The sequence below is a fragment of the Tauraco erythrolophus genome, chromosome 8 (genome assembly GCF_009769465.1).
Source record: "Tauraco erythrolophus isolate bTauEry1 chromosome 8, bTauEry1.pri, whole genome shotgun sequence".
NCBI classification, from domain to species: Eukaryota; Metazoa; Chordata; class Aves; order Musophagiformes; family Musophagidae; genus Tauraco; species Tauraco erythrolophus.
In genome coordinates, this window is record NC_141472.1 from 23732079 (window position 1) to 23876257 (window position 144179).

Consider the following 144179-nt stretch of genomic DNA (forward strand, 5'->3'; position numbering starts at 1 on the left):
ACAAAAGCTGATCTCCAGAGATGCCTTTCCACCTCAGCCAATCTGTGATTCTGTAGTACAAAACGAATCCTAGGAGTGCAGAGTGGAGGATGTCACTAGCATATTTGTCTGTAATAAGGAGCAACTATCCACCAAAATACAAAAAATGAGAACAGAAATAGAAATTATAGTTAGAAATATAAATTAAAATTATATACAATATCTATTAAATATATATAATTATAAAATATGTCTATTATTATAAATATTGTTAGAAAATTTAGAAGTGCTAATGTAGACAGTCTTGCATCACCATGTATGAGGACTGTACCTGTTCTGAAATGGGACATATAGTCGGCAGTTTACAGTTTTGTTCATATACATGTGCAGTGAGATTAGAAAAAAAATAACTACTTTGAGTACTTTTTAAGTAGAATTTCAACTGAAAATTACTTTTATTCAAATAATATTTTTAGGTTTTTATTTTGGAATTATTTTTTGAAAATTTTTTTGCAACCTTAGTAACAGTGGTGCAACCATTTTGGTTTCACACACAACCTTCAATCCAACCTGGAAATAACCATTGTCTCCTTTGGTTTAGTAACAAGCATATTTGCTTAGGTTATCACTACAATGAGTTGAAAATGAGAAACAGCTTAGAAGGGCATATATACTTTTTGTTGCTTTTTTTTAAAAAAAAATCAATAATTGTTATAAGCAATGCCAATCCCAAGGATTCTTATAGTTTATGGGAGTTCTAGGGCTGCAGCCTCATATCTTTTAGATATTCTCATATCTTTTAGACAGTACATCTGGTAGTTTTGACTCTAGGTTACATGCTGCCTTGCTGCTGCACGGGCTGGCTGTGATTCTGTCACTTGTGGGCATTGACCTCAATCTTGCCCTCTGCTTTCCCCTCGAGACAGGTTTCTGTATGTCTGTGAAGTCTAAGTTCAGGCTCATCCTGAACCAGCACTAAATAATACTTAATGGCTCTGCTGGGAGAAACAAAAATGCATACTACTCAAGAGTAGAGAATGATAAATTATGAGACATGCTAACAAGAGAAGGCAAACTAGCTGATACGGTATCCCCTCTCTTATGTCGGCATACCTAATTCGTAGACAACAGCTAGCACTGAGTTTCTTGGGGGAAAATAATTTTAAAAAAAGCTGGGGAAATATGAATCAATCAATTTTTTAAAATGCAGGGGAGTAGTAAACATTCCATTTTATTTTTAAAAGCTATTTCTCTATTCCAAAACAGATCTGTCTTCAGCACATTAAGTACTATTTAACTATCTAACAGTAATAAAGGTGTTTTATTCAAAATCTTCTCTTCCTTTTTCTTTTATCTCTTTGCACATAATATTTCTATGGGTATCTGAGCAGTGGCACTTATTTCTCAGGATTATATGCTTTGTAGGATTCTGAAATGCAGGAAAATGGTCAGGTTTGGCAATAGGGTTTTTTTTCTGTCCTATTATTAAAGTAAGATTCATTATGATATAAGGCTGAAATTTCATAAGATAGGTCAAAGCTTATGTATTTAAGTCTATATTTAGATGCTTAGGCAAAAAATACAATGTTCAAAAACTGAGTGACAAGAATTTCATATTGACTTTTGTGTGAATTCTTGATTGCTTAGCACTTTGGAAAAGGATGGCTTATGCCTTTAGCTGTCTGTTCAGATAAATTCCAGATATGAAATATGAGCCATTTTCTCTCTTTTATGTGAGAAAAGGTTGTGAAGATGGCTAAATAATGGCTGTGGGTAGTGAAACTGCGATTAACATTATTCTGAAGTCTGCACAGTAAGCAATTTTCCCTTCTCTTTAGAGGTCTGCAGGTCTGTTTTTCTCTATTTCTCTAATGCTTCTAAATCAGGTGGCTTTCCTGAAGCAGTAATTATTAACTACTTTGGAAGATTAAAACAAGAAAGATTTTTTTGAGACATTGATGTGTTATCTCAGTTAAAATACCGTAGGGCATATTTTTGCTTCTGGAAGTTTCAGAAACCTCCTGCTTTCTGCCTCTGTCTGGCTCTAGTTCTGAAAGCATTGATTCATATTGCTTTTCTAAACTACACAGTCTTGATCTTTAACATCTCTCAAATTCTAGATTCTTAACTGCAAATCGTTCTCTTTCAGTTTGTGTCCAACATTACCTGTTGCCTTGCATACATATAGATATTTTTGTATGCCTATGACAAGTAGGGGTTCCTAAAGGGAACCTGGGACCTCAATCTGTATGTGCTATTCCAACACAGAGAAAAAGGGAATCACTGCCCCAACTAGAGTACAATGTAAGCATAAGGAAAAATGCTCAGATAGCACAGAGACAAAGAAGGCCTTTAAGATAAAGGGACAGTTTGGTAGCTGAGCAGCCTAACCACTGAAGACTTTTGGAAGGTGTCTTGAAAAAGAGGTTAAAAGGAGGACAATGAGGAAGTTTTGCAGATATTTGTCTCCTTAACGTGACTGGGAATCTTCTTTGAAAGCACAATGTTGATGTAAATAGAAAATTTGAACAGTGGAGTTAATATCTAAAAAATGGACCTTGAGATAATGAAGAAAGTCTGCAAGGACCTTCTGAGAGGAAACCAATCATCTATTTTCTGAGAATGTATACAGCACGATAACATAGCCTAAGGAACTAGTTAGAAATCACCCAGGATATGGGCAGGTTTTTTTGATAAAGTCAAAGAAACTTGCTTTCTTGTAAGCACGATGGAAAACAGAGACTGTTTGACAGTAATAATAACCTTGTGGATGGCTAAGACAGTTTGTATCTTGGATATGTATGGAGAGGGGGAAAGTACAGCAAGATTTAGACATAGTCTGGCTCCAAAACTTGGACAAGGACGTTTGACACATGTAAGAGTTGGATTTATCGTGACTGCTGGTAGCAAAGATACCACTAAGCTCAGCAGCCCTTAGGCTTGGTTGCTAGCCTTTCATGTGCCAAGCTGCTGTGTTAAGCACTCAGACTGGGATGAATCAGTACACCTAGAAATTGAAAACACTTACACCAGCAATGACAGTGGAAGGAAGTCTGAAATAATTACAACTTGGGTCAATTGAATTGCATCTAAGATAAACAGGATGTTTCTGAAGGGAGTTTGGAGACCAAAATAGCTACAGGCATCTATTCTGCCTGCTTTCAGCAGGTGGTTTGGACAGCTGTAATGCTATTCTGAAAAGGCAATCTTCGAAGGTGTGTAAACCCATTTACCTGCAGTGTGAATGGCTGTGTGCTGTTCAGGGCACAAGAACCAAAGTAACTCGAGAGAGACATCTTCCTTAGAAAAGCTCAAGTATCTGCTGCTGCAAACTTGGAGCTTTGAAAGCAACCTGCCTCCCAAATCCAGAAGGACTTCCTATAAAAGGCAGCACAGCTAGGTTCATATTGCCTCAGGAGCAGCTTGTGACAGAATGCATTTTTGGCTGAACGCTGTCAAATACAACAGAGATGTATGCCTGAGAAAAATAGGTAGTAAAATTAAGCAGAATCTTAAAATTTCATAGTGCTGATGATAAATCTATATGCTTATGTTTCAAAACAGGCGTCTTAAGATTTGATATGGTAATATAGTGCACATATTCACTGAAGTCCTCTCTTCTTAAGAATATAGTCACTAAGGGGACAGGCTGTGTGAGGTACCTATTTGCAGTCTTATGCTTTGGCCATCTGTTATGTATCAGATCATTGTGTTCTCAGTGAAAAAATGCCTCATGTTCTACGCTCTTATCTGTCTTTAACTGTCTTTTACAGTGGTAACAGTTTTGATCTTGATCTTCTTTGGTTTTGGAATGTTTTGGATACATTCACCTCTCCCCACTCTCTGGCTTGCTCCAAGCTTCTGCAGTCAACCTTTAGTTCAACCAAAAACTCCCTCACCACCCAGCACACTGTAAAACTTCATAAAACTTCACAACCACATACCTGAAAACCCAGCTCTGATTCTATCCAGCCCCAAACACTCCCTGCGTAGCTCTTGCCTTCCAGCACGCCTGGCTGCCTGGGGGGCTGGAGTGGATGGGGGAGAGGGAGCACACTTGCATCTCACCCCCTAAGACTCCTTTACTGAAGCACAATGTTAAGATCAAGTCCCCCATGGGCTTGCCAGAAAGTTGAAAAGATTTCATGGAGAAAAACATTTCAGCAAGAAAAGTAAGATGAGAGGAAGGGAGAGCAAAAATGTTGATGAAATTTTTTTACCTTGTTTTTAATGACTTTCCCCAGGCTAAATCCATGCCCCATCCTCAACCTTTCCCACTCCGAGAATCGCTATTTTATAGGAATTATTTCCAATGACATTATATGTTGTACGACATTACATGTCGTAATGTAAAAAGCATTTTACCATCTCACAACTTGAAATATGAGAAATAATTTGCACTATAAGTGACAAAAGACAACCTCCATCATAATAATTAACAAACAGTCTACAAAATTTGTAAAAGTAATTATTGAATGATGGATGATATATATGTAATTTGCAATAGTACTTCTATTAATTTATTAATATGAATATATCTTACTCCTATTTTTTTTATGCGTAAGTACTACAGCACCCAAATATCAAAATATGTTGAGAAAAAGGAACTGCATATTTTTAGCACAAATGCAAGTCAGCTGGTTAAATGTCAGTATGTAAAAGAAAACTAAAGGGAAATATTCTTCCAGGTTGATGTGCCTCTACTTTAAGGTAAGACAAAAGAGTTAGAGTTGAAATTTTACATTTTTATCTAGCGCAAATCAGAATTATTTTTCAAGATATAAATCAAGTGTATCAATTAGGTAATAAAACTCACCTTCATGAATGAAGTCAATAGCTTTTTTTGAGAAGAACTTCAATAGGATAGAGTTCATCTGTAACATTACAAACATACATCCTGATGCAATTTTAAAACATAGAGAAAACCAAGAATTTTAAAAGTAATAAATATGGAAAACTGGAGAAACAGGCTTAAAAACTCAACTCCTACTCAAAATTGCTAAGCCCTGAAAATTCTTCTGTATCTATACTTTTCATAGACTTTTTTCCGCTATAACAAATTTAATATTTGTTTGATACCATTTCCACTTATGAATATTGTCCCCAATTTCTCCTTGCCTCATAATCAATGTAACATGATGATTTCTAAGCTTCTTAATTGTGCATGTTTCCCTCAGACTTAAATGTCCTTCGATTCCTTAGAGCCATGACCTACACATTGCATTGATCTCTTCTCTGACAGTGTTCATTGTTCACATACTACAGACCTGCTTTTCGTAACTGGATGTTCTTATCTGTATGTAGTGCACTTATTTCCATTGTTGTGCCCTCTCTCAAGCACACTGAGAAACAGTTTTAAAAAATGAAGTTTCCCACTTTGGCTTCTCACTGTAAGCTTGTTTATACAAATGCTTCTAGGTTGTATATATGACGCCTGCAGAAATGTTATTCAGCTCTCAGAGCCTGGTAGGAAATAGTGCTCTGTCTTTAGGTGTATTGCTCAGACAAGAAGAGGGACATGCTGAGGACACCTCTCTGCATTGTTTCTCAGCTGGGTGTATTGTAAATCGATATCTGACTCTGGGAGTTTGAGTGGCTGAAGCTTTCTCTCCTCGAGTAGGGCTAGAACTACCTTTAACACTGGGTCTATTATTAGTGGAGTAAAGAGTTATGGAACAAAATGACTAATCTTATAATTTGTCTTCAAATTATTTAAGATATTACCCTGGACACCCAGTGCAAAAATACCATAAGACTCTATAACTCACTGCTATAAATAAAAATTACTATTTAGAAGAAGTATTCCAAACCACTTTAACCTCTGTTACAACATTAAAAATGACAATTTAGAACAGTAAGAAGCAGTTCAGATCACAAATGCAAGAGTACTTTCAGTTGTTAAAAAGACAAATGTATGTTTTTGAATGAGGAGAATAACTGAAAGTATTTTAATCGCCAATCACAAATCCTTTAAAGAGAGTAAACTGTTATTTCTCCATCTCAAAAGCTGAGGCTGAGAGAGACGTGTTATCATTTATTCAATTTTTAAGTATGTAGCTATATTTCAGAGATTTCTGATAAACCATTTTCTGTTTTTAAATATCACATGATATCCAGTGATATTCCCTTAGTGTTACTATTGTTTTAACTTTGCTGTCACCTGCAATATACATTTTCTCTGTTTTCTCTGTATACTTAATAACATCAAGTTCATTAAGTTTTAAATGTTCTGAGGCTGCTGAACATTTAAAGTGTCTACATATAATGTATTCTTATTTATTGTAAAGAGGCCTATTTCTCTAATTTTTCTTCTTGACCAACCATAGGTTTAAAAAACCCAGAAAACTCCCAAATCCCAATACCACTAGATTTCATAATCTATAATTTTATCAATTCCAGCTTTTGACTGGATTATTTATTATAGTTTTACATTCCTATATTTTCAAGAACTACAGTAACTTCCTGAACATTTATTGCAGGTTTAGAATATAAAATATTAAATGACTGGAAACTCACCAGCACCTCAAAAGAAAAAAAAAAAGTTAAATCTTTGTTTTTAAATAAAAGTCAGTGTGGCTAACAGTCTTCATTCAGTGGCTTTCAAACCACTGCTTCTGCAGAAATACTAATTTCCAGGCTCTGCCTTTCTTTGCAAATCTGAAGCTTTTTACAACAAGGCGTTGCTCAAAGGGTGTGGCAGAGGCAGCAGATGCTGTAGCTGCTGCTTGTAGTTAACTGCTTAATAGCAAAAACTATTTAATTGCTTCTAGGAATTTTCAAGATTTTTTTCTTGCCTTTTATGCAACTGAAAATATCATGTAGGACCTTTTTAGATCTCAAAACAAGCTAAACACTGGAGGAAATAAATGAGTGGGGAATCTTATACACAAAGCCAAGTTCAGCTGAATCTCTTAAATCCAACCGTGATCATTTGGAATTATGCATTACAGTTTATTACTCTGAGATACTGCCTTTTATTTATGCCTAAACTCTTGTAATTACCAATTTAATTCATGCTTACTGGGCTAAGATGTTCCATGTCAACACAAAATGCTCTTACAATTTATGAAGTATCTGTATGAAACTCTAGATGGACACTAGTACTCACTAAGACTATCGATCTGAATTCAGGTTTCTTGCAAATCCCTCGACATCTTCTGGCAGTGAATGTAGGACCTTACCTCTGCCCAGCATCAGCTGCGTGGAATATCACAAGGGCAAAGATGGATGGGTGGGTGGGTGGATGGATGGGGCAGGTAAAAATGTCTGTGACCCACCCACACAGAAAGTCAACACACCTTTCAATGTCATCTAGATTTAACTCATTTTTAGCAAGTCTTTCTGTGGGCTTGCCATCTCGGTCACCCCACAGCCAACTTCCAAGCTGCTCCACAGCAAGTAGAAAGCAAATCTGACCTTTAGCTTTGGTCTTAGCATTGCTTCAGTAAAACAATTGAGATGTAATCACAAGATTACAGTTGGCATGTTTGTGAATGGGAGCTGACCAAGAAAACTCATTCCGGTAAGTAGGACAGTAACTAAACAGCAGATTAGTGGCTGGATTTTGCTGAGCTGATGGGGATGACCAGGTGATCTCCTGATGCAGGAGTTGGGAGTAGTGAAAACAAGAGGTTCTCCTTGGCCATTTTGAGAAAAGCCTTGTATGTGAGACAGTTTAAATGACTCAGAGCAAACCCCGAAGAGTAAGCTAAGACTTAGTAGGAAATTCAGAGAAGTTATAATGGAGGAGTGTTTTAGTACTTTTGGTTTTATCTCTCTTACTCTGTTCAGAGTAAAGCATCAAGGACTTCTGCAGTCTCTTGTGTCAAATGCTGCTTTTCTGAATCACGTGCTTCAGCTGCTGCTGTTCTAAGCGGTGAGCTGCACACTGGCATCAGAAGTGTGAAGCTTTGGGATGAATCTGTTAAGACACAATGAGTGTGGCAATATGCATTGGTGCTGGAATTTGCACCGTAGGTGCCATTTGTAGAAAAGGTAGTCTTTGACTGGGAGATGTGCCAGAGAGACTGATTGAGATGATGGGTAACCCGGGGGGAGTACATCACCTCAATTGCAAAAGGCAGAATATGGAAACTAGCTCTTACGTGCTTGCTTGCTTTCTTGAGTACTAGCAGCAATAATTCGTGGAAATTAGTGCAAATTACTTTATCTAATGTTCAATAGGGTAAATTCATTGTGCAACTATAGTACCTCCAGGGCACAAGGTGCCAGGGCTTGAGCACTGTCAGGTCTCAAGACTACTGTCATGTACATCTATGCCTGGACACAAGATCGAGATGTGGTGGCCTCATGAGTGTCTGCCTCATGAGAACTTGTGCAAAATGACATTGGAATGACATTGTTAATTCAAATTTTTGTGAAAACCTGTTCAAAACTAATCAGAAAATAGGTTAGAGTTGTTTACTTGTTTATTTTTGACCAGGTCTGTGTTTTGGAAGAAGTTTCTTTACAACAGTGGTGCGAGTTCTTTTATTCGTTGTAAGAAATTTTGAGAGCTCTCTGTATATATAAAATAGTTTATGAAGTTAAATAAAGTTTTACTGCAAGAATAGATACTAATTATGCTATTATAAAGAAGAATTGTTAATCTACTAGTAATACGCCATTTCTCAAATATTATTAGTATATTATTAGTAAGTTGAAAGCAGCCTACTAAGAAATAGTAGAATCCACTTACTATTGGTAAAAATGATTGCTCATTTATGAGTTCAGAATCACAAAACTGCAGAGGGACATGTGGGGAGAGCTGCAGACATGTGGCCTCAGCAGGATCAGAAGTTGCCAGTAAAAAAGGATGCAATGCCTTGCCCACATTAACAGCAATAACAGTGCTGTGTGTTTACAGGCATGTGTTGTGTTTACAGGTGTGGGTTATGATACGTGTCACATGTATCGTGACATTAGCATATAGTATGCAAGTTATTTTTACAAACACTTGGTTGCACATAGCCAAACAGAGTATTTGTTACATCTCATCAAACCTAAGACAGGCTGGTGGCTGCAGAAGGGGACAATGAACACAGGAGCTCTACAGAAGCCACGCAGTGGCAATAACGTTTCTTGGGCTGCAGCGTTGGTTTGTAGTTTGAGCGTCTCCCGTTCCTTGAGCGTCTCCCTGCTTTCAAAGACAATTTGTGAGATGGATCCCTTGCTTTCGGTGCTGCACTGCACTGACTTAACATAGAATACCTGGCTTCTAAAACAGAGCAGTGGGGTTGTTACTGCCTCCTCTCTGCCCCATGCACGCGCACGTGCTGAAACGGGCCTCGAGTGCACAGTGAGTGAAAGCAAAAGGATAAAGTATCAAAACTTGTTTCTAATATTTAACTGGAGAAAGCTGAAATTCAGCTCTTCTACCCTTCCTCTATGGTGTCTGGATTTCCTGTGCAGTACAAAAAGCATTTACAAGTTTCTACAGTTTTGGACTTTTTATCACTTCATAGCAGTCCCGTTATTTTGCTTGCAAACCAGCAATTCTTCTCATTTCCTTAATTACAGCTGATTTTTGTTCCCATCATCTTGTGTGTTAAATATGTTCTTCTTGTCTTCACATCCACTTCCCTGACTCAGGGGAACCTCAAGAGTGAAATCAGTGCTTGCTATTCTATCTGTTTGCAAGAAAAATACACACATAACTAAAACTGTCAGAGAGTTTTGAAAATGTCAATACTTTTGTCGTTATGTCTTTAAGGCTTCTGGTTACGATGTCCAACTGGGCATTCCACTGACCACATGAGATGGCAAGTACTAGAATGCTGTTAATGGGGTTAAGCAACCCACAAAGGTAATAATTTAGTAACTTTTTTGAGTATGGAGATGTCTTTGAGTTTGTTAGCTCTGCAAATTTAACAGGGTATGAAGCAATCTGTTTTCCACCAGCTTTTATTTCTTGTTTCCCAAGTGTGGTAATACGCCAAAACCAGAACTTAAATCTTGTCTTAAATTCAATTTTACCTTAATGTAAAATGAATCAGTAACATTATATAATTTACACTGCATAACCTACATTGCTTTGTTTATTTTTTTTTTGACTGAAGAAGGGTGCTATAATGTTTGCTAAGGTAAATGGAAACAGATGTTTTAGAAATTGCTTGAGAAAATTAATCTTGAATTGGTAATGTAGATTGACAGTAGAAGGAGTCCCTGCTCTCATCACATGGAAGAGAGCAGAAAGATCGCTGCTCTGTACTGCAGTCATCTGCTGCACAAGATACACTGCAGGAACACAGTAAGCGTGGAATTCATTCAGCTTGGTAGCAGTCCAGTAGTTTTAACCTATTAAATGTATTTGCTCAGATGGAGTAGTAATACAGATGCATTGTGACTTGTCCCATTAAAATATGTTTTTCTTTTTATGGAACTGCATAGCTAATTTTGTTTTTTCAGCTTTCTGAAATAGAAATGACGTGGTTGCAGTTAATAGAATTAAGCTAGCAAAGCAGTAAGCAGAAGCAAGCTATTTATTTTTAATCTAAAGCAAAGCATAGTAACTATATTTTGGTTTAGAGGCACATTAGTTAAATTTAAAACTGTAATGAGAATAGCAATCTCAACAATACATACATTTATATAACTAATAGTAGTGACTAAAATCCTGTGTCCACATCATGTGGTCTTCTGATTTACTCTAATCAAGAAACAAGGATAGGATTGAGAATGTACGTATTAGGAAGAAAAAAAGCTACAGCTACACAAAAGTCTGCTTTCAACAGTCCCTAGTACAGATAGCTCACAGGGAGCATTCTTGTTTTCCCAGCCTGGGGTTTTTGCTTGGTTAGTTATTTTGTTTGGGGAGGGCTGGTTTGTTTTATTTGGTTTTATTTTTCAGAAATGAGGCTGTATTTTCTTCCTGAATTGAAGAAATTAATTGGGAGTGAAAACTAGAACTAAACCCTCTTTTCCCATAAGTACTCCTAAATTTTGTCTTCTCAGCTATGAATTCACCTCTGGTGATTTTCAACTGACTCTTCTCAGGTGAATTTATTAGATATAATAGAGAAATATCTCTAGTAGCAGGGATCAGAAGCCATGTTTGCCTTTCCACATGAAGGCTTACCATTAAGATGCCAAGTTCGTGTTCTCTTATGGGCTTGCTGTCTGTCCCATTAATCTAGATTTCATTCCTGTGTAGTGATGACAGAGCGCTGCAAGGAGAGCTCAGATGGTCTGTTGCCTGTGGTAGCGTAAGAGTTTTGCTGATTGATGGAAAACGTGGCTTTGAATTCCCTGGAGCTGCTGAGGGAGTTCAGCATAGGTTCTCTTGTAATGAGATGTAAGCTGGCCAATTATACACCAGTGTGGATATCTTCGACGTTGACTGTATTTCCCATCTCTATGTCTGTTCTGCTTTCTGGCTGTCGGGCAGCTTGGACTGGGACACCAAACTGCCTTCCTAAATCGCATAGCTACCCGTGGCTCTTTGCAACTCTGTGGCAAACTAAATAGTCTTCCCCTCCCCTCATCTCTCCCCTTCTGTGATTCTTTCCCTGTGCCAAGACCTTGCTGTGTATCAGGATAGGTAATGGGAATATCTCACTGCAAGGTGTAGACTTTCACTTGAGCTAGTATGTGCTCTGATTGCTTCCTACATTTCAGGTAATTCATTTATAGGTCAGTGCATATCTATATACCCTAGTCCGGTGTCTGCAGTATTATTGTACCTACCCTTTATTTAAAATTAATATGTATTAAATAAATATAGTTAGCCAAGTCCAAGTAATCTAATGCAAGCGAGTCCTTGTGCCCAGATCTGCATTATCCATGCCGAGAGGGAAAATCAAGAAGGTGGTAAAAAAAAGATATGGGAGAATCCTGTTATCAGTCTGGTAATATGCACATTTCCCTTATAAAGCTGTCCGTGAGAATTAAATTTAATTTTATATATGAGCTACGGGGAGTCAGAAAAAGTTGCATAGTCCTAATATTCTAATCTGATTTCTGTCCTGCTGCCAAGTGTGTTGCTTTGGATATCCTACCTACCTTTGCTACCTGTAGTAGTCCTAAAATAGAGATAAACAGGCCAGATACAGGCTTCGCTCTGTGAAGAAAGAAACAGAGGTTTCTCCTCAGCAAAAGCCTCACATACAAAACTGCCGTAGTTGGCCATACTTTCCTCCCTGCCTCCTCTCTCCCCCAGTTCACACTTTGAGGAAGGTAATTCGTATTTATTCTGTATTCTGAAGAGAAGAATCATAATGAGTAGCTGATAAATCAAAAATAATGAGAAATTGTACCAAGAAATAATGAGAAGTAATATAACAATGTGATTTAGACTCTGTGAGTTTACATGTAGATTAATGGATTTATCTTTATTTTGTAGTAGCTGTGTTCTGTTAGTTGTGCCTTGAATCAGCCAGGTGACGTTCCCTGTGCATACCACTGATAACCTTGCTGATACCTAGTTAGTCTCTTTATAAAAATGAAGTTGCCAATGTTACATCATTGCATCTAGAGCACTTCAAAATATTAATGCTACTGTTTACTACTCTGATGCTTTTTCAAAATAGTAAAATGCATGTTTTTTATAGAACTAATTTGTTAGTTTATGCCAGAAGCAAAAACATAATGTGTGTCACAGGGCAAGGGCAATGAGAAGGGCAAAGATTAAATTCTGCTTACTCTAGCAGAATTCTCTTGCCTGAGTTTTCCCTTAGCAATCAGTTTCACAGTGCTGGTAAGTACAAGGGAACAGCAGTCTGTAAAGACATTTAAGGGTGTCTTCCTGAAATTCAAACGGAGATTAACCAGGAGTGAAAACAGGCCAGTTCATTTGCTAATTTCTTAATATTTGATTCGATTTAGTTTAATTTTTGTTTTCTATTAGTGATGAGAGATGACTTATTTCTTACATCACCAAGTGTAACAAATTATATTTTGTGATATATATAATGAGGAGTCATTATAATTCACCACTACTTCCAATTAATGCAAGGTTTTACCTCCAGAGTAAAGAATATAAATTATTCTCTAGAGCATATTTATTCCCTAGTTCATGCCTGTCACTTGTTTATCTGTGTGTGACATTGCTAGGCCAACAGAAGAGCAAAAATAACATTCTGGTCTATTCACTGTGTCTGTACATTAGGAACACGTTCACATCATTCAGCACCTGCAGTGTTAACCATGGAAGAAACTGAGCATCTATGCAGTATGTTCTAGAAAGCTTGGCACATGGCACATTGCTGTATGGTAGATATGAGAAGCTATAGCTTTTTAAAGTTAATCATATTGCTATGCTAATTGAGTAAAATTAAATGCTGGCAAATATTAAAAGTTACATTGCTGAGAATTTTGTCACCTGAAGGATGGAGGGAGAGGCAGGAAAAAGATTGGTTTTTAGAGATCAGATTTCATTTCAGCATTTGGATATAAAGTTAATCATGGAAGGCTTTATATAGGTGTTTATGTAGGTGAAAGTATAAAGCTGAACCAGTCCTGTTTTACCACAAACATTGTTGGAACTGATCTGTTACAATCAAATTTCTAGCACATAGGGTCCAATGGAACTTCAACATCTCAACATTCATTATATTCTGTGGCAAATGGAAGTTGAATTTTAATTCATGGATGTTGTCACAGAAGATCAAACATAGAATCATAGAATGATTTGGGTTGGAAGGGACCTTAAAGATCATCTAGTTCCAAACCCCACTGCCACCAGCAAGGACACCTTCCCCTAGATCAGGTTGCTCAAAGCCTCATTCCAGCCTGGCCATCAAAGCATGCTATAGGTTTAGATTTAAGCATACGGATAATACAAAGAAATTAACTTGCTTAAGTTTAGATATTTGCAGTACTGTCATTCTGCATGTATGCTAAGGTTCCCCTGGCCAGACTCTCCAGAAACTCTTGTCACTATTTGTTATGAAGGCATGAAAAACATGAAAGCTAACACTAAACCAAATGCTTATCAAGTTAGGAAACAATCTTCTTGTTCAAACCTGTCTCTTTTTCAGAGTTATGTGTCATCTAATTCAGTTCTTCAAAGGATAGTGTGCAACTGGTTTGGAATCACTGTTAGACAATCTCTCCATCTATTTGCCAACATGTCCCTTTATTTACCTAGAAAATTTTTAGGTGAATTTTGAAGACTCTAGAAATTTGCAGAAACTCTGTGGATATATGACAGCTTGAGTTATTCTTTAAGTATGTACAGATCTACAGCTACACAAAGTGTACAGTAGATCATATGCATCAGGTAAGTGCTGAATCAACTGCATGTATATTGCCCGGATGGTCAGTGTGTACATAGCTAATCCAGGGTAGTTATGGATGTTTCAGACTTAATATACATGGGGAAATCAGCTGTGCATTGTGCAATTAGACAAATGCAGCTGAATAACTTCAGACTTTTTCTGCATGTGGTTTACAGATGGTCCATGCACACAGTATATTGAGTGTGCTCTGGAATTATCTGGTACCACAATGTATACTCCAAAGTATACATGAATATGCTTTGCTTGAGAAATTTCAGAAGAAACAGAATTATTCTATTCTCAAATGTTCTGAGTACCTTATTTTCCAAAATTTGAAATGTTTTGCCTACTGATACGCTGCTTATAAGACAGTCATTCAAACACAATTGGAGGTGAAGAAGGAAAAAGACTCTTGTTCACTCCAGAAGGAGAGTAGGAAATAACTTCGTAAGAAATCTGTATTTTATGTATTCTTATTTTCTTTCCTCTGTTGAAGTACTAGCTAAAGAAAAAAAAGGAAGTCCATTTGGATTGTGTAAGCACTCTGTAGTTATTCAAGTAATATTTAATAAATCACTTGATAGAAATATCAGTTGATTAACGGACCTGATATCAATTGTTATCCATCCCCTACACAGATAAGTGAGAATAAATTCATCAACTATAATAAAGGAAATAGAAATGTTTCAGTTAACCGCTGTGATATGACGGATGAAAGTGATTTGGGATTAAGAGTGTATTAAATTCTGTATATATTTAATACCGACTTTTAAATTCTTAGATGACTTCTGTTTGCAATTCTGAAAACTTATAATCATGGAAATGCATGAAGAAAAGGAAAATGTATCTGGAGTATCATCCTCTAATCTGTTAAATAGAGGATAAAAAGTATTTAATCTTCATAAGTTCTTCTGAAATGTTTTATTAAGTAAAGCCTACATAGATTTAGAGGTATGTATCTGGCTAGTTCCATGTATATTTGACAGACCTGAGAGCATTCTAGGATTCATTACAGAAAAATAAGGTAATGTTCCTTTCTACAGAAGAAATACAGGTACTATTAGAAAAGCCCACAGCATTTGCTGGTTTTAAACTCAGTGTGTAAACACAGTAGCTGAATCAAATGTTTTTGCAACTTAAGTAATGGCTGTGAGGTAGCTTGTTTCTGTGCACCTGCAGGCAAACCCTGCAGGCTCACCTCTTCATTCTGTGTGCCACTTCAGGACGCTCCGCTGAACCAAAAGCTGATCCTGACAGAGCACCATAGGGTTTCAGAGCTCATCTTTGCTGCCTGCTCACTGTCTGTCTGTTTCCTCCCTCTTCAAAATGTGAGACTGTCCTTGCTACCATCCAGCACCTGCCTCCTGCTGTGCCACGACTTGTTTGGCTTCCTGCACTGTTGCTGGCCACCATGACAGGGAACACTGAGTGCCATGTGCAGTGGGGTTTTTGGACAATGAAGAGAATTTTCAAAGGAAAAACTGCAAAGGGGAAAACCAACCTCCTTGGTCTCATGGGGAGGAGGAGAGAGAAAGGCAGATATGGCTGTATAGAGTCATTTGCTAGTGCCCATGGGGATTATACCTCTGCTGAGAGAGAAGAGACGAGATGAGACAAGACCTTCATCCTTTCCTTTGTCAAATAAGTTGAGCAGAGAAAAGAGCCTGCCTCTCTCTCGTCTCTGCGTCTCCCTGAAGCCCACAGAGCAAGTAGTATCCACCTACAGCTGTGGCTCCAGTAGTATTTGAATAGTGGCTTAGTATGAGATCTGTTTCCTAAATTATGGTGCCACTTATGGGGATCAGTTTGGAGATCAGCACGAACAGTGGCGTGGCTAATAGTCCTTTCTCCTTTCCCAGTATCCACAAGCTGTGAATGAACATTAAAAAACAATGTCAGTGCACAAACAGGGAGTTTATAACTGTTCAGTAGTTAAGAGACTGAAGAGTCAATTCCCAGAAGTACACAGAACCACAAAATAGGGAGCTGGGGGATGTTTGGAGGATGCTTTCTATATGAACAAAGATAAGATTTTTAAATCCTCGTTGGCTGAGGTGCACTTTCTTATATCCTTTTTCACTCTAATGGAGGATGTTTCATCTAACAGGATGATTCTGATTCCTTTCAGGATTACAAAGAAGAGAAAGCTTTAGAGAACTGTTTTGGCATGAGTCTACATTCTGCATGGGTCAATACTTTGTGTTTTGGCAGGAGATTATCTCCCTTTAATTTTTTACAGTAGTCAATCTGCCACCTCAGTTCTTTAGAAACCATTCCTCTGGTTGTGGGTGATGATTTTATACATCCAGGTGAAACATGTTTTTTTAATTTTTCTGAGAAATCAAGAAAATTTGGGTTATAGATTCCCATAAGGACTTTGACCCCTCTTCCTTATTTTATCCACTATATACCACTACTCAATACATATGTGTGACTAAGATGTTTGTACTTACCCTGGCATTAATGATCGAGAGGATTTGGGGTTTATTACTTAATATATTTTAGTCATCTTCTCTTTCATTTCCCAGCTATGTTTTATTTTCTTCTCCCTTTATTTCTCATCTAATTTCTTATTCTCCTTATTGTCTTTTCCTTAATAGAAAGTTTAATACTATCTGTATTTTCTTCCCTTCCTACTCCTTTCCCAGTATTCCGTTCTTCCACCTACTTTCCTACTTTTCTTTTTTCATCTCTACTAATCTTCCAGTCTTTCTCTTCTCTTCTCTTCTCTTCTCTTCTCTTCTCTTCTCTTCTCTTCTCTTCTCTTCTCTTCTCTTCTCTTCTCTGGCTCTTCATTTTCTCCCCCAATTCTTTCTAGGTTCATTTATGGTCTCCTCTTTCCATTTTTTGCTCTATTTTCCTGAAGTTTTTCAGCTTCTTTCCATAATTCCTGGTTTAGTTTGTCACCTTCCTATTTCTTTTAATATGTTTTGCCCAACTGCCTCTTGTATTCTTACTTCTCTGTCATTCCACATCTCTAGCCTATTTCAATGAGTACTGACCTGCATTGACTCTTAAGTCTCCTGAAGGGCTGACTGATCATTTTGTGAGGACCTCAGCAATGGGTGGAGACTGCAAATATCTCTTTACATTCAGGCGTGAGGGATATGTGCACCACTGTGTGCCCAAATAGATGTTTCATCTGTATGTCTGATGTCATCAGAAAATTATTCAGCAGCATGAAAGACGTCAGATCCGTAGTTTGAACAGGACTTTCCCCACACACACCTCGTAGGGTTATTTTCTGAGTTGCAATATATAATTCAATATTTATATTACAATACTTCCCAAATTATCCAGTTACATCTATTGAATAAAGAACCATATATGTAGTAATGTTACCCAACAATGAAGGGGTTAAAACTTTTGTAAGAATTTCATGAAGGGTTTAGTAGATGGTTTGCACATACCTAAGGAACACAGCAAGATGAGCATCCTTGAAGCTGCCAGGAGTGATTAGAAGGGAGACTTTTTATCAAGAACTGTCTGCCTTTCAAGAGAAGATCCCAGAGAAAGTATAAACTCTGTTCTCATGTTTTTCTGAACTGTGAACGTGCGCAGCAGTGACTTGGGGAAAAGGTAATTCTGGCAGGGAGAGATGGCAACCACTGACTCATGGACCATCTTCCCTAATGCGAAGTAATTTACATGTAAAGCGAGAGAAAATTAGCCAATTGTTTAAGAGAATAACAATGAATATGTAAACACGTTGTGAATATGCATATTGTAGTGTATAATGAAGTCTCTGTCCAGGGGCCAGGTGTGCATGCTAGGAGGAGATATCCCCCATGCACCTGGTGCCGCAGTAATGCCTTCTTTCTAACACTACACACTGTGTTAGAGAGTTTCTATCCAGATTTTGGGTGACAGTAACAGTTAAATTGAAATAAAAATAGCCAATTGTTCTTCTCATTATCTTGAATAACTACCCGTACAAAAACTTACTTTGAACCATGACTTTACTATCTCATAATATGCAGAGTTGATTTTTGGTTGTTTAACAAAAATTCTGATTCTACAGCGTGTTTTTTCTGATATTCGTTCTGAACTCAGTGGAAGTTTCTGCATTAGGTCTGATGAGCTGTGCTATTTATAGTTACCAATATAATCATGATCGATTCCAGAGGAATGTGAGATGATTTTAAGATAATTAGAGTTATGAGGGAAGAATGTGTCTGATTTTTCTTAAGTATCATAATTTCCTAATGGGAAGTAAAAGACCATTATAATCTTAGAGTGGAGAAATTATTGCAGTTTATAAAACTAGCATAAGAACAATGCAAGTGCCTCTTACAAAGCTCAAGTCACCAACTGAATTGCTTATTTTATTTGTCTTTATATAATTTTTGATATTGTGTATTTCAACATTCCAACATAGCATAAACAAAAACATTTAAAAATAAATGTTCTATCTTTCTTACTTGGTGAATTTAATATGTTTGTTTGAATTATATTTTCTACTTTCTTTTAGTATTTTCCTATGCAGAAGAATAAATGGTAATTAAAATGTGCAGGATGAAAAGATGGAGCAGTCAGTGCTTGTACCACCAGGACCAGACAGCTTCCAATACTTCACTAGAGAGTCTCTTGCAGCTATTGAACAACGCATTGCTGCAGAAAAAGCTAAGAATTCTAAACAAGATCGTAAAGACAATGATGATGAAAATGGGCCAAAGCCAAACAGTGATTTGGAGGCAGGAAAAACACTTCCGTTTATATATGGCGACATACCTCCAGGAATGGTGTCTGAGCCCTTGGAAGACATGGACCCATATTACATCAATAAAAAAGTGAGTCTAATATCAATCCTGTTCTTATTCCAGCATTTGGAGTGCTTTATCATGTTGGTTTCATTTCCATGCGATGGGTACTATAACTTGTTACTTCAGTCTGTTAATCTGCAACCATGTAGGAAAATGTCATTCTAATGTTTCTAACGTGGAAACAGTTGAGCATTGCTAAAAGGTTTAGGTGTACAACAAGAGCAGAAAATGTTTGATGCCAGTGATACATATACATTCTACCTTCCAGAAAGGTAATAAATAAATATTTAATGTCTTCTAGTTACAAAAAGTTGATTTAGCTAATGTTTGTTTTTAGAGTATGTTTAACCTCGTTTGCTCTTGGCATACTGATCCTCCTGCTTTAAATAAGGAGGAATTTTGTAGTAATATTATCTTTAACATTAAGTTAATCAAATTGGCAGTAAATGTAACATTATGACTGATTGTGTAATATGGTTCTACAATGGATGTAGCAGGGTATAAGTAAATAGTGTGAAAATCTAGGCTTCTGTTCACTGCTGTCTAAGTATTAACAAAGTGCCCATTGTTCTCTATGGTGAAGGACAGAATGCAGCATCCTTAATAGTTACTAAACTTTCATCCTTTTTTATTATTTATATCAAAATTTATTCCTTTGATATAATTGAATTTATATCAAAGGAACATTTATATCAAAGCTGAAGCACAGTATGCTGTCTTTGATTATAAGCAATATGTAATACCTATATGAATGTGTATATGCATAATAGATGATATACTTCACAAATGTTAAAAAAGTGGAGATCTATCGAATCTGTGTACAGCAACACACCACACTTTCTCTGAGGTTCTTAAGATTTAGAACTGGCAGCACGAACCAGTACATACCACACTTTGTTCCCAGAAATCTGCTTTGATAGCAAATTATTAGGAAATTTGTCGAATCAAATGAGTTTCAATAGTTTGAGAAAAGCCTGAAGTAGAAGTTAACATCTCCAGGAAGACATGAAGCACTCTTAATGCTCAATACATTTACCTCTGTACCATTTAACATTTCAGCTTTCTCTTTATCCCTCTGTGAATTCCACTTTGTAAAGCCAAGGAGTCCATCAGCACACCCTCTCCCAGTGTAATGGTCTGACAACTCCTGCACGGTGGCTAGAGATTTTATGTTTTGGCATGGGGAGGCATCTATCTGAAATGATATGGATCTAACGATAAACACTAGAATGAAGGAAAATACTTATTTGCAAGAAAGGGTTAGGACAGATGCCACTGTTGCTTCAGGCCTATTTTAAGATCTCTGCATAAACCATACCTGATTTATCAACAGAAACTATGTCGGTTTGGCTTCCAAACTTTCAAACAGGGAGTAGAAATGGTGACCTACAGCACTGATCAAATGATACTAATGAACATGGTCATGTTGTTTATTCAGGAAACCTGTACAAGAGTTTTAGGAATATCTCTTTTTATCCCAAATTTGGGTCATGAGTGAAACTATCCATCAGTTGCCTCATATGCAAGTATTGCATCCCACTTGCTGAGGGTTTTTTTCATATTTTTATAGCAAGATTGGACAAGTTCACTGTATTTTGCATGCATTAAATGTTGAAATGTCATCTAAAGTGTTTTATATTTAATCTCTGGGACATTTTTCCTAAGCGGTAGCTTTGTGCATGCTGATTTGATACAGTTTAATACAGAATAAGACAGAAATAAATGTGTTGAGCTGATAAGAGAAACAAAAACGTATAGGTGTGCTAGTTTTGTGGGTTTTTAACTGTGCTTCTATGCAAAACCTATGGCGACATATTCATGCCCAATATTAACTGAAGGTGAAAGGAAAAGTAAAAAATCAACAACTGCTGTTTGACAACAGAACAGCCCATTATAGCAAATTTACACACCTGATAGTATGGTTGATTTACACTGTATCAGAGATACCCTGACTGCCAGCACCAGGGTATCCAGTGCTGGATAATAATACAATAATTAAGATCCAGTACACTTGGATCTTAATTATTTTTTATAATATAACACAATACCTGTTTTTATATTCTCATGATTTTATTATAATGAAATGCTGCTGACTGTGGTGGTCAATAATGCTGATCTTCACAACTGTGAAGTTTAGCATCTTAAATGGTTTCAATGCTCTTTTTTTTTTTTAATCCAAAATTGAGTAAAAATGAACTTGGACTCTCTCCATTTTTTCGTTCCACTTCTGTGTAAGTGCAAATCTGTGTGTTCCCAGTATAATAGTGACTGCCTGTTCATGCTGAAGCTGCCATCACAAAGGATCAAGGAGGTTCACATCACTGTCTATAGAGAAAGGATCAGCTGGAACCCCCTAAGATCCTGACCTACAGGCATGCATCAAAATCCGGTCCACTCGGTTTCATACTTTAAGGACTGGCTATTTTCTCTTGAACCTAGGCTGCTACATTAAAGAAGAGGGAGAGAATAAGTGGAACTAAATGGGTCTTGCTTCACTTTCCTCCTGCTATAATATAGATACAGCATTGTTGATTGCCACTTCATGCCCTGCCTCTTGCCAGAAGGATGTTGAACGATGTCTGTCAGAAAAGGTGCCTCCTTTTGTCCTGGCACTTGGTAATATCAGACTCTAATCCGATTAAACCGCTAGCTCCAGGGATTCCCAGACTTGTCTTGCGTTGTAGAAACAAAAAGATTCTGTAAAATTGCTTCATTTAATTTCATTACATCAAAAAAGGTGAACACACTAGTGATTTTAGGTATTTTTGATAGTTGTAAGTGAAAGAATTTTTAAGTGAAAAGTTCTAGCAAAGCAAAAAATTAAGGTCTTGCTAGAAAACATTGTTTCAAAGGATAACCACAAAACCAAGAAATGCCAACTTCCAATATGCCATAAGTCTCTTGTTCTAGCTACCCCTGGGGCTTTTCCTGAGAAGCTAAGGACGCAGCTCAACAATATGTTACCTCTTGCCTTTCAGAAGATCCTACTGAGGTCTTAAACAGTGCTTATTTAACTGTAGGAAGCGGAAATGCAATGGGAGTAGCAGTCAGCCTGCTAAATGTAGCCTTACTGAAACTGTGTTTAAAGCTAACTGGGAGGAAGGACAGGAGAAATAAGGTTTTGGGAACTCTTTGTCCCAAGAGGGTCTTGGAAATGGTATCTATTTGGTGTGGACTCTTCTCTTTTAGCTACATCTTCTCAAAATCCTCCTCCTCCTTCTTTGCCCTGTTAAGAATATGGTTTCTGGATTTATATTCGATATGCCAGAAATTACAGAACTGGGATCCAGGTTAAAGATGCAAAAGTGGCAAATCAGGGACTTCTTTTTAAGGATTTCTTTGAATTATTATATTCACACTCAAATACTTTTGAGTGTGAACAGCTTTCCTGCCTTTATAAAATGGTTAAAGCACTTCGTAAAACCTAAGCCCTGAAAAGTATGCATAATTCTTCATGTACAAGCATTAAACTTACAATTTGTTTAGAATTTATTTAGCTTTTCCCAGTGTATGTCTACTTTGTCCTGACAGCTTTGGGTACAATGCTTCATGTTCATTCACACTGCCCACACATTGGCTTGCATCTGGGTTGAGACTGGAGTGAGATATAGCAGGCTTACCAGGGAAGGAAGCTTACACAGGGACTGAATATCAGCTCTTATATTTATTTTTTCATGAAAATTCTTCTTCAGAGATAAGATATAGTTTTAGTTCCTGTTTAAGGCTAGAAGTCAGAGAATCAACAAAGTCATTCTGAAGGCTCCAGTCAGAAAGATGCTTTGAGTGAAATATTAAAACTGAGGCTGGGAGTTTCTGTCTTGTTGGTTCTGCTTATGCAGGGCAGCAGAAAGTAGAACAGCTAAAATAGCAGCAGCTTCCAACTGAAACTGGAGCTATGCCAGCATGCTGTTATTTTCCATAAGGCACGTTAGAAAATAAATGTATGTTTAATATGCTTGTGTTCAAAGATTTTTAAAAAAATGTAGGTTGACTAAACATAGGTGACGTAGTCTTAGATACAAAGTTAGTAGGGAGTGTGATTTTTCATGTATTTTGTCAACTAGGTCGTATCTACAAAAGCTCAGAGGGCGAGCTGGAGGCTTCTGAGCTGTGAGTACTGGCGGCTGGGGACAGACCTGAAGGGGAAACTCACCTTCCCCCTTGGGGTGTGAGGCTTTAAAACATTGTGCCAAATAGTCATTCATCTGCTCAGTGGCTTCAGTATTTAAAATGAAAACTTCATTTAAGGTCAGGTCATCTGCAGTCATGCTTTGAAGGCTGTTATCTGTAATCCATAACTGGAAGTATAGTTCGGAAACATTACCTCAGGCTTTATCCCACTGTCCTCAGTTTTATGTGCAGTTTCACCATTTCTGTGCAGAAGCCGGGAAATCAAATACATATCTTATACTGGTCCTGTACATCTTGAGTTTGTACTCAAGATAGTGTCAAGTGTCACTGTTAATGTCTCTTAAGGGGTTTGGTGTGCGTATAGGAGGATGTGCTGTGTAGAGCTATGACAGAGAGGCAGCTCAGGGAAGAAGCCAGCAAGTGAGTTGGGACTGGGACAGTTTTTCCTTAGGGCTTAATCCCTGCTTCTCCTCTGCCTTCAGTACTTGGTATCTGTCACAAACTGGAGAAAACTCTCATCTCCACATCTCTCTCCACCTCCTGGCAGCTCCTAGACATTTGTATCTGTACTTCATGATCCATACATGCTGAGCTTCCCAAATTTAAGCAGACTGAGGAATTGTCCTTCTTGAACCTCCTTGGAATATTTTCTCTATCTGCCAGCCTTCCCAGAAATAGCATCGTAGTCCACTTGCTTACAGACCTGAAGCAATGCTCGATGTCACAGACACCAGAAGAGAGCAACATATCCACTTCCACTGGCGTTCTAGTTTACTGCTCACTTTGTCAGCAATATAATGAAAACCAAGGAGGCTTTATCATCACTTATTTAGAAATATACAATTCTGACAAAACAAAAAAAGCAATTTTGGACATTTCTCTTGGGCAGATCCTTCAATGACATTAATTCAGTTTGATTTTAGGCTGTTATCCTTGCAAAATCCCTTCCACTGCATGCAGCTTTCTTTTGAGTTACTGAGCCTTCCTTCCTTCTGATTGATCTTGCAGTTGAAGAGAACCTTAGTGCCACAAAGAAACCTCAGTCCACATGTCCCATGTGTTAGTGCTCTTGCAGCCACAATGGCCTACAGTGGGAGCAAAGCAACCTTTGCAGGGTTTGCTCTCACATCATTTATATTTGGCTCATGGATTTATTCGAGACAAATAGACAAGCTTTCAGCCCACAGGGTTTTCTACAATTCTCTGAAGTAAGGCATGTGTGCCTTTAAGTTTCTCTAAATTTGACAGGCTCTTTAGCTGTTTAAATTTAACAAGTTTGTATGTCCTAGGAAGGTTTCACACCTGCAAACCACAGTTGTGCAAGGAAGTCATCTGAGATGTCTCTCTTGCTCTCCTTGGGTATGGTGTATTCATGTAATCATGGCTATATGTGTTACTGCTATTTCCCCCTCTCCACTAAGACCAAGAAACTGACTATAGTAAAAAATACGAACGAGTAGCCTATTAAATTAGTTTCTATAAGGATTTTTCTTGCTAACACATCATTAACATCCACACCTAAGGTTTCCCTGCGTCTGGTATTTTCAAACAGGAAGCAAAAGTTTTCTATGGGAAAACATAAACACAATGACAATTTTATTTAATCATTTCTGCACTTTTTTTTACAAGAAATGCGTCATGTAAATGCATCGTATTACTACACTGAGGTTATTTAATGAAGTACTATAAAAACTTTCATGAATTGAATGTTCAATATTTAAAATCATGTTTTCATTTGTCAGGTACATCAGGTAAGTACTGGAAATAAGTTATTTTAAAAATGAGTCATGGTTTTTGTGTATTAGCTATTCAAAAAGTTACAATTTTGGTGGTTGGTCACTGGGAGCAGTTTTAAAGTGAGCATCTACAATGAATACACACTTATAAAATGTCTTTTCTTTCTCTTTTTCAGACCTTTATAGTATTGAACAAAGGGAAGGCAATCTTCCGATTCAGTGCCACCTCTGCCCTGTACATTTTAACTCCCTTCAATCCTCTTCGAAAAATAGCTATTAAAATTTTGGTACATTCATATCCTTTTTCAATGATGGTTCAAAATGTTACACACTGAAAGTAACATTTCTATTCGTAACTCTTTCTATTTCATTGTAAATAAAGATTTTCATAGGCTATTACTTTTACTGTTATTTCACAGTGGAAGACTTATAGCAAGGTTTTATAAATACTAGAAAATATGTATATATCATATGGCTGTATTGTAGCTATTATACAAATTTCAATACTTCGGCTGTATAAATATGCAGATGGATTAAGAATCCATCTTGATAAATTTTCAGATTTATTTTAACATCAAAATCTTTTGTGTCACAGATTCTTTTTCGCACTATGAAGCTTATTCATAAAATAATTACATCTTTAAAGAAAAGCAGTTTGTGCTCACCAATTCCAGAAGAGCTCTGAGTTCTGCAAGCAGTTAGGCAAATATGCAGCTGCTCAGGAACGGCTAGCTCAGGGGTATGTTTATATTGCCTTTTAGGGGTCTTTCTGAGGCCATCCTTCAAGACCAGCTTTATAGTCTGTTGCAGCAGTGTGCCTGGAAGCCTGGTTCATGCACGCTGAGTCTCACATTCCCAAACCTGCCCAGTTGCACCGTAAGCCTCTGCCAAATTTAATACATTGCCAGAAAGCATAGGCAGCAGTCCTGCAGGTGGTTTGCAAAGCATGTCTACCTACAGACGGTGGACAGACTGAGGGACAATAACTGATGGGATGGTGCACCAGGAAACATTTTAAAGTGACACGGGGGATTGGTGCCTGATGTTCCTAGCAGGTTGATGGGAATTTCTAACAGGTGAGGTTTTGGTGCGCTTTTCTAGCAAAACCCCAGGACTGGGAAAAGTAGCCACCGAATGAAAACTTCAGTGTGACAGTTAGACTTTTAACATTGAACAGTCTGTCAAAGGTAGAAGCCGTATTATTAGAGACTGCTGGCAGAACCTTCTAGGTCTTTGGAAAAAGGAAGAAACAATTGCTGCTGACTCAGAAGACCTTTTCCTCTGAGCTCCCTGGAAGTTAAAGCAGTGAGAGAAGGGGGCGAAGGTGTCTGGAGAGGAGTCAGAGAGCATTTGGGAACAGTAGCTAAGGGACCTGAGAGACACCTACAGGCACAGTGGTGGTGATGGTGAGAAAACGCAGTCAAATACTGTCACATTGAAGCTTCTAATGAATGCTCATCTATTCAAGTTATAGACTCCGATTTACAATACCTTCCAACTCTGCATCTGTGCTAGTTGTGGGTAAAGTTTTTTACTGGTGTACTGATTACTGAGTTTGGTTTAGGTTTTAAGTGCCTCCTAATTGTCTTCAAAGAGTATCCAGCTGGTCTTGATGGCAGTCAGAACAAAACCCATTCTAATAAACTATATGCAATTTCAATATTTTTCCTTCTATCTCTTAACTGATTGTGTGATCATGTAATTTAGCTCTGTTATAGGAGGAGGTTTCCTTTCGCTATATGAACTGATTTCATTTCCAACCTGCCAACTATAGGATGGGCTATTTTTATCTTAGATGTAGATATAAGGGTTTAAAATTTTTTTAAAATCTTTAAACATGAAAAAAATTGGAGGTTCTTTTTTGTTCTTTTTTTTTTCTTTTTAAATTTGCTATAGCACAAACACTGCAAATATGAATGCATTTAACTAAGAACCATTTAATATGTTCCATAATGCATTTTAGATTTCAGCTGTTTATACAAGGTTCGCCACCTATAAGAAAAAGATCAGGGTGTAATATTGCTTATTATCTTTACTAATTTTCTGACTTTTATCAATAAGCTCTACTGCCCTCACGTTTTGAGGTGGTTGTTTGGCATTTTGGTCTTTGTAACAGAACTGTGCCTTTCACCTTCAGTGTGAAATATGTGTGTTGAGCACAAGGAAATTGGCACATTCATTGGAAAACGGTCATCCGCACGCCCTCCAAATTCACTGGTATAGGGTGCTCTGATCACATGTGCCCAGACAAGTGGTCAGATGTTGCATCCCCCTGCAAAAAAAAAAAAAAGAAGTGTGTGTCTCTCACCAGTGCTCAGAGACTTGCCCTGCAATTATTCTTCCTCACTGCCGGTACCTATTTTAATACCAGATACAGGAACTGATAACAGCATGAATTTCTCTCTCTCCTGCTCTGCTGACTCATCTCCTGGTATTCTGCGTTTGTTTTTTTTTCCCCCCCTTTTTCCTGACTGTCTCGACTTAAGGTAGAGTGTGGAACTGAGGAGGCAACGTGAGAGTAATGGGAGATGATCAGACTTTGGCAATTAATAGGAAAGGATGAAAAGGTAAGAATAGGTGGGGGGCCTGAGCAGAAAAAAAAAAGGGAGGTGTCAGTGGCTGGAGCTGCAGAGTGCAAGAGTGTTAGAAAAGAACAGGGAGATGTTCTAGAGAAAATGTGGTATCTGCTAAGTACTCCTGTCCTGCCCTTTGGAAGCTGGAATTACAGTGTTAGTGTGGCCTGGCTGCCAGCAGGTATCTGGGAAACCAATTGGCAACATTGTTTTTTTCCAATCTTTGTCTTCCACCAAGTCCATGCAGGCAGTAAGAGACTTCAGCTGCTCCAGTAATTGATTAGCTTAACACTGAATAGTGCCTCTAATCCTACTGCTTTTCTGTGTGGGAAGAGCTTGAAGAAGACAGTACATTTCAATGAAGAAGTCATTGTAGATCAGCATTGTTTGCCTATGCGTGTAGTTGCATTAATACAGAACATAAAATAGTAAATTAAGTGAAGGCTGAGGTAGTAAATCAAACACTCAAAATATGGGAGAAGAGAGGCACAGACATTGAATGACACATTTATGTTTGAGATTCCCATAAGTGAACGCATGGGCAGAGTTTAGATTTCAAAGTGTGTTAGCCCTTATTGAGCATCTGCTCTCTTTGAGAGTGAACAGCACTTTGGCCACGCAGCTCACAGATGTGGTGAGTTATTACAGAGTGAGCAACGTGCAAGGATGTACCCGTGGCCTTTGTTATGAATGATACCTCGCTGTAAACACATAATAAACTGCATAGAGATAAAACCTCAGCTCCTCTAAGAGGACTTTCAACTTCTTTAACTGTTTTATGAGACTACTGAAGCTGCAGCCAGGCATCTCCAAGTTTTTCAACTACCAAAATGGATTCTCTTTATTTAAAGGAATTTCCCTATTACGTTAAGTCAGACTCTTTAGACTTGCCCATGGTCTGTGAGGATAAGCATTGTAAGGCTTTCTTATAACTTATTCTAAGCCACCGAATGACAATTTTTGCTGTACAAAGCTTGTATGACAACATGCTCTTCAAAATGAGTTAAGTCACTTGTCACTTAAAATATCAAAATATTCACTGCTCGGTCAGGCATTTAGGCAAAGGTCACCCACCTGTCTTTGGGAATCAGGCAGCTAAATCCTTCCCAGTGATTTGAATGTTTACTTGAAAAAATATGCTTGAGTTTGAATTGTTCAGCAGCTGTAACCAATGATCTTAATCTTTGCACCAATTTTCTGCAAAGTTTAGTCTGAGATGTTACTCCTTCTATTGCTTCTTCACCTGGACTAAGCATTGGATTTTGGGAGATTTTTTATTTCCATGGCATAAAAACATATCCCAAACAACAAAATACTATCTACCTTATTAAAAAAAAAAAAAAAAAAAAAAAAAAAGTAATAATAAAATCCTGAGCTCTTGCATACGTTTATCTGTAAATGGATTTCTTCAGTTTAAGCTAACTTCTTTGCGAGTTATGTTGATGCAGCTATTTTGGAACACGCATTGGAGTTAACCATTTGCCATAAAGGCATAGAAGTTCTTATTTTTTGCTGCCATCATGTGGCCATTTTGAATCAAGTTTTGTTCTAGTTTGGCTGCTTCAATATTTCCAAATGTTTCAATAATCAAGTTTACTTTGTTGCCACAAAAAGGGAAAGGATCGCACTGTTTGTCCAGCCAGAGATCTTGTAAACCAAGAACATGGCATTGAGTGTAATGAAGCCTCAGTGGACTGTCCCACCTCCCTACCACAAGTCTCTTTGAGCTGTTAGTCTGGGTTTCATAGTCCCAGAATACCTGATTGTTCCTTGCCAGAACTCTAAATAAATCTAAAATACAAGTTTTCCTGCTAACACGTGTTTTGAGAGAGCCCGGAAATAATATTGGTCAATTATTCATTCCCCTTGATGTATGAGCTCTCTGTGAATTTCTGTTTCGCTGACTGAAGCATGTACTGCTAAGCTAGTGAAAGGCAAACATGGGATACAGTCACTTCAACAATTAAAAACAGTATTCTGTGTTTTGTTCTGTGTTTTTGGCAGACTGGCTGTGCTGGGAGCTGGGGTGGTTTGTGCTATGTCTATGGCTCTGACTCATGTTAAATAGGATAAACTATTTTACCTTGCGTATGCCAGCTGTTTAGTACCAGAACTGTAGAAGTGAAAGATTAATGCTTATTCAGTCGTGTCAGGTACGTAAGTAAAATTGTATTCTTCCACAAGTTATTTCGGTTTTGGCTGTTACCCTGCTCGTATTGCCTCCCAGGCGTGTGGGAGCCTCGTCCTTTGCCTTTCAGTACCAGCTGAAAACAAAACATGAGAACATCAACAAATCAACATCAGAATATTAACAAATCAAGGCTAATAATAAAGTTCAATGTGAAAACTACCAGGTTAAGCAAAATACACGTGCAGTGTTTACCAAAGTCTAAAAGATTTGTGTAAGTGGCACTATTTTACTATACATAAGTTATATGGCTGATGTGATATTGTATGAATTGCTGTTGTGTTTTCCTTAACTATATTTACATTATTCAGCATGCTTATCATGTGCACTATTTTGACCAACTGTGTATTTATGACCATGAGTAACCCTCCGGACTGGACAAAGAATGTAGAGTAAGTTGCATATGTTATTTAAAGATGTCTTTGACTGTTCCTCTAGCAGTCCGGATGCCAGTAATTGCAGTCGTGTGCTGGCAGGAACTAGCATGAGACACTGCTACCATTTCCTCTCTAAACTATGTAGAAATGTTGAAGAGTTATTTAAATCTCCTTATAATAGAATGATTGGGTAGAAAAAATGAAAGTTGTTTTCAGATAGTATTCTACTGAGATGCCACTAGTTTTCTCTTGTCTTCATGGTTTAGCATCTACCCAGTGTTTTTACACCTCCCTTATGCCACTGCATTAATAATAGAACCATGGCCACCTATTTGTACATGTCAGTTAAGAACAGCATATAAACAAAAAGATTTCTAAAGTGAGAATTCAGTTGTCGTGGGTTAGGCCGATCTGGCAACTAAACTCCATGCAGCTCTCCCACTCCAGTAAAGTGGAGAGGAGAAAAATATAATAAAAGAGCTGAGGGTTGAGACAGGAACAGAGGAGCACCCACCAACCATGGTCCCAGGCAAAAGAGGCTCAGTTTCCTTAAAGCAAAACAGTTTATTAACAGCTACCTAGAAAGAGAAAAGCAAACAAAAATGGTTACTTGAGAGGATCACAAGAAAGCAAGGCCAGATCTTAAAATCAACACCACTCCCCCCGCTTTGCCTTTTCTTCCCGGCTCTACCTCCTCCCCCGGCGCAGGGGGGCAGGGAATGGGGGAGTGCAGGTCAGTTCATTCCAAGTTGTTACTGCCAATTCTCTTAAAGGAGAAGGAGTCCTTACACCATTGTCCCTTGCTCCAGTGGATCCCCTACTCACAGGGAAAATGTGAGGTCCTACCCGCAGGAGGCAATCCTTACCCCATTGGATTGCTCCAAGTGCAGGATTTACCACAGCCTCAGATTCTTAGGGAGTTGTAGCCACTCGTTCTAGCGTGGGTTGTCATATCGACCTTAAATGCGTCTCCATACAGACTTTAAATGCGCGAATGCGCCTCGACCTGTGCCCATGATTCACAGCAGTCTCAGGCTCAGGCATCTCCTTTAAACAAAACACCTCCCCATCGGCGGGAGTTGTCCCACAGACTCTAGATGCATACTGTACTCAGGCTCTGGCATCTCTTCTCGACGTGGGTCCTCCACGGACTGCGAGTGGGTCTCTGCTTGCTCCACCGAGGACTGGTTGCAAAGGGGCCGCTTGCAAGGGGGACTCAGCTGCAACACACCTTGTCCTGTTCCATCTTCACTGACCTGGCGTCTGTGTGGCCGTTTCTCTCAGATCTCAGTCCTTTCTGGGTGAACTCGGCCCAGTGGGTGCCCAGGAGCGGGGCTCTCCCGAGTTCCCCAAGCGGCTCTGCAGCTGCCATCCTCGGCGGGGGGCGGGGGGCACCGGCCCGGGCCGCTGGCCCGGCTGGGTGCTGGGGAGCGGGGGCTGCGCCCCCCTCCCTTCTCCTCGCTCCTCGGCAAAGGCACACCTTTCCGGTTCCTTTGTCCCGACATAAAATGGGGCAATTCGCAGAGGCGCCGATTGGCTCAAGCCCCAGGGGGGATGGGGGTCCGGTGTGATGGGCAGCTTCTGCCACCCGGACCTCCCCCCCCCACATCAAACCACATCAGTGCATGCTTGCATTCTTCCCTTTTTAGAGTTAATATTAGATGTTTTATATGTTAGTGATTCAGACAGTATCCAGTAACTTATGCTCACAATCTGTTTGGTTAACAGCAACGGATTTAGTGTTGCATACTTTTAACTCAGTGTCACCAATGCATTTTTAATATATGTCATTTATTTGATGGATTTACTTAGTTCTATGTACAAGATCAGGACAGCTGTACTTCAACAGCCTGTTGCAACTAATGCATGTAAATACACAAATGTATATGAGAAATATAATGCATTTTGGAAGAAATTACTTATTTACTGTATTTCTTTTCCATTTTTGAAATAAAAAACTCTTTCGTTTGATCAGCAGGTTTTTATCAGAATATCAATGTAAAATGTTGCTACTTATTTTGATTAAATTTTCCTATATTTCCCAGGTATACGTTCACTGGAATTTACACGTTTGAGTCACTCATAAAAATCATTGCAAGGGGCTTTTGCTTAGAAGATTTTACTTTTCTTCGAGATCCATGGAACTGGCTTGATTTCACTGTCATTACTTTTGCGTAAGTTTTTGTTTTTTGCTTTTTCTTTGAAAGTGAAGGGCAAAAAGGGCATGAAATTAGTATCAATACATTTCAATTTCATTAAATGGAAATTCTTTTATGGATTTACTTTTGTCTAAAACAATTTTCATATTCGAATATGCATATTTTGATGTAAACATAACTACTGCAGAAGCCATTAGCACAGCTAGTATTAGAGAGGCTAATTTCATGTCCTGCTTATTTTTCTCTGAGCAGAAAAGGAGCATCCCTTTGACTTCATTCTCCAAACTTACCAATCTAGTCTAGATAAATTTTAGGCTTTCAAAGTTAAATCACTGCGATTCACTTCAGAGACATTTAACTTAACTGAAGGCTCTGAAAGCATATTAATGCAAGGCAAACTGCAGTGAAAGGTAAACATCTGACTGTTGCTATTTAATTTTTGCTAAAAACGCCAAAGCGGTCTTGATGAAAGACCCAAGTAAGTAGCATAAACTTTGCCTAAATTCTGAATAACTGTGATTTAATCCTACAGGTATGTAACAGAATTTGTAAACCTAGGCAATGTTTCAGCTCTTCGAACTTTCAGAGTATTGAGAGCTTTGAAAACTATTTCTGTAATCCCAGGTAAGAAGTAACTGGTGTAAGGTGTTAGGCCCCTTGTACTTCCCAACTGTTCCTTTTTATCCTGTCATTGTGTTTGTGTGTGAACTCCCCTATTACAGATATGTGACAGAGTTTGTGGACCTGGGCAATGTCTCAGCGTTGAGAACATTCAGAGTTCTCCGAGCTTTGAAAACAATATCAGTCATTCCAGGTGAGAGCTAGGTTAAACACTGAGGCTGACTTTAATTCACTGAAACAGAATTCATATTTTTTAAACATAAGTCTTATTTTTTTCCACAAAAAAAGCAGGAATCAGAAGATATTCGAATTCACTGAAATCTCTGATTCATTGCTTTTTAACATGAGCTCTTTCCTTTCAAAATCAGCCTTTGAGTTTAACAGATTCTTGCATGAGACATTGCAGTACACAGCGTGTGTGGTTTGCATCGTATGATGTCAAGCTTTCTTCTCCACATTCAACGAATATCAGTATCCCTGAAGTTTTCTTACCCATGTGTATCTTACCTACATGATGTTATGTGGTATTTGTTGTGAATATTTGTGTCTAAAAACCAGAACTGTTTGAAATGTTGTCTTAGTAAGAAGATGAAGGAATAAGATAATAAAGAGTAGCATGGGCATTGCATGGGGGATTTATTATCTTAAAATTCTACGATTTTCCAAACCATCTCCAGTTTTATAGCATTAAATGTTAATTCTATTTATCGTTGAACAGGCTTTTTACTACTGTCTTCTAAATCTAGTATGTTATAAAACTGATAGTAGCAAAGGTTTGGGGCAAGAGGTATTGACAAATAAAAAGAAAGAAGACTTTTATGTGAGATTCATGTACAGCATGAATAAAAAAGTCACTTGTTTTAACACTAAAACAAGAGTTTGAAATATATGCAACTCATTCCATTCACAGTTTCAAATGGACATAAATTTCAGCTATTTAATCATTTTCACAAGTGAAAAAGCTCTTCACAAAAATGTTACTTCACAGACATTACAATCATTTATTTGGGCTTCTGCATGAAATCTATAACTTTACTGGGAGACATCGTCATTTTTATGCTTTAAAAAAGTTTTGAACATCAGAATAAAAATTCCTTTGCATTTGCAGGCTTGAAGACTATCGTGGGGGCCCTAATTCAATCTGTGAAGAAGCTCTCGGACGTTATGATCCTGACTGTGTTTTGTCTGAGTGTATTTGCACTAATAGGGCTGCAGCTGTTCATGGGCAACTTGAGGAATAAATGCCTGCAGTGGCCTCCAGACAATTTTACTCTAGAAACAAATATTACTTCCCAACTTAACAGCACCATAGGTGAAAATGGTACATTGATTAATTCAACAGTGACTCCATTTGACTGGAAGGGGTACATTGAAGATGAAAGTAAGTATTGTCAGTATAATTCATATTGAAGTGATTTATGGCTGACCCAGTTCTCAGAAATAAGGAGGGAGAGGGATGATACATTGAGTTAAGATGGAGCAGAAGAAGGGTTTTCTCTCTCTCATAGATCTGCTCCAAAGGCTGGCACGGAAGAGAGAACAAAGAACCCGGTCTCTCTACTTGATACAGTTCTTTTTTTCAGCTCCCTCTGCCAAATCCACATCTCCCATGAGACTGAAAGGGGTCAAAAGGAATTCTTAAAATTAATAATCTTAAACATTTTCTATTTCCATACTCCAAAACAAGATCAGCAACAGACTTCTATGTCACTTCTGACATGTCAGAGACTTCTGACATTGCGTGAAGACTCCAGTGATGGAGTACTCAGTATTTTCTCCATCTATACATTCTTGTGCTTCATTATCAGAAAGGGTTTTTTTTCAAGGTCTAACAAATTTTTCTGCTGCAATTTAAGCTCATTGTTCTTATCAACTAAACTTCAGGCATCAAAACCAAATCATTCCCTACCATTAATCACTGTCTCTGAGGTATTTAGAGACTATTCTTATGTTGCCATGCCCTGTTCTCTCCTCTTGCAGTCGTCTTTTTGTATGTTAAGCAACCCAGATCATTAACCTTTTTCTCTTACAATTTATTTTCTAGATCTTGATCTCTCATCTGGATCTTTTCTTCTTAAACATCCTTGTTTGCAGTACCCACATCTAAGCATTTCTCCTCCACGAGGCATACTAAGTAGAGAAGAAGGATTATGTGGTAGCATAGTAACCTGTACTTCTGTTTTATATATCACAGGTTGTTATAATTGTAATATCATTAAATCCTGTTCAGCTTCTGGCCTACCTGCCACCTGGATCTTCTACAGACTTTTACTTCATTGAGTTCCCACTTTGTATTTGCACAGTTGATCGTTCCAGCCTAAAGATCGCCCTATTTTTTCAGACCATCTCTCCAACTGTTCTTGAACTTTTAAAGTGTAATTCTTTCCTCAAACTCACCACCATCCTTATCTGATCAGTATTATTTGCAAATTTGATAAGCATTCTTCCATTATCTAGATTAGTTAAAACCTTGAATATCAGCAATCTCAGACAAACTTCTTCAGAAGTTGTTTTTATGCATCTTTCCAATTTGATAATTTCCAAAAGTACCATTTTCCAATCAGTTTTGCTGATACGGAGCAGTCTGGCAAACTGTGAATAGACAAAGAAATGCCTTTCAGTATGGTTACATGTGAGGTTACAAACCTAAGCTTTCTATCCTAAAAATCAATGCTGCTTAATTCATTTGAGACAGGTTCACATGCATTAAGACGTAGCTGATGGCATTCATCGCCTCTAACAGTGAAAGTTACTTTTGGAGATAAATAAGAACTAAAGGGGAGAAAGGGAAGGGAAGGGGAATGGAAAGACTGGCCACAGTAGCCACCTGCAAAGAGAAGTGGTGGGGTCCCCCGGTGAGTCTGCTCCCCTGGGTATCCTTTCCAGTGCAGCAATGATCACTCCAGAATACTCTTCCCATAGCAACCGGGTATTTTTCATTAGCATCTCCTCAAACTCCCTACAGGTTGTTCCTGCTTACAGTGCTATTAGCACTAATTGGAACGCACTTTGATCAGGGCGTGTGCTGCATGGCAGGTTGGTTTTTAAGCTCGTACATGCATGTTATTAGGTCAACTAATATAAACCAAAAGCTACAAACAAGGAGTAGGAAAAGGGGGAAGAAAAAGAGATGAATCTCACACCAGAGACAATTGCTTCCCATGAGTAACCGCAGCAACAATAATGTGTTTGCAGGTATAACGTCATGAGAATAACAGCAACATAAAAAGCAGCATGAGAACAAAGGAAAAATAGTGCCACCGAGCTCCGGAAAACACTGCCACAGCAGCTGGTGTGAAAGGTTGCAGAGCTGCAACTGAGAGGCAGGATACAGAAATGCAACTGGAAAGCCCTTAGCTATAGAGAGGCTAAGGCACCTAAGGAACTGTGGAGCAGCCAGGACTCTGACAAATGAAGGCTAAAACTCTGCAGCCAAAAAGCTAAATAGAATCCTGTTCACATAAATAAATTATTGACCAGCAAGGCAGGGTTACGTCTGTATTGAGCACTACTACAGTTGCTACTGGAATATAATATAAAGTTCAATTTTGATAGAATGTTGAAAAATTCTTCAGAAAAGAGCAGAATGATTAAAGAGTTGGAAAACATGCTTTCTACCAAGGAGCTCAACCTGCTTAGCATATCAAAGAGAAGGTTTAAGGGGTGATTTGATCACAGTTGAGAAAAACCTTATGGAGAACAGAAATTTCATCATAGACATATCTTTGATCTAGCAGGCAAAGATATAACAGGTTCAATAGCTGCAAGTGAAAGCCAGACAAATTTCAAACAGAAGACAGCTTCTAACTGTGATCACACGGCTGATCAATGACTGCGATGGATTTCCATCTGAATTTCTTAAATCAAGACGAAATCTTTTTGTGAAACTCACTTTACTTGAACATATGAATTCATGGAGATGCCATGCCACAGGGTATAACAAAGTCTAAGCAAAGTCTCCTAAAGAAGACCTAGACTTCAAGGTCAAACTTAATTTTCTGTCTTTTTAACCAAGAATCTATAAACTCAACCTCTGATTTCATTTGATTTAAAGAAGATCTGAAGCCCCTTGAAAAACAAAGCCGAATTGAATTTGTTACAGAAAATATTTTATTGAATGGCTACTTGAGCCTTTGGTATATGTACACAGGATTTCGTATGTATTATGAAATTTATAATGAAATTATGAGTCTTATTATGAAGTTAATAATCTTGTCCTTGCTTATTGGCAGTTTCAAAGAGAAGAATTATCTTCTCACATCTTCCTGCTCTCTTCTTTCAGGTGGGCAAATGATACAGAAATGGTTCTTAAACCAGCTGTGTCACAGGGCAATAAGAAGGGACCTACCTGGAGCTCAGAGAAGTACAATGGCACTGTCTTTTGTAGGAGTTATAAAAGTTTTTATGCCAATAGCTGTGTATACTAGCGAAAAAGGCATTTAAGCCCTAATTTTGCCACTGAGCTCATTTTTGGAGACACCATTTAGAGAAACTTTATGTAAGCACTCCTGGCACTAGTGAGTCAATCACTTTTTTTCGTTTTTCCAGCATAGCAAATCTGATAGAATTAATGCTAGATAAGTTCAAGTTTGTCTTGGCAAGCTTGCCATGAGCAAATTTTTCTGGGAAATAACATCTCACAATCTATTTTGTGAAATAACAATTATTCTCAATCATTACCCTAGGTTTACTCAAACTGTAAATTCCTTTGAAGTAAAGTGCTCACCTACCAGGGATTTTTTCCCATTTTCTGATCAAATATAGGGGAGCTAAACATGCACCTTTGATGTAGTGAGGGACTTTTCACGTTACTTCGGTAAAATGCAATTCCAGGTTTTGCATGTAGTTAGGGACACATGCTTATACCGCTCAGCTTGTGTTGTTATAAAAAATTTTCCTATCGTGATAATATTTTGAGCATTTGTCATGGTTTTATCAGTGCACTCAGAGAAAGTCTGGGTGGCTATTATTTCCTCTGGGGCTGGCAAGTACAGTGTCCTTACAGGGCACATCTTGTCTGAATTACAGAACGTGAATACAGATGCTGTTTTAGTGGTTCAGCTCAGCCGATGCAGTACTGATCGTGACTGACTGCTCCATGCCAACTATATCAAGTCAGGTTTGCGTTCTTCCAACCAGTTGCTGTTTTCCAGCATGTTTTAATCGTGATTAGCTGACATAATGCAGAGTAAGATTTGCCTCACAGAGGTCAGCTGTGGTCAGCATCGTGTCAGCTAACTCTGCTATTTACAGCTGTGTTTCGGCACAGTGCGGTTCTGCAATGCATACCAGCCCAGGACGACAGCGGCCGCACGTAGGGTTGTGCACTTTTGCGGAAAAAAAAAAAAGCACTTCTCAAGGATATAGTCAAAGTGAATCTTAATAAGTACAACGTTTTGTGCATCATCTCTATTCTTCTAAGAAGAGACAGGGCAATGGCTTTGTTTTTTAAACCATCTAAAATGTCCTTTAAATACAGGATTTCTATACAAATTACAGGATGGTTGGCTACAGGGCGATTTTGTGGAATTTACCCAATTTCTCTTTCCTGAGGTGATAAATTATTTCATCATATACTCCTAAAATCCTACCTACTCATGTCAGTGACTGTTGCAGTATTTCTGTCCGAGTTAAATTTAGATGTAATCAGGGCCGTCGTAGCACCCCGCGGGCCAACCGCAGTGTGCACACACCTGTGCCAGTTACAAACACTTGTGACAGTTACCTAAAATGTGAGCTCTGCAAAACACCACCCAGCTGCCAATGGATCTAAGCGACAAACTGGAACCCTTGGCAATACTGATCAGAAAGTTTGAAATCTGTTACCAGTATATTTTTTGGATACAATTTAAATGTTATAATAAATAACTGTACAACATAATTTCACAAAGCGTGATTTAGTTCAGCGATCAGACTGAAGGGAGAATTATACATTTCATCTACATACAGCAGCATTGGACAGGATTTTTAGCACATTTTGGCATTTTAACAGTAAGTGCTGTGAGTGATAGCACTTACCGCAATTCATACAGTCATTTACTCCAAAGTTATGGTCCTGCTGAAAAATTAATACTCCCTGTTTAAAATTGTATCTAAAATCACCTTAACACTTTTAGAGTGGGACTATTTATTTCATAGAGCTGTAAGAAAACTTTCAGAATTTTATAATTTTTTAAAAATTCTTTTCTAAACAGGTCATTTTTATTTTCTGGAAGGGCAAGCTGATGCTCTGCTTTGTGGAAATAGTTCTGATGCTGGGTAAGACCAAATTTCATCATATTATTACATTGTGTACAGATTAGACCCGTGTTTTTCAGATGTACGTTGGAGGGGGGCTGTATTTGAGTGACGATCTCCTTTCACGTCATTTTTTACACTGAACTGAGGATTTGGGTTCTTGGTCAGAGCTCAGTGGGTTGGTTACATGAGCTTAGTCTTTGCATGAATGAATCAGTAATTGGTATTAGTGTAGCTCCTGCCTGGATGAGAAGTAACAGACAAAAACACATGCTGTTTTGCAGTTCCAGCTGCATATATGAGTACTGACAGACTCAGAGAGTAAAAAACCCTGACATTGACATTAATGTCATGACATTAATAATTAAAGAAATTATTTGGAATATTATGTTTTAAAAGCTTAGATTAAACTTTTGACACTCATTTTTATGTGCCTTTATGTTGTTCTAGTGTCCTTTAAAATAATTTTCCATTAAAAATCTCAACTGCTATTATTTCTAGTCTGATTAACTAAAGAAAAATCCATTTTTTAATCCTAATCTTCTGCACATTCCAGGTGATAATATTAAAATAACTGTATATGATAACACCCAGTTTGTCTTCATAGGCAGTGCCCAGAAGGATATACGTGCGTAAAAGCTGGTAGAAACCCCAATTATGGCTACACAAGTTTTGACACCTTCAGCTGGGCTTTCTTGTCACTATTTCGCTTGATGACTCAAGACTTCTGGGAAAACCTCTATCAATTGGTGAGAATTTTTTAATGCAAAATAGACTATGTTTGTACCAATAATGCAAGAGGCATTTTCTTATGCTATCTTAATTTTAACGATATGAAAAACAGAACTTTTTTTAATACATTCTTGCTTATAAATGTATTCTTATTTCCAGACACTGCGTGCTGCTGGGAAAACATACATGATATTTTTTGTTTTGGTGATTTTTCTGGGCTCTTTCTACCTGATCAACTTGATCCTGGCTGTGGTGGCCATGGCCTATGAAGAACAGAATCAAGCAACCATGGAAGAAGCAGAACAGAAAGAGGCAGAATTTCAACAGATGCTGGAACAACTGAAGAAGCAACAAGAAGCAGCTCAGGTAGAATTTATCACGTAGTAAGATAGAAGTGTACGAAAGTAATTTTACTAGAGATATTTACCCTCTGCTTTCTGAATTTGAGTTATAAAACATTCTGTTAGGCTTTCAACGACAGAGCTAGCTTTTCTGTTCTGCACTGAAGACATTGTACTGTGAATGATCCAGTCTTAATCAAGGAAGAATATTCAAAACTAGGTATACGTTATTCATTATGTTTTTCTTAGTCTAGTGTCATTAATACAGTCTGTTAGACTTCTACATTTAAAACCTATTCATGAAAGATGGAGAAAGGCTATGTCCAACTCATATCTTGAGTCAACTGAGTAATAAAAATTAGAAAAACACTAAGGAGAGTGTATTCTATGGAAAGTGTTAAGACTGTTTGGACTAGAAATTCTATAGAAGTAAATTAAAAAAAAAAAAAAAAAACCAAAACAAACAAAACACGATGTCATGGTTTGCTCAGTGACACAAATTCATTCTGCAACATGGCAGGCGGCAGCGGTGGCAGCAGCAGCAGTAACAGCATCTGCAGAGTCCAGGGAGCCCAGTGCTGGGGGAGAAGCAGGGGGCGTCTCAGAAAGTTCCTCAGAGGCATCAAAATTGAGCTCAAAGAGTGCAAAAGAGAGGAGAAATAGAAGGAAAAAAAGAAAACAGAAAGAACAGTCTGGAGGAGAGGAAAAAGATGAAGATGAATTTCACAAGTCTGAATCAGAAGACAGCATCAGAAGGAAAGGTTTCCGATTATCTATTGAAGGCAATAGACTGACATACGAAAAGAAGTATTCTTCTCCACATCAGGTATTGCATGTAGTTATTTTTAGTAGAAGCATACATTTAAAGCATCATAGGCTGTTACAAAACTACTTTACTCTTCCTGGTATCATAATATGTCCCTACTGCCTAAAGAAAAGAAACACTGAGATTTTCATTAAACTTTATTATTGTTGCCAGTGCTTGAGAGGAAGTGCTGTAGCTGCTAGATTATCTTGTAAAAAAACACAGAGAATTCAGTGTAACCTCATATCTCTATTCTTGTAGTAGGATTGTTTAAAAATCATATTAAAATATTCTCTGATTGATTCCATGAGGATGTTTTTGAGTGATTGTGTATTATCTAGACTTACTAAAATGCGACAATATTTTTCCATTATGATAGCCTCGTATTTTCCTCCTGTTTCAATGATGTTTGAAGGCTGGTTCAATACGTACAGGATGCTGCATACATGACATAGTGCATGTATAGACTCCCTTTTTTGCTTGATGATTATTGTGCAACCACACTACTCAGCAACTTTAACTGACGTGAGGAGAAAGGAGTGCTCAAATTTGGTTTTGTCTCAGAAATAACAGTGTTCAAGGATTCTTATCTGAAAAATATAAATATAATGAAGTACATAGAAAAATTTCATAGCAGCATTTAGCTTCTGGAAAAAATGGTTACTCTCATATAAGAAAAAAAAAAACCACAAACTGTATGCTATCCTAATAACAATGCTAAGTTTGAAGGTTTTCGCTAATAATCACAAATTTTGTTTGCCTGCAGTCTTTGCTGAGCATTCGCGGCTCCCTGTTTTCGCCAAGGCGCAACAGCAGAACAAGTCTTTTCAGCTTCAGAGGTCGAGCAAAGGATGTAGGATCAGAAAATGACTTTGCTGATGATGAGCACAGCACTTTTGAAGACAATGATAGCAGAAGAGATTCTCTCTTTGTGCCGCGCAGACACGGTGAACGGCGCAACAGTAACATTAGTCAGGCCAGTAGGTCATCCAGGATGCTGGCGGTGTTTCCAGTGAATGGGAAGATGCACAGCACCGTGGATTGCAATGGGGTGGTTTCCCTGGTTGGTGGACCATCTGTTCCTACATCGCCTGTTGGACAGCTTCTGCCAGAGGTGATAATAGATAAACCAGCTACTGATGACAATGTAAGAAAGTTTTAAATAGCTTAGGCATCGTGGCCTTTTCTTACTGCACCAGCCAGTGTTTTCTACAGAATGGAATCCTTGGCAATGCTTCCTGGTTGGTCAAGCTGTGAATGCTCCTGCATCTTGTAAAATCTTTAATAAATAAAACAGCTAAGATAGGTTTGCAAACTAAGCATTTACTTACAAATATTCTCATAACTAACGAATGCAATTCGCGTTTTCCTAGTAATAAAATATTAACTTACTTACACAGTCATAAAAGCATTATACTTTACTGTATTACTGTGCTATACTTTACTTTTGCTGATCTAAATGTCCGTCTGGCTATGGTCTGCAAATTTATAGTTACTATACAACTGAAAATAGTATACAAAAATATTATCATATAACTGCAATCAATATGATGCTGCTGTTACCACTGTATCAAAATTAGCATTGTTAGTTAATTTTGATAACATCAGCCCCATTAAAAATGTAAGGAAGTTGTCAATTCTTTATTATCATTTATTTCTCATTCTTATATGTTTTTCCATCCATTGCTGGTGGAATTCTGCAGTGTAGATAAATAGTTCATTGGAAGATCACATTTCAATACATACTTCCAAAAATACAAATTTCTGTGTGAACATATGTACAGCACATATTGCTGCCATTCTCTTACCATATCCAAGGTAAGAGAAGATGTCTCAAAAAAATTTCTTGCTTAGTTCGAAGTCATCTACTCACATTACTAAAAAAATACTAGCATGAGAAAGCATGAGGAAGTCAGGCTTTTCTTACTTGCTACAGTTTACCTAGGGAACAAGACTCTTGTGTTACAAACCCCAAAATATTCTGTCAAGCAGGAGCAAGGAAAAAAATACAATTTGCAAAAATTTTATACAATATTTTGAACTCAATCCTTTTCAATTTCTTTAAATCAATTTTCCTAGCTTGAATGAAAAAAATACAAAAGATAAGTAAATAAGCTCTCAGTCTTGAACAATAGGTAACTATTGCCTCATATCTTTTAAAATTATTTAAAAGATACTAAAAAGTAATAAAAGTCTGACATGGTAAAAACTGAAGTGCACGAAGCACGTATCCAAGCCAAGACATTAATAACAGGGTTCTATGTAGTATTTGCTTATCTTATGACTCCAACATGGTCTCACCTATTACTGTTCTGTGTATAGGGCACTGCTACAGAAACAGAAATGAGGAAGAGATTATCAAGCTCTTTCCACGTTTCTATGGACTTCCTGGAAGATCCAGCTTTAAGGGAAAGAGCCATGAGTATTGCTAGCATCCTCACAAACACTGTGGAAGGTGTGTGCTACACATAGCTTCACATTTAATACCTGTTTTTTCAATGGACTTCTGAAAATTTGAGTTGAAACTTAAAAACTGATTTAAAGTAGCTTAATTAACAGATACTCTCCCACAAATCAGCACGTATTTATCAGTAAACTCAAAGCTCTTTATTTATTAAGGTTATCACATAAGTAAGGATTTCTATCTCATTGTTTTGCTACCATAATACCTCATGTGGTCATTAGAACTACAGAGTTATGTTTGATGGTCATAACTGAGTGGATGCTTATGCATATTAATTAGAACTATTTTACTGGACACAAAAAGGCCACTGAACAATATTCCAATATATGCAGCCATTGTTAAAATATGTATGTATTTTTAGTAGTTGCATTTGTTCCGTTGCTCTTTAAAGAAGGGCTCTTCTAGGTGATAAAAATATTTTTTTCTTGAACTAGGAATTAAAATTATATTGAAAATTTTTACTAACCACCACAAATTTCAAAATAAAAAATATTTACATAGTAGAACTCATAGTAAGTGAGAAGAACAGGCTGAAGTGTAATCAAAGAATAATAAAATATATAATACCAATAGATGCATAAATTGATACTCACTAAAACAGTGATTGGAATACAGAGAAGCTGTACTTGATAGACAAGCTTTGAACAAAATAAATATATTTGATAGCAATTTTCAAAGACATTCTTGAAAAGCCCTATAAAAAAACGTAACGGACATGCTTATAGGGGGTTAATCAGTACCAGTTCAGATTGACATCTTGATTGTTACAATTCATATAGGATTGAGCAATGTTAGAGCAATCACATAGTTACCTGTGTGAACTTTCTTTTTCCACAGAACTCGAAGAATCAAGACAGAAATGCCCACCGTGTTGGTATAAATTTGCAAATATTTTCTTGATCTGGGACTGCAGTCCACATTGGTTAAAAGTAAAACATATCGTCAACTTAGTGGTAATGGACCCATTTGTTGACCTGGCTATTACAATTTGCATTGTTTTAAATACACTGTTTATGGCTATGGAGCATTATCCAATGACCGATGAATTCAATAATGTACTTGCAGTTGGAAATCTGGTAAGTCTGCTGGGCTTTTTTGTTCATGATTTGGAAGGAATTGTGTCTGAAATAACTGAAATAAGGACTTTAAACAGCTTTTTTTTTTTTTTTTTTTTACCTTTTAGGAAGTAGATTTATTGAACATTTATTGGCTTCCAGAAGATTTTTGGAAATATCGCTGTCAACCCTTGCTCATGTAACTTAAGATACTGTAAAATCAATATATTGCAGTGTTCTGCTAAGCCAAATTAAAAATTTAAAAAATGGCACCAATGCTACATTAAGTAAAGTCCATCTTAAACAGAAGTTGATTTGTCTAACTACTAAACCAGGAAATGCAGTGCTTCTATGAAAAAGACACTATGGAAATAAACGTTGCGTTACTTTTTCAATCAATACAATACAAATCTTTAAATTATGAATGTATTTTTAATTGCTCTGTTTCCTGAGGAGAGGTTTACAATTGCTAAAAGAGCCATTTAAAAGCATTTATAGAATTTTCTTCTGTAAAATACTTTTTATGTGGATATATGGGTTGTTTTCTTTATGTACTTGATGTAAAATTACGAAAAATATCCCATGGTACATTTTCGTAAAGTTTTTATATTTTTTATCATGAGATAATTAGCAAGACAACTTTTCCCTGTGTTGTCAGCTATATTTTCTCCCTTCTACTTCAAAAAGATAAATTATTAAAGAATTCAGGAGTTAATTTTTTTGTAGCTCTGATGCTTTTGAACTGACACTTTTGATCACATAGAAGTATCTGCAGCTGCAGTCCTACTTTGTCTCTTATTTTAAGAATTGATTTCTTATAATGGGGTTTTTAGTAATCCTTGTTTTGTAATGAGGAAAATAATATCTTGGATCATGTAAATAACTACAGGATTTAGAAGGGAGAATTAACAGATAAATGCCTAGCTGTTTTTCATATATTAAAGGGAAACTGAATCTCAGTTTCCTAGTAAAATGTAAAATCTTGTATTGTAGCATTTTATAGGTTTGTTTTCCAACCAAGAAAATGCCGTATAAATCTTGGCATACAACTGACTACAAAGGGAGTGCAAGAGAACCTGGCTATAAGCACCATGCTCTTCAGTCTTAGACTCCCTGACATAAACCCCTTCTCCAACATAGAGGCTTTCAGGGCTCACCTGCTCCAGTAGTTCTGCTTTAAAGCTCCTTGAGAACTTGACCATCCTAATTGTTAGGAACCTAAGTCAGCATTTCAAACTGTATTTATTCATTCCTACCTCTTCCTCAGTGATTCCTGTAGCTTAAAAAATAGTAACCTTTCTTTCTCCAGTATTTATATCTGGAATGTATTTGAAGACTGTAATGAAATCTATCTTGAGCATTGGTGTTCCTAGGCAGAGCATATCAGACTCTTCCTGTTCATCTCCTAACTATCCCAGTTAGATTATTCTGTTTAGCTGTCCCATTTTCTGTTCAGCTTGCTTGAAAATGAGTTACCAAAGCCAAAAAATAAAGGATTTCAGACCAGAGCTCAAGCAGCCTTTAACAGTGACTTAGCACATTCCTATCCTACAGGAAATTCTTCTAAGACTTCTCTAAAGCTACGCAGGGTCACTGCCTTGGTGGCTCTTAAATATGATTCCTACTTCATTCAGCATAGCATCCATGATGAGAAACCGTTACCAGCAATATTGTCTTTAAAATGCATTGATAATGCTCTTTCATTCCTGATATTAAAGTGATTGAGTCAATCAACTTCAATGAATTTACTGACAACACCCTGGCAGAAGTTCCTCAGCTTCAGCAAATTATTTATCTCAGTTGATCCCCACCTGTTATAAATAATCTCTGTTGAACTGAATGAGATTATGGCAGGTTATACCAGTGAAGGAGCAACCCCTCTGGAGTCTTAGACTTAGCTTCATTCATACTGCTGTATAATGCAATTAGTATAACAAGAAGGATGTTGTACCATGTAATTTTTGGAAAGCATTCTGTTTTATGTTGTGAAAATCAAATTTAGGATATTGTTTGTACAGTACATGAGAAAGTCCATATCCTGATAGAGTTGCAATTGGATTATAAATGTTATAAAACAGAAGTTTATGTAATTTCTTTAGTATAAAATACAATTAATTGAAAAAATTACTTGGTTTGTATGGCACTTTTTCAGGGAAGGTGGGCATAATAAATCAGTACCGTCCACTGAACTGTTTTTAAGTATCAGTTTTGGATAAGACATTTCAGATAAGTAGCTTGAATTAAAAACCTAGCAAGAGCTAAATCTGTAATATTATGTCTCACAATGAAATAACAAACTGCATTTTGAAATCAGGTCTTCACTGGAATCTTCACAGCAGAAATGTTTCTCAAGATAATTGCGATGGATCCTTACTATTATTTCCAGGAAGGCTGGAATATTTTTGATGGGTTTATTGTAACCCTTAGCTTGGTTGAGCTTGGTCTTGCAGATGTGGAAGGACTCTCAGTTCTTCGATCATTCAGATTGGTAAATATACATCCATTGCACTAATTTTTCAATTGGGCTTCATTAAAATAATATATTTTTTTCCTTAAAAATTTACTTGATATTTGCCATGATACTGATCCCGATGTCTCTTTCATTAGTACAAATCCTTATTACTTGTGGGTAATAGCAATGGGTGCCCTGGGCCTATTTCCAATTTATTTATTATATATAAACACTTTAAACATCCTGCTGTACAGAAACAAACGGACACACTTAGATGTGTTGTGCTCTGATTGGCATCACAGGAATAGATCTGTTCTACAAATACTGGTAGAAAAGTGGCTGAGACGATTTTAACAGATGGACCCTAGATTTTAAATTCTGTCTAATACAACTGTAGTTTCTTTGGCCGTCAGTAAAACTATCCTTTGAGGATATCAAGCTCTAACTTCACAAAATTTTGTCGATTGAACCTTTCATCTTCATGCTTTTAGATGAGAGGATATCCTCTGAGCAGTCATACTCAGAGGACTTTTGCAGTAATATCCTTCCACAAATTAACTTTAAAATATCTTTGTGTCTTTCTTTCTGATTGTCCTAACAATATTTTTCTTTTCTTCCAGTTACGAGTTTTCAAATTAGCAAAATCTTGGCCAACACTAAATATGCTGATAAAAATTATTGGTAACTCTGTGGGAGCTCTGGGTAATCTAACCCTGGTACTGGCCATCATTGTCTTCATTTTCGCTGTGGTTGGGATGCAGCTGTTTGGGAAAAACTACAAGGAATGCGTCTGCAAAATCGCAAGTGACTGTGAACTTCCACGCTGGCACATGCAAGATTTTTTTCACTCTTTTTTGATTGTATTTCGAGTGTTGTGTGGAGAATGGATAGAAACAATGTGGGACTGCATGGAGGTTGCTGGCCAAGCCATGTGCCTTACGGTCTTCATGATGGTCATGGTGATTGGAAACCTAGTGGTATGTAATCAAAACATTAGCAAAAAGTTATTTGACAATAGAATAGGCTCAATCCTGAAGTGAAATAAGTGCTCTGGCTCTGCTTCAACGAAGCACTTAAGCAGGTGGATTCAAGTGATGCTTAAAGTTAAGCTTAAGAGCTTTTTTGGATTGAGAACAAAGTATTCTGCAATATCAAAATCCTAAGAATGTTAGAGTGAGCACTTAGTCACATTCTTAATTTGTCGTTTGGCTCCTCGTAAATATTTTGTGCTTCAAATAATTTTAGTTTATGGACTCTTTATAAACCATTTGCTGTGGATTTTTTTATTATTTATCCCATATGATTAGTCACCTAAATAATCTACTTTCTTCTGTGTGATGGGATAAATTAAACTTAAAATTAATGATGCTGAATAGCAAATTTGTTATCTCTATTTTTAGATTATAAGATTTTGCATCAAAATATTTGTATACTGTGGGGATTTAAAGACACATTCACAGATATTAATCAGTTGTAGGAATCTCATTGAATACTGAATAGGACCTAAGCAAAATTTGAAAAACTCCATTTTTTATGGAGAAGAGAAAAAGTTTTGAGGATGCTTTTCTTTGTTTATGGTGAATTATTGAGATTTCAGTCTTGGGTGTCACTAATATGACAATTTTTAATAAAATAAATGGGTTTTGTTAGCATAAAGTCTAGAATGTCCTTTTTTTTTTTTATCTTCCTGCAGGTACTGAACCTATTTTTGGCCTTGCTTTTGAGCTCATTTAGTGCAGACAACCTTGCCGTGACAGATGATGACAATGAAATGAATAATCTCCAAATTGCTGTAGCAAGAATGCAGAAGGGCATAGATTATGTGAAAAGGAAAGCACGGGAGTTCATCCAAAAAGCTTTTGTTAAAAAACAAAAAGCTTTAGATGAAATCAAACCGCTTGAAGACCTGAACAACAAAAATAGCTGTATTTCTAACCATACAACCGTGGAACTAAGCAAGGACCATGACTATATTAAAGATGCGAATGGAACAACTAGTGGCATAGGAACAGGTAGCAGTGTGGAAAAATACATAATTGACGAAAGTGATTACATGTCATTCATAAACAATCCAAGCCTCACTGTGACAGTGCCCATTGCTGTGGGTGAATCCGACTTTGAAAATCTAAACACAGAGGAATTTAGTAGTGAATCAGACCTGGAAGAAAGCAAAGAGGTATTTAGATATTTTGTGCTATTCTCTCTCATCTTTTGAGTATTTTTCTTTTTTTCAGCATAAGACAATGTATTCAGTTCTTGATCATTCATTATTTTGAAACTTCTTTGTACATGGGCATACAGGCATAAGGCCAAGTACAAGGTCCTGCACAGGGGTCAGAGCAATCCCAAGCACAAGTACAGGCTGAGTGGAGAATGGATTGAGAGCAGCCCTGAGGAGAAGGACTTGGGAGTGTTGGTGGATGAGAGGCTCTACATGAGCTGGTAATGTGCACTGGCAGCCCAGAAAGCCACCTGTATCCTGGGCTGCATCAAAAGAAACATGGCCAGCAGGTCAAGGGAGGTGATTCTCCCCCTCTACTCCTTTCTGGTGAGACCCCCACCTGGAGTACTGCGTTCAGCTCTGGGGACCCCAACATAAGAAGGACATGAACCAGTTCGAACAGGTCCAGAGGAGGGCCACAAAGATGATTTGAGGGCTGGAGCACCTCTGCTATGAAGACAGGCTGAGAGAGTTCAGGTTGCTCAGCCTGGAGAAGAGAAGGCTCTGGGGAGATCTTGTAGTAGCCTTCCATTAGTACCTAAAGGAGGCCTACAGGAAAGCTGGAGAGGGACTTTTTACAAGGGCGTGTAGTGATAGGACAAGGGCAATGGCTTTAAGAAGAAAGGGTATATTTAGATTAGATCTAAAGAAGAAATTTTTCCCTCTGACGGTGGTGAAACACAGGAACAGGTTGCCCAGAGAAGTAGTGGATGCCCCATCCCTGGAAGTGTTCAAGGCCAGGTTGGATGAGGCTTTGAGCAACCTGATCTAGTGGAAGGTGTCCCTGCTTATGGCAGTGGGGTTGGAAGTAGATGATCTTTAAGGTCCCTTCCGACCTAAACCATTCTATGATTCTGATTCTATGATAAATGAGTTTATAAAGGACGGTTTAATTCTTGATGAACACAAGTGTGAGAAAAGGTTAAAAATTATAGTCTCCAAGATGAGATAAGTGACCAGGCAATAGGAGACCAAACTAATACACAAGAACTGTTTACGGTCCATACGGTAGTTGCAACAACTGGTAGGGCAGGGTAGGGCAGTGCCTTAGTTACAGTCTTATTCCATCAGAAACTTTTATTTGTGTCCTGTAACAAGGGTCTCATGAAGAACGACGCATATCTTCTCTCTACCACTCAAAAAATCCTCCTTTATGGGATTTTTTTTGTGAGCAGGTATAAACCAGAAAACATAGAGATAGTTTGTGTATTTTTTAGACACTGGACTTCTTTTAGATTTTAAAATTGTCAGCTTTTATAGAGCTAGATTCCCATAAAAACAAGATTTAACCATAGACTCTTCCAAATACTTCAAATTCACTTAGTTGTTTAAACTGAAACGTAGTGTCAACAGTCAAAAATATCTCATGTTGCTAAGGGAATGCCAAAGCAGGCTATAGACATAAAACCTTGTTGAGAACTGAATTTTTAAAAAACATGTTAAGGCTATAACTGTTCCTTTACATGACTTTTCATCTGTGACTATTTTAACAAAATAATTTAAATTTATTTGATAACATAATTTGCAAAACAACCACACCCTCAGTGCCTTACTTTGTCAACATTTTCGTTGAATCAGAAAATTATCTTTCCAGACATTTAACAAAATTAATGTTCTAACTTGAGGAACCTCAGTCTTAAACTAGCTAGTTTCCATTCTGGTAGCAATCCAGTTTGTTTGTGGGATAGCTTATCTTCCCCTGCTGCTGTTGTATTGCTAACAGTACTTCAGACACCTAATTTCAGGCTAGCTGAATTCTGTACTGCCGTCACTTCAGTCTGCACAAGCCCTCTAGTGTTCTCTACAAAAATCAAGTGTTAAGCTAAGTGCATCCTTTGGATCCTCCTCCAAGAAGGGAGACCTGTACAAAACAGCCTCTCCCTATGGCAACTCTTTCAGAGACAGCGTTGTTCCCGTTCCTGATTAATATCTGAAGCATTAATATTTCTTTTCCTGTTAAATATTAGCCAAAATGTCTTATAATTTGGCCTTGACTCAAGCTTCTGAACTGCTGTCACAATAGAGGTTATAAGAACGTATTAGAGCACATTAAGAACTTACTCCAGCAGGACGAATGTTTTCTAAAGAAAATAACATTTTAACAAAGATCCATTGGAAAAAAATTACACTGGTCATCTTCCTCCCCGCAACTACCTTAATGCTGGCCAGTCCAGTCCAGTCTTCCAGCCCATCATAGAGCAGGCATTCAAATGGAGTGACACAAGCTGGTTTATGACTGATAAATGGGGAATAGATTCAGCTTAGGAAAGCTTTCTGTCAATGTGTTGTTACCTGTAGGACCAGGCTTACCTTTTATCCCATTGAACAAGTGCTATGACATTTCTGACTTCCCCCGGAAGCTTATGGAAGAGCAGCTCTGTTATATAGTTTTCTGTGGAAAATACATCCAGCAGTGCTGTTTTGGATCTGAGTCCAACTCCTTATTTTATATTGACTGTCAGTATAACGGGACTGTAGAAAAGAAATGATAAACACCCGAACAGCAGAGCCTTTGAATTAGCTGAGTGTTTCAAGAAAGACCACTTAGAAAAGGCTGTACGGACTCTCCGCTTCTCAGGCCAGAGGGCACCAACAGGCGAGTTCCAGCTGGCTTCAGACTAGATTGAGTTTTTCAGCACCATCCCTGCAGTTTTACAGTGCTGGCCAGAACCCTTCTTTGCTGGTGGGGCCAGCTCTCAAAGTGGGGCATTTCTGGGAGGGGCATTGTTTGGTTTATTTTGTTTTGCTTTGTTTTTCAGCTGAGTACTCTTTTCGGCAACAAAACTAATCATCTTCAAATTATAAATTATATTGTTAATTTCAACGAGCTTAATTTTAGTGTGCAAAAAGTAGCTGACAATAATAACACTGATCACGTTATTGGAAATTTGATTAGGTTATGAAACACAATCTGATGCTTTACAGGCCATCTTTAATCTACCTCAGCCTTACTATATGCAGCTTTTTTTTAATATGCATTCTGAGCTAGACTTTCAGCAATTTTAATCTGGACTTGCTGATCTCTAAAGTGTAGCCTTCTCTGCTGATCAGTGCTTTTTTCCCCTCATTCCTCTGAGCTCCCACCTCATTTACATAGTTATATTTAGGCTCTTACCTGCTTTTCAGTAGATGCTACAGATTGCTGCATATAGTTTTAAGCTTCATTATTTCTATGTAGGTCAAGAGATTATTGCCACTTATGGCTAGTTGTGGTCATAAATCTTTGCATGCTTAGCATCATCATTCATATTTTTTAGTATAAAGCAGAATTTTGTTTAAAGCATTATCTATCACTGATGCACCTTCCAGTTAGTGGATCCACACAATGCAGAAGGAAAATCAAAGATTGTACAAATTTCACGTTTGTCAGAAATTTACTTATGTTGAATATTAGAACATTCAAAAACATGCCAGAATTATTTACTTAGTCAGAGAACAACTAATATTTGCCTTAAAAATATTTGCTGTGTATTTGTGAGGCTTTGGATTTTTTTTCCTTTTCAGAAGTTAGATTTGTCTAGTTCATCCGAAGGCAGCACAGTCGATATTGGACTTCCTGCAGAAGAGCAACCAGAGGCTGAACCTGAAGAAGCCCAGGAGCCAGAAGCCTGCTTCACAGAAGGTGTTTGGAACAAAAACGCTAATAATACTTATTCATGAAATATGGAATAATTATCTATTTAAACTAAGTATTAATATTTATGTATTGATTGCTCTTTTGTTCAGTTTTGTTCATAGTTATATGATACATAATATAATTGTGGTATCAGTATCTATATGGTAAATTATGGTCTAAAAGTACTACCTCTAATAATCAAAACTATGATTATGCTTCTAAAAGTACTACCTCTAATAATCAAAACTATGATTATGCTTCTAAAAGTACTACCTCTAATAATCAAAACTATGATTATACTTCTAAAAGTACTACCTCTAATAATCAAAACTATGATTGTTAGAGGTAGTACTTTTAGACCATAATTTACCATATAGATACTGATACCACAATTATATTATGTATCATATAACTAATTAAGGAAACATTTTATCATAAATTTATCATTATTTCTAAAATAAGAAAAAAATGAAGTTTTTATTTTAGTACGAACTACTGTACTTTCTGATTTTAGTTATAGTCTCCTAGATAATAAAATAACACACTATTTTATAAAACTCTTCATAGGTATCTATCAAAGTGCTTTATAAAGTATACATTACTAAAACAGCTGTTGAGTGGTAAATAACAACTGCACCTGGATGGTTTTATGGAAAATGCTAAATGAACTTTCCAGAAATTGGCAAAAAGAAGAAAGAGCCTTTATGTACCACCTGGTGCAAGTCTCACCTGCTGGAGTCATCCATCTTTCATGCTTCCTTCTATTGGCCTTTTTATACAGCTCAATAAAACAAGAATCTGGTCATAAACTTCATTTGCAAAGGCATTTCCTTGTGAGAAACCTTACGGATGTGTGCATGTAAAGGAGATAGGGAAAGGAATAGGTTTAAAGCAGTAATGTAAGGATACAAATACCATTTTTGATATTTGTAAGCAAAAGTTAGATTTAGAGTTTGGAAAATAAATGCTACTGTCAGTGCTGGGGTTGGGTTATTTCTGGACATGATAACAGACGTTTCTCTGGAAATTTACATGGAACTAGTAAGAAGTAGTACTGTAACAGTCTTGGATTTGGAAAAAAAAAAACACATTATTGTTATTATTTTTTTATCTAAATGAAAGAAGACACAAAATCTAGACTGCAGCTAAATCGTAAAAGCTTAAATAAATTAAGGGCACAAGTTACAGAAGTTAGCTGGTACTCAAAAGCTCAGAACTCAGACAGGAGTCTTGGAAATTATTCATACAATAAATGCAACATTGTCCGAATTTAGTATCCCAAATAAAAGAAAGTACAATTTAATAACACTTGCCCATGTTTTACTACATAAACCTACTATCCATTTGGATGAGTTTGTTTAATTTTACTCATACTTTGCATGTCATAATTTGGCTTCATGTTCCATAGTCTTTTATCTTTTTGTGTGCACTGTATTGAGCACTTAGTTCTCGATGAATGAGGAATACTTTCTTCTCGCTTGTTGATTGAATTGTAAATTCCAGTTGTCTCAGTGTTAATTTTTTTTTCTTTGGAGAAAAAGATTATTATCTAGGTGAAAATATATTCGTTTTTTACTAAATAACATAGCTTCTGGAAAGGTAGCATTGTATTATTAATAGAATGCATAACCAAAATTAATGCAATTCAACAAAACATCTTTTTTTTTTTTCCTCCTCAATACATACACTGTTTTAAAGGCTGTGTACGAAGGTTCAAGTGCTGCCAAGTAAGCATAGAAGAAGGGAGAGGAAAGCAGTGGTGGAACCTTAGAAAAACCTGCTTCAAGATTGTCGAACACAACTGGTTTGAGACTTTCATTGTCTTTATGATTCTCCTCAGTAGTGGAGCTCTGGTGAGTAAAACATGAACAGTGTCACAATTTTTCACAAAAATTCTGAAAAGTTGGTTCTTCAAACATTGTTTTAACTAAGTTTTCTCCACCAGAAAGAACACACAATTCAAATGACAGGATTAAATTTTAGGCAGGCCTTTGAAAGAATGGTAGAAAAAAATCTCAACAATATGTAGAAAAAAAGAACAGATTAATTGATCTAAGTCTAATTCATTAGAGAGAGCTTAACTCCTTCGGTGAAAGTGATAGTGATACACCTGAAGCAGAGAGAGGGACAACATGCAAAGAAGAGAACATATTTAACTTTGTTATTTGAGTTTGCTCTCGAGTTTTACACGTGTTTACTAATATAACTCAGGGAAAAGAACTGTCACTTATGAAAAGAGTTTGGAAGTAACTGTAATAGCATCAACAGCTCACAACACCTTGCAAGAGCCAGAGCTGGCTTATACAATCTTATAAATGTTATGTGCTAGAACAGAGAGAAAGATTAAGACTGTGTGTTTTTAATTATTCCCTTCTAAGAAAAAGAATTTATTATTTATGCTTCTAATAAATAAGTAAGCGTGTCAGATCCATTTGGATTTTCATGAGTCTATTCAGTCAACTTTATGGCAGTTGCTAATTTAAAGCTCGTTTCAATTTACACTACTTCCTTTGATTTAACTAATGTTTCATGCTATTGTGCTGATGTATAATTGCAGCTGTTAATCAAATCTGCTTAAATTAGTAGATTTCCTTCTTGGAGTTACATGGCAGCAGGAAAAAACTTGGTACTTAATGATTTTTTTTTTTTTTTAATGAAAAGGATTGTATCTGAAATTCTTTACATTGAGGGTGGTGAGGCACTGGAACAGGTTGCCCAGAGAGGTTGTGGATGCCCCATCCCTGGAGGTGTTCAAGGCCAGGTTGGATGAGGCTTTGGGCAACCTGGTGTAGTGGAGGATTTCCCTGCCCATGGCAGGGGGGTTGGAACTAGATGATCTTTGAGGTCCCTTCCAACCCTAACCATTCTATGATTCTATGATTCTAATAGAGCTTCTACTGACTCATGCTCATGTAGCCTAAAGGGATAACTGTAAAAACATGAATTTACTTTAAGGTAGCAAGTACATGAGGGCAGAATAAAAAGAAGCCAACCAATATAAATCTATAACAATAAAAGAAAGAAAACAGACCAATAATATGTTATTTCACACTAATATATAGATACACACTAAGTGTATCTAGTCATCTAGTTGTCACAATAAACTGAAGCTTCTTAGGCAAACTACTCGCCCTGAGATAATGTGGATTATATCTGTCATCTACCAAGGTAGATGCAATTACCCTTTGGTAAATTACTTAAGTTCGTACATCATAAAACAAAATTGTGTTGCAGAATTGTATTATAAACTCTTTAGACCACTCCCAACACTTCAAAATACCCTTAATGGTTAGCAGTTTATGAATATACTTATCATTAGTTCTGTTTGGTCTAATATCAACACAACCATCAAATAAGCAACTTTTACTCAACACCATGTGACACCTTCCCGGTGATTCAAAACCCTCAAAATAACAAAGACTCATGTCTACACTATTGAAATATAGTTCATGCTACCAAGGGGAGAAAGCCTTTAGTGGCAAGAATTTAAGTGAAATAAAAGTACTGGCAAGAGATCTGATGAAGGTGAATTTCCATCACTGTATTTAAAGGAAGTTTGAGATGAGATCCCACAGTTCTAGCATCTCGTGCTTGTGAACCTAAGGTGTGTGTCATCCGCAGAACACTTATTTTATGAAAATGCTTCAGAAACCAGGGATTAGCTCAAGCTTCTGGAGATGTGAGACCCTGCTCTGCTTTCAACTTCCTTTCTGTTAGTGAAAAGGTCTCTTTGTAACTGCCAGTAATGTATCCCAATGTTCACTCCAAGGTCACGCTCCAGATGAGTCTCATTAGCATTACGGCCAGGAGATCTGGCAGGCACAGGCAGACCACAGGCTGCCTGCGTCCTCTGCCACAGGCGCGTTCGGGCAAGGAGCAGCCACACTTTGAGCTGCCAGGAGTGCTGCTAGCTTGGCCTCTGCTATATTCCCACCTATAAGAAGGAAACGATACGTGTTGGCTTTTCCCAGTTTTGTGAGATAAAGTTGTTAGTGATTACACACGAGTTTCGGGTGCCATAGTGCTTGATCTAAGTGTCCAAAATTACTGATCATAGACTCGTAGAATAGTTTGGGTTGGAAGAGACCTTAAAGATCATCTAGTTCCATGCACCTGCCATGGGCAGGGACACCTTCTACTGCATCAGATTGCTCAAAGCCTCATCCAGCCTGGCCTTGAACATACACAGATGTTTATTCAATGATTGTTAGATAATCACTGATCATTTGAACTGACAGATGTAAAGCGATTCAAAAGCAGGCTGGGTGAAAATGAATGTTAGCATCAATAAATATCCGAATCTTTGCAAGCTAGCAGATCATTCCAGTCCTTTCGATCCAGTAAAATCATTGGTTCTCCATAAGAAATAATAGCATAATTAAAATTTAAAAGCAATTAAAGGGAAAATTTCTTGGAGGATAGGAAGAATTTCTGAAAAGCAGAAGCTGTATGTTTTTTTCAAATAACTAAAAATGAAAACACAAAAAAAAGTGTAAATAACTTTGCAAGGATCTCAGAAATTGTATGTATCTCCTAAATAGGAATAATACAGTAAGAAAGATACTTTATTTAGATAAAGTAATACTTTTTTAAAGAAAGGAAGAACTTGTTTTGTAATTTATTATTTAAAATTTTCAAAAAGCCACAGGACTTAAAAAGAAAAGGTCAGTTGTATTGTCATTGTCCTGAAAATTTTACAGCTGTGGCTCTGGATTTTGAAAATGTATCTACCTACATACAAACCAAATGATCTCAGTAGAATTTGATTCAGGCACACCACTCTGCAAAATTAATGCTATTTGTGAGTACTGAAAATGATCTGATAAGAATAATTCACCATCAGTAATAAATTAATAAACTAAAATCCCTGACCAGTGAAGTGGTTGCTGTGTATAATATCTGCTTCTCCCTCCTGTGAGCTGAAAAATGTAGTTCCATAGGGGAAGAAAAGTTATATACCGAATTAGCAGAAAAGGAAACATTAAAGTGACACTCCCAGCCTTTTCTTGAAGAAAGATTCTTAGCTTTTTGGTTTTGTTTTTGTTAAAACCTGATGTGTGTGCAGCAACAAAATGGAATAACAAATATCTTTGAATATTTTTACTCACAGGCTTTTGAAGACATCTATATTGAACAGCGTAAAACTATCAAGACCATGCTGGAATATGCTGACAAGGTCTTCACTTATATCTTCATTCTGGAAATGCTGCTAAAATGGGTGGCCTATGGCTATCAAACATACTTTACTAATGCCTGGTGCTGGCTGGACTTCCTGATTGTTGATGTATGTGGTATATTTCCTAGGCGTTACTTTTATATTTATCTGTTTGGTTTTTTTTTTAATTACTTACTCTACAACCATAATATCTATGCATACCAACTATTTTACAATTTAAAAAAGTAAGGTAGATGGAAAAAATTCTGTATTTCCCTGTCTTTCACTTTATACTTACAACACTGCCTTCCTATACCACAGAGTTGAGAAAGACTGGATGTTCTCCTGCTAACAGAAGAACCTCACATGGTAGCCCCACAAGCAGTCAAAGAGTTTGTCCCAACACTGCTGTTGAAAGAGGTCATGCTGTCTTCCATTCTGCCCTTGGCTGCTCTTTCTCACCTTCAGACGCGCCTTCCCCCCTGCTGTGGTCTAAGTCACATCCAGCATTTAGATGGGCGTCTGGTCCATCAGACACATCTGAATTAAAACTCCTCTGGCAAGATAACAAACATCATGTCCACAAATTTCAGCACATGGGTGAATTAGGGTTTTACAAAGAATGCAAGATGTCTCTGTAGCATTAGTAGTGTGGCTTGCTTAGTATTAAGTCCAATAAATATTACTGAACCTGCAGTCTTCACAGCCAGGCTCAATAATCTCTCCTGCAAGGGTTATCTCCTGGTTATAACTCTTCTGTGCTGTGCTGTGAAATGTGAGAGGCCATTTCCTGGTGCATTGATACAATTGTGGAGAATTTAAGATGTCCTAAGTATACCCCCTTGAGAAAACCTCCCATGTGCAGAAACACATACTTTTTCTGCAGTCTGTGACATTCTGTGTGTGAAACTGAAACACTATGTTTTACATAGCTACGAAACCACAACCAGTCACTACATTTTTTGGGTAGAAATTTCTGGTAAAAGTTATAGGAAAAAAATTAAAGCTCAGTTTTAAAATTAAGATGCATTCTGTCCTGGTTTCAATGACTTAGAAACAGACACTGAATAGGTAAAAGGTGAACTTCATAAGCAGTTATTGACCCAAAGAATTGCTAAAAATCCAACAGTTTCTGAATATTTTCCCAGCATATATGTGCTAATCAAAGCAGTTCATTTTCTCAAGTCTTGTTGTGTGACTGGTGCCTACAACATTTTTGATTGGTATACATTATGGATTAAATATATCTAGGATTTAACGTTACATATACAGCTCCAGATAACCATGTTCAAACATAGTACACATATGAAGAAAGTACCCTCTCTTTGGAAAACAATTTTGTTCTTTAGTATCTAAATTCTTCTCAAAATGAGTACCTAAGTGGCCCCTATGACAATAAAGCTTGAAGAAGCATGCAAGCAGAAGCACCTGCTCATTTTCTAAACTCATTTTCACTAATATTTGACCTTATTTAAATGATAATATCCCAAACAGCTGTCTTGTGAACATGAAAAATTGATACTTCTTTGTGTGAAGGTTTAACACATATTCAAGTGTCTGAATAAGTTCATTGTTAAATCCTGAATTTACACACCTGGATATTTTTTTTAGTTTAGCTTTAGATTGTGGCAACTTGAAAGCTTGAAAGTTTTCAGTAATATGATGAATGTGCTGGAGAAAGAAATTTAGATTTCAGAAGAACCTAGTTTTGTGAGTTGCTAGAGCTCAGGATTGACAAGTACAGAAAAGCTATTAATTTTCAAAAGCTAAAGATTTCATATATAATGCTTGATTTTAAATATGTTCATAAAGAGCACTGTCCTAGAGTTGTCTTTACCTGGTGCATTGTTCTTTATAATGGAAGAGTATATGGTACCATTAGGCTATTTTGGGCCCAATAAATAGTTAAGGTAATAGAATGGTGTAATGAAGGAGCATTTATGGTAAATAGGAATAGAAGGTAATATTTTGGACAGGTGCCATAGCAAATGTAGAGAATATGGTATTTCTCACTGAGGTAATGTATGGACATAGATTATGTAAAGGCCTGTGGAGTTCTGCTGCGTATGGAACTGTTCTTATAAGGTCTTTAAGAAACAGTATAATCCAGGTTAATGTCAGCCTGTAGAGTGCATAAATTCAGCAATCAGACAAAAGGATTAGTCAGTGTAACTCAATATAGAAAAATTAATCCTTTCTACCAATTTCCAGAGGAGCAATGTTTCTCTGTGATCCATCTGTTAATTCAAAACAGGCTTCAATCATTTCCCTTTCAGTTGTGGACAATCAAATGGGCATTATCAACTGTAACTGCTGATCCCAACTGCATTGTAAAACAAAGAAAAAGTGAGAGTGATACCTAAAATGGTAAAAAGGAGAGATTAATTTAATTTACGTTTTGTGGTTTTAAATGCCCTCAAATCACTAGTAAAATACAAAATTCAGAAATATTACTGTTTCCAGATATTGTTAGCTTATGATGTTTTTGTTTATTTACCTGTCCTACTCTTTTTTCATATTACTTCTTCTTTTTTTATTTAAAAGACTTCCTATTCCTGAAGAAAGTGGTCCAAAATTAGATTCTTCTAAAGAAGTTTGTATCTCACATCTATGGTATGTAAAGTAATATGTACAATATAGTAATTTTTACTTTCCTGTTTTCATATAGGTCTCTTTGGTTAGCTTAACAGCAAATGCATTGGGTTACTCTGAACTTGGTGCCATTAAGTCCCTTAGGACACTAAGAGCTTTGAGACCACTAAGAGCTTTGTCACGATTTGAAGGCATGAGGGTAAGACAACACGAAAGAATCTGAAACTATGCATGCATAGAAAGAATCCATGCATGCAGAATAAGGAATGACAAGTCCATGCAGAAAGGCTGCACTATCTTTTTATCTATTGCATATCTTTTACTAACAGATAAGCAAAAAGCTTCATCGAATCACCTAAATCCATACGCAGTATCACATAGAAGTTACATTCATTAAGGTTACTTTACTTTCTAGCCAATCTCAGGAGTTTTCCATATAAGGCTTTGAAATTACCAACTACGTACACTCTTAATAATCAATAAAATGTAACAAGATTTTATTACTATTTTACTGATAAACATATCACAATATTTATACAGGAATCTAATTTAGCATTAGTTAATGAAGATATTTTCTGTTTACCAGTTGAAATCCTTCCTTTTTCTTCAAATTTTATAAATTACCTTTGGTCTAACCCCACTGAATTTTACTAGGTGATACTACAAATATATTCATACCCACTAGTGGTTTAAATCTATTTCTGAGTTTGGCTGATTTTAAAAACAAATCAATTTATTTGATTTCTCTTTGAAATTATTCTTTTTCTAAGGTAAATGCTTTTCTTATTTCAACAAATTTCTATTCAATATTTAATACAATGTATATAAGGTTATTTTTTACTTATTCTGAGTAATTTAAAGGCCCTGCTTACTATTCATCTCACTAAAGAAAGCATTTTAACTTATTTTTTCATTTGTTTATACCTTCTGTTTCTTGAAGCCACTGAATACAAACTAACTCTATATGCATGTCATTGAAATATGTTTTAAGAGAATGCTTTTTGCTACTTCATAAGAGGAAACAATGCGCTAATGAATTTCAAGTCAATTATAAACCAGTGGAATAGCCTGGCATATACTGACTGAACAACCTTTAGACACAAATCTAAGCTTAATCAAGTCAAATTGAGGCTTAGAATTCTGTTCCTTAAATTGTACTCATCAGGCTACATATCTCTACTTCAGAATGCATCAGAAAAAAATATTGCTAACCAATGATTACTAGATTACTAAATTTAAGTTTCACATACCAAATTGACATTTAACAGTTTTCTCATCATTTGGAATTCATGAATTGATATTCAGCAGGGTAAGAGCTGGTCAAGTACTAGAGAATGTACGAATTTTCATTTAAGTTCGGAGTAACCATTTGATTTAGCCATTTTCTCTTTGTCTTTCTTTATACTTACTGTTCATGAACATTCAGATAAATGTGACTTTTGTGCAGAGAAATGTTGGGCAATTACTGTCAGCTTTACTTTTTTAATAATGTTCTGGTCAGCTGCAGGAGGACTGGGAGACCAGTACAGAAGTTACATAGGGACAAGAAATGCAACTCTTTAGATGACGTTGAAAAAAAACCAGATCATTTCTAGAATGACAATGTCAAAATTGATTGCCAAATGTTTTATTCCATTCTTCTGTATCCTTGCATGATTGCCTTCATAAATTTTAAACTTAACACATTTAAGATAATCATGCTCAAAGAAAAGTACCTGTTGTTTGAAATCTATTTACTGCTTTCCCTTATTTCTCACTGAGTAACTATGAAACTATGCCAGAAGCCCAATCATATGATAGAATTTCAGATACACAACACGAATAATTCACGAGCAACTTATTGTGTAGGAATCACAGAAAAGCCTGGAAAAGCAAAAAAAAATTCAGCTCTGTCCTCCAATATTAACGATAATCAATGAAGTACCTGATTCCAGTCACTTAGCAAATTTGACTGGCCAACTATATAGGCCTTATCTTTACTATTGCTTACATGTACTTTTGAAAATATTTTTCTCCAAAGCACTTGGCAAGTATTCACAACAGCTTATTGACAGACAGTAGCATTACTTTATGAATGACTCACGAACAGTAAAAAGATTCAAATAACAAATAATTGACCAGCTCATGATAAGACTATAGTCAAATTACAGTCTTCTCAGAAACTGAGTTCATCGCATAAAAATCCATAAACCAGATTATTTTATCTGCCAACAGAAAGTAAAACTTTATCAACCCTCTTTGCTTTCTTATATTGCCTATACCTACACTGAGCTGTGACAAACAAAGCTGAGTTTTTATTCAGCATGTATTTATAATTTTAATATTTACCCCCATGTTCAAAACTGTGCACTTTTTGCCTTGAAAATACAAGAGATCACAAAAGTCTCTGTATGTAAAAAGTTCTGTGTCATTTTGTAAAACAATCTGCTAAGTTCTCAGCTACTTTAAATCAATCTTTTTCTTAAATAAGTTCACCACTTTGGTGAATTGGAAAAATACAGCATTTTACATACAGTAAATACTAATAACTATTTTGTTATCCCTAAATATGAAACATACTTCACTTTTCAAGTTACATCCTTGTAAGTCTATGGTTATACTCTGTACTTACAACTTAATTTTGTAATTATGCTGTTTCATAAATGGGATAAATTCTCTTTCCAAAGTGAATATAAGATATATGAATCACTTGCACCAAAACAGACTGCAAGTCGTCCATAGCTTGTGCTTGCCTTGAGCACAGAAGTGAATTTTTCTATATTAAAAGCATTTAAAATATTTTCTAGTATACTGAATTCTGAGAAATGCTAGTACTTTCTATAGTGAATCTCAAAAAATGACTCCACCTAAATGCTGGAAGGCAAAGTAAAGAATTGCTTTAATTTAATTTAAATTTCTGTCTTAAGGTTTATATTCTTATCTCAATTAGTGTACATACTGAGCAGAAGTATCTGCAAACTGAGATTTGAATATACCCACAGCTTTTTGTTTAGCTTTTTAGTACTTGCAATATAATGCTTTTGCGCTAGTTCTGAATTGGTATGCTACTTGTAAATGTAGAATATTGGGTATACATTGCTTTGCTGAGTTAGAGAATTAAGTGACAATAAAGCATGTGTTTGTTTCTAATTTCACAAAAGAAAGCATGTCATGCCGTGCTTGATTTATTTATTAGAGAAATAGTAGAAGGCAGCAAACAATCTGAAATCCACTTGCACTTTCAGTTTTGCATGCCTTATGCATATTTCTGGCTGATGGCTTTAAACATTTACTGTATTTCAAATTTCCAGTCCAATTTCATAACTTGTAAAACTAAATTAGAGTATTTGATGTCTTAAATATCCCCTAAAATTCAATGGCTATTCCTTAGATTCCCTCACTAGGAAAGTGATAATGAGGCATTTTCAACAGTATTCCAAACATCATTAGTAGGAAAGAAACATTTCTCATATGATTAAGTTATAAAACATAACATCAAGTGTCTGTCATTACAGATTCACAACTAATAACAGGCTATATATTTCTATTTCATATAGGATAACCTTTCTTCAGCTTGGATGGGGTGGACCACTGGTTCCTCCCCTTCTCTGTATTATGGGTACAGTATTTCCCCCTTTTCTACCCTTAATGATTTCAGTGTGACTGATCACTACATTGTATATTTAGGATTAGAAGGAGAGACCATCTCATTTGAGAATCCCAGTAACAGCAAAACTAGATTATATATATTCACCCTACACCCCCTTCTTAATTGCTTCAAATCTTTAGAAATAATCCTTTGAAATTTCTGTTGCTACGGAAATAACATGAAAACTTTTAAGAAAATCAGTATTGTTATTTAGTGTTATATGAGTTCTTTTTGCAGGAGAAGGGTACCTCAGCTATTTTTTAGATTTTTAGATGCTTTTTTAACCGAGATAAAAAATGGCTTTCTTTAAAAATTTGAATCTAGCTTTTACATTGTTTTGGAAAGATCTCTGCTTTACACTGTTACTCAATTTATAGGTACATGCATTCAAAAATATCTCAGAGAAAGTTTTGAACATTATTTGTAATACATTAAGCACACACCAAAACACTATGATCTGAACAATCACAACTATAGATATTTATGTAATTTCAGTTTAAATTTTTGAATAATTTTTAAACTCCTATATGTTACATAAAGTAAATCACTCCAAGTGTATATAGATAACATGACACATCATAGAACATATATCATCCTTTCTCGGAATCTGAATTCACTTTTCTTTGGCCTGTGTTGGAAACTAGTTTTTCTAATGTTTATAAAATGCCAGTAAAAGTATTATTTTTGTAGTATCTTTCTTGGAGTTTAGAAATGTCCTGCAGGAGACATGCCAGTGATACAAAAAATTTGCATTCACTATCAGATCCTTAGAAATCCAGTTCTTAGACTACAGCCCTTGCAAGCACCAGCTGTAGGAGTGTATCATCAGTGCAGGGGTTTTTATAGTTCAGTGTAAATGATGTATCAACATAAATAGCATTCACTGTAAATTTAGCATCTTATCTCACAGTTAAGAACTATGTATTCACTCTCAAGAAAGTGTATTCACTATTTTCTGCAAGTTTCTCTTAAATATAGAGAAATACATTTTGTGCATTAAAAGATTATGCACTTGAAGGATTTTTTGAGGACTGTGATCTTACTCATTACCTATGAGTTTTAAGGAAAGTCTGTTAGAAGTGTTATGTCTCCTGAAAGACAATTAAAAGATTTAAAAACTTCAATGTAAGAAGACTCTGCATAAACGTTCCTAAATCATACAGGAAATATCAGTATTTTGAGATTTTTCTTAGCCTGTAATTCTACAATTAGAGGATAACTTTGAAGGAGTTTCTTATGCACTTGAAACTGATAATGATTTTTGTCTTGATTTGTGTTTGTCATATCTTGAAGAAAATTCTTAGGATCAAAATGTAATGAAATTTGAATGAGATACATAATATAGTTTACATTTTAATTAAAAATGTTAAAGAACAAATAAAGGTCAATAACATTTAATTTATGCAACAGGAAGAGCAACAAGTTGGGTTTTTTTCACCGCATCTGGTGAAATACAAAGATATTGTTCCCATATCAAGTAATCTGCTTTCATGCTGATGTTTATTTACAATATTTACCAACTCTTTCAAACAAACACAGCTATATGATTTATTGCTTGGCAGATAATTATTATATTTCATCATACAGTATGTTAAATTAACTTTACTAAACATTTTTCTAAATGTTATTTAGTTCTGGGCTTACATAATCATAGGTCATGTAGTTAAGAATCAATTATACATATATACATGGCATTAAGAGAAACTGTAGAAAAGGTGGTAATGTTCTAGTCCTTTTAGTATGCACTTCTTAAAAGCAAAATCCATATGATACCTCTAACTTTGTGTGAGAAGAGAGAAAAGACAAAGCTAGACTCTTCTTGGATGTGCACAGTGATAACAGGAGGCAACAGACACAAGTTGATTTATGGGAAACTCTTATTTGATATAAGGGATTTGGGGGAGGTTTGTGGGGGTTTTTTTCAGGTTTTTTTCAGGGGGAGGTATTGATTTTGATTTTGGGTTTGGTTTTTTTTGTTTGAGTTGGGATTTTTTTTTGACAGTGAGGTAAATATTGGAACAGCGAAATATGATTGGTGGATTATAGATGACACATTCATACAAACGTGGTGGACCAGCTTGATTTCTCCTTGTGGGACAAAGTTGCAACAGTTTCTCACAAGAAGTCCATTAAGATAAAATAGAGAGAAGTAATGAATTGAAATAGAGAAAGTTTGAATAACTTGGATGAATATACATTTTTAGATTCACCATAGTTCCTCCCTAGAATCATTATTTGGATCATGTCAAGCAGGTTGCACTTTCTCTCACAGAAATATTTCATTTAAATCTAAATTAATCTAAAGCCATTTCATAGCTGATCATCAAGCATATGCAGCATGCCTCTTCCCAATGTACCCTTTCCAATCTACTCAATGAGAAAATATGTAGTTTTGAGGTGTCTTGTTAGTATGTATTGGGAAGTGAAAGAATTATTGCGATCTCTCTTCCTCTTCTCCCTTTCTCCGTCCCTCATTCTGTCCTCATCTGCCAGGTTGCATTGTCAGATATGTTTTACTACCTGATCTAAACATTAGAAAAATATGATAAATTTTCTTTATTATCTTTGAATAAAAGTTCCCACCTACATTACTGCTGTCGGAATGTACATATACATTCAGCATAAAGAACTTTTAATTCTTATATGTCCACACATGACATCTCTCTTCCCCCAAACTCCATGGATACACCAGATGAGACAGGGCATCTTGCATGGGAATATTTTTCCTGTACTGCATCATCAGTTATCTTCCTTCATGGGCATCTCCAAACCTCACACTAAGCAACTGCGGCAAAGATCCCAAAGCCTCCACTAAGGATCAGTCTTAACCCTCAGCACTGGGCAGTGTTTGTATTCTGTCTGCTGGCCCACAGGTCGGTTACTTCTGTTGCCTTTGTGAGAGGAACGTTTCAGCTGATGTAGCTTCTCCTAATTGAAGCCCCAGACCCATCTCCTCTGATCCCACTGACTTTCTGTGGTGCTATGACTTGTAGAAGTGGCTCTTCTAACTTCAGAGAAAGGCAGTTTTTGTCATCTGTTTTGTGGTACCAGGGAGAACAGGAAGTCATTATTACAGAACTTTTGTTATTATTTGGTCAGATCAAAGGGACTGCCCCAACCACTTTTGTCATGCTGAGCCTCCTGCCACCTTACAAACACTGGCAGGTTGCATGCAGGAAGGGACAACAGGAGTGAAGGTGCTGCTTTCACATGACATTGCAGAAACAAAACGGTCCCTGCTTTCCAGTAGCGACTGTAAACACATAAACAGAGTGTGTACTACAATACTGGTACACGATGTTTACATTACATGTATACTATACCTTGAAAAAAATCAGTTATTATTGATAAATTATTTCAGACTTTTTTTTTTTTAATTTCTCTTTTTATTTCAGGAAAACGAGTTGCTTCCAAGTGTTGTGTTTACTAAGTAAGAAAATAGTGCTTTGAATTTTCAGGCTTTGAGGAATTTTGAAACAGTAGAAATTCAGATGAAATCCCTGTTTTGTCATTCAAGTGCCAGTCCCTTCAACTTTATAAATTGTTCTAAATTGTTTAGGATGAAAAGGGATTACACAAGGTTTGATTTTTAGATGATAGATGTTAGGTTTAAAAAGGGGAAAAAAACGTTTTCTTGTGCATACATGTGTATACTTCTGTATAAATCATCATATTTGGAGTAAAACATCAGCAGAAATCTTGACAGTTATAATTCATAGTTTCACAAGTTCAAACTCATCTCCTACCCAGTTTCTACCTATGAGAATTAGGTCTATTTTGTTAGAGATTGTTTACACTTTATTTAGGAATAGTACATTGCTGATCATGATCTCAATGCTGTCTGCCACAAGATGAAAATGAACTCATGAATATTTATTATCAACTGGGCATCTTTTGATTTAATTATTTTAAGGATTTCACAATTTTAATCTGAATGACTTAAATGTTTAAGCTCACCTTTGCTCTTGTTAATCTTTGCATAAACCTGGATAGTAGCGAATTTCATCACTTCACTAGTGGATGATCTCCTAATTGATGAAAATTGTATTTGCTGACATTTTTTTCCATTGATTTTGTTTGTTGATGAAGACTTTATTGCCACTGATTACCCTACAGGTTCACACATTTCCTCTTTTTACCTGAAAAAACAAATGAGAAAATTGAAGGAATTGCACGTTTCGTAAGGTACTTCTCTTCCAGAAATCTAGTGCCATGTTTTTCATCACACTGCTTATCTACAAGGTTCCAGATTATCTTTATGTATACAATTGTAGTACTGAAATGCCAGAAACTGCCATCTCATAAACTCAAAGCCACCTATGATCCCCAAAGTGTAAAAAGCTTACTAAGAGATACTTGGCAAAAATTCCTCATTCTTCATAGATAGAATTGAAGACATGAATGAGATTAATTTCATCCCTGGGGACTGAGAAGCTGTTCAAGTATTTTTGGGGTAAGGTACTTTAAAGAATTCTTGGGAATCTTTTGCTCTATACTACCTACCTTTGCATTTCCAATTACCTTTTGAAAGAGTTTGACTGTAGGGCCATTGATATTTTGGACTTGGTTTTGCTGTGCAATTAGCCAAATCCAGGGGTTTGGGTTTGGTTTCTTTTTTTTTCCTTTTATTTCATTGATGTAGGGGTCTTCTTTCCTATGACATGGACATAGAAGATCGGAATGGATACATATGTCTCTTAAATTTGGTTTACATAACAGAATTTTTGATTGCATGTCACCTTACAAGCATCTGTCTATTTTTGTAAGCACCAATCTTAGGAAAACACCATTATTTGCATGTAGAGAAGTTCTTATTATATAGTTCTGATGTGTCTGATAGGAACACATGTCCATGCTTCATGATGGGTAAACTAGAAAATGCATAGCATACATATGATAGAGGATCCAATGATAGAGGAAAAGCTATCAGTTAAAAGTACATGAAGGAAAGCCATGCACTGAATTCAAGCTGCTGGACAGCTGATCTCACTGTGTTGGTGCTTGCCCTGTGAAGGTCCAGTGGTGTGCTTATGCTACCTCAATACAAATAAATCAGCTGATGCACTGGTTCTCTTACAGCTGTTGATTTATAAATGCAAAGAGCAAGGGATGATAATTCTCAAGACAGAGGTTAGTTCCAATGATTCCTTGCCTTGGACTATCAGATAGTGCTCATTTTTTTTGATTCAGCTATGGGCTTTCATCATGGTGTCCCTCAGATGCTCTTTTGATCTCCTGACTAGGAATGTTACTGTATTCCTTATGACTTTTCCTCTCCTACCTCAGCTCCTCCACAGTTTAAGAGAGAATACACCTGTCTGTTACCTGATACCCACCACCTGGTCCAGTCAGCGTGGTCTCAGCATCTTCTAGCCTTCCCTGTGCAAAGTCCACAAAGTTCTTCACTATGAGAACATGCTAAACTCAGATCATGGGTGCCACCTGAGCCTCCATTGCTGTCCACTCACAGCATACCTACCTGCTCATTCCAGCAATCTTACCTCTGTGGTGGACCAAGAATCTAAACCAATGGCTGCTTGCTCAATCTTTCTGTGCAAACGCTCTCTCTGGCAGCTTTGTGTATGCCTGGACTTTAACCAGCTGAGCAGAGGACATTCATGATTTTGTGGCAGATGTTCTTAATTAATACTTGTTTGAGACAAGGCAATACTCATATTTTACTCCCTAATCCTGCCCAAGGCAGTGTCAATGTTTCACATGAGTCAGGAATTAGTTCTTCTATTTTGCTTTAACGTGGCTTATGCTACACGTTCTATTGTCAAACTCTCTCTGCATTCTGCTGTCTTTGAACAATTGGTTCTTCAATCTTTGTACTGCTAAGACAGAGATGAATGGCTTTTTGTAACAAGGACCATCAGAAGTCTACGACTGTGTGACTATACAGATAGTCTTTCTCAAAGAGAAAGAAAATACTCTTTTTTTTTTTACATGTGTGTTCAAGCCCACAATTTGTTCCTCTTCCTTGAGTTTCTGAAGGCTTTCTCAGGCTTTCCCAGCTATCGAGGAATTGACCAGAAGAGCAGCACATTTTGCACTTGTTAAGGCCACATAGCATATACAGAAGATAAGGTTCAATTTCATCCATAAAGGTCCTGGTGAAGTAAGAATCATTTGGCCTTCTGTGCTTCTGTATGTGGATCTTATGTGAGAATGTACATGCAGAAAAAAATATGAGTTAACAGTTAAATAATCTCTATAGCTTTTGATGGACTCCTTCAAAGGACGCTGATACAAGATCTGGCACATCAAATCTTTGGGAAACTTTTCCTCTTTAAGCCTAAAATTATGAAGTTGACAACTTCCAAAGTGGAGGCAAATAAAGTATTTTGTCTTTTAAAGTAAGAAGAATATTCCAGTCATAATCCTATAATCTTCCTTTTCAACCCAAAGATGGTAATTTCTTCCTCATTTGCACCAGGGACAGAATTTGGAACTTCTTCACAGAAGCTGCAAAAGTTATGGAAAAATTGGATAAATACTACTGAAGATTGTTCCTGGTTTGTTTACAGATTTCAGGAGGCCCTGATATATCCATTAGTCAGGTCCAATGTAGGAATTCCTGGAAAGCCTGTGGCTGTTGAGGTGCCAGGACCTAGTGAAGCTATTTTACTGTTGGAAATATAATACATTTATATCTCACTGTGTGTTTCAGATATGTGTCCCACAACAAGGCTGAATCTAGTAAAGCTTCCTTATATTCTAATCATACAGCAGGGATAAGCTGGTATTTTACACAATCCTCATTCTGTACATTTGCACAGCTTTGGTAGCAAAACTGATAGTGATTTTTTTTTCAGTTCCATTTTGCTGTCTTCTTTGGACAGTTGCCAAAAAAGAGATACAAACAACAACAACAGACTGGACTACTGATTTGTATTCACATAATGTCACATCAGCCAGAAGATAAAACAGACAATAGGCATTGCAGTAGTTCTTTTATCTTACGTATATATCTGATGTTGGAAGAAAATGTAAACGTGACAAAAATTGTGCATATACATTAAATACTGCTTTCTTCTAGAGAAGACATGGTTTGATTCCCACAAAGATGTATTTTTTCCTGGATCAATATCATCGGAGATGTAAAACAGTCAAGTGCCCATTTGTCTTTGTAGGTGTCAGGTTTTGCTTCTCACTTGCACTTACTGCTATTCCACCTATCTGAAGCTATAGGAAGGTGAACAAGCAGGATCAGCTTGGGCTCTTGCAGCTGGCTCACCAGAGTCAGCCTGACCAACAACATCCCAGTCTTGAGGAAGTATATAAGTTGTTTTAAAAAACTAACAACTCTGCAAACATTTTTTTTTTTATTGGCACACTATTCTGTATCAAGGAACAACAGAAAATAGGCCCAAAAAAAGTCTCTTTTAAAATAAAAAATACGTTTAGAATCACTTATATCTAGTCTAGTTTTGCAGAACAAGCAAAAATAAGAGCTATAGTTGCCAACGTTCTTTTAACCCACTACAGACTCTTTTCAACAAGACAAGACTGAAGATTTTTATTTGCTAAATTTTCACCTCAGTAAGAAATGCTAATTGATCTCTTTTCTGCATTCAGTTCACTTTTCAATTGGTTCTCACTTTTTTCTGTCCATTTGCTGTAACTTATGTGCCTAGGTGTTGTGTGTATATGTATGGGTGCTATCTGGGAGATATATTATGTAAGCTAATATCCTGGTTATCTTGATATACCTCAGCTATTCCCAAAGGAAACCAAAAACGTAAATGGAAAAACCACTGATAAAACAATTGACTCTAAGTGTCTGTGTTGAAGAAATTAAAGACTTCTTCCTAAGCTGGACTTGACAGTCAGCCAAGCATCTGACCAGCATGTAAAGATACAGTTTTACATTATAAATATGATAGGGCAAAGGCTCAACAATGTTGGGGAAAAAAAAAAAAATCAGAAACAAAATGCAAACAAACAACAACTTACAAAAGTTTTAATTTTCTTTTCTTCTTTTCTTAAAAAACCTTCCAGGGGGACTGGATAGCTCAAGGGGTTGGTAATAGGATACAGAGCCTTTCATCTCTAGGTCACCAGTTCGCATCCAGGCCAGGTCAGTAGTGACCAAAAATTGTTACCATTTGATGGGTTTTCAGTGACCTATATGAAATAAGATGTTGGAACTGTTATTGGAACAGTTGCTGGAAGCTGTTCACGTCTTGTTCAAGATGCAGTCTCAGCAGCAAGACTGCATTATCTGCTCAGCTACAGATGTGAGACACGCTGACGGCATTTTGTAGAAATCTTTTTTTCTGCAACTATTATCAATTCATAATTGTTGTAGCAATTACTGTAGCTGTTAGCATTCTGTTGCCTGTTCTGGATCTGTGCTGTGGTCCAATGGATCTCAGGGTTGTTAAAAAGGAACTGCTACAGGCATTCAATGCATACAACACTATTCTTTGTGTGAGAACAGGTAACCTTAATTTATTTAAGTTGCAGGACTAAATCCCCATCTTTTTTTCTTGACATCTTAATTTTCAGGTTTTTCACCAAGATTAAACAGAGGAATTCAATCAGTATAACACATCCAGAATATTTTTATGGGTGAAGGAAAAAAAAAAAAACAACAAAAAGGAAAAGATAAGAAAAGCAATAGCTGGCCTGGAATTTCAAAGCAGCAATAGCATAATACAGAGTCATAGATCAGGTCAGACTTGGAATAAATTGCAGAATCATTGCATTCCAAATTTTTTATGTTGTTCTCTGTTCCATCAAGCTAAGTAGCAACAGATTTTTTCTCCCCACAGTATAGTAAAAAATCATTTCCCCGACTCTTTTGAAAATGGTTTCTTATGTTCAGAATATTGCTGGGACCTTGTTAGCCTTTTTAAACTTTTTTTTTAATGGCTAGCTTATGCATCACCTAGATACTTCACATTTTCTACAATATAGATCTCAAGAAGCAAGCATGGTTCCTTTAAAGTTATCACCAAAAATAGATGCTGCAAAGAAAAGCTAAATTTTAAAAATTCATGGGTTTATATGGATAATTCTCATTTATAAGAAGGTCCCATTTCTACTGTCCAGCAATAGAGGAGGATCTTAAAATGAGAAGAATATATGCCCTGAAAATAACATTTTTACCTAAGATCTCTAAACAGGTCCTAATTCCTGGCTGTAACATTTGGGAGGAGGAGGGTGCTGAGTGACGAGTAACTCAACCACAACACTCTACTTCCAAAGTCCTTCAAGAGGCTGTGAAATACAGGTAGTAAGATGGAGCAGCTCTGAGCTTGCTCAGAATTATGTTGGTAGCAGGGAAGATCTCTATGTTGCAGAAAGCAGGGAACAAAGATGGACTAAGACACCTTAATGCACTCCAAGTGTCCATGCCAATGCTTTCTTATCTTACTGCAGGAATTGGATTACTGAGAATCTGAGCCCTACTATATATTTTATTTTACCCTCCTACAAAGTCCTAAAAGTTTTATAGAGAAAAAAAGTAAAATTTAAAATAAAATACAACTTGTAAATGAGATCTGATATTGGATGCTTAAGGAGAAATGATTGCTCAGCTATTAGCCAAACAAATATAATAAAATTTTTGATAGCTCTGACAGACACATGTGATTAATTCCTGTATATATCAGAATAATGCACCTTTTATCTACATAAGTAATTACTGCTATCTTGCCTGCAAGGGGCTGAGAAGGCGACTGGCCAAAAGTAATTTAAAATGCAAAATGAAAACCCCTAAATATGTCCATGATATATGTCCTTCTTTAGATAAACGAAGGGTATTACTGACTTAAACTCAGTACATGAAACAATAAGACTGGAGCTTGAAATAAATTATGTTGATTCAAGTAGACACATATTGCAAAACTGTCTGGCTTTTCTATACAAAGAAATTAATCTTTGTTATAATCTTGCATGGACCAATAAGGCAATAAAGATATGTATTTAATTCCTGCATAATCCTTTCAATGTAGAGCTTAGTTTCTAGATTCATGGCATTTGTGTTTTCAGCTTAAATTTCAAAGCTATGTTGATCAAATCTACAGGTTGCCATTTTTCTTTAAGCATTTTTAAGCCATAATTTGATGCATTTTTAGAATTTTATTATGTCTGTATTTATATTTAACACTTTTTTTTAATATATATATAGAACACATCAGTGTCAGGCTTCATCTTAATACCACCAGGTCTTCTCTTTTGTTCTTCTTTTAATTATTTTAATTTTATCACTTATTTTTCTTTCATTACATGTTCTAATGTTAAGTATTTAAAAGAACAGTGAAAGGCTACAGTTATTAATGTATTGCTTTAACATTTATAGTACTAGTTTCTAAACAAGCATTTATTAAGCATTGGTAAAACAGTATACAAACCTTTATTGCTGTAAATATTCTTACACTCTTTTCTTTTTCCCCCCTATATTTGTGTACTAGGTGGTTGTGAATGCCCTTTTAGGAGCAATTCCATCCATCATGAACGTGCTTCTCGTTTGTCTTATATTCTGGCTAATTTTCAGCATCATGGGAGTAAATCTGTTTGCTGGGAAGTTCTACTACTGTGTTAACACCACAACTGATGAAAGGTTTGAAGTCGAACAAATCAACAATTTTAGTCAGTGCGAGGAACTCATAAAAAACAATCAAAGTGCCCGGTGGAAAAACGTGAAAGTAAACTTTGATAATGTAGGATTTGGGTATCTTTCTTTACTTCAAGTAGTAAGTGATCACTCTTTATATACCTCTTACTGTTTATATGTAATAGTGAAAAGCAATTCTAGCTGCAAAGACAGAAAACATATTTACCTGATTATTTTTATCTGTGACTTAGTAATACTGCTGCACTGATAATTGATTACTCTTTTCCTAGTAAGCAGCACGTAGAGCCTACTAAGATGAATAAAGAATTTTTAGGACATCTGACAGAACAGGTGCTATTCTTCCTGTTTAGGAAGTGCTATTAACAAGTGCTATTCTTCTGATTTATGCTCCCTTAGTCTTCCAGCCTCTTCTAACTTTAAGTTTCTAGAAGTACCCAGGAATGGTATTCACGTATCTGAATACTTTAAGTTTTACTATTGCTGAAAACCAAAAATCTGCATTGGTGCAATTAAGTCACAGAGAAGAATTCCAGGTAGGAAATTCCATCTTCGTGATGTGGCTGCCACCAGTGCAGACTTATGTGATCTAAGAAGCAATTTCTCATTTGAAAGAGAAACAGGAAAAGAAAAATATAATTAGATGCTGTAATCTAAGAAATATTTCCCCTGCTATTTCTATGCATAAGCATCTAGTGGAGTTTATTTAGCAAAAACTGAGGGAAGAAAAGAAGGAAGAAAATATATGCAGAAAGATACTATAAGTTTATGCTTTCACTATCAAAAATTGTGTCCTCACAACACTACTGTCTTTGTATTTTGGAGTAGCTAACAACCTGACCCAGCTTCAATCAAGAAAATGTTGGACTCTAACCATTGTGCATTCAGCAACCTCTATAGTTTTTTTGAGGTTTCTGTCTAATTCTGCAGAATCTTAGTTTTCATTTTTATAGTTTTTAAATAAGTTTCTAGCTTTTATGTTGGCATAAGAAATCTCAATAATACAAATCATTAACATGATGCAGTGGTATCGGCATGGTCCTACACAGGGTCTAAAATAATAGTTCTGAGCATTGTGAACAGTCTTTCTCAGCTCATATAGCGTCTCACCTGTGTGACTGATAACTCTGGCAATTTAAATTTCACTATGATTATTTATTTTGCTGTCACATTAGGAAAGAGCAGAGAAAGACCAGCAGTATTAAAGAAATAAACTATTGAATACAATTTGATTTTGATAACAAAATTAAATTGTAATAGAAAGACTTCAAATATTTATTTTCTGTGTCTTATTTTTGAAATATTGTGGCTTAGAATATTTAGATAGTTTTGGCTTAGAATCTCTCTTGGGGTTGAGGGGGCAGAATGCTTTATTACACATGTTCAGGAGAAACAAGACATCAACAAAACTGTTTCCAAGTGGTTTGCAACTGCTGTTGCAGTAGTAACCTAGTTTATTGTGGGACAGGGATAACACCAGTTGGATTTTTTCCTAGCTTTGTGGCTACAATCACCATGCTTAAGCTACTTGCAGCCAGTGTCCCAGCTATGTGCAGCTTATTCCATCTTCTCTTCACTGAAAAGCAACAACTATATCTTACATGAAGACTTAGATTCTTAAATTATTGGATCGTTCTGGAAGGCAAATTGGGAGAAATTTGTTGATTGTTCACATGTTTTCAAAGGAAAAATTAATCTAGACCTACCATGGAGGGACCTAGCTCTCATGGGAGGACAAGCCAGTTGTTTTTGCAGTATCTACAATATAGAGATCTTGCACTGATATCAAAGGCTTGTCTAATGGATGTATTTTTTTGTGTGTGAGTAGAATGTCAGTGACAACACCACTTTTTTTTTCTGTATTACTAAAATGCTTGTAAAAACACAAGGAGATTTTTTTGTTTGACATACCAGAAAAAATGGGGCACTTCTGTCATTGCACAAAACCGACACTTGGCCCTGCATCTCTTAGGGTTTAGTAAGTAAGCCACTAGCAGTGATTTTGCAGTTATGGAATGATAAAAGCCCTAGGGCAGAGAAAGCAAAATAATAGCTCATTGTTCAGTTAATGCTTTAAAATGTGCCTGTTTTTTTCACCTTCAAGAACAAGAGAAAGGCCACAATTCACAAATGTTTGAGATTCTTACATTTCTTTTTCAACCAAAAAAGATATTTACAGGGTGATTTTCTATTTGATATATAAAGTACTTTGGATGAGAATCTAGAACAGGATTCTAAAGCTACTGTGTTCAGAAGAAACGTGAGACGTGAATAGGTATGTCATCACCCTAGACTTCCTGACCTTTCCTAATCGGCTTGTAGTAATAGGAAAGATGAGTAAATACTAAGGTATTACTTAATTAGAAGTATCCATTACTATGTCAGAAACAAAAATAAAGCTATTGAAACTTGAGTATTTGGCCAAAAAAGTAGTATTAAGCCTGAAAAATTGGATTAAAAAATCATAGTTGCAAGTGGATATGTTTTCTGTGCTCCCAAAGTGAACATTGATGGCCTTTTTTTAACATCTTAATGATTAGTTGAAAGACCTACTGAAGTCATTTGGTTCCCCACTTTAACAATCTCAAGCAGAGACTTTTGTTTATGTTGCAACGGACCTGAGAAATAAACCCCATAGAGGTAAATGTCATTTTTCTAATGACAAACTCAGTGATGAGAAGGTCCCTTTTTCAGGAAGCTAGAAACTAACTACAGAAAGCTGCCTCTTACAGTCCAGTACTATTTCCGTTCTCCATTCTATCCTCTGACTCATGCCCTTTCAGCCAGTCAAAGATGAATATTGTAAATCCCTTCAGCTTTTCTGGGTCATAGGTAATACAACATGAATCTTTATTTTCTGCATCATTGAGGTTTTCTATCTGGAGTGAATTCTACTGGAAGTAGTACCATTTCCATGACAAAAAAAAAAAAAAAAATCTACAAGCCAAAAGAACTCCAAACCCTGGCACTGAGGACCTTATTATTCTGGGAAAGACAGAAATGAGTCCCATGAACAATTTTTGGTTTAAATCATGAAAAGCCTTTTCTGGTAGTATATGAGTCTATTCATTGCAGAAAAAAAAACTGTTTTTTAAGACTAATATGCAAAAGAAACATAAATATTTCACACAGAAATACTCAAAAGAAGAGCGATAATTTCAGAAAGAAATATTCTATGCTCAAAAAATAGATTGGAAATGTGTGGCAGTGGCTTTTTAAAGCAAAAAGGACTCTGACAAGCTCTTTCTTGAATTTCCTTGGTGGCGATGGTGAATGAATTTCTGGAATGAGGGACCTAAGAAAAGAACATAAACTAATTTTTGGTTTGCATATTGTATTTTTTTTTCTTTTGGGGGAAGGGTGTGTGTGTGAAAAATCTTTGGTATCGATAGCAATGTTATAATTCTTTCTGTCCAAAAATACAGGCCAACAATATGTGCCATTGATATAAGCAAGTTTTATAGACTTTGTTGATGAGAGACTATTTTCCAAAATTCTTACATAATTTGAAGTTGGAGTGTAAATATTTATGCCATCGGTCATATAAGTACACAGTCTCTCTATAAGAATTTTTTTCTTCTATGATCCAGCATAGCTCATGTTGGTCTATGTGGATCTGCAAACTTCTTTTTTCATTTCTTGATCTGAACTTGTTTGAGTATTTCTCTGTCCCTAAAGAAAAGCATCAAAGCAGAGACAGATCTGCTGGAGAAATTCACAATTTTCATGCATCAATGAGTGAAGAGGAAGAGGTTGGTGTACACAAAGAGATGTGGCATCTGCCCTGATAATTTTATGGGCTTATGCCTTTTTAACTTGAACCTAGTGTTTGGATTCTTTGGTAAGTAAATCTCCCAAAGGCCTGCTTTTATCCTGCTGTTAAGTGTATATCCTGCTTACCAGGATAAAACGTGGCAAACCAGTGGGTCTCAAAGCACAATGTTATATTAGTCTGCTGTTACTAGGATAAATATGAAAACACAGCTTGTGAAGCGTAGGGTAAAAAAATCAGAAGTGAATTCTAGGGCTATAAAATTAGGATGGCTTCAAAGTTCCAGCAGGTTAGTATCTTCAAATCAAGATGCTATTGCGTCTCTGAAAAGAGAATGTGAATCTTCTGGGTAGTTATTTCTGGTAAAGAAATGGAGTGGTGAAACTCCACCATTACTTATAGCTTCTTTAGAAATTATTTATTAGGGAAAAAAGTCAATGGACTTTTAACAGTAGCAAAGTAGATTGGGGGATTTTTGGTTTGTTGACTTTTCTAACTACATTTGAATATTTCAAATTTCCCGGGCCAGGGGGAACACTGGCAATAGATGCTGATTTCAGTTACACTGCTGTAACCTTTGAAATCAATGAATTACTCCTGATTTAGTGTCACTGAGAATATACAAGATATTTTTATATTTGAATATACAAAAGGGAAACTAAGAATTTGATCTCTTAGTCATATTTCTGTATTATTTTCTATTCAGTATGCACAAATGCCTAATACCTTATTTATGTTACAGAAAATGTTTTGCAGATAAATTTAAGCCTAACATAAGCAGGCCTAAGCTTCTACTGGATGCAGTAGAAATAACACTTTCACTAAATGTGATGCCTTGACACTGAACCTCCAGTTCCATTATTTGCTCTTGTTCAGGCAACATATTCAAAAATTACATGTTCTCCTGCTGAACTGATGCTTCTGCTTTGGGAATTAAGAATCTGTTTTCTCACAGCTAAGTTCTCAACTAGATTTTGCATAATGATGGTTATATTCACTGATTCCTACTGATTTTCAGGAAGGATTTAGAATAAAACTAATATGATGAGGGAGCATATTTTATTATATAAAATGACTTAATTTTAATTAGGTTTTACAATTGTTTTTTTCTTTATTTCTTCAATAATGGTAATATCTTATGGTTTTGTGAAACTTATGTGGAAAATACACATTTTACTTTGGATATTTTGAACTGCAAGATAGTAATATGTTATATTTTTCCACCCCTACACTCTTTTCAAGTTGCCTTTTTAATAATAGTAATAATAATAATAACCATACAACAGCTCAGTTCTTCAGCTCTTTTTCCTAGTGCTAGCTGAAAGGTACTGTCTGTTTATAACTCTACTGATGATGGTGAAGCTAAATATTTTAAAATTAGTCTATTTTTTTCAATTCCCTCTAGTTAGTCTAGGCTACACCAATAAATTTACAAAAAACTATACTTGCACTTTGCCTGGAGGATGATATGCAAGGATCATCATACGTCTGAATCTAAGGCAACAGCACACAGTTTGCAAAAGAGCCACTCCATCATTTGCATCATCTTTCTGATGTAAACATATGTCCCTTATTTGCATTTAGTGTTTCACGTTGAAGTGCTGATTTCAACCTAAGTTATGACATTCAAAAAAATGCAAATAATGTACCAAAACAGAAACAAAAGTAGCATCTGTAAGATAGGAAGTAATCATCCTCCCCTATTTAGACCGTGTAAGACCTCAGCTGAAATACCAAGTCCAGTTTTGGTTACCATTTCAAGAGATGAACTAGTGGAAGAGATCTCAGAGGAAAATAATGAGACTGATCAGAGTTCTGGAAAACAAGTTCTACATGGAAAGACTGAAGGAAGAGTGATTGCAGCCTAAAGAAGAAAGGGAGCAACAATCAGTTTGCAAATAAGTAAAAGGTGCTGCCCGAAGGATGATTGGTATCCTGTTCTCCAGATGTGTAATAATTGTTGCAAGTGACAGTCTTAAATGGCAACAGAAGGATTTAGATGTTAGGAAACAATAAAGCAAGTGCCAGAATAAATATTTTTAATGAGGTTGTGGAGTGTCCGTTATTAAAAGACTTTGATAACCAGTTAAAAATACATTAGGAATTACATAAATAGAATCATAGAATCAAATAAAGCTGATCCTACCTTCCTAATCCCTTGCAGTCCAAATATTCTTCAAGGACTTTAAATTCTTCAGCTGAGACTTCTACTTGTTTCAGATTTATTGTTGATTTTTTCAGTCCTTTGATACTACACCTTGATTTCATCATCGTACTGTAAGTTGCCTGAACTTCATATTTTCTGTATTGGCCCCAAGACATGAAAGTTGTTGCATATTGGATTTGCACCTTGGGATAATCATGCTCTTTTTAGTATTCCACAATTTCAAAAGTGTAAGGGACATCTTTTCCTTTAAGAAAATAATTCCTTCTCATTTTAAGTTTACTTCAGGATGATGCCAGCCGATTTGTATGCTGCGTAAGCAAAGCCTTTTTGAAAGCTACACTAGAAATGAAACCTCAAGATGATGGAGATACAGCAGTAACCATGGATGAAGAGTGTTCCATTCCCAACTTGTTTCTTCAACTGGGCTCTATGACAAACAATATGAAGGAATCAATGATCTGCAGCCCTGATTAGCAAAATTATAATAGAGATTAAATGACAGAGAACTATCTCACTTCTTTGTTTTACTCTGGGCACAAATGGATTAAAAACTGAGTGATTTCTATTTGGAGATGTTGCCTAGTCAAGAGAACTAATTGCTACAACAGAGAAAACTACTTTCTGTTTGAACACTCAGATGAAGCAATCTGCACCTCACTGTCAAATATAAAAATTTACAGGTTTTGGGCAGAGGAAATAGATATGAAAGTTCACTAAATGCTGCCACCTATGAGGCATATTAAGTCTTCGATGCACGTAACACCCATCTTCTTCTCAGAACATATCTGAGGGATCTAGCCTCTGTAAAATACAATATCATTTATTTAAAGTAAAAATAGAATTACTAAATCAGGCAAAGTCTTTCAAACCAGAGAAAAATCAACATTCTGATTGATAGAGCTGATTAAATTTTCGGTTCCCTTTTGTTGCCACCTTTCTGACTGATTTGAGAGGGAGGGACTACACATCAGTCTTCATTGGTGGCAACTCAGTTACAAAAGGCTATTTCTCAGTTGTATGTAGCCTTTGCAGTTGACATGATTTGATGACTATTTAGTCCCCTAAACTAATACTGCGTTCTATCATTTGTGATAATTGATTAGAAATAAGTTAATTATGCTTACTGCTTAAAATGTTCATGTAGAGACAAAATAGGGGGATACAAGTAGTGTATCTGATGAGAAGCTGTGAAGAAAGCCAAGAGACAAAATTATCTAGAAATCTCATGTTATGCTAATTATTCCTGCTGCTGTACTCAGATGCTGGAAATAATTATATGAACTGTCTTCAAGCTCTATGCTTAAACAGGTGTGTACTGTTTACAGGCTACATTTAAAGGCTGGATGGATATTATGTATGCAGCTATTGACTCAAGAGAGGTAAGTACTGCAAATATTTTAAATTATGTTTTTTTTCTTGAGATCTGTCTATCAACAAATACATATCTATATATCTTCCAAAAGCAATTTATATCTATATATTAGAATGAAACCAAATTAAATTAACTAATACAATAAATTGCGGAAAATGGAATGCAAACTGACAGATGCTATCAGTAATAGTTGGGACGGACAAAATACATTGATGTAAGTGACAAGAGTATTGTTCAAACACAAAATATTAAGGACTTTTCGCCCAAGGTTGCTGCTTGTTCAGTTGAAATTTTCACATGAAATCTTAGGAATGATACATCACATTTTTTTTCTTAGGTATTACAGCAACCCAAGTATGAAGACAATCTGTACATGTATTTGTATTTTGTCATCTTTATCATTTTTGGGTCTTTTTTCACCCTGAACCTGTTCATTGGTGTAATTATTGATAACTTCAATCAACAAAAAAAGAAGATAAGTATTGATTCATTTCTCTTCTAAATATTGCATTTTTACAAGTGCATGATATATAGAATGTACACCCAAGATTTGTTCAAAATTGAAAAAGATGAAGTATATTAGAATATAAAATCTTATCAAGATGTAGTGTGCATTAATGTCATAAGATTTCACATTGTAGTGAATGGGATAGACCCTTCTGTTTTCAATGGCAGTTTAGTTTTCCTCAAGTCATCTGCTTTTCCATGCCTAAACTTCATGAAATCTTCTTACATGATCGAATGCCTGATTTAGGCCTCTGCATTAAAGCACTCATCATTTCTTGCCTTTTTTCTTCTTCATTTGTAGTGATTCTATCAGCACAAAAACCCATAGATACCTGGTTATGAAAAATAAAGCATCATTTCATCACATTACTACAGATGCTATTTTAATGATCCCAAGTATTCAAGTTCTATTTTATGGCATTGAACAATCTGAAACTCTAAAGAACAGGAGTGGTTTGTAACTATCTCAGGGCCTTTTTTTTATTGTTTCATAGCGCAGATGTAGATAATTTCACTGAAATAAGTGGTCTGAGTATCAGATACTAATCTTTAAAACTATTTTCTGTAAATAGATTAGGATAAAAACAGCTATGAATTACTAGTTTAATTTTACTGGACTTCATCACTTTCTTTGGGTTTATGTTAATAATGAGAGATACTAAGTAATACTTTTGAAAGCTGTACATGCCGGACACGTGGAGGTACATGGTTAGGGAGTCTGTCCAGAGTATGGCACATGCATTCCCATGTCTTCAACATTCCCAAACACTCATCCACAAAGGGCTGAATCTAGTCCTATGTGTCCATAGATGTTCTTGGAATTAGATGTCCACAAGTATCTTTTATCCAGGAAACATTTCCTTCAAGAGGTATGTAGAGTCTGATGGGTTTTCATTCAAGCTGTCTCTACAAGAAAGCTACTATAGGCAGTGGATTTTGGTTAGGTTGCCAGGAAAGATCTATAATTCTCTCTTTATCTTCACTGTCGGGCTCCACAGGCCAGTTCTGGCTTTTACTAATCAGAACTTCATTGAACATGGAAGCCAATCAAGATAATAGACTTAAAGAGAGCATTTTGCTGTTAACAGTAGCAAGAGTGCTTCAATCTTCAGCTCACTTTTTTCCAAAATCTGACAAACCATCTTCTCAAAACCCTTGAAGACTTTGAGTCCATATGCTAATGTTGTGATTGCTAAACTAGAGATATCTAAAGCACTAACACATTCATGTACTGAAAACCTGACTGTGTTTGCTTCGTTTCACTAAAATCACAGTTCAGAAGTGACAGGCTATTTAAGCTTATCTCAGATGCTGTTTACTGTATCCCTTCCTATAAAAGAAAAGAGGTACTGAAAAGGATTTCTTGGAGTTAAAGGAAAATAACTGTAGAAAAATGCTGCATTACTGGTTTTTTTGTGAGATGCAGTACTGGCTGTCCAGGCAACTTCTGGTCTAAATGCTTAGATTGCAGACAGCTGCATTTGATAGCTAAGAAATTTTTTTCCAATTCAGTCTTCTTGATTTTCGTGAAATAAATAAACAAATCACATTTCTCTTTAGAAGTTTTTTCAATGCTGCATATAATTGTGATTATAACCAGTTTTGATTTCATGTTTTTACTTTGGAGGTCAAGACATATTTATGACAGAAGAGCAGAAGAAATACTACAATGCAATGAAAAAGCTGGGATCAAAAAAACCACAAAAACCTATACCAAGACCAGGGGTAAAATTATTTATATACATCAGAACAATAGCTCTTTATTAACAGCTCAGTTTTTATTGATATATAGAGAGCAGAAATGTGCCCTTATGAAAATTATCATTTACTAGTGTATCAGTCAGAAAAAATGCAAAATGAAAACAGAGTTAAAAAAAACTTATTTTTCCCTGGCAAACATTTTATGTATGACTATACAAAGGAGACTGAACTAAGTATTCACTTTAATTTGACTGCTCTACTTAAGATCACTACTTACAGTTTCATCGGCCTTACTGCATGTATTTTTCTACTTTCTTCTAAGAGGAGAAGAAAACCAATTACAGTTTGTATTGGATGTTTCTTTTTTTTTTTTTTCTTTTCTCCCCAGAACAAATTCCAAGGCATGGTCTTTGATTTTGTGACACAGCAAGTATTTGACATCAGCATCATGATTCTTATTTGTCTTAACATGGTTACCATGATGGTAGAAACTGATGATCAGAGTAAAGAAATGGAAACTATTTTATACTGGATAAACCTGGTGTTCATTGTCCTTTTCACTGGAGAATGTGTCCTGAAATTAATTTCACTTCGGCATTACTATTTCACTATAGGCTGGAATATTTTTGATTTTGTGGTTGTCATTCTCTCAATAGTAGGTAAGTTTTGCTTATTAAACTAAAAAGAGGGTAAAATGAATATAAGATGAACTTTTACTTGAACAGAGCTATTTGGCTGCCTTTTGCCATTGCAAGGTTTACAACTCAGTCATGCAACTTTTCATCTTATCTGATAATTTACCTAATCCAACTATCAAAACTTTTATAATCATTCACCACATAATGCACCTGCAAATACTAACTGGTATAACAGAAATTATGCAAGTGGAATCTGCAGAATATCTTTAATTGCTACATAGAACCACCAATTTAAAACTATTTTTCTAAATTTCTACTGTAATATGGAGATTAAGTGGTAATGTATCTTGGTTTTATTTTTTTCTGTTTTAGGTATGTTTTTAGCCGAGATGATTGAGAAATATTTTGTATCCCCCACACTGTTCAGAGTCATCCGACTTGCCAGAATCGGCCGAATCCTGCGCCTCATTAAAGGCGCTAAGGGAATCCGCACTCTGCTTTTTGCTCTGATGATGTCTCTTCCCGCTTTGTTCAACATCGGCCTGCTGCTGTTCCTGGTCATGTTTATCTATGCGATCTTTGGCATGTCCAACTTCGCCTATGTTAAGAGGGAAGCCGGTATAGATGACATGTTCAACTTTGAAACGTTTGGCAACAGCATGATCTGCCTGTTTCAGATTACCACATCTGCTGGCTGGGATGGTTTGCTCGCCCCAATTCTTAACAGTGGGGAGCCAGACTGTGACCCTAACAAAGCTCATCCAGGGAGTTCTGTGAAAGGTGACTGTGGCAACCCTTCCGTTGGGATTTTCTTCTTTGTCAGCTACATTATCATATCATTTCTGGTAGTGGTGAACATGTACATCGCTGTGATTCTGGAGAACTTTGGTGTTGCTACTGAAGAAAGCGCTGAACCCTTGAGCGAGGATGACTTTGAGATGTTCTATGAAGTCTGGGAGAAGTTTGATCCCGATGCAACACAATTCATGGAATTTGAGAAATTGTCTGATTTTGCAGCAGCACTTGAGCCTCCTCTTCATCTACCCAAACCAAACAAAGTCCAGCTTATTGCAATGGATCTGCCCATGGTAAGTGGTGACAGAATTCACTGCCTTGACATCTTGTTTGCTTTCACAAAGCGTGTTTTGGGGGAAAGTGGGGAGATGGATGCCCTCAGAATACAGATGGAAGATCGGTTTATGGCATCCAATCCTTCAAAAGCTTCCTATGAACCAATTACAACCACATTAAAAAGAAAACAGGAAGAAGTATCTGCTGTCATTATTCAACGGGCTTATAGACGTCACCTTTTAAAACGAACAGTAAAACAAGCTTCCTTTATCTATAACAAAAACAAAACTGAAGGAGGGGCTGGTCAGGGTATGAAAGATGAAATCCTTATTGACAAGTTAAATGAAAACTCATTTACAGAGAAAACCGATATAACCGCATCAACAGCAGTTTGTCCCCCTTCTTATGATCGTGTAACAAGGTCAGTCAAAGAAAAGCATGAAAAGGAAGATAAAGATGTTCAGAAATAAAAGCAAATAGCAAGCAAAATCATCTATGTGCAAAATAGTTCATAGCCTGTAAGGTCATGTGTTTGTGTCACCAGGACTCCTGTTGGAGGTCTATGCCAAACTGACAATTTTTACAAACATACTGTACATTAAAGGTCAGTGCCTATTAAAAGACAGTGACCCCTCGTCAGTGACTGTGACTGTGATAGGAGGAAACAACCTTGACAGGAGGTTACTGTTCTCACTACCAGCTGACACTGCTGAAGAGGAGAGAAAAAATGGCTACTCAGACTGTAGGGACCAGGTAAAGGGGTGCAAACCAACTATTTGTGTGTTTAGCATAAAACAATGCGGTAACTGTATCCACTGTTTGCATTTCAACTGCCACGTATATCATATTTTTACAAAATCTGTGTTGGTGGATTCATCTTATTTTTATTCATATGTTGTTTATTATATGTGACTATTTTTGTAAATGGGGCTTCCATTGGGGAAGGGGATGAAGTACACCTTCACAGGTACAAGGGCCAGGTGTTCTATTATACGACTAATATACACACAGAAATGATTTGCATGAAGGCATGCTGCACTTATAGACCATGCATGAAAATAACATTAAGTCACAAAGAACAACAGATTTTTTTTAGCACAGTGTTTCTGGAAAGGAATAACAGGTTTTGAGGTGCTCAATTAACGTATTCATGTTGTATCACATCCAAACAAGTCTTGGTATACCTGTAAAGTCCCCTATAACTCACAAGAACAGTAGAAGCAGATTATTTTTTGCACAGACCATTAAGTTTCAGAAAGTGCAAACGTCTTTCTAGGTCTGGAGTCACAGATTTTGTCGTTGTCAAATGTCTTTCTGCATACAAATACTAAATGAATCTGCCTCAGCCCTCCAAATTGATCAAAAAAAGCCCTTTAAAAAGTTGTTCTGCTTTATCCTGCAGTATTGTTTAGCCATCTTTAGCTCTCAGTAAGGTTGATGTTGTTGTACATGTTAATAAAAAGCCCTCTGCTATGTAAATAGTAATTTTTAACCTGTGGTGCATGTTTGAGCAAACAGATAATGATCTTAGCACATTTATTGCATCAAATATGTACCACAATAAGTGTAGCGAGCAAGCATTCAACAGGTAAAACTACGTATTATCTACCATTATAGATAGTTTGGATGCTATCAATGCATGTTTATATTGCCTATGCTGCTGTTCCTTTGACTGTCCTGGATTCTTAAATATGGGAAGCCATACATCAGAGCTAAATTAAATAAACTACTCAACGAGACCTCATTCCTCCATACCATTAAGCAATATTTTGCAGCTATTTAGGAGCTTGTTTGGTTTACATTTTTGGATTTTCAGTGAAAAGCATATAGTGTATATCCAAACTGTACAGACATGTTGAAAACTATTAAACCTGTTGAAAATAATGTTAGAATTTTATAAGCAAATATAAATACTGTAAAAATCATTTTATTTTATTTTTCAGCATTATGTACATAAAACAAGAACTGAATTTTATCTTCAGGTTGATGTCATACCGTTTTTGTTACTTTCTGTCCATAGCACTTTTTCACAGAAGAACTCCAGAGAACAAGATATAACTAAGAGAACGGATAGCTGTAGGTTCTTATTTTTTACAATACTTGCAAACATGTCAATAATTTCCGTGAAATAATTTCATAATTTGCTTCTAAAAATCTAAGTTTTTTTGCAGTTGGGAAATGGCGTAAAGTTCAAATTGAATGTCTAAGCAGTGCCTGCATCATAAGTTTTCAGATACAGTCTTTCACAGAATCCTTAATCTTTTCTCATATTTATTCACAGTTTTGGTTTTTTTTTTTTATTCATGCTGCACTAGAACAGTTCTAAATGTTATCTTGGGCCCACAGTATTTTTTCACAAAAACAAAGTAGCAAAATTGTATAATCCAGCACATCAGGACATTTTATGTTTCTTACACAGGAAAATGAAATATAGATTACTTTTATTAAAATTATTGACTAATACTGTATTAGTGAACTGCATGCAGGAAAATGCTACTATTACCCTAACTGATGCTAAAGAACATCATTAATGCGCCAAAATAATAAAGATTACATTTTTTATTGTATGTTCCTTTTGTCTTTATTATCTGACATGAATGTAAAAAAGGTGTCCTTCTAAAACCACAGAACGAGAGGATACTGAAAACCATTACAGCCAGCTATACTATTCTATCATGTAAGCAAATCCTTGGGACTTGCTTGTTAGTCACCAAGTAGGAATTTCTAATTCAATGCACGTTAGACACTAAGCATGATGATTCTGCATGTATCAACAGTACTGCCCTGAGTAATTTCACGAGTTGGTGCAGCAGCTCCATGCAGTGGGCTACTCATCCGTGAAATACCAGAGCTGTCCTGAGTGTGTCCCAGGAGAGGCTCAGAGCATTTACAGGAATGAGAACTGAGCATTCATGAGTTTACCAAGAGAAGGAGAGGACTGAAAATAGTACTAGATACATGACATTGCCCAACTTGGATTATGAGAACCAGTTTATTCTTGCTAGTTACCATTCACAAATTACAGAACCTCTTGTATTCAGGGGCATTTCTGAAAAAGATGAATCTGCATCAGAGTGAATAACCATGGGTCTTTTCCTCAGGAATTTTTAAGAATCTCTCTGGAAGCACCATGTTCCTAGAAGCTATCATTAGTGGATACTGATATGGAAAAATGCAAATGCAGCTGGAAAGTGGGCCTGTCAGTTACTCCTTATCAATTGCTTCAGTGAATTTCTGAAAATGTGCATCGTACATGGTTATACAATTGTATATTGCATTCCCCTACAACTTACAACAAAAACACTCAGAAGTGAATACTGAACTTCATATAAAACCAGTTTATGAGCAATTATATTCCATGTGCCTGCTCAGCTGCTAATGCAGAAATAAAATTTCATAGCACCTTTCCTGAATTCATCACAAATCTTTTGAGGGAGGAAGATGTTTCTCCTTCAAATTGTTCTGAAATGCATTATAAAAAAAGAGTCTAAAACTTTGATGGAAAAGCATAACTGTCAAAATGAAAAGATAAGTATTTTCAGATTAATATGTAGACAAAATATATCTTAAAAGGTTACCTTAAAAGAGATATGAATTATCCACAAGCTGACAAGAATAACAGACTGCTTTAAAAATAAGGTAGTAAATTTAACAATATTTTTTCATATTTTATACACAGCTTTTTAAATTTTGCTTTTCTCAAGGAAATAGCTTCTAATATGAATGAGCACTATGCCACTGTCAGTGCAGACCGCAGGTCATGGCCACGCCAAAATACTGGTTTCTCATACCTAGGTAGGTTTTCAAGCGTTACAAAACAAGTAGAGCATCACTTAAACATAGCAGGGAATTTGGGGAATCATCTTGGCCAATAAGGAAAAACACATAAGTTTATGGACTACTGCTTTGGTACCTTCCTGATACTGAGGATGAGAAGTGTGCAACGGATCAGTGCCATGCGTGATGAATTTGCCAGGAAAGCTTACTCCGAGAGCACTCCGCTAGGAGAACAGGCTTCACCTACTAATTCAGCGCAGGACGGATTCCCCCACTTGTACTAAATGGCATTTCCGACGGTTTTCTCGTTGAACGAACCACCCGGCCGTTCTAAAGGAACATTATTTTTCTGGTGTGCAGAAACGAGGACTGAGGATGCTTTCACCTCCAGGGGAAAAAAACCTGAACTTTACTCATCTTTGCAACTCTGTAATTCCCTAGGAGGAAAGAAAGAGGGGGGAAAAAAAAAAAAAAAAGAAAAGAAAAAAAAAAAACCCTTTATTTGATTTTACCTCGTTGCTATTTCATTTCTACAGAGAAGCTTCACATAACTTGAAGTGTTCAGTATTGAGATACGTTATGAAGCACATGGAGCGGGGGCTATTTAGTCATATGCCCAGCCAGGAAAAAAGCAAGAAAATCAGCAAATTCCCAACGCTTCTCGTTTAGCATTCTGACCGCGACAGCCGCAACTGACAGCGGCACTCCCGAGGGAGCGCCGGCGGGCCCGCACAGCCCGCCCCTCCTCCCGCCCCTCACCCAATGGCAGGGCCCCCCCGTCCGCCTCGTCCCGCCCCCATCTCCCGAGGGCCCAATGGGCCGCTGGACACGTTCCGGCGTTGTTCACCAGTTTTTCTTCCCGTGTCTCTCCCGCCTCCCTTCCCTCCGAGCCAATGGCGGTGGGCCCTGCCGCTGGCCAGCCAATGACGGCGTGCCGCTGGGCTCCTTCTCGCCCTTCCGCTGCGCTGGGTAGCAACGATGGACGCTGAGGTGCAGCAGGTGGGTGCTGCCGCCGGGCCCTCCCCTGTCCCGGGTCTCTCCGCGGGCGTGAGGCTGCGCAGGGGCGGAGGCCGGCGGGTGGGAGAGCGGGCGGGCGGCGAGTCGCAGGACGGGGCGGCGGGGCCCGAGGAGGGAGGGCGAGCGGCCAGACGGGGCTGGTCCGGGGCGGCCGCGCGGTCTCCTGCCGTCCCGGGGTGGAGCGTTCGCACGATGAACCGAGGCCGCCTCCCCCGCAGGCGCTGCTCAATTACTACTGCCAAGAAGGCTACTTCCACCACGTCCGGGCGGCGGCGGATGAGGCGCTGCGGCGGCTGGGCAGCGATCCGGTGTTCCTTTTCTACCGGGCCTACGGCGCCCTGAGGGCAGGTAATGGGGGCCGGGGGCTGGGGGTTGTGTCCTGTCCCTCCGCTGCCCTCCCAAAACACGCCCTTCCCCCACACACCCCAGTCTGAATGAAACTGATCCAGACCACACAGTGCTGAAGTGAAAAATAATGAGACTTTTTTTTTTTTTTTTTTTTTTTTTTTTTTTCCTTTTTTAAATGGTTGCATGAATGTGTGTCAGGTAAACGGGTTCCTTGGAGGGAGTTGGAGCTCTGCCCAAAGGCCCAATTGCATTGTGTCACAAAGATAAAGTTACTTTTTCCAGGTAACATCCCTTCCCTTCCATGCAGCTGTTTCTGACTTTCTTATATCCCTCTGCCTCAGAGGAACTGACAGCTAATACCTATTGGGAGGATCTTTGTGTGCATTAAACTGTTTTGAGAAGTTTATTTAGCCAAATCTGTATTTCAAGAATGTCACAGAACACTAACAAATACCCTGAAGTGGAGGAGGGCTGTGGTAGGGGGCTAGGAGGGATTCAAAAGATTCTGAGGTGGTATGTCTGTTCCCAGACTTCATGGCTTTTTCATTTGTTTTACAGTCATACATTCCTGTTTTTCAAGATGTTGTCTCCTCTGTTGATGTTCAAGATTCACATAAACAAGGCAAAAATTCTGGCTATATAAAGAAACAGGAGTGAAAAGAGCTGCTCAATGCCCTGTATAAAACAAAAAAGATGATTTTCATCTTTATGGCTGTTGGCAGAACTAGCACATAACTCCTTTCAAGTTCTCTGCATTGAGATGCTTTTTTCTTTTTTGTGTCTGTTTGAAAGACTTGCACAAACAAATGAAAATGGATGTGTGAATAATGAAGTTATGAAGAAAGTGACATCAAAAACACAGAAGAAAAGGTTTAGGGAAAAATTTAAGTCAGATTGAAGTTTCGATGCTGATATTCTCTGTCCTGAGAAATGTTATAGCCTACTCTGTGCTTGTTTTCACTAGGTGATATCCAAGAGGGTATTCGACAGTTGGAGTCTATTAAAAACAAACAGGAGGTGTCACTTTGTACAATGATGGCTCTGATTTACGCCCATAGAAAGAGCCCTAATCCAGGTATGCTCATTAAGACAATACTGCTTCACATTTTAAACAGCTGAGTGTGAAGATCTGAGAGTTGTAGCCTCTGCCTGATTTGAAAAATCTGTAGGTTCTGCCTAATTTGAAAAGGTATACTCCAGCTTTGCATTTGACATAGTATCTAGTACCGAATTGAATGACACTTAAGAAGACTGTAAACAAAAATGCCAAAACACAAATCTGTGAAGACTAACACTAAAAAAAAATAATAAAAATCTGACTTCTCCACCATGATGAAAAATCTTTCATGGGAGAAAAAAAAAACTTGAGTCAAGCTCCTTGTGATTGTTGTTCAGTCTTGTCTGATATCGTTACTTTTGAGCAAATCTGCAATTTAAGAATTCAATAAAGCCACATCATTTCTCTCTTTCAAGTTACCCTGACCTTACAAATGGAGAAAAGAATTTTGTGAATGTTGGTATACCTTTCTCCAATCTAAAAAATGGGGTTATTTTGCTAAGAATTATATTCTCAAAACCACAGTTGGTTTATCAGATAAAGAGTTGTCATTAAACTATTGCCCTGGTATCTTCATAACTGTGCAGTTTTATGACTGTTACTGGCAGTTTTGTTAAGCAGTATGATGTGAAACAGCTCTGACTAATGACATCACTCTTAAATTTGAGGCCCTGAGGATTAATACTTCAGGGCAGCAAAATTATCATGCTTTTCAAGACTCTCTGAGAAAGGCATGGCAGTAAGAGACATTTGATTTTTATGGCTCCTAAAAAAGGACCAGAAGCAAAAGAAAATATTTGGCAGTAAGTCCCACACACCAAATGAAATTTGTGTGTGGGATTAACCCGATGAGAGCAACTGACAATAACAATGAGGATGTAAGAAAATGAGCTTTAGTGTTAAGAAATACATCACACATTTTCAAGGGATCCTGGAGCTAAATAATCTTGTATTCAGCATTTTAGGGCTACTCTACAGTTAACTGTTTACTCATTTGGCAGACACTGGTACAAACATGAACCTTATTGTCAACTTTCCATTTATCTGGCAGAAGTCTCAGCTACAAATCTAAGGTTAAACAAATAGCGGGGTTCTTGCACAAATGACCATGTTGATGGGAACCCTCTTCTGTCTTTTATGCCTATACTTGATTAATATTTTTAATTGGAAGGGATTGCTTGTGTGTTTATCAGTATATAATACAGAAAAGAATGTTTGCTTCGGAGACCCTCAACTTATGTGCTGTTCTTCTGTAACAATTTGAGATGCTATCAGCAAAAGCTCTGAACAAATCCTTTTCAGATCGAGATGCTATTCTAGAGCTGGATGCAAAAATGAAGGAGCAACGTAAAACAGCAGGACAGCAGGCTCTGTACTTCGCGGGCTTATTTTTGTGGCATCTTGGTCGTGAGGACAAAGCCCGTGAATATGTTGATAGAATGATCAAAGTTTCTGGTGGTGGTAAAGAGGTAACTTTTTTTTTCCTTTGCTTCTTGAAACTGTCGTAGTTGGGGTATTTTTGCTTGTTTTTGGTTTTTAGAGACACTATTTGGGAATGTTGCTTAGTAGGAAATATTTCCAGCTGAGGTATTTAATAGATTTGAACTAATTATTTGTTTGTGTTTTTTTTACAGAGAGACATGCACATAAATAAAAATGTGCATTAGCATTTAAATATATGGAAAACAAGTAGTTTTCTTTTTTGCAAAGTTCACTTATGTTTATGTCTTTTCCTAGTTTTAGAGTACAAAGTTACCTGTACTTAAGATTTTTTGGGGAGGTGGTTAGGGGTGCTTAAACTTAGTGAAATATGATTTGCTTAGTATATACGATTCGTTTTGATAAGTTAATTTATGTACTCCTTATATAGAGTATATGAATTTCAGCCAGTTTCTGTTGCATAACAAAATTAGAACCCTGATTGTTAGCAGTTACACAATATGACTCTTTTACTAGCCTTTGAGCTTTAAATACATCACTCGCTTCTTTAACTTTGTTACAAAAGAGCTAGTGATAATTTATACTTTAAATTTTTGTTTGGATGGCAGTTATAATTTGGTTAAATAATCCAGCACTTCAAAATAGATTTGATTTACTTAAGCTGTAGTTAATGTCAGAAACACATAAGAGAAATACAATTATTTAATTAAAAGTAATAATTCCTTCAATGAAAAGACACATTTCACCTTTAAAAGTTCTAAGTACTATTATTTTTTTTTTTTTTTATATAATACTGTTGAGGATTTGGGAAACAGATCTTTGCCCTTACAGGTTTTTCTTTTTAGTCAAACAGTAGAAGAAAAAAACAAGTTTCTCTCCTTTTTCAACACCTCATGTTTCTCAGTGTCTTGTGTAAATATAATCTTAAGAAAGTATTCTGCAGAAACGTTACAGAAAATGTTCTTACTGTCTTATACACTCACTTCTGCAAGGTTTTGGTCTGTCTGCTGAGCATGTTAGGCTAGTTCAGTGCCATTTTTTTTTTAATCCTGTAAGTAAATATATTATTTGATTAATTTAATGCTGGAATGAATTGCTAATATTAGGTTATGCTGTAGACTGGTTATCATTTCAAATATATATAGTTTTTTTTAAAACAGTTAAAAATAGATACTTCAAGTCCTATTTTATTTTTAGGTTATTTCCACTTATTACTGTATCTAGTATACTTTCTTACTACCTATTTAATGAAGAATTCAAATTTATATTTTGTTTACAGGGGTTGATCTTGAAAGCATGGCTTGATCTCACCTGTGGGAAAGAAACTCACATTAAAAAAGCTGTGAAATACTTTGATGAGGCACTGCAGGAAGGCACTGATGTTTTTGCTCTGCTTGGGAAAGTAAGTTTACTGCATGATTTTAACACTTCCTAAATGTCATATTGGTCTTGTAGAGTAATTAGAGAGATGCTGAGAAGAGTTGTCTATGATAAGTGAGCTTGTCCAAGGAGTAGAAATATAGCTCAGTCATACTCTTTTTGTTCTGAGAAAAAGACAGAAATTAAATTTGTATTGATGTATGAAATTTTTAAGGAATATAGAACAGTTATCACACAAATTGATTACTAGCACAATAAAAATATACCTGACATTTCTGCTTCCTGTGGTAGATAGCCCATTTTAAATAGTTTGTAGTTAATTTCAACAAGTAGCCAAGGCTTGTAAGCTGCCTTACTTTCTTTGTAGATTAAGATAAAGGAGCATGCGTGGCTTGCAGTAATGGTACACTGTGTCTGTTACTATATACATAATTTTTAATTTCTGGAGTGTTCTTGTTGTATTATTACATTTCTGTAGTATAAAACATTGCTGCAGTGGGATATTGCTTCACTAAATAGAATTTCCTTTTTGTTTTTTTGATGAACTGGAGCTGATAACTATTTCTTCCTTCACATCTGTATTTCATAGAATCATAGAATCATAGAATGGTTAGGGCTGGAAGGGACCTTCAAAGGTCATCTAGTCCAACGCCCCTGCAAGGAACAGGGATATCTCCAACTAGATCAGGTTGCTCAGGGCCTTGTCCAACCTGGCCTTGAACGTCTCCAGGGATGGAGCATCCACCACCTCTCTGGGCAACCTGTTCCAGTGTTCTACCACTCTCATAGTAAAAAATTTTTTCCTAATATCCAACCTGAACCTACCTCCCTCTATTTTAAAACCATTACCCCTTGTCCTATCATAACTGGCCCTCCTGAACAGCCTCTCCCCATCTTTCCTGTAGGCCCCCTTGAGGTACTGGAAGACCGCTATAAGGTCACCCCGGAGCCTCCTCTTCTCCAGGCTGAACAGCCCCAACTCTTTCAGCCTGTCCTCATAGGAAAGGTGCTCCAGCCCTCTTATCATCTTCGTGGCCCTCCTCTGGACCCTCTCCAACTGGTCCATGTCCTTCTTATGTTGGGGACTCCAGAACTGGACGCAGTACTCCAAGTGAGGTCTCACGAGGGCAGAGTAGAGGGGGAGAATCACCTCCCTCGACCTGCTGGCCACGCTCCTCTTGATGCAGCCCAGGACGCGGTTGGCCTTCTGGGCCGCAAGAGCACATTGCCGGCTCATATTGAGCTTCTCGTCCACCAGTACTCCCAAGTCCTTCTCCTCAGGGCTGCTCTCGATCCAATCACCACCCAGTCTGTATTTATGCCTGGGATTGCCACGACCCAGATGTAGGACCTTGCATTTGGCCTGGTTAAACTTCATGAGGTTGGTACGGGCCCACCTCTCCAGCCTGTCAAGGTCCCTCTGGATGGCATCCCTCCCTTCCAGCGTGTCGACGGCACCACACAGCTTGGTGTCATCGGCGAACTTGCTGAGGGTGCACTCCACGCCACTGTCCACGTCACCGACAAAGATGTTGAAGAGGGCCGGGCCCAACACGGACCCCTGAGGGACGCCACTTGTGACCGGTCTCCACTTGGACATTGAGCCGTTGACCACTACTCTCTGAGTGCGGCCATTGAGCCAATTCCTTATCCACCGAGTGGTCCATCCATCAAACCCATGACTCTCTAATTTAGAGAGAAGAATGTCGTGCGGGACAGTGTCAAAAGCTTTGCCACAAGTTCAGGTAGATGACATCCATTGGTCGACCCTTGTCCACCGATGCTGTCACCCCATCGTAAAAGGCCACCAAGTTAGTCAGGCACGACTAAATGCCTGACTAAATGCACTTAAAATGCTGCACTTTATTCTTTTTTTTTTTTTTTTCCTTGGAATAAAATTTAGCTACCAGATGATACTTTAGGATCCATTAACCATCAATGTGAAACAGAAAGGTATAGATTAAATGCAATTAGTCTAAATGTATGTTGAGGTTATGATTTTACTATGTACACAAGAAAAACTGTTTTTACTCATGTATTTATATGTAAGAAATGAGGTTTCAAATCATCTGAAAATGTAAATATATGCATGATTTCTTCCTTTTTACACAGGATATCCATCCACATTACAGAATTGCAGTGTGGCATGGCAAAAAAAGTAGTACTGTGATCATCTGTGAACATTGTTAACACTCTTTTTTTTAATCATCATTAGTCTATTTTAAGTGTTCATTTTGATTTTATTTCATTAAGGGAATGGCATGAATTGTTTTGTTTACACATTTTTATGTTTCAGAGTATACTACTTCTGTATATCACAGGTATTATTACTTATTAATATAATGTTTGGTTAATGTTCTAAAGCTAAACGCAGAAAAAAATTTTCAATGAAAATAAGAAGACTAAAGTTCAGGAGAGTTTGCACAATAGCATTTGATTAGGCATGTGTGCTTGGCTGTATGTGGACAGTTGAGTTCCATTACCAGTGTATATCAAATTTACTTACTGCAATTAGATTTTAGACAGACAGCTATCTTGCTATGGCTTAAGAAATTAACTCTCAGAAACTACTATGTTTGCACCATCTGTGTCTCAAAAATATGAAGTAAAACGGTATACATGCAGTCACCTGGAATACAGTAAGTAAATTTTAAGCATCAAAGCAAAATAGAGGATTTAAGCGCTAAGTTGATTTCTACTCAAATTCATTTAAAACTATGGTACTTGATACTTCTAAAGTAGTTTTGTGTTTGGAGTACCTTGAAAATTGCTTTACAATTAAAAAATTGTTAATTCTGGCAACAGCAGTGACCTACTGAGTGTGGGTTTTCAGACGGCACGTACCTCAGGGCTTGAAAAATGTTTAATCTGTGGGTTGTGTTCAATATCCTAAAATTGTGAGATGCTTTATACGCCGTTAATTGAAACCGAAGACAATTTTACTCTTCAGCTACATCCCTCTGTCTTTTTCTTGCTTGTAACTGACTAGTAACTTGTAAATGCTGAACTGCAGTTACCTTTGTTACAGAGTGCTTACCACACACACCAGGTTTGCTATTTGATTGTTGCAGTTGCTGTAGTTGTGGTTGATGCTGAGGTAAAACTATTACTTAAAGAAAGATTTTTTTTTTTTTTTTTCCCCTCACTAGCTCTTTTTCCTGGTTTCTGTGTGAAAGAACTTCTGAGTATTCTGAATATTCTCACCTATGTGAGCATATGGGCTTTTTATGTGACTTCTCTTTCTCCCCTTAGGCACAGTATTTTGAGGTCCGACAGAATTATTCAGGAGCTCTGGAAACTGTGAACCAGATAATTGCAAACTTTCCAAACTTCATTCCTGCTTTCATAAAGAAAATGAAGCTACAACTGGCCTTGCAGGACTGGGAGCAGGCAGTTGAAACCGCACATAGGTTGAGTATGAAGTAGCATACCACTAATTGTGTTCTTGCCATGTTTACACTGTAAGAACACTTTGAAACAAAATTAGATAGGTTTCCATCAATTTTTAGTGAATTTTAATTAGTTAAATCAGTTTGCTTTTTTTTTAAAATTAAACTAAGTTAAGTTTTATTAGAACCCAGCCTTTCAGTTCTGTGAGGATACTACATCAATATGTGAATCTAATTAGGATGGAAGAGGACCTTTTTTGAGACAGGCATGAAGTAACAAAGCTGTATTTTCATTTGAGAGCTATGACTTAATGACTATACAGTACAAGTTATCTTATTCCCCTTTTAGGGTAAAACAGATGATTGAGCAAAGGTTTTGTTTTGGTTTCTTTACATTCACCTTTTGTTTGGCTTTAGATTATTGCAGATAGATGGCCTCAATTTAGAAGCCATAAGAATGGAGGCTCTGCATTATCTGTGCAGGGAAGGAAATATATCTGAGGTGAGTCTTTTTAGTAGTAGACTGTTGAGCATAACACAGCCTTTGTAGGGACTAGATTGCACATGAATTATCTTATTTATATCTTCTCCTCATATACTTTGTCTGGTCCTGTGCTACACTTTTTATCTGCAGGAAGAGGTGTATTCACCTATTTTGACTCAAATGACTGCTTTAGCTTATTGTTGTGGTGTTTTCTGGATGCCAATTTTTTGACATAATTTTTTACCTCCATCTTTCCAGAGAACAGGAATGAAGCCAAACAGAAGTCTCATCCAAACAGTTAATTGAATCATGTTGATCTGAATCATCAAAGTAGTCTTCTGTTGTTTAAATGCTCTTTTTATAAATTGATAAGTTACTGTAAGCCTTCTATTAATTTTAAGTATTTTATTAATTGAAATAAGGGAAATAACAAGGTCTTGTAGGGATGCATTTTTGGAAGGGGGTTGTAGTCACTTAACAACAGTCTGCGATGTTACCATGCTATGTTCCCCCTTTTTTGACAATTACTGTTTTTTTTTTTTAACTCTAAGAATTCTCTTTAACTTTTCCTCTACTCCCAAGATACTTTTCTGCACAGGGATATATGCATGTATTTTGTACATATGGTGCTCGTGCCCTTTTCCAGGAAATTTTGAGATACATTATCTAAACTGTCATGAAAAAACATTATGTTAAAATATCTTTCTCATTATGTAAAAATGCTGGTATAATTTAAGTGGAAATTTCGCAAAAAAAGTAAATTGTTTTCAGTGTTTTGTAGGTTTTTTCAAGTTCGAGAGGAAAAAGTATTTTAGGTTGTTTAACACATTTTTAGTTATTGAGAAGAAATCTGTAGTCTTTAGTGTATTTATAATCAAATTTAAGTCTTAACTTATGCACAATCATAGGAAATACGGAGAAACAGTAACAGTTGCAAACTTTGATTCAATAAACCTGTTCAGAAATAAAACTTGCTGGACGTAGTAGGGAGTAAACAAAAGATTCTGGCGTGAAAAGTCACATGTGACTCAAACCCGTGTCTGGGAAAAATTAAAAAACCTGATGAGATTTAAACATTATTTAGTGTCTACATTTACAGTTGTATTTAAAAGCTCCATGCACCTCATTATTGTAACCCCAGAAACGTCTAAAATACCTTAGGTGGTTTGTGAAACTGTAATGTTAAAAGCCTGAGCGTCTGGAAATGTTTTGGTTTTGAGCATGTGTGTCTATATCACAATGAAGCCCGAGCAAGATTCACAGATCAGGGATTCCTCAGACCATCTTGCTTTGTGGACTTTTCGTATATCAGATTCAGTTCAAGTGTTTCACTTTTTTAAGAGCATGTATAGAGGACACATGACCTACTTTATTGTTACTTTACTATTCCAAAGTATTTTTCTAGGAATTCCAAAATAAATCTAAATCCTAGCCCTGAAAATTTCTGAGTTTAAATTTCAATATATTATTGTATAGTAAAATATGTGACTAGTTTTTAGTGAACACTATTCAATTGTCCTAATCTGTTTGTTCTTCCTGTTATTTATTATGTTACTCCTTCTTCCCCAAGGCTTCAGCAAGACTGGGAGACCTAATTGAAGCACTGGACAGGTTAGAACCACGTAATTCACAGCTCTTCTGTAAAATGGCTTTAGCTTTCAGTAGAACAGTGAGTATACTTTTTTCTGAAGCAGCATACAACTATATATATATCCTAGTTTTTGTTTTATTTTCTGGTAGACAGATGTGAAATCTTTACTAAAAAGTAGAACATTGCAGATTACCTTGTGTAGACTTTGGTAACTACATGTTTCAAGTTTTACATTCAGTATGAATTACAATACTTAAGCCATCTCATTTCCAAAAATATTTTTACTGCTTGCTTTTAAATGAGAAACAGGTTTCCAATGAAAATACTCTCAAATGTCTACCAACTATTTTCTTAATGTAAGTTAATTGCATAGCCTTGAAACTGAAGGTTTCTTTAATCTTTGTATTTATCAGAATCGTTTTAAGGAAGCATTCAAAGCAACTATCAACTATTCCTTTGTTGTATAGCATTGTGTATTTATGTTTGGATCCAGTACGCTTTATTGTCACAATTTTTATAGAATTACTAAATATTATATTAGTTTCATATAAGATGCTGTTGCCTTAACTGTTACAGCAATATTCAGTGTGGTTTTCCAAGTGAATCTGAAAAAGAAGAAAAACTTAAGGTTTAAAGATTATTCTTACCTTTAGTGTGGCCGAAACCAACTCATCCTTCAACGTACACAAACCTTAGTTGAAAGAGCATCTGATTTGGAATCCAACAATGGAGAATTTGCTACTGAGCTTGGCTACCAAATGATTTTACAAGGGAAAGTGAAAGAAGCTTTAAAATGGTACCAGACTGCTATGACACTTGATGAAACAAGTGTTTCTGCACTAACTGGTAAGATATTACACTTTATTTTGATTTTTACTCGTCTTAAGACATAAATGATGCTTTTTTTGATCAAGTTTTCCTACTGCTGCTACTAGGAAGATCTAGAGCTTTGGGCGGTACTTCCTGATTCATGTTATGCTGTCTTCCTTGTAGCAACAGTTTCTCCTTACTGGATATATCTTTCAGAACTCCCAAAATAATGGTGAGGATAGAGATATGGCTGTATTTTTTTTTTTTTTTTTTAAATTTTATTTCTGTAGTGCCCAAGGACTAGAGAAGTCTTAGGTGCTACAAGAAAAAAATTCAAGGACAGTTGATAGAACAAGCTGTCCATGGATACATATGTGTCTCAATTAGTTTAAAAAACATAATCAAGTCAAAACGTCTGATACTTTCGATGTACATGTTATATTCTTTGTGTAAAAAAAAAAAAAAAAAGTTACTTTTGATGAAGTCCATTTGCTGTACAGAAAATGGAGAGTAAATATGGCATACTTGCATCACAGATTTTCCCCTGCTTTTTTTTTTCCCTTGATTATGCTGTTGCCTTCTGATCTGAAACTTAAAACAGTGTGAAAAAGTTTAGAGAGTCGGAGTGGTTTGTGTGTCTGGTTGAGGGGGGAGAGGGATTTAATTTCATTTTGCTTTTTATATTTGTTACGAATTTAGAAGCCAAGCTTTATGATGCTTCTGCTTAGTCTAGAACTAGTTGAAGATTTACTGTTTTAAACTTTGTAATATAAGGAACGAGATCTTTCTGTGAAACCACTTTATAGCATTGCATATATTAATATATCAATTGTGCATCATCTGTCTTGGTATTTCTAAGTACACAAAATCTGCACTACAGTAACTCTTGATCTATTTTTTTCTTCTCGTATTACCACTTCGTGAAGAAGCTGAGAAGAGGAAAGGTTAATTCTGGAAAACAAAGCATGTGTTTGATAGAAAGACGAATCTGCAATAAAATGTTTAAATATGTTACAGGAATTATCCGTTGTCAGCTAATACAAGGGCAATTAGAAGACGCAGAGCAGCAGTTGGAGTTTCTTAATGAAATTCAACAGTCCATTGGGAAATCTGGGGTAGGAGACATCTTCTTTCATTAAAATACTTTGACTAAAACGTAAATTGTGATCTACTAGCTACTTCATGTTCTATATTTCAGTCACTTGAGCAGAGCATTCTTAACAGAGTACCATTAAATCTGAATTTCAGTTTTTCTTCATAGCAATTGAAGTTAATGTTGCCTAACTTTGTAACACAAGGCTGTTTGCTTGCAGAGCAAAAACATCATTGCCTTCCTGCAGTGCTTTATCTCTGACAACAAGTTTGAAATGTCAGGAAGGGAGGCATATTGATTATTTTTGGGATTTTGTGCTCAGAAAAATTTAGAGCTTCTTGCACAAGTTAGAGTGCATTGATATACTAATCAGCAGTGTCACTTACAGTGAACATAGTAAAATTACAGTATCCCTAAATATAAAGAAGCAATGGCTAACAATAATTACGAAGTATTGTATGAGTAACAGATGAACGTATCTGGAGTATGGAGAATGTTTTATTTCTTTTTTTTTTTTTTTTTCCCTGTAGGAATTATCTTTCCTGCATGCACTCCTAGCTATGAAAAAATGTAAGAGACAAGAAGAAATTATTGCCTTATTGAATGATGTTCTGGATACTCACTTTTCATCTTTGCATGGTTTTCCTCTTGGTGTGGAATATTTTGAAAAGCTAAACCCTGATTTCTTGCTAGAAATCATTAGGGAATATCTTAATTTTTGCCCAGCACAGGTAAGCAGCTGTAAATCACATCTGTCTGAAAATGGAAATTTTTCTTGGATTTCATTTTGAGATCAGTTAATCATGAAGCAGAAATGCAGAAAATTTTCTCTCTTAAAAGTGGAGTTTATTTGAAGTGTGCTTTAAGATTTTATACCACTATTTAATCAAAATAACTATGAAAATACATCTTTTGTGAAGTGAGGAAGTTGCAATAACGACACCTGAGGAAACTTGGGATATTTCTTTAATGCATTATATGTGTGTATTTGTACTTTTTTAGTATCTCTTTTGATCAGGAAACTATAACAATACAGTGAACAGTGCTATCTCAATGTGAAACTAGAATGTTCACACTGATGATCCTATTCTTGAAATATTTTTGTCAGCTCAGAATATCTTTTCAGCATACAGGTGTTGTTTCTTCACGTCAGTTTTTGTGTGTTGATAAAAATCAGTGAAATGCTGCTACTTAATATTATTGTTACTTATTCCAAAGAAAACTTTCACTTACTTAGACGACTAGTTTTCTCTGACTGAATTTGCTTGTACTCATTTTGGCAACAAGGGAATGTAGAACTTAATAAATAGAATAGGGATCTGACATCTCTCAAGCAAAAGAAACACGTTTCAAGCTTCTTTAAAAAATGTCTTCCTTAAATAGATTATTCATCTGAAATAGCTGGGAGATGAATTTTTTTTTATCCTGTCATTAGTGGATTTCTAGCCTAATTATGGAACTTTCCCATAAATATTTGTTTATGTACAGTTTTAAAATCTACCAGGCAAACAAGTAGTTTAGCATTGTTGTGATCTGTCCCCCAGTCTATAATGAACTGGCAATGCTTGAATGTCTGCAGCATCAGTAGCAATGACCATTTCATGTCACCGGTGGAGATAAATAAGAGGTGTCATTCTATGAGGTACTATCTTGTCTTAAGATTTCCCTGGGGTGTGTTCCAGAAGTACTTAATGGTGATAATGATTTTTAATTTGGAATGAGAACTGTTTTTCCTGAACTATTGTCTATAGAAGATTTGTAAAAGAAAAGATAAGCTTTTAAGTTTAAGCTAAAGTTTCATTATCTCCTTATTTCAAAAAGGAGTTGGTGATATTAGAAAGTGAGTTTAGCCAGGTGGTGGAGGCTTCCACTGTGATAGTGGAGGATTACTGCTTCCCCAGTGGGAAGCCTTTTCCTGTTTTATTTATCGACTAGCTAAAGTAATAGAGGGAGATGAGCAACGCTTCTGATAATGAGCAACTAAAATGTGGTACATTGTACTAGCAGTTTACATGAAAGTAGCTCGCTCTTAGCTGCTATTTTCGGGTTTTCTTGCTAGCAGTATGGGTATGTTCCGTGACAGGGAGTGAGGGTAGGTGGGATAAGGCCAAAACCTTTGCTCATCCTGGTCATTCATTCCCACTTCAGATCTCTTGAAATTTACTTCATGTTACCACTGTATCGGATGAGTTGGCATGGTAATTCAGAGTATGTCGCCAAATGTTTATGGACTGACTCTTCAGCTCGTCACGTGTTTTATCATTCTTGAAGTCCGTGAAGCTGTCTTGTGTTCCTTCTGATATCAAGAAGTTGCCCCCTTAAATTTAAAACATATTTTTATATTTCTTCATAATGACAGCTTTCAGCTTTTTGGGCTGAAGAAAATAACAACACTTAGCTATTGCTCATTTGGGTTTAAAATGAAGCACAGACCTAAAATGAAATCTAAGTCAAAAACCTGTCAACTGAACTGTTGTGTTTTGTTTAGTGTGGTGTTTGGTTTTTATTGGGTTTTTGCTGTTGTTGTTCCTAGCCTGCAAGTCCTGGGCAGTCTCCTTCACCGCTTCTCAAGCACTGTGCTTCTGTTCTCGAAACTGTGGTGAAAACTGTGCCTGGTCTTCAGCAAGCTGTCTTTTTAGTTGCAAAAGTTAAATACTTGTCAGGTAATAGTTAGCTCTCCACTTCTTTAGTTTCTTTAATATAAAAAAATAATTTCACATTTTAAAATTATAATAAATATTTTTCTTTCACTGCAGAACACTGCATTATAGCTAAGTGAAGAGCACTTGCACTGCCTTTTTTTGTGATTTATATCAGCATATCTTAGTTGTACAGACACATAAATATGTTGGTTTTTTATGTATTGCTTCCAAAAAAGATCACTTATTGAATGATTTATAGATAAAACAATGGGAAAACATCTCACCTTTGACCTGGTTTTGATTTTATTTCATAGCCACATAGAACTTTGTATATGAGTTTATTCACTAAATGCTCACATTTATTTTAAAAAACAACAAATTATAAAATTGGTGAATAATTAATAAACACTCTATAACCTCTCTATTTCATATCAGCTACTTATCACTTTCCTTTTTTTAACTTCCTAGGGGATATTGAAGGAGCCCATCGTAATCTACAGTACTGTCTTGAAAGGAATCCTTCTTACGCAGATGCACACTTACTGATGGCCCAGGTGTATTTGGCTCAAAACCATACTAAACTGTGTTCTCAATCCTTGGAACTTTGTCTGAGCTACAATTTTGAGGTAAATTGGACAAAAGAATGAAACCATTTTATTCAGTCAGTCGTCTGAAGTTGTATGTTTTGGTATATAATAACTTTTAAACTGAATGTTTTATGACTCTTTATTACAACATATTGAAAATTTTTTGGACTACAGAAGAAATGGTAGCTTTTCTCAAAAGAAAGCTTTAGATTAACTACTTAGTTAGGAGATACTGAGGGTCTTGCAGCTTTATACACAGTTACGTTGCCCTTATTGATATTTCCTTTTCATGTGAAGTACGTTTTTAAGAAGGTGGAGAAATGGCAGGCAGGACTTGTGCCAAATAATGATTGTATACTTCTTTTAGTTAATAGCCTGATGAAGTCTGTATACAGCAGTGTGGGAGATGCTCAAAATCCCTTAAAATTCAGTCTAGTTTCAAATAATGCTGTAAGGAATGTTTTTATATCCCAGAGTCTTATCTCACTAATAGCTTTTCCTTTTTTAATTAAAAAACTTACTTAATTACTAGTTCGCATACTCTTTGAAAATTATAATATTTTCATAAGTAAATTACTGAAATAGAAATCGGGTATATTTAGAGGAAAGAAGGAACTGAAATCAATATGCTAAAAAAAAAAGTCTTTCAGGGGGTTTGAATACTATGCATAAAGTAAAATTTGGAAACTCCTTATCTCGTTATGTTTTTTTAGGTGAGAGAACATCCTGTTTATCACTTAATTAAGGCTCAAACCCAGAAGAAGATGGGAGAATTATCAGAAGCTATTAAGACCTTACAGATGGCAAAGAATTTGCCTGGAATGAGAAAACCTACAACTTCCTCAAAAACTAAAGGGAAAATAATTCAGATTGATGCAAGTGATCGTGTGTCAGTCTTCCTAGAATTAGTAGAAGCTCATCGTTTGAATGGAGAACCGGTAAGATGGCAAACTTGTTAAGGTGTAATACATTCTGAAAAGAATTTCCTCTTCCCGTTAACAGAAAGGTCTGTCCTCATTAGTTCAGCATAGAAAACCATCACCTCTTTTACCAAGAAGATTTGCTTGGTAAAATTTCCAAGATGTTAATAGCTGACTTGACGGCTTGTACTTCAAATTGTACAGAGTAAAAAAAATCTACTTGCAGGTGCTCAATTTTGACTCTGTATAACCCCTTTTAATTTTGAGGAGGAGATACTGTTGATGTACGTTTGCTGGCATGTAGATTCCTGTTTTACTGTCAGAATGCTATTAGACATATTTTTGGATCGTGTCCTTAGCTTTGTATAGCAGCATCCATACTCTAAGCTGTATCTCAATAAACAGTAGGACACTAGATATGTCTAAGAATGTAAGAGAAGCCATACAGTTGTGTAGTTGGAAGCGAACTCTGGAGGTCATCCTGCTCAAAGCAGGACTTGGGTAGAGCAAGGTGCTGAAGGCATTCTCCGGTTGAATTTTGGGCATCTGCTTGTATATATGCAACACATATATTATTTTCTCTACTAAAACTTTTTCTGGTAGTTCACATCACATACATTTTATTTTCAAAGTCAAGAGGAAAAAACATTTTAAATGTTTTGGCAAAACAAATGGATACTATGGTTTGGGCTTTTTTGGGGGTTATTTTAGTTGGCTTGTGTAATGCCCTCAGGCATTCATTTGCTTATGATGTCTTTATTTTTGACTGTTCAATAATAGGAAATACATTAATTCTATTAGTTTTATTATTTGTAGCATGAAGCCGCTATAATACTGCAAGATGCCATTAATGAATTTTCTGGAACTCCTGAGGAAGTAAGAATTGAGATTGCAAATGCAGATCTGGCAATTGCTCAAGGAGATGTCGAACGAGCCTTGACTATGCTCCGAAATATTACACCTGAACAGGTTTATTTTGTACAAGCTAAAGAAAAAATGGCAGATATTTATCTTCAGTACAGGAAAGATAAGAAGTTATATGCCGGCTGCTATAGGTAAAAATTTGTGGGGGAGGAGGGGAGTGTGTGTGTATATTTTCCTAGATGTTTAATGGTAGCATGAGGAGCTCATTTCTTTTTCCTTTCTACTACAATAAATCAGAAATATTTAGTAACATAATGAATTCATTTTGATAAGTGTTGTAACATTTAAAAGAATAATTGGAAGTCCTATTTTGGAAAGATCTCAGATTTTTTTTGTTTGTTTTATTTTCAGAAGTAAAAACTAAAATCTGCAGAGGATAAAATTGTTGTGCCCTATTTGTTGTTGTTTAGATACCAGTATTGACATGTTAAATATTGAGCAAGGTTCTGTCTTCTGTTTCCAGAGATCTGGTAGAAAAACTACCAAGTGCTCATACTTTTCTTCTTCTTGGTGATGCATACATGAATATTCAAGAGGTAAGTGCTTGCTAGAGATGAATAGAATGATTGAGTCCTTGGTTGACTTTGGCAAGTTGAGACAATGTAGCATGCTGACTCATATTGATTGGTAGTTGGCAAATAGAAACTACTTTAGGATGTAAAAAATCATAATTACTGGCTAGGAATGCAACTGTTCTAAGTTCAAAGAAAAAGCTGTTGAAAATGCATCTCTTCTAATAAATGACTGGATTAAAGTCAAGGAAAGAATTTTATCTAGAAGAAAACTGACCCATAAGGCTAAGAAAAATTTAAAGCGAGAGCTAAATTCAATTCAGCAAGAAGTTGGAGATGTTTAGAAGAGTTCTGAAGCTTAGAATAATTCTAGGTAACTTAGTTCTCACATTGAAAGTTTTATTTAAAAATTTTAAATTATTGAATTCCTATACAATTTTTACATCCTTTGCTTTCTTCATGAACTGGAAATGTTATTCAGTATTTGTAGAAAACAATGTAGTCAAGCGCACATAGGCATTTGAAGGATGCTTATTTAAATTCATATTTTGAAAGAAGAAACTGGGTTAGGACACACAACTAATAGTTTAGATTACTAGTTTGGGGGTCTGTAGGTGATTAATGGTTGTCTACTTATTAATGTTTGTGTGTAGTTTTCTCCTTACTGAAGCATAAAGGAATTTGTTTAGATCTGCTATAACATGGATAGAGGAGAGAAATGGATGATCATCCCCACTAATTAGTTTGCATAAGTTTGTTAACTAGTGAAAATAGTAGTAGAGACATTTCAGTGGAAAAAGAATCAGGTTAATTCAAACTCACTTGCTTGCCAAGTTCTCTCCACATCGTATTTTAGCATGGAAATGTAAATTTACATGGGCTTTATGCTTCCTGCAATTTCATAGTGACCATTCTTCTCCTGGAAGCATTGTAGCTTATGGACCAGTAGTACTTGGAGGTGTTACCAGATTTTGTTTTCTTCATACACTTTTTACCTTAATCTCTGTTTTTTATCTATTACTGTGAAGCCTGATGAAGCCATAGAAGTCTATGAGCAGGCCTTGAAGAAAAGTCCAAAAGATCCAGCTTTAGCAAGTAAAATTGGAAAAGCCTTAATCAAAACGCATAACTATTCAAAGGTATTCTACACATACTGTGTTCGGCTAGTTAAGTATTGTGTGCATTATTGTGAACGCGTGGGCTTTGCCTGATTTTGTTTTCAGTTTGAGGAGAAGCAGCATTTCACTTTAAAGTGCAAAACAGGCTATTTGTCCTTAAAGTAAGTTTGTAGATCATCTTCAAAACATCTGTTTAGAGACAGCCTGGGAAGGAAGCCAGCAGGGCTGTAATGCTGGTCAGCGTTACAAGCAGTATGTGATTCCTGTCTTGCTCCATGGTACTTCAGACCTTTTTTCTTGTGCGTAATAATTTAATGTTCTGTGAGGTTCATAGGCTTCCTATAGAAGTAATCTGTATAGTAATGGGTGTTTTATGGCCTTTTTTTATTTTTGAGGTTTTAGCTATGTTTTCCTTACAGTACTTAAGCCTAAATAGGTAACCTGCCTTTGTGCATTATTATGCGTGTTTAAACATGTTCTATTTTAAAACAATGAAAGTTAATAAAATACTTCAAATTTATTTTGAAAATGTAACTCTGGAACATAATTCCAGTTCTCGTTTTTCCCTTTACTTAGAGAAGTAAAATCCCATTTCAAGACCATTGAAGTTGTTATTTGGAAGTGTTTTTTTAAATTTATGGAATAAGAGTTTATTGCTTTTTTTCTTGAGTAAATATTTGACTTTGAATTGATATGATTGCCAGTTTTTATGTTTAAAAATGAAAGGGAGAAGACTTCTTTTTATTAGATTATGTTTAGTTAGTATTTTTAACCTTTTCATTACTTCTTATCTTCATGTTTTGCAGGTAAACTTTGGGAAAATATTTGTCCTTTGTATACAGTAAAACAGAACTTTATTACTACAGTCTGACTGGAATTATACAACTTCAGCAGCTTATGAAAATGTAGCTTAATTGGCAGTGATGCTGTCAAAGATAGAATGTGATAATGTGGTTAGGCTATGTTAATGCATGTTTATCAAAATGTGGGCTGTAGTTCTTCTGTTTATCTCTAATTTGGCATTATGTTTTTGGAAGTCTGAACTTGCAACTAAATAAGATCTTTTTAATACAGTATTTATTAGAAATGACTTGGTTACAAGAGAAGTGAAGAAGGTAGAGAAAACTAAGCAGCATGTCATTAAATACCTAAGTAGCAAGGTGATTGTCTTCAAATAATACTCAGATTTTTGTTTCTTCCTTTTAGGCAATCAGTTACTATGAGGCTGCATTGAGAAGTGGTCAACAGAATTTCCTATGCTATGATTTGGCTGAGCTTTTAATGAAACTGAAGCAGTATGAAAAGGCAGAAAAAGTTCTTCAGCAAGCTTTAGATCATGAGCCTGGTAGGAATGTTACTAATTTACAGCAAAGCATACAATTTCTACTGTTGTTTGTGTTTTCTGCATGATTCTAAGGAATAAACAAGTTCCATGTAGACTTTTTTGAACTATAAAACACAGGAAGCTATTAAGTGATAAATGAGAAATGCAATCTAAAATAAACTTCACTTATATTTAAAGGTGCTTTTGCCAGGACTTGTAAACTTGGAACACCTGTGATAGGTGAAGTCAGTAAATAGAATAGCATGCAAGATTGATTCTCTTCTGTGCTAACAAATGTGCTGATTCTGAATTGATCAAATATAGATGAGTCTTCTTGCATTAGGGAATGGTTGTGTAAGTGGTAATGCTATCCAGTATCCTTCAGAGCAAAGAGGTTGAACTGGTTGAAGATGTCTCTTAGGACCCTCTTTTACATGTTAGAAATGTGCACTTACAAAGCTAACGCTTCTGGATATTTTTTTCCTTATTTTTGTTAAAAGGCAATTAAGAAGCTTTTAAGGTGTTTAGTGTGAGCTATTGAGCTATACTTTTAATTAAGGACATCTTTTTGCAGTGTTATACTTGTTAACTTTCATGTTACAAAACTTTCTGAATAAGAAAACAGTATTGTCAAGTCTTGTTACTAGTCACTGTAGTCTTATGTCACTATTTTACTGGTTTTTCATACTGTGCAGGGGAGAGTTGGTTTTCTGTCTTGATTACTTCTTACTGAAAAAAGAAGTTTTACTTCTTTACTCTCCCAAAAGAAAGGTAGTTTGACGTCTGACTAGAAATGTCATCAAATAATCTTATGCTTTTTGGGTTTACGGTAGCACTCATTGAATAAATTTGGAAGTTTTTCATTGACTTTGAGGAGGATTTAGACAAGAAATGCCAGAAGTGGCTTTATTTCCTGTCCACTTAAATCAAAAGCTTTTCTCTCATGTTTCTGAGAATGCACATAGACTAGACAGTAATTTTTTTTTTTTTATTTCTTTTACATCTTTCAATGTCTTTGGCCTTAAGTCTCCCTCTGTATGTAGGCTGTAATGTTTACTCTGCCCACTAACAATATACCAAGTCAAATCGCAATCCTAAATATGTAAGATTGAGCTGTGAACTTTTTACTTCAGCTCTTGCCTGGAGTATGTAGAGAGCTTCATCTTTCTCTGACTTTACCAGGATCAGTTCTTACAAGAATCATGTTTATTTAATGTTGCTCCTATAGTGAATGAGTTGTCTTCTCTGATGGAAGATGGACGTTACCAGGTGCTTCTGGCAAAAATTTACAGCAAAATGGAGAAGATTGACGAAGCTATTGTTTCATTACAACAGGTAAAGGGGAAAACAAAAAAACCCTATGAAAGATTGCAATGTCCTCCCCTGGTTTCACTTTTATTCCAGATTCTAACCACCATATTTTTGTGAATGAGGAAAACATATACATAGTAGGGATAAAGCACCAGTGACTGGTGTGAAATGTAAAGAACGTAAGTGGTTAGAAAGTCTAAGCTTTTTGTGAGCAGTGTGTTTGAATTTTAGTTCAGAATGCAGACTTTTGCTGGAAGCCTACGTTTGTACGATGCCTTCATTTGTGTGTGGACCATAGTTTTAGCAGAGTAGGTGAAAACAAAATTGGTGATGGGGACAGCTAGGTTACATATCTTTAACTCTGCATTGAACACACCACTCATAGAACAGTCTGGAACAGCTCTCATTTTGTTGTACTGCTGTTTATTTTAAGTAGCAATAATAAGACCTCTTCATTCTGGAGTTGAATATTATCACGCAGACTGAGGCTTGAAAGAAAAAGTTGGAAGCTAGAGATAACTTAATCCATTTAGAAGATGCTTTCTCAACACAAAGGTTGAGCAAGAGGTTGGGTCAGTACATTCTCTTCCATTATACCTCCATTCTGTTACAGAAACAATAAGCCTTGGTAAATTACGTAGATGGGTTAGAAAGAGAATTGTACATAAGAATTAAAATCCTACTGATACTGCTATTCAATCTGTTGTTAAATTCTTACTTCTTTTTTCTTTCTAATGTACTTTTTTCTTTCTCCAAGTTGACTTTTTCCCCTCTGTTTTCCTTTAGTAAATTTCTCCTAAAGCAGTCTACTTCTCGTACTCTTTTCTTTCCTTCTTTAGTTCTTTCAGGTTTCTCACTGTATCGCACTTCAAAAACTGTGTTTGTCTCGTCTTTTTTTCTTTTGTTGTGGTTTTTGTTACTGCCTTCATAACTGTCTTCCCTTTTACCTGTTCCCTTTTGAAATGTTTTCCTGGCCCCTCTCCTTTTACTGCCACATTCATTTACAGAAAACCATCTGTATCTTGTTATTTCAGCAGGATTAACTGCTCCATCTTGTTATTGGCTCTTCTTAAGCAGGTTTCTTCCCTTGGTTTCCAGAGTGATATTAGAAGTTCCGCCCAGGTTTTACTTTGTGTTTTAATTCTCCTTCCCTGCTAGGCAAAACAGTAGTGGGATGAGAAGAAGCAAAATAATAGTAGTGCTTCCTCCTCTTCAACTTGTGAACTTTTAAACGATCAAAGCAGCTTTTCTGAGATTTTTATTTCAATTTTAAGATAATTACAAAACTGCTTGAGCAGAAAGAGGGAATCTCTTGTGTGTTAATTGACTAGGATTCCAGTTGAAATCAAAGAAAACTGATCAGGCATAATCAGAATTAGGCATATTTCTTTCATTATCTGCCCTCTTTTGGTTCATCTGCTATTAACAAAGAGCTCTACTTCCATGTTTCTTCTGGGCTTTTCTTAATCACTCTCTAAATGAAGGACTTCAGAAAATAAAATTTGAATAATGTTTTGCCTTTTTTTTTCCTCTGAGTTTTCTGTGCTTAATAAAGGAGTTAAGTACATACACCTTCTGGGTTTTGGCCTTTGAGGTCTTGTTTATACGCATTAGAAGCTTAATTTTAAGAAAATAAAAGAAAAAGGCATGTAACATTTCTGTTGAAAACTTTTGATGTAGGAAGATGGCTTGCAGGCTAAGGAAGTTCCTAACGGGAACCCGTGGCAATGATGATAAAATTGTTCTAAGCAAAACTGTAGGACTTGTGTGCAAAAGCATTGCTTTTCTCTTTAATAATGAAGCGTTGTTCAGTGATGTTCTACACCAGCAGTTTTGTAATTATGACTCTACTAGTAGTTATAAATTGGAACATAACTATTTGAATGAACCATTGAAAGGCTAGTTATAAATAATGCAAGGCACAGAAATAGGAGGGAAATGTAGACCAATAAAATGTCATCTTTACTCAAATAAATGTATTTGAACTAAGCATTACTTAGATGTAGTATTAAACATGCTTATTCATACCACCCTTTTCTTCAAGTACACAAAGGGTAAACTAGATCCTTCACTGGCTTTTTGCTTCAGTGTCCTGTTCCTTACTTTTCACAAAACACAGTATGTATGATTATCTCAAAATTATGTTCTATAAAGTGTAGATTATACATTATTGGATTGGCATGCAGTTGTCATAAGGAGTATTTTAGAAGAAGTGTATTGGGATTTCATCTTCTTGAAAGCATTGAACACTAGGTTGCTTTTCAGCATGTTTTTAATGTGAATTTTGGGGAAGCAAGACAGTTTGAGACAGGTTGTTGAAGGACAGATATTGGGAGTGTATGTTTGTTTTGCTTGTTTTCATTGATTTGGGGTTTTTTTATAGCAGAGACACTTTTACCCACTTTTTTATTATTTGGGGGTTTTCATCTATAAAATACGTAGTGTGCTTATAGAACCTTTTAAAAATTAATTACATTATTTTAAAATAGATAATATAAAATTAATTTCTTTGAAAATTTTTGACTGTTTGCTCCTTTCTCCACACTAGGCTCGGGAATTACAAGCCAGGGTGCTTAAACGGGCTCAAATAGAACAGCTGGATGCAGTTCCTGCACAGAAACAGTTAGCGGCAGAAATTTGTGCTGAGATTGCAAAACATTCTACAGCCCAGCGAAACTATGAAAAAGCAATTAAATTTTACAAAGAAGCTCTTGTTCACTGTGAAACCAATAACAAGGTCAGTTCTCCCTCTGACTATTTTGCATTGTTCGTCCATTCAGGTTTCATGTCTAGTAATACATTTTTCCAATTATCTACAGTGTAGAAGTATATTTGCAATTATTTCTGCTTTATGATATACGCAGAGCCTTGTATATTCTCCCTTCATTGCTTATCACGATAAAATAGTACGTACTACTAATTTCTGTCTCTTACACAAACTCCTGATTCGAGTGGAAGTCTGCATGCACTCTTTACTTGTCCATTGGATCATATCGTGACCCTGTCTTAGTGTACCAGTTGAGGATGTGTAAGGTATGACATGGTAATAGTGGAGATTGCTTCAGTTTTGCTTGTTGCCTGTCCTCTGGAATGAAGTCCTGGTAATTTCGGTCAGATCAGACAATTTCTGTCTCTTCTGTATCTGTTTTAGCAGTCTTAGACTTTTGTCTGGACTTGGTAGGATTCCGATTTTAGAGACAAAATGTTGTTGAGCAGTGATTATTTCACTGCTTCTCTCTTCCCTGCACTGTCTCTTTCCCATAAGTCTGCCTGTTGATAAATACTGTTGAAGTTAAGCTTATTTTTATCCCTCTCTTCCTTCTCCTTACACAGCCCTGGGTTTGAGATAAGAAAGGGAGAAGTGAAAGGCGAAGAAATTTATAACAAACACCAAAATTAAATGTCAACTTTAGTGTTATTTTTAGATTAAAAATAAATAAATGTATTTTTTGTCAGATTTCCATTATTTTCTAGCATAAGTGTGTTGTATATTTAGGTGTATGTGGAGGCTTCTTATTTTGCTGCTTCTTATTGCACAGCCGTCAGATTCACCAGCTGGTAAATTATCAGCGTATCACCTCGTTTTAATACTTGAACTTGTGTGTTACGGTTTCAAGAATCTAGGTCCTTCTTAAATCTACAACTTCAGCATCTGAGACAGGCTTTCCTCAAGGTATCTTGTAAGAGTGATGGGGGAGAAGAAAAGTAAATTGGGAGAGGAATAAAAACATCCTTAAAATATTCAAAGAAAGGTGACTTCCCTGTTCTACCATCAAGAGCAAGGACACTGCCTGTCATAGTACCGGTACAGCTAGGGCTTTGCCATCCTAGTAATTCAGTATCAAAGCCTTAACCTTTTTTTTTTTTTCCCCCTCTTTTCACACCAGTATTGAAATACCAACGTGGCGTTTCCCTTCATTTCTTGCTAAAATCATACTACTGAGAGATTCCCATTGTTAGAAGTTATGCTGTGCAGTGACATCTGTACTGAATACCTCTGATAGATGCACTTTCTGGAGAGTTTTGCTTTAATCCTACTTCACTAGCAACACAGAATACAATGACATCTTAGAGAATCTAAGACTGTTCCCTGCTTAGAGTACTGAAAGCAAAATACTTTTGATTACCCACAGCTGGTATAAATGAGTCATCTCATTCTATTTCTATAGTTTCGGTAGATTTGAACTTGTTTTCTTCCCTTCATTTTTAAAAACATTGCTAGTACAAGGTTGGAATTTAATTCTTTTAGATTACAAAATATAAATTTGAGCCGTTAAACACCTACCTATTTCTTGATGTCTTCACAGAGTTTATTTCCTGAAAATTGTATGTGGAAGTATTGGAAATTTCTTTGAACCTATCTGTGTCTTCTTTCATCAGAACAAAATCTCCAGTATTCTAGCCAAAGTAACCCAAAACAGATTTGAAATGTTACATGAAACAAATTATTCAGCTGAATGTGAATTTGCTGTCCATGTCATAAGGAGTTTGTCTTGTGTTGCTTCATTTCACATAATTAAATCTGGTGGACAATACCCTACCTCATTTCTCTGATCAGATAAGAGGCAATGCAGCTTTCAGATGCAGACTTGAAGTGGATCACAGACTGCATCAAGCACATCATTTCACAGTATCAATGGTTTCTGGGTTGGAGTTGAAAATTTAGAGACCACTTCCAGTCACTAGAATCTAATATAGAGGTCCACTTTAACTGGCATTCTTCTTTGACTTGCCCAAGGCAGGAAGCGTTCCTTGACTAGCAGACTGCCTTTCGGTCTTCCACTGTGTTATGCACATAAGAACGGTGGCTTGAAGAAAGCTTTCATAATTAAAATTGTTACACGCATGCTATCTCCATATCACTTCAGTGGTTATCCACTTGCCTTTCTGTTTCAGAATTACATAGTGTATGTTTGCATATGTAAATAACAGGAAGTAGGAAGAAAACGGTTGTTAAATATTATGCAAGTAGCCTTCGTATCCTGAACAGGATGTTAAAAACACTATTTTGATTCAGGAGTGCCTTTCACAAATGTAACCAGAGAGAGAATTGCGATGCAATTATAAATGTCTCCTTTTTGAAAACAAAATCAAAACACTATTTAAAATTAAACAGAAGTGACATTGCTTACTGTTTATCTACTGCTAATTTTACTTTGTGATTGGTTTAACTCCCATTTGCTTGATTAAATCTCTTGTGTTTTAAGCTTTTCTGTGGCATTTTATTCAGAATAGTCTATGATGGGACTTCAACCTTAAGGATGCATGCTTATGTACATTTCAGTTTTGTTAATATTTATTCTGCGATTGCGTCTCAGAAATGGATCCAAACACAATCATAATGTGGTAGGTTTGGAAATGCAAATAAGAAAACTGTTTCTGCTGGAATTTGCTTATACTCCAAAACTATTTGGTGAATGTTAATGAGGTATTTGCTTCTGTCAATGAATTCAAAACTACTTCTATTTACATTTTTTTTCCAAGAAATTTATTCTTACCAAAATACTGTAGTCTTCAGAGCAATACTGAGTAGGTCTGCTTTCAATGTAGCTCCAGAATCTGCCTCTGAAGAAGAAAAGTTTTATCTGTTTTAAAGGTGAAGGAGGAATTAAATTACTTGACCAAGAGCCCACAGGAAACAAGAGAAGCCACTCTCTTTAAAAGAGAAATAATTTTTCCCTGAGGCTCTGAAATCTCAGGTTAATACTCGTCGAACTGAACCAGCTTTCTTCATCTTTGAATTACATATAGTTAAATATTTTAATCTACAGGCGATGTTGGAACTTGCACGTTTATATCTTGCACAAGATGATACTGATGCCTGTCAACATCAGTGTTCCTTACTACTGAAAAATGACCAAGATAATGAAGCAGCAACGCTGGTATGTGCTATTATACTAATCCTGTGTCAGAAGTTTCTTGAGGTTTTGTCTGCAATGTGATGGATCCTTAAAATACTACTTTTAAGAAAGTCTACAGCTTCTGATTTCAACAAATATGTGAAAAATCTATTGCAACAAAACATTTTTCTGTTTATGCTCGATATTGATTCAATATGAAATTGCTAGCCATCATAGCCTTCATTCTATCTCTATGCAGAAATGTGTCTTTAAAAGTACTAGCAGAGATAAAAGTAGTAGTTTTAAGTTTAACTAAAGCATGGGTTAATGCTTGTTCTGTTAACAATTGACTAATGGTCAGGGAAGAAGTTATTTTTCCAGCACAGTAATATTAAAGCAAGTATCTAAAAAAATTTCCAGAAGAAAAGAACTGTGTGCTTAAGGTGGTTTTACATCCGTATGCAATCATAGTTAGTCATATTCCTGCTTAACTATTTTTTTTATCACAGCCGCACATTCTTTGTACAGGACTTGTATACTTCTTGGCTTAAAAGACAACTTGATAGACTGAGCAACTTTTGCTTTACCAGATTAAGTACAAAATTATTTTGATAGGAATAATTTGTTTTCTCGCAGCTGTCTAACATCTGGAATTTGTCCTAGTATGGTGCAAGGACAGGGGTAATAGCACTCTTAACATATGCTATTAGATCTATTCTTTATTACCTACCTTTCAGTGGACAGAAACTGAAATGAAATAATTTGTTTTACTTCCACTGCTGAAGTGGGCTATCATCTTTCTTTTTCCTTAACTTTAAACTTTGTTTTTCTATGTGTTTAATCTGCATTTATGGGAAATAAAATTAGGAGTAAAACTATAAAAGTAAAACCAAACACATTTGAAAGATACATCAAAGTGTTTTGTTCTCTCTTGATTTCTACCTTGAGTGAAAAATTGAGATATGAGCCTGTACCTGCTCATTATTGTCCTGTGTGTCTGTATACAGTGTTTATTTTCCAGAGAGTAATGATAACCCAACTGGGCACTTCAAAGCTGTAGTTTCAGCTCCCCACTTGACAGAACTAGAGTTCATTATAAACTACAGCTTATAATGTTTTGTTTTGTTTTCTCTAAATTGGTCAATATTGTAGATGATGGCTGATCTCATGTTCAGGAAGCAAGATTATGAACAAGCTGTCTTTCATTTCCAGCAGCTCCTAGAACGCAAGCCAGGTGAATGTTTAGCAGAGATATTTTTAATTCTTTCTTATACATAGTTCTAATGAGGTAGAGGAATAAATATCTTAAAAAAATACTTTGTATGATTAAAAAGAAATGTGCTATTTATAATGTGATGGATACTAAAACCAAAGACTATTACTGTATATAAAAACAGAAAGCTATTGTAGGGGAAAATGAGAAAATTCTTTTCATAGATATAGAAATTTACTTTGCTGCAATGTAATGTGCATTGTTTACCTCAAGCCAAATATAGCTAGGATGTTATTTACATGTAACTGTAAAGCACCTTCTCTTGTTTCTAAGGTATCAAGTGCAAGAAGACAAAGCTAGCATTTTATTTCAAGATTGATAAAGGAAACTTATCTCAGATACAAATAAGTTTCTTCCAGGAATTTGCAAATTATGACCAGAGAGAAAGCTACTAAAATCTATTAAAGTAGTACTATAATGAATGTAAAGCTTTCTAATGGACTTTATGAAACAAGTTGAGAGTTGAGCAGATGGTTTTGTTTGATTGCTTTTGAAAGTGAAGTACAATTATATTTACCTTTATACAGGTTTTTATAGAAGTATTGCAAGTATCACTCTATCTTCATTCTTGTATCTGTGGTTACTATGTAATATGCCTAGTATTTCAGCGTATATAATTTTTGTATGTGAAAAAAAAAGGCAGGCTCTTTATTTCTTCAGCTACTAATATACAACAAATAACTAGAGTTACAGTATCCTAATTATTTGTGTATTTAGATAACTATGCCACTCTGTCGCGATTAATTGATCTGTTAAGAAGAGCTGGGAAACTAGAAGAAGTCCCAAGATTTCTTTCAATGGCTGAAAAACATTCATCCAGAACAAAGCTTGAACCAGGATTTCACTACTGCAAAGGACTCTATCTTTGGTACTTGCAGTTATAATTAAGATAAGGTTCATTTGATTATGTAGTACTCATTTAAATTGACCTTCTTGTCATCCATTATCAAAGGTGCTTGGTATAGTGTGATTAGTAAGTGATAAGTAATACAGCATTACTTTCCTAATTACTTCCGGTACTAGAATTTTAGGAAAGGTCTTATTTTCTCTTTTGAAATGGAAATTTTTTCCATTGAGCTCTTCCTTGAAATGAAGCTATTTTATCTCACATACATCTTTCATGTTTCCTGCTGGTTAAAAGGGATATTGTTGCTGGTTCAATAATATAATATTACTTATTTTCAAATTTCAGAGTTTATCAGACTTTTTAGTCTGCGAAAGCCAGTTCCTTGCAATAGTCTGCGTGCTCTTCAAACTTTGCATTATCAGTATGTGCAAGTGTGTCATCTGTTTTTAAATACTTGGCTTTTTTGTTGATATTTGGGTGGGATTTGAAGCAGCAAATTTTACTTGCCCAGCTTTAAATATTTTAAGTATCTGTCTAGGTATACAGGTGAACCAAATGATGCGCTCCGGCATTTTAATAAAGCTCGAAAGGACAGTGACTGGGGACAGAATGCCGTCTACAACATGATTGAAATTTGTTTGAACCCAGATAATGAAACTGTGGGTGGTGAAGTCTTTGAAAATCTGGATGCTGATATAGGGTAAGAGAATGGAATAAATATTGTGTGGGGGCTTCTGTCATCCTCTTCCTCTGCCATCTGTTAATAAGGTACCTTAATTTAAATTGCTAGAACTTTGATCTCATCTAATGCTTTGAATATTCTTACTATATTGTGAGAGACCATCTTAGACTGTAATGTCAGTCTCAAGCAGAAAATATGGAAGGTTTGATCTGGAATCCTGGTCATTTGCAGTATTAAAAAAGGCTTGTTCGGTTGGAAATGCTGTAGTTACAAAAGAGGGTCAATGTAGAACGCCTATATAACAGAGCCATCTTGTACAAAATGGTGTGCTTTTAGCGTGGAATTGGTACTAACTTTTAAATAATTTAGTATATATTAAAAAAATAAGATTTTACAAGCACTTTCTTTCTGATAACAGTAATTCAACAGAGAAGCAGGAATCCGTGCAGTTGGCTGTAAGAACAGCAGAAAATCTTCTGAAGGAACTCAAGCCTCAGACCATTCAGGGTCACGTTCAGCTGCGAATCATGGAAAATTATTGTCTCATGGCAACCAAACAAAAATCAGGTGTTGAACGAGCACTGAACACTTTCACTGAAATAGTAGTGGCTGAGGTTAGTAACCTGTCTCACTTCCTCAGTCTTCTCTTTCACGCTTGCTACGTGTTTTTTAACTAGTCTCGCAGTTTACATTCAGGAACCGTGGCATGTGTTAGTGCTGTTTGTTCTAAGCATTGTGGATTTTTCCTATTAAAGAATACCTAAAATTTGAAAAAACACCATGCTGAAATAACAACATCTTTTAGAAGTTTTCAATTAGATCGCAAATTTATAACTCAACTAAATGCTAATATTGCCAGTTACTGAAATGTGAATGCGCTATTTGGTTTGAGTTGCTTTTTAATTCCCAGTTTTGCCAGCAGCGTATCTGCCTATATAAGTCTATACAGTATCTTCATCTGTAAACAAAAACAATTAAATACAAGCTGCCTTGATGTACTTCATGGCAATTTTACAGAATTTAGATTCCAGGACAAAATTATCCATCTGCTTAAAATTGATCCTTATGATGGAAATCTTCATTATTTTATAGCTACTGGTAATCCTTAGCTTTAGGATTAATAACGGATACTCTTTATTACCAGTGCTTTTCAACAGTTTTTTATTTAAGCATGGATAGTATTTAGTCCCTCAGAATGCCAAAAAATACTTAAGTTACTACTGCCCGTTAAGTGTGCGCTAAACTGCTCCTTGGCTGAGCTGAGTATGCTGATGCTTGTCTTGTACGTAAGGCAGTTAGTTCTGAGAGTCACAAACAAGGTGTTTCTCTGCCTTCAGTACTGGCTTCCCAGTCCTGCTAGAATTGTTCTGAGGTCCTGTGAATATTCAGTGTTCTTCACATGGTGACACAGTTCCAGCAGGAAGAATGCTTCAGTCTGTTTCGTCTTCTCTCCATGGTCACATAAAATAGACCAATAAATACAGTTTTAATCTCTTTAGATTTCAGAGGTTTTTGATCCATGCTAGGTGTCATTGTTGAGGGAGAGGGGATATGAGCTGATCATTGTGAGGAAGAGGGGCTTTTGGTGGGGTCTTGTTTTTGTTTTGGTTTTTTTTAACCCACTATGGTAAGCATATTTACAGCTCAACCCTACGAAGATGTGCAGAGGCACTATGAGCGTAGTGCAGCACCGGAACAGGTTGCCCCGAGAAGTTGTGGATGCCCCATCCCTGGAAGTGTTCAAGGCCAAGTTGGATGAGGTGTTGAGCAACCTGATCTAGGGGAAGGTGTCCCTGCCCATGGTAGGGGAGTTGGGACTGGATGATCTTTAAGATCCTTTCCAAGCCAAACCATTCTATGAGCATCAGCGGTGAGCCAGGAATACTAAGAGGGAGGAAGGATTTAAATTAGCTGCTGATAGAACTCTCTCTGCATTTAGGAAGCAGTTTCAGGATATGAGCCCCATTCTCATCTATACCCCATGCTAATAAAGCCAAGATTTTAGAAATTACGGTTGCTCCTGCTAATGCTTGCTTGAGGCTCTTGCATAGAATGGTGGCTTTTAAGAATCCTGTTGGAGGTTACATGTAGCTTTTGGATACAAGCAGTTTAGACTTACATTTTTAGGAGCTGTACACATAGTAATAGGAATCGGTGTCCCTATTACTGACATTTGACAGGCACTTCTAAAAGTAGAAAATACCACTTTTATTGTAACTTCAAGTGAGTTCAGTTTCTATCTGAGGTATTTATTTGTGTATTAAAAGGATAGATCTTAGTAGTATCAGAATGTTTCTTGTTGAGATGAAATACCTGTGGATCCTTGTAACATTTCCCGAGCCTGAAGAAGATTATTTTCAGCCCAAACTTATATTCAGCTTCTTAATTATTTGATGTGTTTATCATGATTAGTCTTACAGAAATAATCATAGTGCTAGATGGAAAACATGTTTGTAAGATTGGATGTTCTATCTTTATTTTCTGAGATTTAGCTTTTAGTTTAGTTTTCAGATACCTGGTGAAAGACTTATTTAAAGAAATGAACTTAAAAGCACCAAGCAGTCACTATGCTTTTTTACTGCAGAAGGATCATATACCAGCACTTTTGGGAATGGCTACAGCCTACATGATCTTGAAACAGACTCCACGAGCAAGAAATCAGTTAAAACGGATTTCAAAAATGAGCTGGAATCCCATTGATGCAGAGGAGTTTGAAAAGAGCTGGCTTCTGCTTGCAGATATATATATTCAATCTGCAAAGTATGATATGGCAGGTGAATTATTAAAACGATGCCTCCGTCATAACAGGGTAAGTGACTCCACATTAAAAGTAACCGTAGTAACCTTCTATTTTAATTCATCTAAAAGTTTAGTTTTCCTCTGAAACATGATTTTGAAATGTATTTCTTTTTCCACTTGCCTGGTATTTCCTTTATTGAGATGAAGTATACCAAAACAAGCCAGGAGACCAGCAGCTGGAGGGTAGTAAACCGACCCGTGAATGCTACTTAGTCATTTTTATTCATAGTCTGTAATAACTTAAGCAGGTTTTAGCTGTGGTGACACTAGAAACTTAAGGTGTCTTTCGAATGTCAGAGGTGGATTTCAGTGAGTTTTCCAAACCTGATAAAGATGTAGCCATGTAAATTTTGGAGACTTGCTCCATTTATTAAGAGGTATTATCTTCGTATGTTCTAATATGTTTTTAAACATTTATGATCACAAGCCTGCTACTATACAGGATTTTTTATTTTTTTTTTTTAATGCTAGTATTAATCCTCTGCTGTGAAGATAACTGTCTAGTAGATCGTCTGGGGACAAGCTCTAATGTTTTTACATTAGGGTTTCTGAGCAGGCAAACTGACCAATACTCTGCTTTGACTATGGGAACAGGCACATACCTTAGCTCTTGTGCTTACGTTTCATTTTGTCGCTTTTTGCTGATCACGTTTTTATGTTCATACACTTCACTTTCCTTCGTATGAGGCACATCCAGTAGGGTAGTCTTCCATAGATACTATACTGCTGGTTCAGTATAGTATTTATAGTGTACAGATTTGCTTTAGAAAAAGACCTGATGCTGTACATTTCTATTTCTGAATTCATCAGTATAGAAGGTAAGGTTCAATATTCAGTCACAATTCTGCAACCTCCTTGAGAGGCAGACTTTTTTGAACTTGTACTCTTTTTATTTCTAAATATAAAATTAAGAGACAGCTACAACAGTTCTTGGTATAATGGTATGTGTTTCTGCAGAGATGCTCCTTAAAATAGGAGGTACTCTATTTCATTTTTACAGAATGTAAGTTTGAATTTAGTTAAAAAAAAAATTATGCCTTAAAGTCAGTTACACCCTTGTCCACATGGCCAAGGGAAGTTGCAAAATCTCTACCACTGGAGGATAAACATGAGTCATCTCCCAAAATAAGACATATCTTGAAATAGATGATCTGGTGAGCAGGTACATGCCACAAAAGACACTTTGTTGCAGAAATTCCCAAGCAGCTCTGAAAACATAGCCTACCAAGTACCTTGTTTTCTTCTCAAAAGTTGGAGACTCATGAGGTAAACAAGCTCTGCTTGATAGGAAGGAGGATGGCAAATTAGAAGTCTGCAACTCTGGTTCCTTAATGAAACAGCACAGTAAAGGTACTGACACTTCTCCAACTTGCATGCAAAGCACCTAAGCAGGAATTGTACTGTACAAATAGATGTTGAATATTTTAGGCCTTAAAATATCTAGTTAATTCACAAGACAGTATTTTGTGTGGTAGTCTCCAATTTGAATAGATTGAGAAAACACACTGAGATAATGAATTAGTTTTTAAGATTGTTTTCTGCAGTCAGAATTGAATGATGTAGATAAATATACACAATTTAAGTAAATAATGTTGAGTGAAAACTTCGTAAAAGCCTAATATCTTGTAATATGGATTTAAAAGACTTAAGTTTGTTTAGTGAGATCCTAATGATCAGATTGTTTCCATGAAATTGAGGTTTCTTGTGGATTACTATTCTTCATTTTTAACTCTGTTTTGTTTATCACAAATGAGAGGGCGAGTGTATTTTTATCCTTATCTTCCAGGCATTCCCATAATATGTATCCCAGTATGCTGTGATTTGAAAGCTTTTGATCAGAAGACTTTAGAAGCCTACTTGGAAATAGTGAAGTTAAAGATGGAATGTAATTTAGATACCAGCTTTTCTTTGATTTGCCTATGTAAAAAAGTGCATATTTTCATAAAAGCTTCATTTTTCTCTTGAAACTATTTGACCTGTTGGCAGCAGGAGAATAGAAGCTGCTCACAGTAAGGCTGTACGGTAGTTAGGGTTTTGCTTATTTTCCTATTTTTTTTTCCTGCTTTATGTTCTAAATATAAGATTTCTGTATGAATTATTATATCTTTTATACTAACTTTTAAAGAGTGTCGTGGTTTAGCCTCAGCGAGCAACTAAGCACCATGCAGCCACTTGCTCACTCCTCTCCAACCAGTGGGATGGAGAGGAGAAAATAAGACAAAAGGCTCTAGGGTTGAGACAAGGACGGGGAGGGATCACTCACTAATTATGGTCACAGGCAAAACAGACTCAACTTGGAGAAAAATCAATCTAATTCGTTACAAATCACATTAGAGAGGATAATGAGAAACAAAGCCAGATCTTAAAAAACACCTTTGCCTCACCCCTCCCTTCTTCCCAGCTCTACCTGCTCCCCTCAGCAGCACAGGGGGACAGGGAATGGAGGTTGCAATCAGTTCATCACACATTGCTGCTGCTGTTTCTTCAAGGGGAGAGCTCCTTACGCTCTTCTCCTGCTCCAGCAATGGAATCCTTCGTAGGGGAGACAGTTCTCCACTAACTTCTCCGATGTGAGTCCTTTCCATTAGGCTGTTCCAGCATGGGCTTTTCCCACAGAGTCACAGCTTCTTAGGGCACAGCCACCTGCCTCAGTGTGGGGTCCTCCACAGGCTGTGGGTGGATCTCTGCTCTGCTGTTAATCTCCATGGATACACAGGGACAGCCTGCTGTCTCACCATGGGCTGCAGGGAAATCTCAGCTCTGGCACAGCTGCTCCTGCTCCATCTTCACTGACCTTGATGTCTGCAGAGTTTTTCTCTTGCATTCTCCCTCCTCTCTCCACTACAGCCCTTCCTGAACCTTGGTGGTCCTGGCAGGACAAACTCCACCCAGTGGGCACCCCGGGGTGCTCCAAGCCATGCACCAGTCAAGTGGCGGTGGCCCAACATGGGCAGCCAACCATATGGGAGGCCAGGGGCCAGGCCCCCTACCTCCCCTCTTTCTCAGCTGCAGGTCTGGCATGGTGTAGGTTCCTTTATCACCCTTTTAAATGCTATTCACAGAGATGCTAGTTGGCTTGGCCCTGGCCAGAGACGGATCCCACTTGGAGCTGGGGAAGCTTCCAGCAGCTTCTTACAAGGGCGGTCTCTGCAGCCTCTCCCCCACTACCAAAACCCCACCACATAAACCTAACATATAAATTGATTTATATGTATGTGTAACATAAGCAAGGCTAGTATTTTCATCTGATGCGTGATAGTTTGTAACTTGCCACTTGAAGTTACGCAAAATGAAATATTTAATGGTTTTTGAAGGAGTAGTTGCACGGTCCTGTGATGAACTCTGTACTTGACCTGGAGTAACCTAGGATGTCCTTGTGCAGAATTCCATAGAACTGATTTGTATTGTAGATGTTTTAAATTAAGACTATCTTGTCATCAAAGTTAGTACAAGTATCACTTACACTTTCCAGTTGTACAGATTTGAAGTATTTAAGCAGTTAAGCTGTCAGTATTATTATATATAAGCTTACCTAAATAAAATTTTGAATTAATATTTATGTTTTGCAGTCGTGCTGCAAGGCTTATGAATACATGGGATACATAATGGAAAAGGAACAAGCGTATAAGGATGCAGCATTAAATTACGAGATGGCCTGGAAATACGGAAACCAAACGAGTCCAACAATAGGCACGTATATATAACCTATAGTATGATTTCAGGCACTACAGTAGGAATGAAATAGCTACCCTTTACTGGAAAGACTGCTTTAATTTTCTGTAGAGATAGAGTATCACTGATTTTCTTCACATAAAAACAGATGTTTAAAGGCATGCTTAACAGTCACTTGGAAAGCCCCTGGCTCAAGAGGTAGTAGTTTTATGATACTTCAGAAGTTTCAGCTTACTGTTTTAGTACAAAGTTTGGTCTGAAACAGTCGTTCTTCTTTGTGAACAACCTTCTCTGTAAGTACAGTATTAATTTTTAATAATGTATTTATAGTAATGCAGTATGTACTGTCTATAATAGAGAACCTTTTGTAATACCCAATATATATCTGATGGTGTCAGAAATTACATGCATGTGACCTTTTTTCCTCAGTCCTGATCTCTGTCCAGGCTGATATACTTGAGCTATACCTTTTACGTTGAAAGTATCAGCCTGTCGTGTTGCTATGCAACTTAGCTATTCCATGTGACTTTTTTTTTTTATCAGTGGTCTGCTGACAGTGGAACAGAATAGCATCTTAATTCCCTAGTTTGTTATTGCTATCCTGAACTTTTTTTCCCTTCTTTTATCCTCTAATAATGGAATTGCCTTTACAGAGGCACAGCGTATTGTAGGTCGCAGTGAGAAACTCTATGGGGTACCGTGGTAATTGAAAGAGGACAACCATTATGTATTCTCTGTAGTAACACATGCCCTCCAGCATAATGTCTCCTTTCGATTCAAACATAGCTATCAGTGTGTGAAGGACTTTTATTTACTACTTGAAGTGACTTGCAGTAGAAATTTTGAACTCCATAGGCTTAGATGAGAGAATACTAGGAAACAAACATACTGACTTTAAAACATACAGTGACTAAAATGAATTTGAATGTAATATTTTCATTATTTAATACAGAAACTGAAATTGTCACCTTTTTTCCCCCCCGTGTGCTTACAGGATACAAGCTGGCTTTCAATTACCTGAAAGCAAAGAGATATGTTGATGCAATTGATGTTTGTCATAAGGTAACATTTGTATATGTACTTAATACTCTGTCTACTGTAGCAGCATTCTTTTACATAATGATCTTTTTTTGTTGAGTTTAAATTTCTAAAATGTACGGCTTAATGTCAGAAAGACGCCCTATTTAATAAGTTTGATTAAATTAAATATACTCTACATAATCTGCTTTATCCTGAGCTCCCTGGCCACCAGGTAAATAAGAGATCAAGTGCCTGCCTATCATATGTAAAAGCATATTCAAACAGCAACACCTTCTTTTGGCCCAAGTGGGTTGCAGCTTGGTAAATTCATACAGAAGTATAGCTGAGGAAGTTGACCGAGTGTTAATATCAGAAGACACTGTTAGAAATTAACTTCCAGTATTATCTTTGTATGGTCCAAACACAAATAGAGCAGATGCAGGATAAGAGGAAGGGCTACTATAACAGAAACAGAGTGAACATTATGAATTACTAATTATTAGTATTAATAATAAATTATATTTGCTCTTTTAGAGGGAAATAAAGATAACTAGAAAGGACCAACTGAATGGAAGGATAAGGGAGAGGAGGGAATTGAAGGGCAAGAGGATGAAGCGAGTAGTGTATAATAAGAAAGAGACTACAGGAGTGAAAATATAAGAGCAGTTTATCATTGCAGAGGAAGTATACTTAAAACCTTGGAAATGTCTCTGGAGGTCACTGTCCCAAATGCATGCATTTCACGCTACCTAGAGGCTTCAGCCTTTGACCCTTGTGTCTTTGGCACCAAGGTGACAGGGTAGGGCGAAAGGTAAGCACAGTGTCTCTGATAAAGCTGTTCTTGACCTCCATACATGGTAGTCTCTAGCCACAGTTAAGAATTTATGCATTCTTAAAACAAACTTGTGTTGTTATTTTAGTTTTAGAATGTAAACTGAGTGATGAGGGGAATAACCAAACACAGTATTCTTTCCTTTTAGACACAGAACTTTTGTGGTGTTTTGTCTTTTGACAGGTCCTTGGAGCACATCCAAACTATCCAAAGATCAGAAAGGAAATACTTGACAAGGCCCGTGCATCACTAAGAACATGAAATATTTTTTGTATGGCTTAAGGACTTGATTGTTTAATCTGATTCTGGAAACTATGAAAGAAATACTGCAATGACAGAGACCATATCAGCACAAAAGTATTGTGAATATGATTAGCAATTATACTAGACATCTGGATTCTTTTCAAGAAAAATCTGCAATCCTAAAGGAAATTCTATTTATTCTCATTCAGGACAGAATACTGCTTACATGTGTGCTATGTAAAGTGTCATCTAGCATCATAAAAAAGTGTCATCAGCTTTATAAAAAAGTTTTAAAGTATATAACTTGGTATTTTATTTTGTCCATTTGAAATAAGATAGGCTGTTGTTTTGAGTGCTTCCTAGTGCAGGTGCATTGTTAAGATGCTGGAATTCAGTTTTTGTAAACCATTTATTCTTAATTACAGTGTAATCTTTATTACTCCAAGTGTATTTCTAAAGTATGTTTTTTATTTTTACATATACCATAAGCATGCTTTATTTTTTAAAATCTTGAAAAAACAGCTATATACTTTGTTCTCAATGAAACTTACATTTTTAATGAAAATCTAATATTTAATATTAAGATCTTATGTAAATATTCAGTAAAGGCTTTTATAGATCATTCAAGTCTTACACAGAATTTATTTTCTTCTCATTCAGTCAGTTATTCACCTGTCATATTTCCATGAAAATACGTGTTTGACATTCTTAATTTGGAGTGTTTAGTGTTTCAACATTGTATGTGTGGACAGCACAGTCATATGTGCATAGGTTGGCACTCATTTTGTTTAATCCATATAAAACACCTTTCTGAAGAAATCCTTTAAGGGAGCAATAACATATAATAAATGAATGCGAGGAAGGAGACGGATCAGATTTTTTTTTTTTTGACAGTGATGCAGAATTTGTGTAAAAAAAAAAAAAAAAAAAAAGCCTAACAAAATCCACTGCTAAACTGCTGTATTTGATTTTCAAACAGCACTTGATGGTGTATAAATTTGACTAGAAAAGTAAAGTTATGGCATGAAAAGAGCATTTAGTGATATAGTGATTAGAATTCAGTCATTTAGTTCCTTAAAATAACCAATTTCAGTTTCCTCCTTAGGTGATTTTAGCTTTTCATGTTGACATTGTGTAAAGTCACTTTTGTTTGATTTGTAGGTTCTTTTTTATGACATCTGAGTGTTAAGGCTACAAAAGGGAGCCTGCTTAAAATCATATCTAATATTGCTTATCAATAACTGAATGCTGTAGCTGGAGTAACTTTATAGCCTTGTTTCCTAAATAGATGGACATGCATCATTTAAGCAATGATGCTGCCTGCTGGTGATTTCCAGATTCTGCATTCCAGTAACTTTAGAGCTATTGGGCAGCTAAACTAAAATTATTAGATGCATCTCAGGACTGTAACACTTCAAGTTTTGTATGAATACTAGAAGCAACCCATCTTCCAAGGTTCTCCTTCTCTAGGGAACCTTGAGGCTTTTGCTGTACCCTACCCCTTCTGTTTGAGCCCTGGCAGTCAGCATCTGCGTAACTGTACCAGGTACAGTACAGGCTCCCTGTTTTTTGACTGCAAGTTGTGCAGCGTTATAAAGCTCTGAGGAAGATAATTTAGGAAACTGGGGAAAAACTAATGATGTGGGAGTGGAACAAGGAACACGGAAGCATCTGGACAATGCTGAGGCTGGGAGAAATTCTTAAGGGAGCTGGGCTGTGAGGTTCACTAGACTATGCATTCTAAAACTGTGCTGGTTTGTGGTTGTTTGTTTTTTTTTTTTTTTACACTGCAAAAAGAATAAGTACATAGGCTGTATCAAGGCAATTTCTAGTAAAACAGCATTTCTTTGTACACAGCCCTATTCAGGATACACTGGATTAATGTGATTTTGCTTCCTCAACAGCATTGGAATAACATTTAACTGAAGCTTATGGTAAAAATAGGTGGGTTTATATGAATACATGCCAGATGCTTTCAAAAAAAGGCAAGACTAATCTGCATCCACATCTACTTTATTTTTTTGTATCATGAGCATAAGATGGACATTACCCTTTCGTAAGATGGGTAACTGGTTAGGTGATGACAATCATAACATACAAAAGTTAGTTGATAGAAATTGAACTGAGACTTTGAGCTTTTCATGACTAACTTTTGTTGAAGAGCTTTATTTATATACCGTGCAGGTAAAAGATTTCTGAATTCCCATTAGCCATCTTGAGCATGTCTAGCTGCTAGTGTCTTTTTATAGATGAAGTCTTTAAAGAAGAGTGCAAAGGAGGCACATCGTTGGATTTCAATTAAAAAAAAAAGTGGCTATAAGTAGTCCTTTAGAGAAAATCTTGCTTTAATATAGTATTCCCAGAAGAAATAAATGGCCTTTCTGTTTCCCTTTTGGTTTATATAAGCCAATTTAAGTTTTCCTGTCCTTAAATCTTTTTTTTTTCCACTTTCTCTGCAGAAGGAATGGCTTTATTTCATTTCTCTTTACTCCCAACTAATTGAGTGTGTTAATTTCAGCTTTCCTTCTGCTTTTACAGTTTCTTATTTTAAAAATGTGTGTCTTGGTACCTTGCTTTATTTAGCCTCTCTCTTAATAAATGGTTTTGAATGGAAGAGACTCCTGGGATGGAAGAGAGTCAGTAATGCTAATTTCAAAGAGCTGCAGTCTTGAGTGCGGTGTTGCTTAGCAACCCATCTTCCAGTTTTGCCTTTGGTGAATAAAAGAGAAGAGTGAAGCTGTGGTTTCTATTGATTCATTCATTGAAACTGGAAATCTAAGCATCTTGTAGCTATGGCAACATAAGCCACAGGTGTCTCTTCTCTCTTGCCCTCCTTTCCCCTGCAGGTACAGAATGCCTAGAATATCTTCTTAAGGATATGTAAACATTTTTGGTAACACTGTACTAAGTACTTCTGATTTAATTCCCTACTGCTTTTTTTTCAGATTTATATCAATAATAGAAAGATGGTCTAGAAAGTATCATTAGGTAAAATAATTAGCTAAAATAACTAAACAAGCAAGACTTGTAGAAAAACAGAGTAGAAGTAATTTGCAGTTTTTTTCCCGTTTTTGGACTGAGTTTGACTATTGTGAGTCACTTATCAAATGTGGCTACAGAAATTTTTAGAAAGGCTCATGAATCAAGCAACTCTGCTTTGGTAACCTAATCCTTAATCTTGTTAGCCATTAGGTGAATGAGTAGCTTCATAAACGTAATAGTTTAAACAGTTTGTAGTGTTAGAGAATTTCTTGAAAATTTGCTGAATGAATTGTCTTTAAAAGTGGTCCAGGAGATATTTCAGGGAAGTCTCAACAGTGAGGTGGATTCTGGTTCTTAGGAAGTTGATCATAAAGAACTCATAGTGTATTCCCTATACAATGCTGAACAGGAAAAAATAGGAGAAGAAATTAAGGGAAAAAATTCACTAGCAAGTGCTTCTCCATCAGCTTGTGACTATGCCACTTTTTAAAGTAAGATCACTATTTTGTCAGTTTAGACTCCTTACGCTGTGGTTATGATTTCTGGCTTCATTCACTTTCGCTTCATCTTGCGAAGAAATCGGAACTTTTTTTTTGGGGGTGGGGGGGAACACTGACTTGCCTTAAAATGGTTAGAGTTGAAGTTACTGCAAAAATCACATGCTTTTATCTCTGCCAAAACGTGGTTTGATAATTACGTGACACAGTGCTTGCTAAAAAGAGGAGCTAAATTGAATGGTCTAAATCTTGTTCTGAAGTACTTTTTTTTTTTTTTTTTTTATAAAAAGGATTCAGTATGACTGTTAATGCAGGCATTATTCTGGAAAACAGCAGGTCTTTAAATGTTCACACTATAAATTTGTCTTACTTGACTTTTGTGCTACAAAAACTTGCGTGTTGGCTGTGCATGTCTGAGATGATGTAGTACTTGGTACAGTTGAGGCCTCAGCTTTCAAAGGCATGAGGAAGGATTTTAACACGCTAGAAATACTCGAACATGATCTAAATATTCATTAATTAAGTCGTCTTGGGGAAAATGAATTCCATCATAAAATACTGGTATTACCGTTTTTGTCACTGCTCTAGAATCAATAAAACTGCTGCCAACGCACCATATATTTGCTGGGCGAGTTTGGCTACCTGCAGCGTGGCAAGCTGAAAGAAATGGGCTTTGAAGTGCTGGGCTGAGACTGAAATTGTGCTCCTTTTGTTTGAAAGACGGGAGAAAGGAGACTCGACACTATTTTAATGGATGTTGGGAGCAAACTTTGTGTGATTATTACTTTGGTTTTCTCCTCAAAATGAAACCATGCTATTAGAAAGACAAAATCACTTTTTTTTTTTTTTTTTTTAATCTATCCCTCTGAGAAACTTTGCATAGTAAAGGAAGGGCGCTCAGTGTGATATCCTTTCTCGCAAACTCTGATCTCACCTCTAAGGGATTTTGTGTTCTGTTTCCCGGCAACAGGAGCAGGGAGTGCTCGGTCAGCCACGTCTGACACGACGTAACACTTAGGTGATTGAAGAAGAAATCGCAGCACCCTGCCGCGACGCTTAAACTGCGATCTGTGGTTTGGATGCGAAAGCACGCACAGGTTCTCGTGCCCCGCTGCGGCGCGCATTAGGTAATTGTCTAAAAATTACATTTCCCTGGGGCTGCGCAAGGCCAAGAGGGATGAGTAAAGCGTGAATGCCTTCAGCAGCAGCCCCTGTCCCCCCGCCCGCCGCCGCGGGCCTCTGTGTCGTTCCGCACACCCTCCCCGCCGCCGCGGGTCTCCTCTTCCCTCCCCCACCTCCCCTCGCCGCTCGGGGCCCGTCCCTCGGCGCGGGGTCCCCGGCGGCGCGCGCGCGCCCTCCCCCGCAGCCCGCCGGCGGCGGCCGCCTCGCGCACCTGGGCGCCAGGTGAGGGCGGGGCAGTGCGCAGGCGCAGGGCCGGCCCGCCCGCCCGCGCGCACCTGGCGGCCGCCGAGCGGAAGCCGCGGCAGCCCACCCGCCTGCAGCCTCCCCGCGCCGTGGGCGGCCGCCCCGCCGGGGCGGAGGCACCGGAGCGCGCCGGGTTCTCCCTTCGCCTGCAGCCGCTCGCGCGGGCTGCGCCTTCGTCCTCCTCCCGCCGGACGAGGTAAGTCGGGGAGTCGCGGGGCGGGAGGAGACCCCGCGCGGCTCCGCTCCTCCTCGGCGAGGCGGCCGCAGCCGGCGGCGGGGCAGCGCCTGGCGCCCCTTCTGCGCTCGCCGCCCACCGTCCGGGGGCGCAGCGGGCGGAGGGGATCGTGACGTGAGGGAGAGGTTCTGGGGCAGACGCAGGGCTGCAGCCTGCCCGGAGGGTCGGTCGCCCTCAGACAGCCCCGCGCCCGCCCTCCCGCCGCAACCACACGCGTGCCCCCGGAACGCCCCCAGCGCGGCCGCCCCCGGGGGCCCTCCCGCGGGCCGCGGACAGCCCAGAGCTGCGCGCCCCGTTCCGGGCCAGGAGCCGGGGCTGCGGAGCAGGGCGCTGCTGCCCGGCAGCTGGGCAAACAGGTCCCGGAGAAGGGCTGGCCACCAGCCGGGCGCGCTGTCTGAACCAGAAGTATTGACCGAGGGAGGTGTCTCTTGCCACGTACCGATCCCGCCCGGGCGTTTGTCCACTATACCGCGCTGATGTGATAAGAGCACGGTGGTGGTTTCTTTGTGCGCATTGCCAGCTTCCTCTGGTATAGTTCATCCGATAGGAAGTGCTTTGCAGTTACTGGATTGTCTCTTTTCTCTGGCGATTTGTTGGTACTTGCAAATATTGTCTTGGCTCTGGAGAACTGACACGAAAAATGAATTGTTACATATATAACCTTAGTTTCATGGACTTTTTTTTCTTAGCTTCGTGCAAAATATGGTTGTATAAAGAAGTATTTATTAGTAAGTGTTTCTATTAGTTAAATAAAAAATATCTTACAGGACATACAATTTTATGTATGCATCTCAGCGGTGTTTTATGTGTTAGTCTTCCGTTACAAAACAACATCTTTTGTTTAAAAAAATTTATATTGATCTATTCAGTCTCAACTAAAGCCAGTGCCATGCTACTGAGCCAAGTGACAGAGTTAAAAACTGAGACAGCGCAGCCAACTTAATGGCTTTTGGTTTCTTTTTTTAACTAGGTTTACTCAGTGGCCTGGTCAGTTTGGCATCTGCTACTATCATCTCAAGGCTTCTCAGTAACGGCAAAGTGAAAATTAAGTTAGTTGCAGAGAGCCCAAATTACTGTTTCTGTTGCACTGTGGGAAGAAGCAGAAGACCAGTTTTCCTCCTACTCGTAACTGCTCTTGCCATTTAATTTGCCCCTTTTTTTTTTGGGTGGGGCAATACCAGTGGCAGCCTGGGTATCTTGACTCCTGTCAAAACAGGAACAGGATATAATTGCTCTGTCTGCGACATTTCCCCAAGGCCCTGTGGTTCTAGGTGACAAACTGCATTGCTTTGAGACATCCCTTTCTGCTTTGTGTAAATTTGTTGGCTGGTCTGTCTGTTGAGAGCTGCTATGTAGTGCTTCCCCTTTCTTTGGAATCAGTGTAGAGAATCACATTCATAATAGGAATTGCTGATCAGGTGCCTGCCAGCACGATAAGTTTCTCCTAATCTGCTCATTTCTGTGCATGTCATCTAGAAGATTTGAAAGTGCCTCAAGTTTCTGGACTGTGAAGTGCTAGATTTTGCCCACTTGTGTAAACCACGATTATATTCACTTGCTGTCTGTCTTGCTATTGTCTGATTTTTCCTAAGATTCACTGGTATCATGTGCCACAGGAAAGAGTTCTGCTTGCAAAAAGACAAATCATGTCACAAAATTACTGATAGTGACTTAGTAACTAAATTCTATACTCAAATGACTATTTGTTGTTTGGTAAATTTATTCAGCGGTGAAACATAGCAGGAAAAGAAAAGTCAAGTGGGGAAAGGAGGAAAGTGAAGACGCTTTTGGGAGATTCTAACAAAGATTTGCTCAGCAGTCACTGACCCAATAAACCTCAATAAATCTCAAAAAGTCATGAGAACGCTTGCTTTGCTTTACACTCATCATTTAAACAACTTAAAAGTTTAAGGCAAATTAGTCTGTAAAATTGAGATTTCAAGCCCTGTGTAATACTCAGATGCTTTCGTTATCTTAGAAACATTACTGCAATCAGGGAAAAAAAAATTAAAATCCCTTGGTTACGATCCAGAGATTATTTTCTGGTGCTTAAGTGAAAATCGGGCACTAACTCTTCTAAGTTAAAACAGCACTTTACAGCTGCTATGGTGCTTGCTTGTCATCGTGGCATATTTAGGGACAGTCTAAAATGATATTAACAGAGGCCCAAACCAATGTGGTCAAGAAAAAAGGAAGCTGCAGAGTTCAGTGAAGTTTAAATTTAAATTCAGTGCATGTTTATAGTCCCAGGATTGAGAAAAATAAGCCATAAATATTTTTATCATATATGCTACTATATACTTTTAATATAGTACCTCTTGTCACAGGGAACTATCTATCTCTGCATATCACGTACAGTGCTTTGCTGTAGAAAAATAGTAATAGTGCTCCTTTTGAGAGAGTTTTTGGAAGCACTTCCATTAGAATACATAGAAGGAGGCGTGTTTTTTTGTTTGGTGGTTTGTTTTTTTTTTTTTCAAATTTTAAATAAACTGCTGAAGAAGAAAGTTTAAAAAGTTGTATTCCAGCTAGGTGTTCTGGGCTGCTGCTGCTCTGAATTTCTTAAGTTTATTGTGTTGTCATCCAGTTAGAGCTTCTGATTTTTCTGTAATAATTACTAGGGCAAATTACGTCCAGTCTTTGCTAGAATAATCTGTACCCTTAATGGTTCTAAAACGAAGACTCAGGAACTGAATACATGCAGTATTCCTCTTACAACTTATTTTTTCAGGATTAGAACCACATTTCCATTGGCTGAGCTTCAAAGAATGTACTCAGAGGAACAGTATCTGGGATTTGTGAATCTCTATTTCTTTTAGGTGTGGGTGCCCTATCTGGGAGTGTATTCAGTAGGAATTCTTAGTAGAACAGATAGGCAAGTGTCTTTTATTGCAAATATAGAGATGGAAGCTGGACAGCTGATTCTATTTCTCTTTTTCACATGAAGCCGTAATTTTTAACTTCAGTACATTTCATTTTATAATTTGTTCCTTTATTTAAGCCAAGTGCTAATATTCTTGTAAATAGTCACATAGTTTGGTAAACTTAAGCAACTGTTTCCATTTTCCCCAAGTTCTGAATGTTCTTGGTTGTGTGGAGAGCCTTGGTATTCCGTATCAGCTAAATCTGTATTAAAAGTTCACTCCAAATTGGACATTTCTTAGTCTGTCACAAGAGGTGGCAATGCAAGTAGATGTTCTTCTGGGATTTACTTCTAGGAAGCGGAAATGGCTTTGTTCAGTGATTTTTTTTATTTTTTTTTTTCCTGGTAGAAAAATCTCAATTTCCATGTTGGTAGAAGATTAGAATATCACTTACAAAAATGATTATTTCAGTAGCTAATGTTTTAGTAGCATCTTTATTGGTATTCATGCAAGGAAAACAAAAAGCCCTGTCTAGAATTTTGAATTCAGAAATAGCAGTGTGAAAGTAGCACTTCTTACAGGTAAAGTATCCCAACGTATGTAATCATGTATCTTTGGCAGACTTTGGTGAATTTGGTAAGAACAGTTGAGTATCAGTTTCAGGTCTTTTTTTTTTTCTTTTCTAAAGAATTTGTTCAGTGTTTTTATTCACACACTTTCTGATTAAGGGAACGTTAAGGTCTTGATGAAGGGACTGTATACTTAGATAATAAGAAAAAATAGATGAGCTTTTTAATGAACTGTGGTTCTGGAGTTACAGAAGAGATTAGATTACAATGAAACAAAGTTGTGTAGTTAAATAGTTGTGATTAGAATCATTCTTAAGGTTATTTTTCTCCTGTTTTTCTCTTTTTAAATTATTTTTTTTTCCTAAGTATTTCTTATTTAGTATTTGGGAAGGAGGAGGAGTATTTTATTTTTTTATGTTCCATAAGCAACATTCTCAGGAAACAGTAGAACCCTATTTATCATTCAGATGAAAGAAAAGTCAATTTTAAAACAGTCTTATTTAAAAAACTGAGATCAAGTATATTGTTGATACTAACTGCAAGAAATTTCTCCTACTGGCATGGTCTGAAATAATTTCTGCTGATTTGGTTTATCTTGACATTTTAATGGTTTTTTTTTTTAAAGATGATTGTCTACAGTGTTGCTCAGACCAAGCTAACAAAAAGTCCGAGTTGCCTACATGTTGGCTATTGCAGTAAGGTTTTCTTGTAAGCCAGAGTTTTTGCAGACAGTCTGACATCAGAGTTAGTGGGTGGCATAATGTAACATAGACTGTGTACTGAGTTCACACACTACCCATGTGATGTGGTTTGAAGTAGTGTGGCAGCTGCTTTTGGCACTTTTTAGAAGACTTTTGTAGTACATACTAGTTTTCTGGTTATTTTCTGCTTAAAAAAAAATAAAATCCCTAAAATTCAACTTCTGATGTTTAGGGCTAATTATTTCAAAGTGCTGTAAGAATCCAGACTACTGTTACTGAAAATAACATTAACGAATAGAAGATTAAACACTTTGCTCAACAGTCACCTCAGGGAGTTTAATCACGCCACATATTTCTCCAGCATGTCCTGGAGGGTGGAACAGTAGCTTGGTCTGTGTTCTACTGACATTGCTATGCTATAAAAATGTGTGAGGCATTTGTGGGGAATAAATTGTATTTCTGACTACAAAATTATCCTGGTAAAAGCCCTAAGGAAGATATGGCTTTTATGACAATAGTTCTTTGGACAATGTAGTCTGTGTTTGGGAAACTGCTACTATTTCGTGTGACAGAGAGCTCTTCTTTTGTTGTAAGCAATTATCACTGTAAGATATTTTGTCGATAAAACTGCACTCAGCATTTGTCTATATCAAAGAGTTTTCTGTATGTTTGTGGCAAACGAGCCTGTGTTTGTCCACTTCACTTCTGCTGCAAATACTGTCCCAAGGCTATCACTTCATCCTTTCTTTAAAAAAGAAACATCACTGGCACCTATTTCTATGCATGGCATGCTGCTGTGTGTGTTACTGGCGTGTACTAATCCGCACGGAAAGGGTTAAGTTGTGTTGCTCTGCTTGCACAACCCATTTCACTCAGGTGAGTTGTCTTTGCGTTTCTAGGGACAGGTGCATTTCACCTGTGTGTCATAGCAGCCTGCTGTCCTTAGACCTGAGCAGCCAAGGCAGATGTGTCCAGTACAAGGAGATACGTTGTCAGAGAGAAGTCAAAGTGTGTGCAGATCAAAGTGGATATAGTTATGTAGGAAACCAAGTGCTAAAGAAATTGCTCCTTGTTCTTGGTTGCTCATTAGGTCTACTTATTACCGTCTTTAATGCCTTATTTGTCTGAAGACAGGTGTTTGCAAGACACAGGTAGTGCAAGAAACATTCTGGATGGGTCTTAGATTTTGGTTATATTGATTTACAGATAATCTCCGCTATTGTGTTGTGTTGATCATGAGTGCTCTGAGGATTTGCATATGCTCAATTTGTGCAGGAAATAATCCCAAATAAAAATAACAGTAACTTGAGTTTTTGGTAAAATGTTCATATGTACTTTAGATGTTTTGTGAGTAGGTTAGTGTGTCAGCATCAAAGCCAGCAGTGGTGAAAGTCTGAACTATGTGCTAAAAATCTATGGAAGAAATCTTTGGGGTTTTTTTGTCCATTTCTCCTTTTTGTTTCTGCAGACAATGAAGTCAAAGTTCATGAGGTAAACATAAAACTAGAGAAAAAATTATTGTGTAGTGAGCTTAGCATAAGTAAATATCGCTGCATTAATTGAAATGCTGAAGATGGGACAATGGAAATCTGACAGCTGCAACTTTAACTCTCTAAAGTAATTGTTAAGTTAGTTAAAAGATTCTTTTGGTACTGAGGGAGATAACAGATACGTAGCCACACCATGTAATTTTTCTGCCCTTTCTGAATAATCTCTTGTCAGCCTGTTAAAACAAAAAGAGACAGTCGTAAATATTTGACTGAAATACTGCTTAAGTTCTCAAATTTAAGCACGATTTCAGTGTAAAACAGTCAGTGTTACTATATAGAATTAACTAACCTCTCTTTTTATGATATATCTTATACCATTATGCCTGTTAATGCTTAACCTTTCTCTTGTCATGGACAAATTTAAGTCTCTTTACCAAGAGGAAGAGGCCTAGAGGACGTTGGAGAACATTGTTGCTTGTTCAGGGATATAAAAGAAATTTGAGGGCAACAACGTTTGGAAACAAATCAGCCAGCCAGTGCTAATGCCCCCTCCCCAGGTGTTTGCCTGATGGACTATGCCTAATGACTGCTTGTGGGATAGAGAACTTGCCAGACCTCTCTTATCATGCTAAGTACCTCAAATACATTAAAAAAAGTGTTTGCTTTTTTCTATTTGAGGAAGATATGTTTACCTTGCTTATTGTTTCCTAAGCTTTAAGATTTACTAATATCATACGTGCTTGTTCATGGTGCACTGAGAAACAGTAATGTGATTTTTCTTTTTTTATGCTGTTGCAAAAACATTCCTGGTTAACAGGTTGCAGAGCTGTAGACTCAGGCAGAGCCCTTGCGGGTTTAGCAATGGTAGTTTTCCAAGTTGCAGTCGTCTTGCTGGGTGCTGTTCTGTACACATGCTTAGTGTTTCACGTTGTGTATCGCATTGACACGGCGAGGTTGGGAGGCGGGGATGACTGCAGGGGTGGCCTCTGTGAGAAGAGACCCTGTGCTGGACGCAGCTGGTTCCAGCCAGCTCTAAAACAGACCCATTGCTGGCCAAAGCCAAGCCACTCAGTGTAGCAGGTGGTGCCTTTGTGATATTGTATTTAAGGGTAAAAAATGCTGCACAGCAGCTGTGAGAGAGGAGTGAGAAAAATGTGAAACAACCTTGCAGACACCAAGGGCAGTGAAGAAGGAGGGGAGGAGGTGTTCCAGGCACCGGAGCAGATGTTCCCCTGCAGCCTGTGGAGAAGACTGTGGTGAAGCAGGTTGTCCCGCTGCAGCCCATGGAGAGGACCATGGAGAAGAAGGTATTTCTTTGCAGCCTGTGGAGGACCACACTGGAGCAGATATCCACACTGCAGCCTGTGCAGCACCCCATGCCAGAGCAGATGGATATGCCCTGAAGGAAGCTGCAACCCATGGAGAGCCCATGCAGGAGCAAGATTCTGGCAGGAATCTGCGACCCATGGCTGACCCATGCTGGAGCAGGGGAAAAGTGAAGAGGAAGGAGCGGCAGAGGTGAAGTGTTACAAGCTGACCGCAACCCTTGTTCTCTATTTCCTCTACGCCACTCGGGAGAAAGGAGATGAAAGAGTTGGGAATGAAGGAGTGAAGTTGAGCCTGGGGAGGTGGTTTTAGTTTTGTCTTTGTTTCTCACCATCCTACTCTATTTTTAATTGGCAATAAATTAAATTCATCATCCTCGAGTCTGTTTTCCCCATGACAGTAATTGGTAAGTGATCACACTGCCCTTATCTCGAGCCATGTGCTTTTCCATCATGTTTTCTCCCTGCCATCATGTTGAGGAGGGGGAGTGAGGGAGTGGCTGGGTGGGAGTCTGGCAGCCAGCCAGAATCAACCCATCAGACATTGTGAGAAAGCAAGGCGTTGTTGAATCTCACTGCTTTGTAAATTGGTTGCAATCCTTTCACTAGAAAATAAAGTTTTTATTCTTAGTCTTGCAGTGTATAAGTATTACTATTGTAGTGCAAATTTTTCAGCACTAAAGCAAAATGGGAATATAATGTGCAAGACAAGTGAACTGGATTTTTTGTTTAATGGTTTTTCTTGGAAATTTTGTGAGCCTTGTGAAGCACATTTTTGGTGCATTTTAGTATCTATATGGCAACACTGTAATGAGCTTTCCCTCTTCATTCTTATAACAATAGCTCTATGGTGAAACTACTGTGATTTCAATGTATGGCTTTATTAAAAAAAAAGCTGACATAAACTTTGAAATAAACTATAATGTGAACAAATCTGGATGCTTGACATATCCTGCAAATTCTTGAGGGGAAACCAGGTGAGATTTTTTTTTTCTTTAAGTTATAGTTCTTCCTGAGTATATGTTATTCCAATCAAGAAATGCAGAATCTGTATTTCAAAGGATGAAATAGAAAAAGAGTTTTTTGCAGTCTGTGGTCAGAAGTTAGCAAGTGGGAAGTAACTGTGGCTTTACACAAAAATAAAGCGGTGTTTTGAATTCAGGCTGGTTGCTATTTTTCTCGTTCTTGTAAACTGCCAATTTTGCAGAGAGAGTTTAATTCAAATCTCTTGGATTCTGGTAGTCCTCAAATGTTTTTCATAGTTCCCCGTCTTTGAAAGCCGCTGAATAATTGCTTATCTGTGAAAAACATAGTGGCAGAGTTTCTGAAAGTGGAGAGCTCTTTGACATGTTGTCGTGATGAGTTGTACCAGCACATGCCAGAAAATACAGCACTAGTGAATGATTACTCGATCCTCAGGCTAAATTAACCTACTCCAAATTACCTATATTAAATCTGCATTGAACATGTGTAGCAGATAACTAAATTAAGAATCTTCTACTTGGAAGTCTGATTATTAAGTCTAATCTTGAAATGGAATATTATTTGTTGAATATAGGAAATTTTCAAATTGTTGAAACAAGTTGATTGAGAAGTCCTTCCTGTCTTTTTAGTTCACGTTATGTGTGGATCTTTCTAATGTGCAATTTGAACTTACTGTATTGATTCTATCTGTTTTCCTTCTATCTCATCATTGAACTAAAATTCCCTGCTTCTAGAATATTTAAAACAATGCTTTCCTCTAATTTTAAACAACTTAATTTTCAAGATTTGGAAGAAAATCAGTGTCAAGTAGTGGCATTGTGTAGAAATAGTGTTTTATTCTCAGTGGTATGCCTGCTTCCTGGTTCTTCTATTTGAATTTAATTGAAAATAATCCAACAAAACCACCGAAAAACAAGGAAAATACATCTTGGTTATCTTATAGATAGGTTTGACCTACCTTTAAGTGATGGACACATAACATTTGACAGTTGGGAGTTGTGAATTAATTCCTGCCTATTAATTTCTTGTGGCTTTACACTGTCAAATATACTAGATGTCTAAATTTATACTTTTTGTTTTAATTTACAGGTGTTCTAATTTCAAGAAATGCTGTGACCTATTTGAAGAACGTTATTCACAGAAACTTTTGTCTTGTGATAAATTTTTAAAACAAAGCCAAAAATGCCTTTGAAAAAACCCCCTAAACTATTCAAGAAATTGTTTTTTCACTGGAAACTTTGGAAGTTTAGCATTATTGTGTTTGTCTTTCTGGTATTTTTATTTTTATTACAAAGAGAAGTGGGTGTTCAAAATTTTAAAGATGAAGCTGGGATTGAACCAGTTGTTGGAAAGAAAAGTCATGTATTTGGTCTCATGTTAAATGCTATGAACAATATCAAAGGTGTAAAGCCAAAAATGCAGATAAAAGCACCTGTTAGGCAAACTAAGGTTCCTGGAGAGAGACACTGTTTGCCAGGACACTATACTGCAGTGGAACTAAAACCCTTTCTAGATCGACCCTTTCAAGATCCTAATGCTCCTGGAGCTTCCGGTAAAGCATTTAAAACTATCAACTTAAATTCAGAAGAACAGAAAGAAAAACAGCGTGGAGAAGAGAAACACTGTTTTAATGCATTCGCAAGTGATAGGATTTCTTTACATCGAGATCTTGGACCAGACACTCGACCTCCCGAGTATGTTGAAATGCGTATGTCACGATAGTTGAAAAACTTGTCAGAAACGCAGACTGCAAAGTGGTTTGAGTTCAGCATTAGGTGATAGTTTAGGAGTCTCGTAGCTGTACATAATGGTTGACTGTACGTAACGATCCGCAGTGCCAAGCCAAGAATGTTTGGAAAGGCTCACTTCTTTCATGGGTTTGAATTCAAAGTAACCATATTTAAATAAGGTTTTCTGCTTTTGCCTTTAAGCTACAATTTCTGAGTGACTTTCTGGAAGCCTGCTAAGTTTTACTCAGAAGAAAACTAAAAATGTGGTTAAAACTTTTTTCCGATTTAAATACTGTTCCCCCCCCTCCCCCTTTTCTGTCAGTATTCAGTGTTAATAAAACCACCAGCATAATTTAATAAATCAGGAATCGTAAACTGTTGAACAAGGCAATGGAAGATCTTATCAATCTTGTAGTATTGATAAATTTTATTAATGAAGATTGTAGGGCTTGGGAAGAGTGGGTTTTCATTATGAACAGTTCCCATCAGTGCCAAATTGTATGTTCTCAGCTGTCCGTGTCAGAAGTGGCTAACCTTACTCAGCTGCTGCTGGTAGTGTGTCACATCACGTGATGCTCGGTGCAGCTCACG

The 144179-nt window shown here is 36.8% G+C and overlaps 3 protein-coding genes across 6 annotated transcripts in view; all 3 read left to right on the forward strand.

Annotated features, from left to right (window-relative positions):
• Positions 1–18718: 18718 nt before the first annotated feature.
• Positions 18719–86324, forward strand: LOC104376594 (sodium channel protein type 1 subunit alpha). 4 transcript variants are annotated; one of them, XM_086615977.1, is made up of 26 exons: positions 18719–18985; positions 25002–25123; positions 29895–29978; positions 32009–32137; positions 32845–32936; positions 33852–34124; positions 38938–39001; positions 39588–39729; positions 39872–40078; positions 40574–40879; positions 41625–42005; positions 43181–43313; positions 44160–44398; positions 46692–46865; positions 47450–47806; positions 48523–49005; positions 52555–52672; positions 54365–54519; positions 57777–57950; positions 60490–60612; positions 74466–74747; positions 81891–81944; positions 82275–82412; positions 84065–84169; positions 84534–84804; positions 85156–86324. In XM_086615977.1, the coding sequence occupies exons 1-26, from the start codon at positions 18719–18721 to the stop codon at positions 86322–86324; spliced, it is 6042 nt and encodes a 2013-aa protein (XP_086472103.1). The 4 variants fall into 4 exon arrangements, with proteins under 4 accessions (XP_086472103.1, XP_086472102.1, XP_086472101.1 ...); XM_086615976.1 differs by lacking the exon at positions 32845–32936 and adding an exon at positions 32655–32746 and having other exon boundaries at positions 25002–25120; positions 29889–29978; XM_086615975.1 differs by having other exon boundaries at positions 25002–25120; positions 29889–29978.
• Positions 86325–90600: 4276 nt separating this feature from the next.
• On the forward strand, positions 90601–128904 carry TTC21B (tetratricopeptide repeat domain 21B). The gene is made up of 29 exons (XM_086615417.1): positions 90601–90630; positions 90867–90996; positions 91961–92071; positions 93356–93522; positions 94773–94895; positions 98126–98283; positions 98680–98764; positions 100317–100415; positions 100991–101183; positions 102165–102262; positions 102771–102971; positions 104774–104903; positions 105351–105508; positions 106183–106407; positions 107206–107444; positions 107777–107849; positions 108854–108964; positions 110150–110288; positions 111496–111602; positions 114127–114315; positions 117350–117460; positions 118571–118652; positions 119409–119559; positions 120077–120238; positions 120639–120834; positions 122805–123029; positions 126589–126709; positions 127686–127753; positions 128727–128904. Exons 1-29 carry the CDS (start codon positions 90610–90612, stop codon positions 128802–128804), a joined length of 3951 nt encoding a protein of 1316 aa, XP_086471543.1. The 5' UTR covers positions 90601–90609; the 3' UTR covers positions 128805–128904.
• Positions 128905–133650: 4746 nt separating this feature from the next.
• The window catches only part of GALNT3 (polypeptide N-acetylgalactosaminyltransferase 3), a 20257-nt gene continuing 9728 nt past the window's right edge, over positions 133651–144179 (forward strand). The window contains exons 1-2 of the mRNA XM_086615348.1: positions 133651–133669; positions 142948–143552. Coding sequence (XP_086471474.1) covers positions 143041–143552 — 512 coding nt within the window. The 5' untranslated portion in view covers positions 133651–133669; positions 142948–143040. The remainder of the gene's footprint in view (positions 133670–142947; positions 143553–144179) is intronic.

Excerpts from the sequence above, each read along its gene's own strand:
- TTC21B (XM_086615417.1), top strand. The coding sequence starts at position 90,610 with ATGGACGCTGAGGTGCAGCAG. Across the intron at positions 98,284-98,679 it reads GCAGTTGAAACCGCACATAG|ATTATTGCAGATAGATGGCC; the intron begins GTTGAGTATGAA and ends GTTTGGCTTTAG. Across the intron at positions 119,560-120,076 it reads TGCAAAGGACTCTATCTTTG|GTATACAGGTGAACCAAATG; the intron begins GTACTTGCAGTT and ends GTATCTGTCTAG.
- LOC104376594 (XM_086615976.1), top strand. The coding sequence starts at position 18,719 with ATGGAGCAGTCAGTGCTTGTACCACCAGGACCAGACAGCTTCCAATAC. Across the intron at positions 40,079-40,573 it reads AGCAACAAGAAGCAGCTCAG|GCGGCAGCGGTGGCAGCAGC; the intron begins GTAGAATTTATC and ends GCAACATGGCAG. Across the intron at positions 43,314-44,159 it reads CCTCACAAACACTGTGGAAG|AACTCGAAGAATCAAGACAG; the intron begins GTGTGTGCTACA and ends CTTTTTCCACAG.